Genomic DNA, 136581 nt, shown 5'->3' with positions numbered 1-136581 from the left:
TGGTGATCCGTCATCCACACTGATATGTCTGCCAGAAGATTAGTTGTGTATCGTCTGCGTAGCAATGATAGGAGAGGCCATGTGAGGATATGACAGAGCCAAGTGACTTGGTGTATAGCGAGAATAGGAGAGGGCCTAGAACTGAGCCCTGGGGGAAACCAGTGGTGAGAGCACGTGGTGCGGAGACAGCTTCTCGCCACGCCACTTGGTAGGAGCGACCGGTCAGGTAGGACGCAATCCAAGAGTGAGCCGCGCCGGAGATGCCCAACTCGGAGAGGGTGGAGAGGAGGATCTGATGGTTCACAGTATCAAAGGCAGCAGACAGGTCTAGAAGGACAAGAGCAGAGGAGAGAGAGAGTTAGCTTTAGCAGTGCGGAGAGCCTCCGTGACACAGAGAAGAGCAGTCTCAGTTGAATGACCAGTCTTGAAACCTGACTGGTTTGGATCAAGAAGGTAATTCTGAGAGAGATAGCAAGAGAGTTGGCTAAAGACGGCACGCTCAAGAGTTTTGGAGAGAAAAGAAAGAAGGGATACTGGTCTGTAGTTGACATCGGAGGGATCGAGTGTTGTTTTTTTGAGAAGGGGTGCAACTCTCGCTCTCTTGAAGAAGGAAGGGACATAGCAAGCGGTCAAGGATGAGTTGATGAGCGAGGTGAGGTAAGGGAGAAGGTCACCGGAGATGGTCTGGAGAAGAGAGGAGGGGATAGGGTCAAGCGGGCAGATTGTTGGGCGGCCGGCTGTCACAAGTCGCAAGATTTAATCTGGAGAGAGAGGGGAGAAAGAAGTCAAAGCATAGGGTAGGGCAGTGTGTGCAGGACCAGCAGTGTCATTTGACTTAACAAACGAGGATCGGATGTCGTCAACCTTCTTTTCAAAATGGTTGACGAAGTCATCCACAGAGAGGGAGGAGGGGGGAGGGGGAGGAGGATTCAGCAGGGAGGAGAAGGTGGCAAAGAGCTTCCTAGGGTTAGAGGCAGATGCTCAGTTACTGTTCAATTGAACGTTAGAATGGGCAAAACGAGTGACCTAAGCAACTTTGAGTGTGGTATTTTGGTATTTTTGGGGTATTATATTAAGATCCCCATTAGCTGTTGCGAACGCTGCAGCCACTCTTCCTGTGCTCCACACAAAACATGAAACATGACATAATTCAGAACATTAATAGACAAGAACAGCTCAAGGACAGAGCTACATAAATTTAAAAACGGCACACATAGCTACATATCAATATAAACACACAAAATATCTAGGTCAAATAGGGGAGAGGCATTGTGCCCTGAGGTGTTGCTTTATCTGTTTTCTGAAACCAGGTTTGCTTTTCATTTGAGCAATATGAGATGGAAGGGAGCTCCATACAATAATGGCTCTATATAGAACTGTACGCTTTCTTGAATTTGTTCTGGATTTGGGGACTGTGAAAAGAACCCTGGTGGCATGTCTGATGGGGTAAGTGTGTGTGTGTCAGAGCTGTGTGTAAGTTTACTATGCAAACTTGGAACATTCATGTTTCTTATAAAAATAAGAAGTAATGCAACCTCAACTCTTAGCCAAGAGAGACTGGCATGCATAGTATTTATATTAGCCCTCTGATTACAATGAAGAGCAAGACACGCACGCCGCTCTGTTCTGGGCCAGCTGCAGCTTAACTAGGCCTTTCTTTGCAGCACTTGACCACATGACTGGACAATAATCAAGATAAGACAAAACTAGAGCCTGCAGGACTTGCTTTTTGGAGTGTGGTGTCAAAAAAGCAGAGCATCTCTTTATTATGGACAGACTTCTCCATCTTTACGGAAAGTATTTAGACTCCTTGACTTTTTCCACATTGTTACATTATAGCCTTATCCTAAAATGGATTGTAAAAAAAAATCCTCAGCAATCTACACATAATACCCCGTAATGACAAAGCGAAAGCAGGTCGAGAAATTTTTGCACATGTATTAAAAATAAAAAACAGAAATAACTTATTTACTTAAGTATTCAGACACTTTGCTATGAGACTCGAAATTGAGCTCAGGTGCATCCTGTTTCCATTGATCATCCTTGAGATGTTTTTACAACTTGATTGGAGTCCACTTGTTGTAAATTCAATTGATTTAACATGATTTGGAAAGGCACACACCTGTCTATATAAGGTCCCAAAACTGACCTCAACTCCTTGTTAAGGGGTTTCAGTGACTTCATTAGCTGTGGTTGCTGACACGTGTATATGGTTGAATCATCAGCATACATGGACACACGGGCTTTGTTTAATGCCAGTGGCAGATCATTGGTAAAAATAGAAAAGAGTAGAGGGCCTAAAGAGCTGTCCTGTGGCACACCACACCCTACATGTTTAACAATAGAGAAGCTTCCGTTAAAGAAAATGCTTGGAGTTCTATTAGAATGATACCTCTGAATCCATGATATGGCAGAGGTTGAAAAGCCGTAAAACATACGTTATGGTCAATAATATCTAACAGTACAGCTCCCACAATCTTCTTATTGTCTATTTATTTCAGCCAATCATCAGTAATTTGTGTCAGTGCAGTACATGTTGAGTTCCCTTCTCTATAAGCATGCTGAAAATCTGTTGTCAGTTTGTTCACAGAGAAATAGCATTGTATTTGGTCAAACACCATTTTTTCCAACAGTTTGCTAAGAGCTGGCAGCAAGCTGATAGATCTGCTGTTAGAACCAGTAAAGGCCGATTTACCACTCTTGTTTAGCGGAAGGACTTTGACTTCCCTCCAGGCCTGAGGACAAACCTTCCTCAGATTAAATATATGACAGATAGGAGTGGCCATAGAGTCAGATACTATCCTCAGTAGCTTTCCATCTAAGTTGTCAATGACAGGAGGTTTGTCATTATTGATTGATAACAATATTTTTTTCCACCTCTCCCACACTAACTTTTCAAACTTTCAATGCTTTTCTTTCATTATTATTATTTTTTTATGCATGAATACGATGGCTCACTGTTTGTTGTTGGCATTTCCTGCCTATGTTTTCCCACTTTGCCAATGAAGTAATCATACAAATAATTACCAACATCAAATGGTTTTGTGATGAATGAGCCATCTGATTTGATGAAAGATGGAGTTGAATTTGTCTTTCTTTAATTCCATTTAAAGTACTCCAAAGTTTTATTCCATCATTCTTTATGTCATTGATCTTGGCGTCATAATACAGTTTCTTCTTGTTTTTGTTGAGTTTTGTCACATCATTTCTCAATTTGCAGTAAGTCAGCCAGTCAGATGTGCAGCCAGACTTATTAGCCACTCCTTTTGCCCCATCTCTTCCAAGCATACAGTTTTTCAATTCCTCATCAATCCATGGAGCCTTAACAGTTTTAACAGTCAGGTTCTTAACAGGTGCATGTTTATCAATAATTGGAAGAAGCAATTTCATTAATTCATCAAGTGCAGTGTCTGGATGCTCCTTATTAATCACATCAGACAACAAATATTTTTTACATCATCCACATAAATCACAGTAAAATCTTTTGTATGATCTCTTATACACTATTTTAGGCCCAGTTTTTTTTTACTTTTTCTCACTGCATCCAATGGGTACTGATACAGCCTTAGAACAAAGTTCTACAGTATTAGTAAAAATGTGATCAATACATGTCGATGATCTTGTTCCTGTTGTGTTTGTAAACACCCTGGTAGGTTGATTAATAACCGGAACCAGATTACAGACACTGGTTACAGTGAGAAGCTTCCTCTTGAGCGGACAGCTTGATGGAAACCAGTCAATATTCAGGTCCCAAAGAAAGTAGACCTCTGTTTACAACACATGTACTATCAAGCATTTCACACACATCATTGAGATACTGATTGTCAGCACTTGATGGCCTATAGCAACACCCCAAACGAATAGGCTTTAGATGAGGCAGGTGAACTGCAACCACAGCACTTCAATAACACTTGACATGAGATCTTCTCTAAGCATTACAGGGATATGGCTCTGAATATACAGTATATAGCAACCCCTCCCCCATAAGCATTTCTGTCTCTTCTATAGATGTTATAGCCTTGTGTTGCTAATGCTGTATCATCAAATTAATTATCTAAGTGAGTCTCAGAAATGGCTAATACTGTATCTGAATGTTAGCGGATGTTAGCAAGTTATTGATTTCATTAACCTTATTTCTAAGGCTACATATATTAATATGGGCTATTTTCAGCCCTTTCCTGTGTAGCTTCTCAGAGATAGACATAATATGGAAAATAACAAACAAAGCAATAGAGAAAAAAAACATTCAGCAGTCCATTAATCAGTTGGTGTGTGTAAGTGTGTGTGTGCTGCGGGGTTGAAGCTACTAACCTATAGGCTCGGCTCTCTCATTCCAGGCTTTTGTGAGGGAGGGTGGACAATGACCCTGTCAAAGCGGATGTAAGCAATGTCCCCATGCGCTCTGGCAGCTTTCATGGCCGTGATAAGTAATTTTTTCTTCTGACACACAGATTCAGGATAGGTATGATCGTCGGTTCCAGGCACGCCGGATTCAGTATTTCAGAAACGTCCGGCCTCCAGGGCTTTTCACACACGACAGTGTCTAGGGTTTACCAAGAATGGTGCGGCAAACAAAAAACATCCAGTCAGTGGTAGTCCTGTGGGCGAAAACAGCTCATTGATGAGAGGTCGAAGGAGAATGGCAAGAATCGTGCAAGAAAACAGGTGGGTCACAAACAGGCAAATAACGGCACAGTACAACAGTGGTGTGCAGAACGGCATCTCAGAACGCTTGTCTGCCCTTGTCTCGGATGGGCTATTGCAGCAGACGACCACTCCGGGCTCCACTCCTATCAGCTAAAAGCAAGAAGAAGCAACTCCAGTGAGCACGCGATCACCAACACTGGACAATTGAGGAGTGGAAAAACATTGGCTAGTCCGACGAATCCCTGTTCCTATTGCGTCATGCTGATGGCAGAGTCAGGATTTGGTGGAAGCAGCATGAGTCCATGGCCCCATCCTTCCTGGTGTCAATGGTACAGGCTGGTGGCGGTGGTGTAATGGTGTTGAGAATGTTTTCCTGGCACACGTTAGGTCCCTTGAATCCAATTGAACAACGTTTCCATGCCCCAAAGAATTCAGGCTGTTCTGGAGGGAAAGGGGGTCCGACCTGGTACTAGATGGGTGTACTTAATAAATTGGCCACTGGGTGTAGTTGTGTGTGTATGTACGCGCTTGTGTGAGTGCGTGTGTACGTGTTTGTATGTGTGTGTGTATGTGTGGTACAGATCAAGTGCAGTGACTTTTGATGAGTATTGTAAGGGTTCTCTATTGTCACATAACTAACAAGTATGTGTATACTGTTATGTTTGTGTCGGTTTGTGAGTGTGTGTCAGTACGAGTATGCTTGGCATGTATATTGGTCACTGAGTGTTAACTAATTATCTAGGTAATGAGGAGTCGGTCCCCTTGTATCTCTTTGCATATGCCCTGCCATATGGCCCTGCCAACATTTCCCATCTCTGGGAGACCACCCAGGGGTGTAGCCTTCACTCCTGGGAGAGAGGGACCCCCTGGATAGAAGAACAGCACCCGAGTTGAGGCAATTGGGGACGTGGGTCCCCGAAGCGAGAGCATGTCCGCACTGCTCCCCAGCAATGGGGAGTGCGCCAAGGTTAGGAGGGAGAGAGACCGAGTCGCTACCTGTCTGTTGATGCACGCCACCAATGACATATTTTTGGTTCTGACCAGCACAAGCCGGCCCAACAAATGCAAGACGAAATGCCTGAGCGCCAGATATACCGTTAGGAGCTCCAGGTAACTGATATGCCGTGCACGCCGCACCACTGTCCATACCCCGAGCCGTCTAGGTGAAAAAATCTGTCGATGTGCCCTTGACCAAGGCACTTAACCCTAATTGCTCCTGTAAGTCGCTCTGGATAAGAGCGTCTGCTAAATGACTAAAATGGTAAATGTTAAATACCCCCGAATCAAGTTGCCTTCGTAGAGCGCACCCCACTCTCGGGGGGATGCGTCTGTCGTGATCCCCTTGTGGGATACAACTCAGCCCGTGGGAGCCCCCCGACTATAGCAGAGGGTCCCACCACTGGGCCAGGGCCCGTAGGCCTGACAGGGACACCCGAAGCCACTTGCTTAGGCTACGAGATGATTGGCTTGCAGTCAGAGCTGGAAAGGCTGCATCAACAAAAGCCCCAGGGGAATGACTTCTATCACAGACGCCATCATCCCCAGTAGGTGTAGGCACTGGCGAAAACGCATTGTGTGAACCAGCCAAAATTTGGCTAAGCAGAGCCGGAACCCAGACACTGTGGGGATAGAAAAGCAAGTGAGTCTAGCTCGAGACCCAGAAATGGAATACGCTGAGATGAAGTTAGACACCTCTTTCTCTGGTTTCCTATGAAGCCTAGAGACTGAATACGGGACAGTAGCATGGATGTGTGTAACACTGCTTGCTCCCTCGACTCTGCTGCCACCAGCCAATCGACTGTAATAGCCGGCGGCTCGTGAGCATTCTGAATTTGTAGACTCTGAGGTGCTTGTTGAGAGCAGGTAGATTTAGAACGGGACACAAAGTCCCGTCCCCTTTCGGAACCAGGAAATACAGGCTGTATCATCCATCCTGGATCTTGGACATAGGAACCACTCGGATTCCCTGCTTCTGGGGATAGGAGGATATTTTCTCCCTCAAAACAGGTGCTGAGGCTTCGGGAACAGTCGACGTGATGATACTGATGAAGCGTGGGTGACAATGCCTATGCGTGCCATTGGTCGGAGCAGACAGCGAGCCTCCTGTGAAGTGCCATCTGAAGGGGCGGGATGCCACCTTGTGGACTGGGAGAGATTGGTTATTTTTCCATTTCCACCACTCTTGAAAACCGTGTGTCTGAATGTGGAGAAAGTACACTTTTCAATGAACTCACATGTGGGAGACACAACACTTTTGACACCTGTGAACACTAGGGGTTGAAACAACTGTGTTTATGCGCCAAGGTTTGCCTGAAGCCCGGCCCACTCTAGGTACGGTGACGTACCCCGATTGGCAGTGCCACCTGGGGGTACTGTTGTCACCACAAGCCTTACTCGGTTTTGGCGGTAAGATACGTCCCGGTAACCGGCTGAACTGCCCGCACCTGTCGTATCGGGTGAATGCTGGCAATTATTGCTGATAAACAAAGGAGTCCGCTCATACTGAACTTTGATCATAAGGTTTATTCATATCACAAGCTTTCAGCATAAGTTACAGGTGTCATGCCCACCCGGAGAGCGACGCCTCAGATTGCAATGGTCGCTCTGCCCTCTCCTTCGTTTTTCCCCCAGTATATATAATCTCCCCAAGATGTGGGTGGCTCCCTCTACTGTCCAATCCCCTGTCTACAACACACTTCCTGTCTGTTGTATGTGGCGTTACACTAAAACATTCCCTCTTGATACTAAAATCAACATTCTTTCAGTTCCACTTAAAAACCATGAACAAAGACATAATCCTAATACACTACATTTCCCCCTTCGAGACTAACTAAAAGTCTCGAAAAACAAACAGAATAGGATTATGACAAGTACCAATTTATCTTATTGAGTATTTTTAACCTTAAACCAAAAAACATTCTTCTCTAGAGTGTATATACCTTTCTATGAAATATGAATAACTGTTTATGAAGTGTGAATACATTACTATGAAATATGAACAAATCTTTATGGAGTGTGAGAGCGAAAAACTGTCCGGCAACCTTCGTTATCAATCAAGACAGTAAAATTCTCTCACGGTCCCTCTGCCCCAGGCAACCACCTAGGTACTCCCAATGAATCCATAACTCTTTATAAATGCATTTGAAACTATGATGCAATTAAATACACATGTAAGGCCCTGTAAACAAAATACTATCCAAAAAATGTCCACTCTAAGGCTGGTCAACCCATTGGACCCTATAGTGGACCTCTCCCTGCCTAGACTCCCTGTCCCTAAGCATCAACGAAATAAACAAAAACATCTAAGATCCCCACATGTATCCAATAACATCAAATATCATTCTACAAAAATTAATAACTAAGAATATGACACAAATTATGTATTACACATGCAAATATGTCTATATTTCCACTACACTTCATCTCCTCCGTAGTCTCCTCTTCCAATGTATTGTTGATGATGGAATCGGAATCTTTCCACACCTTCTTTGTTCCATCTCCTCCAGTCATTGTCCTTTCATATTGTCCCTTCATATTGTCCTTGTTTGAGTATTTCAATCTCTACCTTTTCCCCCAAATGCTTCTGGAAGAAAAGAAAAGACCAAACAGTATCTTTTGCAAAACAAACACTTTCAAATTAAACATCAAGATCAACTAAGAATATAAAAATGATATATAAATGATGTATGAATCACATTATCCTATTCCCCCCTTTGATTCATAAAATCATACTAAAATCACACTAATATTGAAAAAAAAAATGAAAAAATGATGAAAACATCAAAAAGGATATTTATCCATTCAGTTCCACTTGTCCATCTTCATCCAGATCAGGAACAGTCAACAACGGCATCTGAGTGTTGTCTCCAGGCATCACTACTCCAACCTATCTCAATATCATAACTTTCTCAAAGGTCAGTAACACATTACAAACATCACACACAGTGCTACCAAAGCTGCCATTAAAATCTAATCCATCACTGCTCCTACTGGGCCTAACTGATCTTGCAACCAAGTCTTCGCTGACCATCCAGCTCCTTCAGATCTACCAAATGCATCCCTTATATTCTTCAACGCATCTATAACACTCGTGATATTATCTGAACTATCTGGACTCAAAGTATAACTAATATTATCAATATGATCTTCCCAAATGTTACACCATACCATGGAAAAAGTCCCCCCTTCTCTCTTGGACTCATCCTTCAATGATAGGCTTGAAGACTATGACATGTCGCCATGTCTCTTTTCACCCTATTTTCAACCCTAGATTCAGATTGATCTGTGTTCGGTGCTACCCCTCTTTTAATGGTAGAAACCTCATATGGAAGCTTCAACGTTGACATGTAACAACATCCTATCCATCCATAGGGTAAGAATATATATACTTTATCACCACAAACCCTCAAAATATCTCTAAAATTTCCCATAGTCACATTGTCAGGCAAAAGCTAATCTTTTAACCATCAAAGTCCTGCTCTTCTTACTAACTGGAACATAAAAAGTAACATATTTCTCATTACTACCCTTAAGGTCATGCTTACCCAAAGTTATCATATAATCATCACAATCTGATATTCCCATAAACATACCCCTTACATCATATGTTTTATTAGAACAAAACAACTTTTAGCCCTCAATGGTTTCACCTCCAATGCTTCAGGGTTTGCTGTTACCTGATTTTACTTCCCATCTAACAAATTCCCATAGGGTAATTCATTTAACCAAGAACACCTAAACCTAGGCTTAAACAAATGTTTTGACAACAACATAATTTTATCTGTTACTGATTGTTGTTGCTGATACAACAGTCATGACAAAGCATAAGATTGACACATACTTGATAGAGGTCGAGCGACCGTCTCTAAAATGTTTGGCTGGAATTCTCAACAGACATGGACCCTCAAGATTCCTCACTGATCTTACAGAATGAGCTGCTGGAACCAAAGATTCCTACCTGCCCATCTATCTCTAATTTTCACAACAGAAGAATCAAACCCATCCATTTAGTTTCTCTCTTCCCTAATGAGCGGTACTGATCAGATACCTCTCCTTGTCTGTCATTAAAATCAAAGACCTCATCCTGTACCTCCATGATAGTATCCTTCACTATTTCAGATGAATCTATATTGACTCTCTATCCGTATCATAAACCCCTGAGTCTCTCTTGCTACCTCCTTTAATTTCAGAAAAGTTGTTGTCGGTGTCGGTGTCATACTTCCTACATTTGCTATTGCCATCGTATCATTAATCCCTTTCCAAAGTTACCATTAAAGTAGTTGATTTAGTTGATATATTAACCTTAATTATTTCTAGTGGGAAAGCTACCGATATCCTATGTGCATTATTTACTGTTGGAGTGACTACTGTAACATATTCTTCCTGAACTCCTTTGGTGACTGTGGAAACTTCAACAGACTTCAAATCTTCCATTATAAGCGTCACTTTACGAATTACATAGCCCTTTAACCAATAATTCTTAACCGGAACAAATTTTTATGCTTGCACTAGATAAGTACACATATTCTCCCTAATCTTCTCTTATCATTTACGCAAAATAAGGGAACAATCACTCATAACCCTCTTCCACTTCATATTGTTGTACAAACTATACCTCCTTTGATTAGGTGCAACAGCTTCTACATCTGGTCCTGATAACAATACTTCTTCTCCATAATTATCTCTCCATGTGGGAGGAACGTCCCCATCCTAACCCTAATAAGTATTTTCCTCTAAAATTGGTGCTGGAGCTATTGGTTCCCTTATAATCAAATGCGATATATTTATGGCTTTAATAACTATCAATGTTGAAAGAGTTAAATTGCTTCTCACTGTTGTTTTAATAGACTGAAGTGTTAATGTCCTTAGTTACTTCATCCATTTTCCCCAAAGCTTTGAACTCTTTGCTTGTACTTCCATCTATCACCACTAGTGTCAAATGACGTAAATGTAACTTACATTCACTCTCTCTTCCTACTCTACCTTTGAAACTTAGCTTACTGTCTTAGAGTTCCTTCAACCCTAGTTCTCCTAACTTTTTGTAATCTAATCTTTTCTCCTAACCTTTAAAAACCTTTTTCCACTGATTTATTCACAAAATCCATTTACCACCAATTTTTAGAATATGTGATTGGGAAATCCCCACCTGCTTCTGACTTCTTCACACACAGACTTGGCAAACAACTAAACACCTTTTAGCCTAGCCTGAAATCTCTTGGTGTAAGAATGTAACCCAGAATAACAGTCACCCCTTTTAACTTTATTTTCCAGACAGATTGTCTAATAGGCAGTCTAATAGATTATCATCCTTCCTATGATATTATCTTTTTAAGCCAATATGATTCCCAAAAACCCTACTTTTTACATTTTACATTTTACATTTACATTTTAGTCATTTAGCAGACGCTCTTATCCAGAGTGACTTACAGGAGTAATTAGGGTTAAGTGCCTTGCTCAAGGGCACATTTACGTCATTTAGCAGACGCTCTTATCCAGAGCGACTACAAATTGGTGCATTCACCCTATAGCCAGTGGGATAACCACTTTACAATTATACTTTTTTTTTTTTTTTTGGGGGGTAGAAGGATTACTTTATCCTATCCCAGGTGTTCCTTAAAGAGGTGGGGTTTCAAATGTCTCCGGAAGGTGGTGAGTGACTCCGCTGTCCTGGCGTCGTGAGGGAGCTTGTTCCACCATTGGGGTGCCAGAGCAGCGAACAGCTTTGACTGGGCTGAGCGGGAACTATGCTTCCGCAGAGGAAGGGGAGCCAGCAGGCCAGAGGTGGATGAACGCAATGCCCTCGCCTGGGTGTAGGGACTGATCAGAGCCTGAAGGTACGGAGGTGCCGTTCCCCTCACTGCTCCATAGGCAAGCACCATGGTCTTGTAACGGATGCGAGCTTCAACTGGAAGCCAGTGGAGTGTGCGGAGGAGGGGGTGACGTGAGAGAACTTGGGAAGGTTGAACACCAGACGGGCTGCGGCATTCTGGATGAGTTGTAGGGGCTTAATGGCACAGGCAGGGAGCCCAGCCAACAGCGAGTTGCAGTAATCCAGACGGGAGATGACAAGTGCCTGGATTAGGACCTGTGCCGCTTCCTGTGTAAGGCAGGGTCGTACTCTCCGAATGTTGTAGAGCATGAACCTGCAGGATCGGGTCACCGCCTTGATGTTAGCGGAGAACGACAGGGTATTGTCCAGGGTCACGCCAAGGCTCTTCGCACTCTGGGAGGAGGACACAACGGAGTTGTCAACCGTGATGGCGAGATCATGGAACGGGCAGTCCTTCCCCGGGAGGAAGAGCAGCTCCGTCTTGCCAGGGTTCAGCTTGAGGTGGTGATCCGTCATCCATACTGATATGTCGGCCAGACATGCAGAGATGAGATTCGCCACCTGGTTATCAGAAGGGGGAAAGGAGAAGATTAGTTGTGTATCGTCAGCGTAGCAATGATAGGAGAGGCCATGTGAGGATATGACAGAGCCAAGTGACTTGGTGTATAGGGAGAAAAGGAGAGGGCCTAGAACTGAGCCCTGGGGGACACCAGTGGTGAGAGCACGTGGTGCGGAGACAGCTTCTCGCCACGCCACTTGGTAGGAGCGACCGGTCAGGTAGGACGCAACCAGGAGTGAGCCGCGCCGGAGATGCCCAGCTCGGAGAGGGTGGAGAGGAGGATCTGATGGTTCACTGTATCAAAGGCAGCAGACAGGTCTAGAAGGACAAGAGCAGAGGAGAGAGAGTTAGCTTTAGCAGTGCGGAGAGCCTCCGTGACACAGAGAAGAGCAGTCTCAGTTGAATGACCAGTCCTGAAACCTGACTGGTTTGGATCAAGAAGGTCATTCTGAGAGAGATAGCAAGAGAGTTGGCTAAAGACGGCACGCTCAATAGTTTTGGAAAGAAAAGAAAGAAGGGATACTGGTCTGTAGTTGTTGACATCAGTGGGATCGAGTGTTGGTTTTTTGAGAAGGGGTGCAACTCTCGCTCTCTTGAAGACGGAAGGGACATGGCCAGCGGTCAAGGATGAGTTGATCAGCGAGGTGAGGTAGGGGAGAAGGTCACCGGAGATGGTCTGGAGAAGAGAGGAGGGGATGGGGTCAAGCGGGCAGGTTGTTGGGCGGCCTGCAGTCACTAGTCGCAAGATTTTATCTGGAGAGAGAGGGGAGAAAGAAGTCAAAGCATAGGGTAGGGCAGTGTGAGCAGGACCAGCAGTGTCATTAGACTTAACAAACGAGGATCGAATGTCGTCAACCTTCTTTTCAAAGTGGTTGACAAAGTCATCCACAGAGAGGGAGGAGGGGGGAGGGGGGGGAGGATTCAGCAGTGAGGAGAATGTGGCAAAGAGCTTCCTAGGGTTAGAGGCAGATGCTTGGAATTTAGAGTGGTAGAAAGTGGCCTTAGCAGCAGAAACAGATGAAGAAAATGTAGAGAGGAGGGAGTGAAAAGATGCCAGGTCGGCAGGGAGTTTAGTTTTCTTCCATTTCCGCTCAGCTGCCCGGAGCTCTGTTCTGTGAGCTCGCAATGAGTCATCAAGCCACAGAGCTGGAGGGGAGGACCGAGCCGGCCGGGAGGATAGGGGACACAGGGAGTCAAAGGATACAGAAAGGGGAGGAGAGGAGGGTTGAGGAGGCAGAATCAGGAGATTGGAGGGAGAAGGATTGAGCAGAGGGAAGAGATGATAGGATGGAAGAGGAGAGAGTAGTGGGAGAGAGAGAGCGAAGGTTGCGGCGGCGCGTTACCATCTGTGTAGGGGGCAGAGTGAGTAGTGTTGGAGGAGAGCGAGAGAAAAAGGATACAAAGTAGTGGTCGGAGACATGGAGGGGAGTTGCAGTGAGATTAGTAGAAGAGCAACATCTAGTAAAGATGAAGTCAAGCGTATTGCCTGCCTTGTGAGTGGGGGGATGGTGAGAGGGTGAGGTCAAAAGAGGAGAGGAGTGGAAAGAAGGAGGCAGAGAGAAATGAGTCAAATGTAGACGTGGGGAGGTTGAAATCCCACAAAACTGTGAAGGGTGAGCCATCCTCAGGAAAGGAACTTATCAAGGCGTCAAGCTCATTGATGAACTCTCCAAGGGAACCTGGAGGGCGATAGATGAAAAGGATATTAAGCTTAAATGGGCTAGTGACTGTGACAGCGTGAAATTCAAATGAGGAGATAGACAGATGGGTTAGGGGAAAAATTGAGAATGACCACTTGGGAGAGATGAGGATTCCTGTGCCACCACCCCTCTGACCAGATGCTCTCGGGGTATGCGAGAACACATGGTCAGACGAGGAGAGAGCAGTAGGAGTAGCAGTGTTTTCAGTGGTAATCCATGTTTCCGTCAGTGCCAGGAAGTCGAGGGACTGGAGGGTAGCATAGGCTGGGATGAAGTCAGCCTTGTTGGCGGCAGAACGGCAGTTCCAGAGGCTGCCTGAGACCTGGAACTCCAGGTGTGTGGTGCGTGCAGGGACCACCAGGTTAGAGAGGCAGCAGCCACGCGGTGTGAGGCGTTTGTGTAGCCTGTGCGGAGAGGAGAGAACAGGGATAGGCAGAGGCATAGTTGACAGGCTGCAGCAGATGGCTACAATAATGCAGAGGAGATCGGAATGAAATGAACTAAACATCAGGGAAAGGAGAGAGCAGGCCTCCCTCACCAAAAAAAAAAATATATATATAACTCTCCCAACTTCCACCTCAGAAACTATAATTGTTTCACTGAACCACCCGAGTAAAACTCTCCCAACTTCCACTTTAGAAATTAGAATTGTTGTAAACTACAGCAGACTGTTATCAGTAGCTGTAATTAAGTACAGCAGCTACCAACCACCTAACGTTAATGCCTCGGATGAGGTTAGAAAAACAGCTGAATGGTAGCAGCTAGCTGGCTCAATCACAGGTACTCTTAAGCATGAAATAACATTGGAAACAATTAACCACAGTTGCAAAAAGTTACCAGTAGCTACCCGCTAGCTAGCTAGCTTTGTTGGTCCAAGTAGTGGGTAAGCTAGCCTCGTGTTCGCGGGGTCCACCGAATACAGTCCTTACCTACAATAATTACCTACAATAACCTTCAATAACTACCTGAGTAAGCTACCTATAATACCAAACTACAATACCTACCTACAATCTAAATACATGGTTTAAGCTTAACTCAACACCATATAAGAAGCCAAGCTTACCTTTCATAACGCAGCAATGATTAAACGTTGGGTAGCTAGCACAAAGATATTGTATTTAGCTACCACAGTACAGCCAGCTGGTAGTGTTGGCTGGCTAGCAATGGCTACTGTGTTGACTTTGTTTGAAAAACGGCGTCGCTGCGAACGAATGTAGCTGTTTAAAAGGATATTGTTTTTAGTTGCAACCGTTGCTAATAGCAACTCGCCAGCTAATCCAGGAGGTGAGTTAGCTAGCTAGCTTCGTGCTACACCCGGCACCGCCGAATACAAAAGTAACCTACAATAACTACACAACAGCTATCCACAACAGCCCACGATGCCTACCTATACTACTTAATAATATACAGCCCACGATGCCTACCTATAGTACCTAACTACAATCTAAATACATAGTTTAAGCCTTACTCGACAAAGCCCAAGCTATGTATAAAGCCAAACTGGCAGACTGCAATCAGTAGCCGAAATTAAGTACAGCAGCTACCAACCACCTAACATTAATGATAATGAGGTTAGAAAAACAGCTGAAGGTGGCAGCTAGCTGGCTCAATTACAGGCACTCTTAAGCGTGAAATAACATTGGAAACAGCTAACCACAGTTGCTAAAAGTTGCTAAAAGTTACCGGTAGCTACCCGCTAGCTAGCTAGCTTTGTTGGTCCAAGTAGTGGGTAAGCTAGCCTCGCGCTTCGCCGGGGTCCGCCGAATACAGTCCTTACCTACAATAATTACCTACAATAACTACCTGAGTAAACTACCTATAATACCTAACTACAATACCTACCTACAATCTAAATACATGGTTTAAGCTTTACTCAACACCATATAAGAAGCCAAGCTTACCTCCTGCTAGAGAAAACACAACCTCTCCCGTCAGTGGGTCATCGGAAAGCCGTCTAGTGTACATCTTATTGTACAGTTCAATTTACACAATGCATCTCTTTCCAACAATGCAATAGGTATATGTTCTAATATTAGTATGTCTATTTTAATTTATCTTTGATTTTTATAGCAGAGCTCAATTGGTTCCTTAAGAGTAATTAGCTGTTTTACTACCTCAAATCCCTATCCTAATTAGTTAATTTTACATAGTGAGATGTTTAACCTCTTTAGGCTGAACACAGATAAAAGCTTTTCCACTATTCACTATCACTTCTCATAGTCCTCTGTTTTTCACTTCAATTGTTGGATATTTTCCCTTCTTCTCTAATCGGTGCTATCAGCTGACACCCCCCTTCGTATCTTCTAGACTCTAGACTCTTTGCTCCGGCCCCCTATAGGGGTTCACCGGTCCTCCAGATGATCTTGACTGGCTTCTGTATCTTCCTCTGAAATTCCCTCTGATGTTTCCTCCTGACTTATTGCACTCACAGGTAAAGTGACCAACCTGTCCACAATTATAACACTCTTCTGAAAGTTGCTGGAAGTGTAGCTGAAATCTTCCTCCTCCTTCTAAGTCTTCTCGTCCTCTTCCTCTCCAATTCTGTGTCTGTCCAGAAACTGGCTGTGGATATGGATAACTGGTACCCCCCTTGGTGGCTGGTACAATTGCATTTGATCTTGTTCAGTTGAAGCTGTAACAGTGATTGTTGATTTGGTTCACTCTGATTCTTCATAACCAAAGCTTCTCTTCTCCTTCTCCACCAGTTGTATGATTGAGTTCTCTGAGAGTTTCTTGATCCTGTTCTTTCTTGCTGTTGACATATCAGGCTTCTTCAAAAGCTTATATTCTAAGTTCTGTCCTCAAAATATCATCTTCCATCATCTTCTTACTATTGGCCTTTCCTTGACCTCAATGTATTCTTCTCTTAGTTTCCAGACATCTCGGTTTTTTCTTACTTCTGGAGTTTTGGATTCATCTTTCTGGTCGTTTCTGCTTGTCCTCTATCTATTATTCGTTCATCTTCATCTCTGATGCAATAATCACCCTGCTGGATGATCCCTGGAAGCTGAGGATAAACATCCCTAAGCTCTACTTCCTTCTCGTAAGGTGGGTGTCTTTTTGCTGAATCCGTGTGTGAGAAAGGTGTACTAACTTCTGCCATTAGTTTTTCTGTCGCCTTCTCTTCCTTTAGCCTTTTCTCTATACCTCTGTTTATCTTATCGCTGGAATCTTTTATCAGTTTTTGTTTGAGAATGAAGGGCAACTTTTGTTTCATTTGCCGGATAACCTAGCAATACTTTAGTTAAAGGATTACTATTTTGTACTATACCAACCGGTGTAATGACTTTCATAGCCTTGGTGTCCTTTCTCCCCATTATAACAACCCTTTTATATTCCTTTATTGTGACTTATTTTATTTTAGACTATATAGCCTATGGCTTCCCCCCATTAATTATTAATATAAACTAAACAACCCAACAATTTTTTTTTTTTTTTTTTTAAATCAATCAATAAAAAAATGAATATGAAAAAATTCAATTAAATTTTTTATTCAAAAACCATTTCTAATTAAAATAAAAACCAATTAAAAAATCAATTAAAAATTATGAATAATTAAACCCAATTTTTTATTTCTATATCCTATCTTACCCATTTATCAATTAGTGGCTATCTTACCACAACCCATCAGGAAAGAAAATGCAAGTAGTCAACTTCAGACTACAATCCTAAAAACAAAGCCTCTAACCTTACCATTACTACAATTCCCATAAACCCCCTTGCTCTATAAGCACCTAATTATCTTAATTTTACAGAATAATGTCAGTCCTTGATTCCCAACACAACTCCAATCAAACCCAAGTGATGCCAGAGACTCTAAAATGCAATTTTTAATGAATCAGTATTTGCCAAGCCTATGTGAAATTGTCATAACATCAAATATCCTGTAGGGGAAGATTTTGCAACGAGACCAGTACCAAAACCTTTTTGACTCGATCCTCTGTCGCGTCACGTGACGTGTACGTCAGCACCCCCTCTCTTTCTCTCTCCATTGTTCCTCTCATATGACAAAAGAACAGAGACACAAAAATATTTTTGTAGTTAATGCAATCACTGAGTTATTTCAACCATATTCAATATTCCCCCACTCACATTCGCTTTAAGACTTAACTCAGGACTAAATAGATCGCTCAAAAACATTTTTATTTTATTTTAATCCGTCATTTAATTTAATTCATTATAATTCGTCAACATATATCTAATTTATAAATTCACTACATCTCAACAAATAGTTTCATTTTCAAACAACAGCCGCTTTAAACTAGAAGATTTAATTCATTTTCAAATCTTTCCTCTTTGTTCCCTCGTCTGTGTTTCTCTGTCTCCCCCTGCAGCAAAGCCCAACAGAAATATGACACTTTACCCACAATCCCCCTGTTGTAGTTTTAGTACCCACCGTGTTGTAGTTTAGTACCGTAAACCAACGTCTCATAATCTCGTGCAATAAACTCCAACTCCCACGTTTTGTAGTGTAGTGTCGTAAAATTAAACGCATGCGCAATACATTAAAAAAAATACTTTTTCACCGTGGAAGGGAGATTCTTAGATCTCTCCCCAACCCCAAATAGACGTTTAACAGTCCTGCTGTACCTCCGTTTTCCCCTCATAGTCGAACAACATTTAACAGCGCTCACAAAACATAGAACCGAAATTCCACATACAAACATAATTTAAGAGGCTTTATTCCATCGCAGTGGACCTCCACGGTCACATGTTAGCATGCAGCATATTAGCATTTAGCATTAGCATTTAGCCTTAGCCTGTATGCACCATGTAGCATGAAAACAATGCACCTGACATTGCGTCTTTAATTACTTTTTCCTTTTTTCTAACTTTAGGCTGCCGTGAGTATGGATATTTTATGAGCGGTCACCCCCAAACAGATACCCCGTCGGATAGAAGATGAGCAGCAACTTACAATAAATCTATAACCCAACCCCAGTCCAAGACTGACCTGACAACACATAGCGCGTTACCAGGATTTATGGCCCACCCTATGGTCGCCTCGTTTGTTCCGAGGGCTTATCAAATCCTGCAATGTCCTAACTTGTATACATATCCTGGCCCCGATTGTTCTTGACTTCCTATTCAAGCAACACATCTCTATAGCCAATATATAGGCTCTACCCACTTTTGCGCTGTTTTAAAATTTTTATAATGATTAGCCAGACCCCCCGTTCTCAGCAATAACGCCACACGAGGCACATTTCGGTCCTAATGGTACATCCCTCCAGTGTACAATCACATAGCATCCAAACTAACAACTTCCAAAGCTGTGAGGAAAACTCACCCTTGTCTGGCCATTACTTCAGAACGAGTTAGCTTGGCGGCAACGAATGCAACAAAGAAGATTTGCAGACCAGCCCCACGTTGGGCGCCATTTGTCGTATCGGGTGAATGCTGGCAATTATTGCTGATAAACAAAGGAGTCCGCTCATACTGAACTTTGATCATAAGGTTTATTCATATCACAAGCTTTCAGCATAAGTTACAGGTGTCATGCCCACCCGGAGAGCGACGCCTCAGATTGCAATGGTCGCTCTGCCCTCTCCTTCGTTTTTCCCCCAGTATATATAATCTCCCCAAGATGTGGGTGGCTCCCTCTACTGTCCAATCCCCTGTCTACAACACACTTCCTGTCTGTTGTATGTGGCGTTACACTAAAACATTCCCTCTTGATACTAAAATCAACATTCTTTCAGTTCCACTTAAAAACCATTAACAAAGACATAATCCTAATACACTACACACCCATTAAAAATAGACCCTGGGAAAAAAACGTTATCATGTAGGTTATCATACCCAACAGTCATAGGTACTGGCCACAAAGCACCTTAGTATCTAGCTGGAAATGGGACAGACAACTCTGAAAAACAGACCCCTTCTGTGGTAACAGACGGGCAATTTGTAATTGAATCCAATTCCCAGGCATGAAAAGCGTTGAGCTGGAGACCGACAGCTCATTTCGGGGTTCATTCTATTCTCTGTGTATATCAATGATGTCGCTCTTGGTGCTGGTGACTCTCAGATCCACCTCTACGCAGACGACACCATTTTGTATACATCTGGCCCTTCATTGGACAATGTGTTAACAAACCTCAAAATGAGCTTCAAGGCCATACAACACTCCTTCCGTAGCCTCCAATTGCTCTTAAACGCGAGTAAAACTTAATGCATGCTCTTCAATCGAACGCTGCTTGCACCCGCCCGCCCGACTAGAATCACTACTCTTGGCGGGTCTGACTTAGAATATGTGGACAACTACAAATACCTAGGTGTCTGGTTAGACCGTAAACTCTCCTTCCAGACTCACATTAAGCATCTCCAATCCAAAGTTAAATCTAGAATCTGCTTCTTATTTCGCAACAAAGCCTCCTTCCCTCATGCTGCCAAACATGCCCTCGTAAAACTGACTATCCTACCAATCCTTGACTTCGGCGATGTCATTTACAAAATAGCCTCCAACACTCTACTCAGCAAATTGGATGTAGTCTATAACAGTGCCATCCGTTTTGTCACCAAAGCCCCATATACTACCCACCATTGTGACCTGTACGCTCTCGTTGGCTGGCCCTCACTACATATTCGTCGCCAAACCCACTGGCTCCAGGTCATCTATAAATCACTGCTAGGCAAATCCCTGCTTTATCTTAGCTCATTGGTCACCATTGCAACACCCACCCGTAGTATGCGCTCCAGCAGGTATATCTCACTGGTCATCCCCAAAGTCAACACCTCCTTTGGCCGTCATTCTTTCCAGTTCTCTGCTGCCAATGACTGGAACGATCTGCAAAAGTCTCTGAAGCTGGAGATAAGAATCTCCCTCACTAACTTTAAGCATCAGTTGTGCAGCTTAACGATCACTGCACCTGTACACAGCCCATCTGTAATTAGCCCACCCAACTACCTCATCCCCATATTGTTATTTATTTTGCTCATTTGCACCCCAGTATCTCTATTTGCACATCATCTTCTGCACATCTATCACTCCAGTGTTAATACTAAATTGTAATTATTTTGCACTATGGCCTATTTCTTGCCTTACCTCCATAACTTACTACATTTGCACACACTGTATATAGATTTTATATTTTTCTATTGTGTTATTGACTGTATGTTTTTGTTTGTCCCATATGTAACTCTGTGTTGTTGTTGTTTTTATCGCACTGCTTCGCTTTATCTTGGCCAGGTCGCAGTTGTAAATGAGAACTTGTTCTCAACTGGCCTACCTGGTTAAATAAAGGTGAAAAAATAAAATAAAAATACAAACCACAGAACCTGTGTGTGGGATAATAGCATGGTTGTGTCCAACCCTGCTTGTTCCCTTGACTCTGAGACCAACAACCAATCGCCTATAGAGTCCATAACCTGTATCACTAGGCACCTCATAGGGACTAGTGAGCTACAGGCAGGAATCAGTGACGCATCCCAGTAACGAGCCAACATTGGGGAGGGGTGCCTCCTTGTTGACAGAGAGCGAGTTGCTTGTCTTATTACTCTCCCCTGGGGAGAACTACCCCTTGAACTCCGTGAGCACCATGGAACTCGGGGTAACAGAGGGGGCATCAAAATGGATAAACTTCCAACAAACCTTATGCTTCCTTGAAACTGTTTAGCCTGAATGAAGCCCGGACCTCCATGGGCACAGGGAACTCCGGCAACGGCTGATGTATTACCCCGTTCAGTTCTAACCAAACATGGGTGCAGTGTTGTCACAGTAATGTTTTTATGGAGGGGAGCACAGGTGGCTCAGACTCCAGGGGTTACCCGAGTGCTCGGGGGCTGCTCCCTCATCGAAGGTGCATGCAAGACCCTCCTCACGCAAGACCCTCCTTCCTCCACTCCCTCCAACTCCAGGAATTTAAAATAGGAATGGGTTGCCATAACGCCGGGTGGAAAGCTAGTAAGCTTATATACTGTATGCTAGCCAATGTTAGCCATGAGGCTTTTAGTCTAAGTTAGTAGCCAGCTACCTGGCATTTGCCCAGGGGCTAGTAGCCAAACCTGAGCTAGCACAAAGCTTAGCCGAAGAAAGCAGTGTGGGTGGCGTCTTCCTTTGGTCTTGAAAATGTCTTTCACTGCAGCACCGTGAGGTGGGACCGGTCAGTTTAGAATAACCAAGTGACTGAACAAGAGAGCTACACAAGCATTTCCACCGTGGTGAGGCAGGAATAGCTAGTAGCAGCAGCTGGCTCGCCTTGCAGTGCTTGTTTAGCTGGTCTCGAAAGTCTACGTAGGACCATCTCACAGAGGAGGGACTGGACCCTTCATGGACAGAGTCTGGGAAGAGGCAGGCCCAGGCAGCCGGGAGTACCCACTGAACCTGGCCACCCTCTACCTTCGAGTAGCCTCCTGTAATGGCAACAGAGCCACAGGAGCCGGGTTGAGCGAGGACAGCTATCGCATGCACCACGCCCAGCGGCCCAGGCACACAAGACATTTGCTCCGACCAAAGACCCAATCCATCCGGCATCCGGGGGAGGAAGTCCCTATTGGAAACACCAAGCTTCCTCAAGAATGCTACATGATTGTCAAGGGAACCTGCGTGCAGCCGTGGAGGGCAAGCCGAGGGCAAGCCACTGTTACTGACACCGTTCCCTAGTCCCGCACACAAACTGATTCAAGCAAGGGCAGCCAGAGCATGCGCCGAGCTGAGACATACAAGACAACAAACGTGAGCATCTTTTGGGAGCGATCCGAACCCAGCTTGCTAGCCCTTGTCGTTTCGGTCACATTGTTATAGCCAAGCCAACCAATCCAAAGAATAACTGATTGGTTTGTGGTTAGGAAACTAGGAGAACAAATACAAACTCTACAGAAGATAGCCCTATTTGGTAAAAGACCAAGTCCATATTATGGCAAGAACAGCTCAAATAAGCAAAGAGAAACGACAGTCCATCATTACTTTAAGACATGAATGACAGTCAATACGGAACATTTCAAGAACTTTTAAAGTTTCTTCAACTGCAGTCGCAAAAACCATCAAGCGCTATGATGAAACTGGCTCTCATGAGGACGGCCACAGGAACCGAAGACCCAGAGTTAACTCTGCTGCAGAGGATAAGTTCATTAGAGTTACCAGCCTCAGAAATTGCAGCCCAAATAAATGCTTCACAGAGTTTAAGTCACAGACACATCTCAACATCAACTGTTAAGAGGCGACTGTGTGAATCAGGCCTTCATGGTCGAATTGCTGCAAAGAAACCACTATTAAAGGACACCAATAAGAAGAAGAGACCTCCTTGGGCCAAGAAACACGGGCAATGGACATTAGACCGGTGGAAATGTGTCCTTTGGTCTGGAGTCCAAATTTGAGATTTTTGGTTCCAACCGCCGTGGCTTTGTGAGATGCGGTGTGGGGGAACGGATGATCTCTGCATGTGTAGTTCCCACCGTAAAGCATGGAGGAGGAGGTGTTATGGTGTGGGGGTGCTTTGCTGGTGACACTGTCAGTGATTTAATTAGAATTCAAGGCACACTTAACCAGCATGGCTACCACAGCATCTGGTTTGGGCTTAGTGGGACTATCATTTGTTTTTCAACAGGACAATGACCCAACACACCTCCAGGCTGTGTAAGGGCTATTTTACCAAGAAGGAGAGTGATGGAGTGCTGCATCAGATGACCTGGCCTCCCCAATCACCCAACCTCAACCCAATTGAGATGGTTTGGGATGAGTCGATGGCAGAGTGAAGGAAAAGCAGCCAACAAGTGCTCAGCATATGTGGGAACTCCTTCAAGACTATTGGAAAAGCATTCCAGGTGAAGCTGGTTGAGAGAATGCCAAGAGTGTGCAAAGCTGTCATCAAGGCAAAGGGTGGCTGTTTGAAGAATCTCAAATATAAAATATATTTTGATTTGTTTAACACTTTTTTGGATACATGATTCCATGTGTTATTTCATAGTTTTGATGTCTTCACTATTATTCTACAATGTAGAAAATAGTAAAAATAAAGAAAAACCCTTGAATGAGTAGGTGTGTCCAACCTTTTGACTGGTACTGTAGATGCCTTGATGTTGTGAATAAGCTTGGAGTGGAAACACAATATTAGGCTATAAATGGTTGATATGCATGTATGTAAATGTAGGGGACAATCAAAATTAAGTGTGTACAACGTGTGTAGCCTATAAAATTAACTGTGTACACAGCTAAAATTAATGTGGATCTTAAGTCTTATTGAGACAAAACAAAGTGTTTTAGGACCTTGAGGAGGAGGTGAGAAAAACCATGCATCAGCCTACCTGCAGGCAAAGGCATTGGGCACTTCAATCCACTCTGAGGCTGTGTGGCATAATCCAAGACTTGTGTTAGATTAGTAGCCATTTGTTTTCTATTATTCACACCCATATCCCTCCTCCTCCTTGCCTCTCTGAAGTGCAGCTGTGCTGTTGGTAAACACTACAAAATGCTCTTGCGGACGATGCGGGCGGGTGGAAGATTGTGAGGACTTGTTGTGGTAGGCTATAGCATTTGGAGGGCTGATTTCTTGTCGATTTTTCACATAGCATAAAAGAGGACTAATTGGACCAATTTACGAGTGACATGACTAGACTACCTTGATTCTAGAAACGAGGTGGAAAGTGGTATTGATGTGACAGCAGAAGAGAGTGGAAAAGACACCAAATTATTTTTACTGTTGAATTTTAATATAAACGTAATTTTCTGTTGATACTGTATCTCTATTGGTCTGACTGTCTCAGTCTGTCTGTTTCTAATATTTGATTTCAAACAATATTTCTAAGTATATCCTTTTTATATTGATCGAGACATCTACATAGCTATACATTCCTTTTAATATTAACCTTTTGTGTATGAAAAATAATTCATCTCTTCAGATGTAATTGGTCTATGTTAATAATATGTTTATATATCTGCAGGATAATATGATATAATATGTTTTATTATATCTGCATAGATAAAACTATTCCTCCAAGATGTTGTCTAAAGGGGTGTGGTTGATGCTGATGATGATTCTACCATTTAATACAGGTGAGTCTGTGCCTCTCTTACAGCTTTAGTGCCAGTCTGTTTGTGCCAAATGTCAGTGCCATCTCATATAGCCTGAGTGCCAGTCTGTTTGTGCTATCATGCCATCTCATATAGCCTGAGTGCCAGTCTGTTTGTGCTATCATGCCATCTCATATAGCCTGAGTGCCAGTCTGTTTGTGCTATCATGCCATCTCATATAGCCTGAGTGCCAGTCTGTTTGTGCTATAATGCCATCTCATATAGCCTGAGTACCAGTCTGTATGTGCTATCATGCCATTTCATATAGCCTGAGTGCCAGTCTGTTTGTGCTAAAATGCCAACTCCTTGTCACTCATTGTCATGCTGAACATGTTTGGCTCAAAGGGAAAATCAACTAAAACTATATTTTTGTATTTTTTTTATTATTCCACTGTTAATAGTGTCCCAAAATGTTATGTATGTCAGCAGTAAAGTTTTCAAGATATTGTCACTGGCCACATCATTATGATGCATATTGTTTGAGTGGATTTTACCTTTAACCATGACAGTCAGCAATGGGGTTGGCATTATAGCACTAACAGATCATGGACCAGGCTACTTCTCGTATAGTATGGTACAATATACAGTGAGGGTAAAAAGTATTTGATCCCCTGCTGATTTTGTACGTTTGCCCACTGACAAAGAAATTATCAGTCTATAATTTTAATGGTAGGTTTATTTGAACAGTGAGAGACAGAATAACAACAAAACAATCCTGAAAAACGCATGTCAAAAATGTTATAAATTGATTTGCATTTTAATGAGGGAAATAAGTATTTGACCCCCTCTCAATCAGAAAGATTTCTGGCTCCCAGGTGTCTTCTATACAGGTAACGAGCTGAGATTAGGAGCACACACTTAAAGGGAGTGCTCCTAATCTCAGTTTGTTACCTGTATAAAAGACACCTGTCCACAGAAGCAATCAATCAATCAGATTCCAAACTCTCCACCATGGCCAAGACCAAAGAGCTCTCCAAGGATGTCAGGGACAGGATTGTAGATGTCACGATCGTCCTGAGAAGAAGTGGCCCAATGCGCAGCGTGATGAGTAAACATACTATTTATTAGAGAACAAAACAACAAACGATACGAAACGTGAAGTCCTACGGTTACACAAACCAAACGGAACAAGATCCCACAACACACTGTGGAAAACAGGCTGCCTAATTATGGTTCCCAATCAGAGACAACAAGCAACAGCTGATTCACGTTGCCTCTGATTGAGAACCACACCGGCCAACATAGAAACAAATGAACTAAATAATAAACCTAGCACACAAAACACCTAGAAACAACACACCCTGGCTCAACATAACAGAGTCCCAGAGCCAGGGCGTGACAGTACCCCCCACCCAAAGGCGTGGACTGCGACCGCGCCAAACATAAACCGAACAGGGAAGGGTCGGGTGGGCATTACTCCTCGGAGGCGGTTCCGGCTCCGGGCTTGACCACCACCCTCCGTAGCGCCCCTGGTCCGGTCTGGCCCTGCTGGCTGGAGCTGGACTGGACATCGGTGGAGCGGATTGCTTAGGCTCCGATGTGGAGCAGCTGACCGGTACCTGACCAGGCACCGGTGACCCAGGCACGGGCTGTGCTGGACTGACGACGCGCACCACAGGCTTGGTGCGGGGAGCAGGGACAGGCCGAACCGGGCTGACGAAGCGCACCACAGGCTTGGTGCGGGGAGCAGGGACGGGCCGAACCTGGCTGACGAAGCGCACCACAGGCTTGGTGCGGGGAGCAGGAACGGGCCGGACCGGGCTGACGAAGCGCACCACAGGCTTGGTGCGGGGAGCAGGAAAAGGCCGGACCGGGCTGACGACGCGCAACACAGGCTTGGTGCGAGGGACAGGAACAAGCCGGACCGTACTGGGGACACACACCACTGGCCCTACGCGGGGATCAGGAACGGGCCGGACCGGACTGGCAACACACCCCAGTACCTCTCGCCGTGCCTCTACATTCTCCTTCCCCCTGGTGACCAGTGACTCCCGTAACCTGGCGGCCTCCTTTGCCAACCCGCTGAACCACTCTATCCCGGCCTCCTGCTGCCCCGTCGTCCACGGCGTGAGCCCCCCCCCTAAACATTTTCTGGGCGTCTCTCCTCCCCGTGGGCCAGGCCTCCATGGCTCTCGCCAGACTCTCGCTCCTCTGCTCCCAAGTCCAACCTCTCTCCTCCTCCCGCGGCTTGACCCAGTCGAGGTTGATATCCTTTAGAGCCCTCTCTGGCGTTGGCTCCTGGACACGCTGCTTGGTCCAGTTATGGTGGGATCTTCTGTCACGATCGTCCTGAGAAGAAGTGGCCCAATGCGCAGCGTGATGAGTGAACATACTATTTATTAGAGAACAAAACAACAAACGATACGAAACGTGAAGTCCTACGGTTACACAAACCAAACGGAACAAGATCCCACAACACACTGTGGAAAACAGGCTGCCTAAGTATAGTTCCCAATCAGAGACAACAAGCAACAGCTGATTCACGTTGCCTCTGATTGAGAACCACAGCGGCAAACATAGAAACAAATGAACTAGATAATAAACCTAGCACACAAAACACCTAGAAACAACACACCCTGGCTCAACATAACAGAGTCCCAGAGCCAGGGCGTGACAGTAGACCTACACAAGGCTGGAATAGGCTACAAGACCATCGCCATGCAGCTTGGTGAGAAGATGACAACAGTTGGTGCGATTATTCGCAAATGGAAGAAACACAAAATAACTGTCAATCTCCCTCGGCCTGGGGCTCCATGCAAGATCTCACCTCGTGGAGTTGCAATGATCATGAGAACGGTGAAGAATCAGCCCAGAACTACACGGGAAGATCTTGTCAATGATCTCAAGGCAGCTGGGACCATAGTCACCAAGAAAACAATTGGAAACACACTACGCCGTGAAGGACTGAAATCTTGCAGCGCCCGCAAGGTCCCCCTGCTCAAGAAAGCACATATACAGTGGGGAATTTTTTTTTATGAATTTATTTGCAAATTATGGTGGAAAATAAGTATTTGGTCACCTACAAACAAGCAAGATTTCTGGCTCTCACAGACCTGTAACTTCTTCTTTAAAAGGCTCCTCTGTCCTCCACTCGTTACCTGTATTAATGGCACCTGTTTGAACTTGTTATCAGTATAAAAGACACCTGTCCACAACCTCAAACAGTCACACTCCAAACTCCACTATGGCCAAGACCAAAGAGCTGTCAAAGGACACCAGAAACAAAATTGTAGACCTGCACCAGGCTGGGAAGACTGAATCTGCAATAGGTAAGCAGCTTGGTTTGAAGAAATCAACTGTGGGAGCAATTATTAGGAAATGGAAGACATACAAGACCACTGATAATCTCCCTCGATCTGGGGCTCCACGCAAGATCTCACCCCGTGGGGTCAAAATGATCACAAGAACAGTGAGCAAAAATCACAGAACCACACGGGGGGACCTAGTGAATGACCTGCAGAGAGCTGCGACGAAAGTAACAAAGCCTACCATCAGTAACACACTACGCCGCCAGGGACTCAAATCCTGCAGTGGCAGACGTGTCCCCCTGCTTAAGCCAGTACATGTCCAGGCCCGTCTGAAGTTTGCTAGAGTGCATTTGGATGATCCAGAAGAGGATTGGGAGAATGTCATATGGTCAGATGAAACCAAAATAGAACTTTTTGGTAAAAACTCAACTCGTCGTGTTTGGAGGACAAAGAATGCTGAGTTGCATCCAAAGACACCATACCTACTGTGAAGAATGGGGGTGGAAACATCATGCTTTGCGGCTGTTTTTCTGCAAAGGGACCAGGACGACTGATCCGTGTAAAGGAAAGAATGAATGGGGCCATGTATTGTGAGATTTTGAGTGAAAACCTCCTTCCATCAGCAAGGGCATTGAAGATGAAACGTGGCTGGGTCTTTCAGCATGACAATGATCCCAAACACACCGCCCGGGCAACGAAGGAGTGGCTTCGTAAGAAGCATTTCAAGGTCCTGGAGTGGCCTAGCCAGTCTCCAGATCTCAACCCCATAGAAAATCTTTGGAGGGAGTTGAAAGTCCGTGTTGCCCAGCGACAGCCCCAAAACATCACTGATCTAGAGGAGATCTGCATGGAGGAATGGGCCAAAATACCAGCAACAGTGTGTGAAAACCTTGTGAAGACTTACAGAAAACGTTTGACCTGTGTCATTGCCAACAAAGGGTATATAACAAAGTATTGAGAAACTTTTGTTATTGACCAAATACTTATTTTCCACCATAATTTGCAAATAAATTCATAAAAAATCCTACAATGTGATTTTCTGGGGAAAAAAATCTCATTTTGTCTGTCATAGTTGACGTGTACCTATGATGAAAATTACAGGCCTCTCTCATCTTTTTAAGTGGGAGAACTTGCACAATTGGTGGCTGACTAAATACTTTTTTTCCCCACTGTACATGCCCGTCTGAAGTTTGCCAATGAACATCTGAATGATTCAGAGGAGAACTAGGTGAAAGTGTTGTGGTCAGATGAGACCAAAATTGAGCTCTTTGGCATCAACTCAACTCGCCTTGTTTGGAGGAGGAGGAATGCTGCCTATGACCCCAAGAACACCATCCCCACCGTCAGACATGGAGGTGGAAACATTATGCTTTGGGGGTGTTTTTCTGCTAAGGGGACAGGACAACTTCACCGCATCAAAGGGACAATGGACGGGGCCATGTACCGTCAAATCTTGGGTGAGAACCTCCTTCCCTCAGCCAGGGCATTGAAAATGGGTCGTGGATGGGTATTCCAGTATGTGACCCAAAACACATGGCCAAGGCAACAAAGGAGTGGCTCAAGAAGAAGCACATTAAGGTCCTGGAGTGGCCTAGCCAGTCTCCAGACCTTAATCCCATAGAAAATCTGTGGAGGGAGCTGAAGGTTTGAGTTGCCAAACGTCAGCCTCGAAACCTTAATGACTTGGAGAAGATCTGCAAAGAGGAGTGGAACAAAATCCTTCCTGAGATGTGTGCAAACCTCGTGGCCAACTACAAGAAACATCTGACATCTGTGATTGCCAACAAGGGTTTTGCCACCAAGTACTAAGTGATGTTTTGCAGAGGAGTCAAATACTTATTTCCCTCATTAAAATGCAAATCAATTTATAACATTTTTGACATGCATTTTTCTGGATTTGTTTGTTGTTATTCTGTCTCTCACTGTTCAAATAAACCTACCATTAAAATTATAGACTGGGCCCTAGTCAAAAGTAGGGCACTATATAGGGAATAGGGTGCCATTTGGGACTGAGCCCTAGTCAAAAGTAGGGCACTATATAGGGAGTAGGGTGCGATTTGGGACTGGGCCCTAGTCAAAAGTAGGGCACTATATAGGGAATAGGGTGCGATTTGGGACTGGGCCCTAGTCAAAAGTAGGGCACTATATAGGGAATAGGGTGCCATTTGGGACTGGGCCCTAGTCAAAAGTAGGGCACTATATATGGAATAGGGTGCGATTTGGGACGCATTGTTCCTCCGATATACTGCCATTGGAAACATTCAGAGTACACACATTTTCTTATTATGTAATGCTAATAGAATTGATCTACTTCACTAACCATTAGATAAATGTAGTAGCCCATGTCCCTGCCCAAATTGTTTTTCTGTCTCACTGTCTGTTTTTCTATCTGTTACCTTTTGCCCCCCAACCTCAATTTCACATCCTTTTCTCTCTTGCTCGCTTTTCTACTTATCCCTCGCTTTATTTTCTCCTTCCTCTGTTTCTCCACTCACCCCCCAATGTTTTCAATTTCCTAACCTCCTCTCCAAACACTTTTATCACTTTTTTATTTTATCACCAACACATCTATTTTCTATTTTCCCCTTTTCTCAATTACTCTCTCTACCCCTCTCTCTCTTCCTCCCTTTCATTCTCTCTCTCTGTTTCTCTCATTTCACCCCAACCCATTCTCTCTCCCTCTCTCTTCCTTTCCTTCCTGCCCTTTTCTCTTTTCCCAGCACAAAACCCTAAACTTCCTCCACCCATACTCAACACCAACGACGACATCTCACTCCCTCTGACCCAGATGCCATCTGGCCTACCTGGCCCACCTACCAAGTCTTACCTCAGTCTCCTACTCCTGTGTCTAACCGTGGGACTATCTGGGATCATCTACCTGTGCGTGCTGCGTTACATCTGTGTAGGCTGCTGCCAGCCCATAGTGGTTGGCCCCGAGTCTGAGGCTTTCTCAGGTGTAGTGTAAATTAATGTGACATTTGGTGCCCCTGCTACTTTGGTGCCCCTGCATATTGAGGCATTTACCTATTGAGGCTCTCTCGGTGTTGTGTAAAATGTGCAGTTTTATAGCTAATCTCATGCTATTCTAAACATTTTGCAATGAGGCTCAGATAATTGTTTATTTTTAAAGCAAATGTTCTGCTATTCTATACATTTTGACTTTGCAGTTTTACAGCTAATTTCCTGTAATTCTATTATTTTTTTGGCATGGCTTATGACCTGTTCATATGCTATCTGGGGTAGGGGGTTCCGACTAACTAACGAAATTACAGTTAACGAAAATGTACGTTTAATCCAGTATAAACTAATGTATAGATTTTTTTTGCAAGAGACAAAATTCACAAATTCTACAGCACAACGGCAGAGTCATGTCTTAAGTGTGAAACTACTCTAATAATGACTCAATTATCCATGCTTTCTGGGAATGCTATAAAGTCTGGAAGTTGTGGGCGGAGCTAGAAAGTTGGCTGTCAGAAGTATTACAATGTAAACATACTTTTAATCCGTCTGTCTGCATATTTCAAGACATGGCAAATTGGGGTGTAGTGAGACACCCAATGGCACTGACACCCAATTCTCATCTTGAAAAAACGTATAGTAAAACCTTGGAAACCAATGAATCCGCCATCATTAACAGAATGGAAAAATCTAATTATTTATTATTGAAATACTGAAATAGCATGGGTGACCGAGAAAAACAAATTGATACAGCTTAAGGCCAAGTGGCAAAAAAGAATGCAGGCACTAGGGATGGGGGCGTGATCATGCGGGTCTGGGCAGATGAGATGTAGTCATTGTTTGTGTGCGTCTGTAAGTTGTTGTTCGTACATATACGTTTGTATATGGAGTGAAAAAAAAGAATAGAACTAAAATAAAATACTAAAAAGAGAAAATAGGGAGCCCGGTTTTGCTTCTGTGAACAAATATTATGGTATCAAAATGATGCTCATTAAAAACAAGGGTTTTAAAAGACAGATACAAACTTAGTTTTTTGGTACATCAGCCACAACTTATATTGAGGTATAGGCTACTGAGACTCTTCGGTGTAGTGTTGTTAATTAATGCACATCGTGACATTTAGCGCCCCTCTTCCAGTCTATCTATTGATATATTGAGGCGGACCTTAAGTGATAGAGGGGAGTACACTCGAGTACACTTTTAGAAAAACAAGGTGCTATCTAGAAACTTAAAGGGTTCTTTGGCTGTCCCCATTGGAGAACCCTTGGAATAACCATTTTTGGTACCAGGTAGAACCTTTTTGGGTTCCATGTAGAACACTTTCCACAGAGGGTTCTACATGGAACCCAAAAAGGTTCCGCTATGGGGACAGCCGAAGAACCCTTTTGCAACCCTTTTTTCAAAGAGTGTAGGCCTATTCATGAGGATGCATGAATGACTTGATAATCAAGGTTGGCGCTGAAGTTACACTGAACAAAAATAAACGCAACATGCTACAATTTAAAAGATTTAATGAGATACAGTTCATTTAAGGAAATCAGTCAATTGAAATAAATTCATTAGGCCCTAATTTATGGATTTTACATGACTGGGAATACAGATATGTATCTGTTGGTCACATATACCTTAAGAAAAACTAGTGGCGTGGATCAGAAAACCAGTAGGTATCTGGTGTGACCACCATTTGCCTCATGCTGTGCGACACATCTCCTTCGCATAGAGTTGATCAGGCTGTTGATTGTGGCCTGTGGAATGTTGTCCCATTGCTCTTCAATGGCTGTGCGAAGTTGCTGGATATTGGCGGGAACTGGGGTTGTGAGGCAGGTTGGATGTATTGCCAAATTCTCTAAAACGACTTTCGAGGTGGCTTATGGTAGAGAAATTAACATTAAATTGGCAACAGCTCTGGTGGACATTCCTGCAGTCAGCATGCCAATTGCACCTTCCCTCAAAACTTGAGACATCTATGGCATTGTGTGACAAAACTGCACATTTTAGAGTGGCCTTTTATTGTCCCCAGCACAAGGTGCACCTGTGTAATGATCATGCTGTTTAATCAGCTTCTTGATATGCCATACCTGTCAGATGGATGGGTTATCTTGGCAAAGGAGAAACGCTAACTAACAGAGATGTAAACAAATTTGTGCACAACATTTTTGAGAAATAAGCTTTTTGTGCATATGGAACATTTCTGTGGTATTTTAATTCTGCTCATGAAACATGGGACCAACACTTTACATGTTGCATTTATATTTTTGTTCAGGGTACATCATCATGGACTGATTGAACTAGATGTTTTCATCCAAATAGAGAGATTTGATTTTGAAGAGATAATAAAGACCTTTGACACAAATTACATGATTGCCAGATATTTAGATTCAATACTATTCTACCTGCCTATTCCAAATAGCATAACAGACTGCTTTTGACACTAACGTGGTTTTGGAGTCAAACATTCAATTAAAGCATGGGAATTGTCAAGTGTTAGAATGTCAAAGGCCTCTTTCTCTTCAATAGTGTGTCAATCAGAATCAGAATCACCTTTATTTGCCAAGTACATTTACAGATACTCTGAATTTTACTTTGTGATATGGTTCTGCTAGTGCTAGACAGCATCTAGAGGCAGAATAGAGAAGAGTTTACACAAAGTTTACATACATTATATACAATATGTAAAGTCAACATAGAGCTAGCTATAAGATAATGAGCAGTGGATATACAAATATACAATGGTGTGAAGATATGATCTTCACCCCAAAGACACTGTTTTATTATCCTTTCTATCAATTTTGTGTATGTGAATTTCATGTCCAGTATTCATTCCATTTCTTATAATTTCCATAGTTGAATTTGTTCTAACCATTTCACCCAAGCAGTCTATTTAATTGTTTATCAGTGTGTTTTTTGTGTGTAGATAGTCAATGGTTAATGTGCTAAGTGCAAGCCCCTCCCACCAATTAGGCCCGATCATTTGCAGGTGGATAAAGGTGTATGGGAGCGTGTAATTATTAGGTTAGAGAAGGATGATGCTAGGGCCTTTTATCAATTAGGTTTGCTCACCTCCTGCATCCTCTCTCACCTCCTTTTGAAAACGGTAAAAGTTAATCGAGGAGTGGGCCTCCCGATTAGCGCAGCGGTCTAAGGCACTGCATCGCAGTGCTTGAGGCATCACTACAGATCCGGGTTCGATCCCGGGCTGAGTCGCAGCCGGCCGCGACCGGAAGACCCATGAGGCAGCGCACTATTGGCCCAGCGTCATTGCAAGTGGATATACAGTGGATGTACAAATTTACAGTATAAATATATCCTCATTTTGTGTACAGATTGCTTGATGCGGTGAGCACTGTAGAGTGTATAGTCCTATAGTCTCTATGGGCCAGATGGCCTGTTGGTGAGGGTCACAGCACGGGGAAAGAAACTGTTCAGGTGGCGCGTGGTTTTGGTCATGATTGACCTCAACCGCCTGCCAGAGGATTGTTTTTGGAAAAGGGGGTGACCGGGGTCGGCGATGATCTTTCCTGCACGCTTTCTTGCCTTGGAAGGATTTCAAGCATTTCACTGTTAGTCCACACCGTTTGTTTACAAAGCATGTGATGAATAAAATGTAATTTGCAGTCGTGACCTCGACGGAGGACAGGTGGCAGCCGATGACCAGCCAGTGTCTTCTGAAGTCAACCATCTCCACGGTTTTGTCTGTGTTGAGTTCCAGGTTGTTGTGACTGCACCAGGCCACCGTGCAGTCAAGTGTCATTAAGTTAATATTGTTGACATACCAGTATGACAGAATAACATAAGTGGGCTATTCAGACGTGATTGACAGCTACCTATAGAACTCTCAGGGGATGGAACCTGACTGCTGCTGCTTGTTGTCATGGGCTACTGGCTCACATGTAGTTGCCATGGAAATGTTCTACTCTCATACCTCTAGATGGGGTTGTCCTCCAACTGTTTGGGGGAGAATGGACCTTTGGAATAGAACTTTGGAATGTTGGAAGAGGAAGGAACATTCAACATTTGTCTGATACCTTTTTGTATTGGTTGAAGGTGAAATGTATAATTTATTTATGTTTATTGGTGACTTTTGAAATATATGTTATGTAAATACCAGTAAACATTGACATCATACAGTGGGGAAAAAAAGTATTTAGTCAGCCACCAATTGTGCAAGTTCTCCCACTTAAAAAGATGAGAGAGGCCTGTCATTTTCATCATAGGTACACGTCAACTATGACAGACAAATTGAGGAAAAAAAATCCAGAAAATCACATTGTAGGATTTTTAATGAATTTATTTGCAAATTATGGTGGAAAATAAGTATTTGGTCACCTACAAACAAGCAAGATTTCTGGCTCTCACAGACCTGTAACTTCTTATTTAAGAGGCTCCTCTGTCCTCCACTCGTTACCTGCATTAATGGCACCTGTTTGAACTTGTTATCAGTATAAAAGACACCTGTCCACAACCTCAAACAGTCACACTCCAAACTACACTATGGCCAAGACCAAAGAGCTGTCAAAGGACACCAGAAACAAAATTGTAGACCTGCACCAGGCTGGGAAGACTGAATCTGCAATAGGTAAGCAGCTTGGTTTGAAGAAATCAACTGTGAGAGCAATTATTAGGAAATGGAAGACAAACAAGACCACTGATAATCTCCCTCGATCTGGGGCTCCACGCAAGATCTCACCCCGTGGGGGTCAAAATGATCACAAGAACGGTGAGCAAAAATCCCAGAACCACACAGGGGGACCTAGTGAATGACCTGTAGAGAGCTGGGACCAAAGTAACAAAGCCTACCATCAGTAACACACTACGCCGCCAGGGACTCAAATCCTGCAGTGCCAGACGTTTCCCCCTGCTTAAGCCAGTACATGTCCAGGCCCGTCTGAAGTTTGCTAGAGTGCATTTGGATGATCCAGAAGAGGATTGGGAGAATGTCATATGGTCAGATGAAACCAAAATAGAACTTTTGGTAAAAACTCAACTCGTCGTGTTTGGAGGACAAAGAATGCTGAGTTGCATCCAAAGAACACCATACCTACTGTGAAGCATGGGAGTGGAAACATCATGCTTTGGGGCTGTTTTTTCTGCAAAGGGACCAGGACGACTGATCCGTGTAAAGGAAAGAATGAATGGGGCCATATATCGTGAGATTTTGAGTGAAAACCTCCTTCCATCAGCAAGGGCATTGAAGATGAAACGTGGCTGGGTCTTTCAGCATGACAATGATCCCAAACACACCGCCCGGGCAACGAAGGAGTGGCTTCGTAAGAAGCATTTCAAGGTCCTGGAGTGGCCTAGCCAGTCTCCAGATCTCAACCCCATAGAAAATCTTTGGCGGGAGTTGAAAGTCCGTGTTGCCCAGCGACATCCCCAAAACATCACTGCTCTAGAGGAGATCTGCATGGAGGAATGGGCCAAAATACCAGCAACAGTGTGTGAAAACCTTGTGAAGACTTACAGAAATCGTTTGACCTGTGTCATTGCCAACAAAGGGTATATAACAAAGTATTGAGAAACTTTTGTTATTGACCAATTATTTATTTTCCACCATAATTTGCAAATAAATTCATTAAAAATCCTACAATGTGATTTTCTCAAAAAAAAATTCTCAATTTGTCTGTCATAGTTGACGTGTACCTATGATGAAAATTACAGATCTCTCTCATCTTTTTAAGTGGGAGAACTTGCACAATTGGTGACTGACTAAATACTTTTTTTCCCCACTGTATAAGCCTATTTGTGGTGGGTGCATGTTACACTTATCAAACCAATGATCAAATTGAATAATAAAAAAATTGTTTAAATGTTCAATTTCTACATTTTCTGATCCACTCGTGAAATGGAAAACTAGAAACTGAGTTTAAATTTTTCAATTTCAAATTTTTCTACCCTGTAACCTTTGTCATTAAAACTCATTTTTCAACCACTCCACCAATTTCTTGTTAACAAACTATAGTTTTGGCAAGTCGGTTAGGACATCTACGTTGTGCATGACACAAGTTATAATTCACTGTATCACAATTCCAGTGGGTCAGAAGTTTACATACACTAAGTTGACTGTGCCTTTAAAATCCCAGAAAATGATGTCATGGATTTAGAAGATTATGATAGGCTAATTGACATCATTTGAGTAAATTGGAGGTGTACCTGTGGATGTATTTCAAGGCCTACCTTCAAACTCAGTGCCTCTTTGCTTGACATCATGGGAAAATCAAAAGAAATCAGCCAAGACCTCAGATTTTTTTTTTTAGACCTCCACAAGTCTGGTTCATCCTTGGTACCACGTTCATCTGTACAAACAATAGTACGCAAGTATAAACACCATGGGACTACGCAGCCGTCATACCGCTCAGGAAGGAGACACGTTCTGTCTCCTAGAGATGAACGTACTTTGGTGCGAAAAGTGCAAATCAATGTTAGAACAACAGCAAAGGACCTTGTGAAGATGCTGGAGGAAACAGGTACAAAAGTATCTATATCCACAGTAAAACGAGTCCATAAATCGACATAACCTGAAAGGCCACTCAGCAAGGAAGAACCGCCATAAAAAAGCCAGACTACGGTTTGCAACTGCACATGGGGACAAAGATCGTACTTTTTGGAGAAATGTCCTCTGGTCTGATGAAACAAAAATATAACTGTTTGGCCACTTCTCCTCAACTTTGTCCCTGACCTGTTTGGAGAGCTCCTTGGTCTTCATGGTGCCGCTTGCTTGGTGGTGCCCCTTGCTTAGTGGTGTTGCAGACACTGGGGCCTTTCAGAACAGGTGTATATATACTGAGATCATGTGACACTTAGATTGCACACAGGTGGACTTTATTTAACTCATTATATGACTTCTGAAGGTAATTGGTTGCACCAGATCTTATTTAGGGGCTTCATAGCAAAGGGGGTGAATACATATGCACGCACCACTTTTCCGTAATTTATTTTTTTGAATTTTTTGAAACAAGTTATTTTTTTAATTTCACTTCACCAATTTGGACTATTTTGTGTATGTCCATTTTTTATATTTTTTTATTTAACCTTTATTTAACCAGGTAAGCCAGTTGAGAACAGGTTCTCATTTACAACTGCGACCTGGCCAAGATAAAGCAAAGTAGTGCAATAAAAACAACACAGAGTTACATATGGGGTAAAAAAAAAAAACATAAAGTCAGAAATACAACAGAAAATATATATACAGTGTGTGCAAATGTAGCAAGTTATGGAGGTAAGGCAATAAATAGGCTATAGTGCAGAATAATTACAATAGTATTAACACTGTAATGCTAGATGTGCAAGAGATTATGTGCAAATAGAGATACTGGGGTGCAAAAGAGCAAAATAAATAACAATATAGGGATGAGGTAGTTGGGTGGGCTAATTTCAGATGGGCTGTGTACAGGTGCAGTGATCGGTAAGGTGCTCTGACAACTGATGCTTAAAGTTATTGAGGGAGATAAGAGTCTCCAGCTTCAGAGATTTTTGCAATTCGTTCCAGTCATTGGCAGCAGAGAACTGGAAGGAATGGCGGCCAAAGGAGGTGTTGGCTTTGGGAATGACCAGTGAGATATACCTGCTGGAGCGCAGACTACGGGTGGGTGCTGCTATGGTGACCAATGAGCTAAGATAAGGCGGGGATTTGCCTAGCAGTGATTTATAGATGGCCATTACATTAAATCCAAATAAAAATCCATTTAAATTACAGGTTGTAATGCAACAAAATAGGAAAAACGCCAAGGGGGAATAATACTTTTGCAAGGCATTTCCTGGAAATATTATCTCTCTGCTAGAGTACACACCTCTAGGTCAATGTCACACACACACATGCCATTTAGCAGATGCTTTCATTCAAAGCAACTTACAGTCATGCGTGCATACATTATACGTACGGGTGATCACAGGAATCGCACACACACTAGGCTTGGGCGGTATACCGTATATATACCGTATACTGGGGTATTTGGAAAAAGTTTTTCAATAAATATTAATATTTGCAGCTACTTTTTAAGTTAATACCTGCAGTCAACTTGTGATAATTATTACTTTATACTATTCCAGGTATTCCTTAAAGAGGTAGGGTTTCAAGTGTCTCCGGAAGGTGGTCAGTGACTCCGCTGTCCTGGCGTCGTGGGGGAGCTTGTTCCACCATTGGGGTGCCAGAGCAGCGAATAGCTTTGACTGGGCTGAGTGGGAACTGTGCTTCTGTAGAGGTAGGGGAGCTAGCAGGCCAGAGGTGGATGAACGTAGTGCCCTCATTTGGGTGTAGGGTCTGATCAGAGCCTGAAGGTAAGGAGGTGCTGTTCCCCCCACAGCTCCATAGGCAAGCGCCATGGTCTTGTAGTAGATGCGAGCCTCAACTGGAAGCCAGTGGAGTGTGCGGAGGAGCGGGGTGACATGAGAGAACTTGGGAAGGTTGAACACCAGACGGGCTGCAGCGTTCTGGATAAGTTGTAGGGGTTTAATGGCACAGGCAGGGAGCCCAGCCAACAGCGAGTTGCAGTAATCCAGACGGGAGATGACAAGTTCCTGGATTAGGACCTGTGCCGCTTTCTGTGTAAGGTAGGGTCTACTCTGCGAATGTTGTAGAGCATGAACCTGCAGGATCGGGTCACCGCTTTGATGTTAGCGGAGAACGACTGGGTGTTGTCCAGGGTCACGCCAAGGTTCTTTGCACTCTGGGAGGAGGACACAATGGAGTTGTCAACCGTGATGGCGAGATCATGGAGCGGGCAGTCCTTCCCCGGGAGGAAGAGCAGCTCCGTCTTGCCGAGGTTCAGCTTGAGGTGGTGATCCGACATCCACACTGATATGTCTGCCAGACATGCAGAGATGCGATTCGCCACCTGGTTATCAGAAGGGGGAAAGGAGAAAATGAATTGTGTGTTGTCTGCGTAGCAATGATAGGAGAGACAATGTGAGGATATGACAGAGCCAAGTGACTTGGTGTATAGAGAGGATAGGAGAGGGCCTAGAACTGAGCCCTGGGGGACAACAGTGGTGAGAGCACATGGTGCGGAGACAGATTCTCGCCACGCCACCTGGTAGGAGCGACCTGTCAGGTAGGACGCAATCCAAGAGTGAGCAGCGCCGGAGATGCCCAACTCGGAGAGGGTGGAGAGGAGGATCTGATGGTTCACAGTATCAAAGGCAGCGGATAGGTCTAGAAGGATAAGAGCAGAGGAGAGAGCGTTAGCTTTAGCAGTGCGGAGAGCCTCCGTGACACAGAGAAGAGCAGTCTCAGTTGAATGACCAGTCTTTAAACCTGACTGGTTTGGATCAAGATGGTTATTCTGAGAGAGATAGCAGGAGAGTTGGCTAGAGACGGCACGCTCAAGAGTTTTGGAGAGAAAAGAAAGAAGGCATACTGGTCTGTAGTTGTTGACATCGGAGGGATCGAGTGTAGGTTTTTTGAGGAGGGGTGCAACTCTCGCTCTCTTGAAGACGGAAGGGACATGGCCAGCGGTCAAGGATGAGTTGATGAGCGAGGTAAGGTAAGGGAGAAGGTCTCCGGAAATGGTCTGGAGAAGAGAGGAGGGGATAGGGTCAAGCGGGCAGGTTGTTGGGCGGCCGGCCGTCACAAGTCGCATGATTTCATCTGGAGAGAGAGGGGAGAAAGAAGTCAAAGCATAGGGTAGGGCAGTGTGAGCAGGACCAGCGGTGTCATTTGACTTAATAAATGAGGATCGGATGTCGTCAACCTTCTTTTCAAAATGGTTGACGAAGTCATCCACAGAGAGGGAGAGGAAGGGGGAGGAGGAGGAGGATTCAGCAGGGAGGAGAAGGTGGCAAAGAGCATCCTAGGGTTAGAGGCAGAGGCTTGAAATTCAGAGTGGTAGAAAGTGGCTTTGGCAGCGGAAACAGAGGAAGAGAATGTAGAGAGGAGGGAGTGAAAAGATGACAGGTCCGCAGGGAGTCTAGTTTGCCTCCATTTCCGCTCAGCTGCCCGGAGCCCTCTTCTGTGAGCTCGCAATGAGTCATCAAGCCACGGAGCAGGAGGGGAATAGAGGCCCAATGGGCTTTTCTTGTGTTTATAGCGCCCCCTTGTGTGCTATGCCGGTAATACCGTAAACCCCAGGATAAGAGAAGGACAGTTTGACAATATGAAAATCTGGATACCGCCCAAGCCTAACACACACACACATGCACACGCATAAACTCACACACACACATTTTATAATATTGATCTTAGATCTGCAGAACAGTCCATACTTGCCGGGAGCATGTTACAGGTCCCAGGTGGTGGGGACTAATGTGTAGATAATGTTGTGTCCTGTTAAACAGAATAAATAAAAGGGAGACAGGAGGAAACGGTTAAAATTGTCACATGCGTCTTCCTCTAGTGTTGGAGGGGAGATGTCACAAACCGCTGCACTCATGCTCCTACACCACCCCCTGCTGGCGGCAACAAGCATAAACAATTCCCAATGGAAATCCATGACAGACTGACCGGGTGAATGCAGGTGAAAGCTATGATCCCTTATTGATGGCACTTGTTAAATCCACTTCAATCAGTGTAGATGAAGGGGAGGAGACAGTTTAAAGAATCATTTTTAAGGCTTGAGACAATTGAGACATGGATTGTGTATGTGTGCCATTCAGAGGGTGAATGGGCAAGACAAAATATTTAAGTGCCTTTGAATGGGGTATGGTAGCAGGTGCCAGGCGCACTGGTTTGTATCAAGAACTGCAACGCTGCAGGGTTTTTCACGCTCAACAGTTTCCCGTGTGTATCAAGAATGGTCCACCACCCAAAGGACATCCAGCCAACTTGACACAACTTTGAGAAGCATTGGAGTCAAAATGGGCCAGCATCCCTCTGGAACACTTTCGACACCTTGTAGTATCCATGACCCAACGAATTGAGGCTTTTCTGAGGGCAAAAGGGGAGGGTGCAACTCAATATTAGGAAGGTGTTCCTAATGCTTGGTATACTCAGTGTATAGGGTAAGTGTAAGCTTTGCTTTTCCTCAGGGTGCTTTTTAGTTGTTCAGTTTTTGTCATTCTTTTGTTTTTTTTATCTTATGTTGTTTGTTGTGTAGTAAATATTTCAGCTTTTATTTCCATAGTTTTTTATTCATGTTTTCCTGTAAAGCACATTGCGTTGCATTCCATGTCTGAAATGTGCTGTATAAATAAAGCTTGATTTTATTTTATTTGACAAGGGTTCGCTGGGGTGGTGTTGAGGGCTGCCATCCAAGCCACATCTTTCCTTTTTGCTGCTTGGCTCCCTTCCCATATTGCACGGACCACTTCCCCTGGCAGCTCTTTGGTGCATTCTGCCACGTACTTGGTGATATCCACGGGACAACGAGAGAGGGTGTCTCCGTCGATATTGACTTTGCCTGGTCTGTATCTGATATCGAAGCGGAAGTCAGCGAGTTCTCCAACCCATCTGTGGCCCACTTCATTGAGCTTGGCAGTGCTCATGACGTATGTCAGCGGGTTGTTGTCCGTGTAGATTGTGAAATGTGGGGCGTAGAAGAGGTAGTCTCTGAAATCCTGACACACAGCCCACTTCAATGCAAGGAACTTGAGTGAAAGTGGTAGTTCTTCTCCGCAGGCATGAGGGTTCTTGAACCATACCTGACGACTCAGAGCTTCCCATTCTGCCGTTGGTAAAGGACAGCTCCAAGACCTTGTTCAGAGGCGTAGGTGTAGAGTGTGGTGGGTTGGTCAATGTCGAGATAGGCCAGTACAGGTGGATTCTATAGGGTGTTGATGAGCCTCTCAAGGATAGTCTGGTGTTCCTCTGTCCATCTCACTGGAGTTCTGGATGGCAAATGGACACCTTTCCTCTTATCCTTCCGTGGATTGCCAGCTGACACTTCTGCTGTGTGACTTTTCACTTGGAGTAGTTCATAGAGTGGTTTAGCTACTCTGGAGAAGTCCTGGATGTAGTTTCGATAGTAGTTTAGGAATCCCAGCAGTTTGCGAACACCTCCGATGGTGTTGGGGGTTTGATCTCTCAGGGCTCGGACTGCGTCCAAGTCTTTCGGGTCGATCCTGACTCCATCTGCAGACAACAGCCGTCCTTTACAGCTCACACTTGGTTGGTCCCAGCTTCACCCCATGGCATTGTAGGCTCTCAGAACTCTCTGCATTCCATCCACATGATCTTCAAAGGACTTGGTGTAGCAGAGAACGTCATCCAGGTAAGGGATACAGCACTCGTCACGCAATAAGTCCAGCATCTCCTCCATGCTCCTCTGGAATGTTGCAGGAGTGTTCATCAGCCCAAGAGGCTCCTCACCCACTGATAGACCCCACGGAGTGATGAAGGCGGTGAGATGGCGGGAGCCTTCTGCCATGAAGCCTTGGTGGTAGGCCTTCCCTTGGTCCAGGATTGGGAACCAGCTGTAGCCTCCTAAGGTATTGGTCTTGAATCTGAGGCAGAGTGTGCCGGTCTGGTATGGTCTAGTATGATTGAGTAGCCTGTAGTAGATGCACAGTCGTAGGGTCCTGTCTTTCTTGCGGACACACACAACAGGTGCAGAGTACGGTGATTTGGACTTGACGATCCACCCTCTTTGTAAAGTGGCTTCGGAACAGAGATGTACACTCTCTGAACAGGGATGTCATCCTTAAGGTTGATGGCCATCTGTAGACTGGGAATACACCCGATGTCTTCATCTCCACGTGCGAAGGCTGCAGACTCTTCGTACAGCATGTTCTTCAACAGCTCTTGCTGTTCTTTCTCCAGGTGGCTGTGGTCGACAGGAGGGTGCCAAAAGGCTGCTGTATCACCTCTGTCGCCTTTGGAGTTGGTTGACGAGTCAACACTGTTGATTTCCACAATGGCCTCCTGGTACTCTACTTGGTCTGTGTCAATTATCTTGGTGATTGTTTGGATACTCCCTATGGCTGTTCTTCGAGGCAGGGTGATGTGTATAATGTGGTTGCCAATAGGAACTTTAACATAGGGGTTTTCAGTGTTGTGGATCTCCATCAGCCCTTCACCAACATCCAGCGGCTCCAACTGTGCACTCTCTTCATTGGGTTTGAATAGTACTACTGGTCTGAAGCTGGCTGGCACTCAGCATTTGACGTGAGCGACGGGGCCAGGGTGGATAATAGCATCCTGTAACCCTACTTTCACCAGAGCTGGCTCATCGGGAATGTTCTGGGTCTGGATGAGTTTGACCATGGTGTTAGCGTTCTCCTCTTCAATCTCCATTGCTGCACTGAGAAGGCTGGCCATGGTGTACAGGATCTGGGTTTCACTCTTTCTTCCCCCGATCAGCTCTTGGACCACATTGAACCCTACAATCAAATCAAATCAAATCAAATGTTATTGGTCACATGCGCCGAATACAACAGGTGCAGACATTACAGTGAAATGCTTACTTACAGCCCTTAACCAACAGTGCATTTATTTTAAACAAAAAAAGTAAAAATAAAACAACAACAACAAAAAAAAGTGTTGAGAAAAAAAAGAGCAGAAGTAAAATAAAGTGACAGTAGGGAGGCTATATATACAGGGGGGTACCGTTGCAGAGTCAATGTGCGGGGGCACCGGCTAGTTGAGGTAGTTGAGGTAATATGTACATGTGGGTAGAGTTAAAGTGACTATGCATAAATACTTAACAGAGTAGCAGCAGCGTAAAAAGGATGGGGTGGGGGGGGCAGTGCAAATAGTCCGGGTAGCCATGATTAACTGTTCAGGAGTCTTATGGCTTGGGGGTAGAAGCTGTTGAGAAGTCTTTTGGACCTAGACTTGGCACTCCGGTACCGCTTGCCGTGCGGTAGCAGAGAGAACAGTCTATGACTAGGGTGGCTGGAGTCTTTGACAATTTTGAGGGCCTTCCTCTGACACCGCCTGGTATAGAGGTCCTGGATGGCAGGAAGCTTTGCCCCAGTGATGTACTGGGCCGTACGCATTACCCTCTGTAGTGCCTTGCGGTCGGAGGCCAAGCAGTTGCCATACCAGGCGGTGATGCAACCAGTCAGGATGCTCTCGATGGTGCAGCTGTAGATTTTTTGAGGATCTGAGGACCCATGCCAAATCTTTTTAGTCTCCTGAGGGGGAATAGGCTTTGTCGTGCCCTCTTCACGACTGTCTTGGTGTGTTTGGACCATGATAGTTCGTTGGTGATGTGGACACCAAGGAACTTGAAGCTCTCAACCTGTTCCACTACAGCCCCGTCAATGAGAATGGGGGCGTGCTCAGTCCTCTTTTTTTTCCTGTAGTCCACAATCATCTCCTTTGTCTTGGTCACGTTGAGGGAGAGGTTGTTGTCCTGGCACCACACGGCCAGATCTCTGACCTCCTCCCTATAGGCTGTCTCATCGTTGTCGGTGATCAGGCCTACCACTGTTGTGTCGTCGGCAAACTTAATGATGGTGTTGGAGTCGTGCCTGGCCATGCAGTCATGGGTGAACAGAGAGTACAGGAGGGGACTGAGCACGCACCCTGAGGGGCCCCCGTGTTGAGGATCAGTGTGGCAGATGTGTTGTTACCTACCCTTACCACCTGGGGGCGGCCCGTCAGGGAAGTCCAGGATCCAGTTGCAGAGGGAGGTGTTTAGTCCCAGGATCCTTAGCTTAGTGATGAGCTTAGAGGGCACTATGGTGTTGAATGCTGAGCTGTAGTCAATGAATAGCATTCTCACGTAGGTGTTCCTCTTGTCCAGGTGGGAAAGGGCAGTGTGGAGTGCAATAGAGATAGCATCATCTGTGGATCTGTTGAGGGCGGTATGCAAATTGGAGTGGGTCTAGGGTTTCTGGGATAATGCTGTTGATGTGAGCCATGACCAGCCTTTCAAAGCACTTCATGGCTACAGACGTCAGTGCTACGGGTCGGTAGTCATTTAGGCAGGTTATCTTAGAGTCCTTGGGCACGGGGACTATGGTGGTCTGCTTGAAACATGTTGGTATTACAGACTCAGTCAGGGACATGTTGAAAATGTCAGTGAAGACACTTGCCAGTTGGTCAGCACATGCTCGGAGTACACGTCCTGGTAATCCGTCTGGCCCTGCGGCCTTGTGAATGTTGACCTGCTTAAAAGTCTTGCTCACATCGGCTACGGAGAGCGTGATCACATAGTCATCCGGAACAGCTGGTGCTCTCACGCATGCTTCAGTGTTGCTTGCCTCGAAGCGAGCATAGAAGTGGTTTAGCTCGTCTGGTAGGCTTGTGTCACTGGGCAGCTCGCGGCTGTGCTTCCCTTTGTAGTCTGTAATAGTTTTTAAGCCCTGCCACATCCGACGAGCGTTAGAGCCAGTGTAGTACGATTCAATCTTAGACCTGTATTGACTCTTTGCCTGTTTGATGGTTCGTCGGAGGTCATAGCGGGATTTCTTATAAGCGTCCGGGTTAGAGTCACGTTCCTTGAAAGCGGCAGCTCTACCCTTTAGCTCAGTGCGGATGTTTCCTGTAATCCATGGCTTCTGGTTGGGGTATGTACGTACGGTCACTGTGGAGACGACATCATCGATGCACTTATTGATGAAGCCAGTGACTGATGTGGTGTACTCCTCAATGCTGTCTGAAGAATCCTGGAACATGTTCCAGTCTGTGCTAGCAAAACAGTCATGTAGCTTAGCATCTGCGTCATCTGACCACTTTTTTATTAACCGAGTCACTGGTGCTTCCTGCTTTAGTTTTTGCTTATAAGCAGGAATCAGGAGGATAGCGTTATGGTCAGATTTGCCAAATGGAGGGCGAGGGAGAGCTTTGTATGCGTCTCTGTGTGTGGAGTAAAGGTGGTCTAGAGTTTTTTTTCCCTCTGGTTGCACATTTAACATGCTGGTAGAAATTAGGTAGAACGGATTTAAGTTTCCCTGCATTAAAGTCCCCGGCCACTAGGAGCGCTGCATCTGGATGAGCGTTTTCCTGTTGATTAATGGCCTTGTACAACTCATTCAGTGCAATCTTAATGCCAGCATTGGTTTGTGGTGGTAAATAGACAGCTATGAAAAATATAGATGAAAACTCTCTTGGTAAATAGTGTGGTCTACAGCTTATCATAAGATACTCTACCTCAGGCGAGCAAAACCTCGAGACTTCCTTAGTATTTGATTTTGTGCACCAGCTGTTGTTTACAAATATACACAGACCGCCACCCCTTGTCTTACCGGGCCTCCCCAAGTCTATGCTGCTCACAAGGAAGCGCATCTGTATAGCCAGACTGGGGTTGTCATTGCCAGGTAGGTTTATTGTGACTTCAACCCAACTGTCAAAGGGTATTGGGTCTTTCTGGACGTCCCTGACGTCAAGGTTTTGAGGGTTGATGATCTCAGCCAGGGGGCGGACTTCAACATTGGGTAAGTATTTCTCTCTCCAGATGTTGTTGAGGATGTTCACTTGGGTGCCAATGTCAAGTAAAACACTCACAGGATAGCCATTCATGTTACATTTGAGAAGGCATTTGTCTCAGACAAGCTGGCCACTCTCCTTTGGGTGGACTGGACAGGGACAGGTAAGTGTGGAGGAGCTGCGCTGTTGGAGTGAACTTGACCTGGTTTTGGGATGTGAGCACTAACAGGATAGGACTGTCTATGGGGGCCGGTCACTGGTTGTCCCTCTGCAATGACCGGTGCCCGTTTCCCTGAAACTTGGGCTTCTTCAGGCAACTCACAGCTCGGTGCCCGTCTTCTCCACAGACAAAACAATGGCTACACATAGTGACGCCCTGTTCTTCACACTTCGGACAGCGGGATTGCCTCCCTCTTCTCTTGAACTGTGGCAGTCTCTGGAGCTGTGGCTGGGACTGTTGCTTTCTCCGAAACTGCTGCTGTTTCAGGGTGTCAATAAAGTTGGTTAAGGCCTCAACCTGAGCACTGAGCTGCTGGATGGTCTTGTCCGTCTTCACATTAACTCCTTCCTCTCCCCTGTTCTCCAGCTGAGCGCTGTGTGCATGGGCCACTTTAAGATGTGAGGGCTGACCTAGCCTCCATTGTCTCTCACTTTCATCACTTGTGATCTTGATCACATGCCGCAGGAGGGATTAGTCGGAAACAGTGTTGTCTAAGAGGAGGGATCTCAAATCTGGACATATGTCACTGTGCTTGGTGCCGAGGCCCTGGGAGACTGTATGGAGAAACACGTTCTGGACAGTGTATGCGTCATACCTGATGTGCGTCTTGGCCTGTTTGCTTTAGTCCAGTCATTCTGTAAAGGAACTGCTGGGGTGTCTCATGGTCGTGCTGCTTGGTACACATCAGCTCCTGGAAGATTTCAGTGCTGCTCTTCTCTCTCTCTGTGTGTGTTAAGTGTGTGGAGTTTTGTACCCAACTCCTCATAACTGGCCAACATCCTTTGATACTTTGCCCCTGATGTGTCAGCAGGGTCAGCTACATGAGTTGGCAATGATGGCTGTGCTAGCACCTCAACCTCTGTAATAACACAGATTCTGAATGATCTCATCAATAGAATCTGTCAAAAACATAAACAGTAACACACCCTTATCTGCTCGAGCAAGATAACAAGATCTTTAATATCTTATAACAAGATAGCAAGAGTTTTACAGTTCATATGGGCTGAAATGTACTTTAAACAATGTTCCTCATCACTCTCACTAAGTTTGGCTGGGTCCAGAACTGATACTGGACTGATGCTTTCGGTGAGCTGGTAGATTTCATCAGCCGTCAGTGTATGCAGTCTCTTATCGATGCATGCTCCAGACACTTTGGACACGTAGTGCTGACCTTGGCCAGGATCCCCTTTGCACGCTGTACCTGCCGCTGGCTAGACACACCCGTAGCCCCTCGCTCAGGTCGTCTCACGCTGATGCCCTGAGGTTCATATATCGCTGGATCAAACGTCCTCCATGTGGCGCCGATCCCGGACGAGCCCCCAAAAATCTGTTACCGGTCCCAGGTGGCAGGAACTAATGTGCAGGTAGTTTTGTGTTTCTGTTAAACAGAAGAAATAAAAGGGAGACCGGAGGAAACAGTTAAAGTTGTCACAGGCTTTTCCTCTAGTGTTTATTCTCTTTTCATTTGATAAAGCACTCATGTTGTTTTCTTTACTATATAAAGTTCAAAGTTCCAAAAGATAATGTGTACAAATTACTATCACAATATTCTAATACATATACAATACCAGTCAAAAGTTTGGACACACCTACTCATTCAAGGGTTTTTCTTTATTTTTACTATTTTCTACATTGCAGAATAATAGTGAAGACATCAAAACGATGAAATAACACATATGGAATCATGTAGTAACCAAAAAAGTGTTTAATATATTTTATAAAGCCACCCTTTGCCTTGATAACAGCTTTGCACACTCTTGGCATTCTCTCAACCAGCTTCATGAGCTAGTCACCTGGAATGCATTTCAATTAACAGGTGTGCCTTCTTAAAAGTTAATTTGTGGAATGTCTTTCCTTCTTCATGCTTTTGAGCCAATCAGTTGTGTTGTGACAAGGTATGGGTGGCATACAGAAGATAGCCCTATTTGGTAAAAGACCAAGTCCATATTATGGCAAGAACAGCTCAAATAAGCAAAGAGAAACGACAGTCCATGAAGGTCAGTCAATACGGAACATTTCAAGAACTTTGAAAGTTTCTTCAAGTGCAGTTGCAAAAACCATCAAGCACTATGATGAAACTGTCTCTCATGAGGACCGCCACAGGAAAGGAAGAGGATAAGTTCATTATAGTTAACTACACCTCAGATTGCAGCCCAAATAAATGCTTCACAAAGTTCAAGTAAGAAACACATCTCAACATCAACTGTTCTGAGGATCAGGCCTTCATGGTCAAATTGCTGCAAAGAAACCACTACTAAAGGACACCAATAAGAAGAAGAGACTTGATTGGGCCAAGAAACACGAGCAAAGGACATTAGACCAGTGGAAATGTGTCCTTTGGTCTGATGAGTCCAGATTTGAGATTTTTGGTTCCAACCGCCGTGTCTTTGTGAGACGCAGAGTAGGTGAACGGATGATCTCCGCATGTGTGGTTCCCACCATGAAGCATGGAGGAGGAGGTGTGATGGTACTTTGCTGGTGACACTGTCTGTGATTTATTTAGAATTCAAGGCACACTTAACCAGCATGGCTACCACAGCATTCTGCAGCGATACGCCATCCGATCTGGTTTGCGCTTAATGGGACTATCATTTGTTTTTCCAATGACCCAAAACACACCTCCAGGCTGTGTAAGGGCTATTTGACCACGTCACCCCGCTCCTCCGCACAATCCACTGGCTTCCAGTTGAAGCTTGCATCTGCTACAAGACTATGGTGCTTGCCTACGGAGCTGTGAGGGGAACGGCACCTCCGTACCTTCAGGCTCTGATCAGTCCCTACACCCAAACGAGGGCATTGCGTTCATCCACCTCTGGCCTGCTGGCCCCCCTACCTCTGCGGAAGCACAGTTCCCGCTCAGCCCAGTCAAAACTGTTCGCTGCTCTGGCACCCCAATGGTGGAACAAGCTCCCTCACGACGCCAGGACAGCGGAGTCACTCACCACCTTTCGGAGACACTTGAAACCCCACCTCTTTAAGGAATACCTGGGATAGGATAAAGTAATCCTTCTACCCCCCCTTACCCCACCCCCCCAAAAAAATAAATACATATTGTAAAGTGGCTATCCCACTGGCTATAAGGTGAATGCACCAATTTGTAAGTCGCTCTGGATAAGAGCGTCTGCTAAATGACGTAAATGTAAATGTAAATGATGGAGTGCTGCATCAGATGACCTGGCCTCCACAAATCACCCGACCTCAACCCAATTGAGATGGTTTGGGATGAGTCGGACTGCAGAGTGAAGGAAAAGCAGCCAACAAGTGCTCAGCATATGTGGGAACTCCTTCAAGACTGTTGGAAAAGCATTCCTCATGAAGCTGGTTGAGAGAATGCCAGGTGTGTGCAAAGCTGTCATCAAGGCAAAGCGTGGCTATTTGAAGAATTTGTTTAACACTTTTTTGGTTACTACATGATTCCATGTGTGTTATTTCATAGTTTTGATTTCTTCACTATTATTCTACAACATAGAAAATCGTAAAAATAAAGAAAACCCCTTGAATGAGTTGGTGTGTCCAAACTTTTGACTGGTACTCTATACTGCTTATGAGAAACCACAATGAAATAATTCAACTTGTCTGTCTTCCCTTTAGAAACTCATAAGACCTTAGTCAAACTACAAAGTACTGGAAGTGAAGCAATAGATTACATCCTTCAAAATAGTCCTACTAATACATTTACTTGCATTTCGAAATATAAAATGTTTCAGTATTTATCATAACCTTTTATCATAACCAGAAATATACACTATATTGCAATAAAAATGTATAGCTAAATTAATACATAAACCAGTAAAGCCATCTCAATACTGAGCCAGCTAGTCACTAAGCTGGGACATATGGTAATATTATGAAACTGGATTCCATGGCAGATGCAATGAACTGATTTAACAGAAAAAAGCATTGTTAAAAATGTAACGTGTCCAGCCTAGCTTAACAGGCTAGTGTTAGCACGGTTAGCTTAGCATTAGCGTATTTAGTTTTTCTCTAAACGTACAACTTTGTAATAATTTATATCACACTTGGTTGGGGAGATGTTAGGGCCTTTACAATATAAATGAAGTAGAAAAGAAACCACAATATTATCTTTGAGGAGCTATAAATCAAAAAAGTTCAAAACAGAATATTAGCAGGTGCCATTTTGTCTAATGTTATTCTATTGGCTAGCCTAGCTTAGCCACAAACCCATTCATCTCTATGGTGAGATCGCTAACAGTTTTCACTCGATAAAATTACACATTTCAACATTATATAATTTATACATAAAATGAAAGTATCACTCAGATAACCATTTCAACTCTAACATTTCCTATAGATAATATGATTGTGTACAGTACATCATTTTCATGTTAAACAGAAGAAATAAAAGGGAGACAGGAGGAATCGGTTAAAGTTGTCACAGGCATCTTCCTCTAGTTAAAGGTGCATCTGATATCTGCATTGGCCGTGCAGCATTTACGGGTGATATGGCCTCTGCAGAAGTTAGGGCATTCATACTTATTGCGCTTCGCTGAGCAGCGTAGAGCTGTTGTAAAGCAAGTTGTCAAGGAAGTGAGTTTGTGTTTATACAGGACCTCCCGCCCTCACCTACCGTCAATCAATCATGTCAATGCGGAACTATACAGAGCCCTCCTCATTGTTACAACATTTGAGACATGTACAGCGATGCGGTACAGAGCTCAATTTGGCCTCTGCGTGCCTCTGGAGGCTCCGCATTTGTGTCAGACCATCCATATGGCACCTCCGACCACATTTTCAGATCAAGCATAAATTGGCTCTTAGAGGGGAGACTTCTCAAATCGCTGCGCTCGCTCTCCTACCGCGCCCTCTGCTGGCGGCAACAGACATAAACAATTCCAAATAGAAATCTTTGGAGGACTCGCCCAAAATAAAGGTGGATTACGACAATTTCCAAAACATGTTCTACATAAAATGTGATATCATAACCTTGTGGGCGTCACACATGCACACACACGCGCATGCAACGCGCACACACACATACATTTTGTAATATTGATCTTAGATCTGCAGAACGGTCCATATTTGCCGGGAGTGTACCTGAATCCAACCTTGTTCAGTAAACACAGAAAGTCTTTCCAATGTGTTCTCTTCAACATAATATGATACTCAATCAGGCAAAAATAAACAATGACCTAATATCAATTATCATCACATAAATAGACATAAGCCTCCAGTATGGGGGTAGGGGGATGGATTTGATAATAGTCGGGAAAAAATACATTCTGAGGCTGCCTGATAATTTCTTGCATCCACTTTAAAATACAACCGGGGAAACAACCACTACAATTGCCATATCCCACTGGGCACACACTGGTTGAATCAACGTTTTTTCCACTCATTTACATGTTTTATTTTAACTTTATTTTACCAGGGAAGACATATTGAGACCTAGGTCACTTTTTCAAATGTGTCCTGAACAAATACAACATAAATATACACATTATACACAAAATATACACATACACATTAAAATACAAAAACAAAGTAATGGGAAGCACAAGTAAATCATGAAATCACACAGAAACATTCCTCCACAAATATGTCCCCAATCAGTACTCTAAACTGCCCGAATGGCACCAGAAAATGAAGGTAAAATGTATTTTGAATTTTGAATTTTGTTCCAGCAATACAGTGCTTTAAAACTAAAAGCAGATTTACAGTGGGAAAAAAAAGTATTTAGTCAGCCACCAATTGTGCATGTTCTCCCACTTAAAAAGATGAGAGAGGCCTGTAATTTTCATCATAGGTACACATCAACTATGACAGACAAAATGAGAAAAAAAAATCCAGAAAATCACATTGTAGGATTTTTTATGAATTTATTTGCAAATTATGGTGGAAAATAAGTATTTGGTCAATAACAAAAGTTTCTCAATACTTTGTTATATACCCTTTGTTGGCAATGACACAGGTCAAACGTTTTCTGTAAGTCTTCACAAGGTTTTCACACACTGTTGCTGGTATTTTGGCCCATTCCTCCATGCAGATCTCCTCTAGAGCAGTGATGTTTTGGGGCTGTCGCTGGGCAACATGGACTTTCAACTCCCTCCAAAGATTTTCTATGGGGTTGAGATCTGGAGACTGGCTAGGCCACTCCAGGACCTTGAAATGCTTCTTACGAAGCCACACCTTCGTTGCCCGGGCAGTGTGTTTGGGATCATTGTCATGCTGAAAAACCCAGCCACGTTTCATCTTCAATGCCCTTGCTGATGGAAGGAAGTTTTCACTCAAAATCTCACGATACATGGCCCCATTCATTCTTTCCTTTACACGGATCAGTCGTCCTGGTCCCTTTGCAGAAAAACAGCCCCAAAGCATGATGTTTCCACCCCCATGCTTCACAGTAGGTATGGTGTTCTTTGGATGCAACTCAGCATTCTTTGTCCTCCAAACACGACGAGTTGAGTTTTTACCAAAAAGTTATATTTTGGTTTCATCTGACCATATGACATTTTCCCAATCCTCTTCTGGAACATCCAAATGCACTCTAGCAAACTTCAGACGGGCCTGGACATGTACTGGCTTAAGCAAGGGGACACGTCTGGCACTACAGGATTTGAGTCCCTGGCGGCGTAGTGTGTTACTGATGGTAGGCTTTGTTACTTTGGTCCCAGCTCTCTGCAGGTCATTCACTAGGTCCCCCCGTGTGGTTCTGGGATTTTTGCTCACCGTTCTTGTGATCATTTTGACCCCACGGGGTGAGATCTTGCGTGGAGCCCCAGATCGAGGGAGATTATCAGTGGTCTTGTTTGTCTTCCATTTCCTAATAATTGCTCCCACAGTTGATTTCTTCAAACCAAGCTGCTTACCTATTGCAGATTCAGTCTTCCCACCCTGGTGCAGGTCTACAATTTTGTTTCTGGTGTCCTTTGACAGCTCTTTGGTCTTGGCCATAGTGGAGTTTGGAGTGTGACTGTTTGAGGTTGTGGACAGGTGTCTTTTATACTGATAACAAGTTCAAACAGGTGCCATTAATACAGGTAACGAGTGGAGGACAGAGGAGCCTCTTAAAGAAGAAGTTACAGGTCTGTGAGAGCCAGAAATCTTGCTTGTTTGTAGGTGACCAAATACTTATTTTCCACCATAATTTGCAAATAAATTCATTAAAAATCCTACAATGTGATTTTCTGGATTTTTTTTCCTCAATTTGTCTGTCATAGTTGACGTGTACCTATGATGAAAATTACAGGCCTCTCTCATCTTTTTAAGTGGGAGAACTTGCACAATTGGTGGCTGACTAAATACTTTTTTTCCCCACTGTACCTAGCTCGTTGGAGAAGACCCTAGGAACCTCAAGAGTTAACCAATCCTGTGAACGGGTTAGGCAACTCAGGTGTCTATACCTCAACAGCACAGTTAGATAAGACGGAAGTTTATGAAGTAACTTGTGAAATAACTTGTGAAGCTTATTGTGTGAGCTTACTCAGAAACACTAATTAACTAGTATAGGCCTAAAATTACTTTTATAGCCTACTGGACTCATAGAGCTATTCTCTCAAGTTATCTTGTTGGGGCGAGAGACTCTATGAACTAACAATAATAATAATAATAATAATAATAATAATAATATGCCATTTAGCAGACGCTTTTATCCAAAGCGACTTACAGTCATGCGTGCATACATTTTTTTTTTGTGTATGGTTATATACTTTTCTTGTGCTTTATGCTATTTGCCTCATGACTCCTGCGTGCTTTGTTGACTATGAACTTGCTTGTTTACCCAAACCGTGGACAGACTGTGTTTGTTCCCACACTCGGGACTGACTCTCTATTGGTTACACAGACTCTTGGCCTCCCTTCCTATTCTAACCACCTCTCGCCGGCTTTGTATTCATGTTACCTGATGAAATTGCTGTACAATATGATCTTGTTGCCATCTGATGCACATTCAAATGTAATAAGAAATCAACACTGCAGAGCTCTCCCTGTCCTCTGCCGTGCCCTGATTGTATTACTGCTGATGATATCTGGATATGTGCATGCACACTTTGGTCCATGTACTGTAGCTAGCCCCAGTTCTGAATTGTGCTCTGATATCTGTTTCACTGATTTCTGCTCTCGTAAAAGCCTGGGTTTTCTGCACATTAACACTAGAAGCTTACTCCCAAAAATGTATCAATTGAAAGTGTGGGTTCACAGCTCCAATCCAGATGTGTTGGTCATTACTGAGACGTGGTTAAGAAAGAGTGTTTTGAACACTGATGTTAACCTTTCTGGTTATAACCTTTTTCGGCAAGACAGATCTTCCAAAGGTGGTTGAGTAGCAATCTTTACCAAGGAACACCTTCAGTGCTCGGTTGTCTCCACCAAGTCTGTCCCCAAACAATTTGATTTGCTTTGGCTTTAAGCATTAAAAACGTTCAATAGCTCTTTGTTGACTGTTGCTGGGTGTTATCGTCCACCATCAGCACCGGCTTGTACCCTACATGCCCTAAGCGCTCTCCTGGCCCCTTACACTAAGTCTGAATTTGTCCTGCTAGGTGACCTAAACTGGGACATACTTAAGGTAACTAACTTTGGCCTTCCGGATAGCCTGAGTGCGCTCATTTCTCATTTGCCTGAACGAGAGCCAGTTAGCCTGAGTATGCGTGTGCAGAGCCTTTCACCGAATTCTTGAGATGGAGTAACTCTGCCAGATCACAGTCGAACCAGGGGCAGAACCTGTTTTTTTTTGTTAACAATACCACTTAAAATATCAAAAAATAAGGTCCAAGTGTCTTCGACAGAGGGGCTCAAGCTGATTCTATACCAATTTACAGAGGTCAGGTCATGAAGGAAGGCTTGCTCATTCAAGTTTTTTAGCAAGCGTCTATGACAAATCAGGACAGGTCGTTTCACTGAGCAGCCATTACGAACACAGGCTGTAAAACAGTGATCACTAAGGTCATTACAGAAAACACCAGACTGATACTTACAGTGGCTTGTGAAGGTATTCACCCCCTTGGCATTTTTCCTATTTTGTTGCCTTAAAATTGATTTTTGGGGGGTTTGTATCATTTGATTTACACAACATGCCTACCACTATGAAGATGCAAAATATTTTTTTATTGTGAAAAGAAAACTGAAAACTTGAGCGTGCATAACTATTCACCCCCCAAAGTCAATACTTTGTAGAGCCACCTTTTGGAGCAATTACAGGTGCAAGTCTCTTTGGGTATGTCTCTATAAGCTTGGCACATCTAGCCACTGGGATTTCCCATTCTTCAAGGCAAAACTTCTCCAGCTCCTTCAAGTTGGATGGGTTCCGCTGGTGTAGAGCAATCTTTAAGTCATACCACAGATTCTCAATTGGATTGAGGTCTGGGGTTTGACTAGGCCATTCCAAGACATTTAAATGTTTCCCCTTAAAAAACACTAAAGTGTTGCTTTAGCAGTATGCTTAGGGTCATTGTCCTGCTGGAAGGTGAACCTCCGTCCCAGTCTCAAATCTCTGGAAGACTGAAATAGGTTTCCCTCAAGAACTTCCCTGTATTTAGTGCCATCCATCATTCCTTCAATTCTGACCAGTTTCCCAGTCCCTGCCGATGAAAAACATCCCCACAACATGATGCTGCCACCACCATGCTTCACTGTGGGGATGGTGTTCTCGAGGTGATGAGAGGTGCTGGGTTTGCGCCAGACATAGCGTTTTCGTGGATGGCCAAAAAGCAAAATTTTTGTCTCATCTGATCAGAGTACCTTCTTCCATATGTTTGAGGAGTCTCCCACATGCCTTTTGGTGAACACCAAACGTGTTTGCTTATTTATTTATTAAGCATTGGCTTTTTTCTGGCAACTCTTCCGTAAAGCCCAGCTCTGTGGAGTGTACGGCTTAAAGTGGTCCTATGGACAGATACTCCAATCTCCGCTGTGGAGCTTTGCAGCTCCTTCAGGGTTATCTTTGGTCTCTTTGTTGCCTCTGATTAATGCCCTCCTTGCCTGGTACGTGAGTTTTGGTGGGCGGCCCTCTCTTGGCAGGTTTGCTGTGGTGCCATATTCTTTCAATTTTTTAATAATGGATTTAAATGGTGCTCCGTGGGATGTTCAAAGTTTCGGATATTTTTTTATAACCCAACCCTGATCTGTACTTCTACATAACTTTGTCCCTGACCTGTTTGGAGAGCTCCTTGGTCTTCATGGTGCCGCTTGCTTGGTGGTTCCTCTTGCTTAGTGGTGTTGCAGACTCTGGGGCCTTTCAGAACAGGTGTGTATATATATATATATATATATATTGTGATGTCACGAGAGGCTGTGTCCTGGAGGGACGTTACATCCCCCTGAGGTGGCTGCAAACCCAGACAGCTATGGCTCCATCTGCTGGTATGGTCGGGAACTCCACCCCTCTATGGCCAATCTTCCCACGCAGCTGAAACAAATGAGGAGCTGATGAGCTGAAGGTAGTGGGAAGGGAAGAGACACAGTCTCCAACCTGGGCTCTCGGGAGGACAAGAGTGCTGCACGTCCACTTCCATGAGGAATATAAGGATTTGGAGATACTTACCTTTGGGAAATACTCACCTTTGGATATATGCACCTGTGGAAATACGTGAGAGACATTTGGAAGGACTTTTTTGCTGGGTTGGCCACTAGCTGCAACGTGGACTACAGTAAGGCTGGGGAAAAGTTATCTGAGCGAGTGAGAATTATGATTTTGGATGTGGAAGAGACATCCCTGAACTGTTAACCCTTAAAGAGCCACAAGAGAACAGAATTTTGTTATATTTTCGTTAATTTCCCAAGACCTATAATAAAATCCTTGTTTTGTTTGAACCTTGTCTCCTTGCACTACTTGAGCAATCCCGCTGAAAGCTGTGTAGCCTCTCGTGACGTCACAATATATATATATAGATCATGTGACAGATCAAGTGACACTTAGATTGCACACAGGTGGAATTTATTTAACTAATTATGTGACTTCTGAAGGTAATTGGTTGCACCAGATCTTATTTAGGGGCTTCATAGCAAAGGGGGTGAATACATATGCACGCACCACTTTTCCGTTATTTATTTTTTTCATTTCACTTCACCAATTTGGACTATTTTGTGTATGTCCATTACATGAAATCCAAATAAAAAGAATCATAATATAATATGCCATTTAGCAGACGCTTTTACCCAAAGCGACTTACAGTCATGTGTGCATACATTTTTACGTATGGGTGGTCCCGGGGATCGAACACACTACCCTGGCGTTACAAGTGCCATGCTCTACCAATTCAGCTACAGGTTGTAATGCAACAAAATAGGAAAAACGCCAAGGGGGATGAATACTTTTGCAAGGCACTGTATCAGGATTATTTGTGAGTATAACATCAAGGAGAGTAGCCTTTTCTGGGTGTTTGGAGTCATACCTTGAGGGATTGGTAATAATCTGAGAAAGATTTAGGGAGTCCCATTGCTTTAGGACTTGGTCAGGTGGTTTAACCTCTTAAATGTAATGGCAAAATGTTGATTTCTGCCTAAATAGACATACCCAAAAGTAACTGCTATTCATGTGTAATTACATGATTCTGCCATGCAAAAACTTGGTATATTTAGAAAGAAGACATCTGGGAGATTGAGGAAATGATCAGAAGATAGGAGTTACATAGTTCAGAATACACAAGATCAAGCACACACAGAATAACCGTTTCTTTGTTTTTTATTTTGAAAGTAATCTTTCATTGTCAAGCTATAAGTGAATTATTGATGCCCAGAGCTGGAAACACATCCGATGGCTTCCACAACATGTGAACAACAACAGAAAAAAAATGGGATTGATAGACCTAACAACTAGAAATGGGCAGATGTTTTAGTAAGTGGTGTCAGGTGTGGTCACGGGATGTTTCCAAGTGTCCCTAAACCTCTCCAAAGTGGCATGTCTGTAAATTAGATATGTCCAGTGCTATTACATATTTGCAATCCCTAAATGCTATTTGTTCAGTATAAAAACACAATTTCTACCATATCAACCTCACTCAAACATTGTGTGTTATAGGGTACATTCAAGTGGCCTTTCAACCTCTCCAAAGTGTCCGAATGTAGTAATTGCACTGTTTTTGCACACTGGATGTGGTGGTGGTGTCGGGGGATATATAGGGGTATCCAAGGTACATTCAAGTGTTTTGTCAACCTCTCCAAAGTGCCTGAATGTTTAGCCTAGGCATATCCAATGTATTGGTCCCACATTCAAATTAACTGTTTACAAAAACAATATAAAAGCAACAGATATACACTACCAGTCAAAAGTTTGGACACACCTTCTCATTCAAGGCTTTTTCTTTATTTTTACATTGTAGAATAATAGTGAAGACATCAAAACTATGAAATAACACATATGGAATCATGTAGTAACCAAAAAAGTGTTAAACAAATCAAAATATAGTTTGTATTTGAGATTCTTCAAATAGCCACCCTTTACCTTGATGATAGCTTTGCTCACTCTTGGCATTCTCTTAACCAGCTTCAAGAGGTAGTCACCTGGAATGCATTTCAATTAACAGGTGTGCCTTCTTAAAAGTTAATTTGTGGAATTGATTTCCTTCTTAATGCGGTTGAGCCAATCAGTTGTGTTGTGACAAGGTAGTGGGGGTATACAGAAGATAGCCCTGTTTGGTAAAATACTCAGTCCATATTATGGCAATAACAGCTCAAATAAGCAAAGAGAAACGACAGTCCATCATTACTTTAAGACATGAAGGTCAGTCAATACGGAACATTTCAAGAACTTTGAAAGTTTCTTCAAGTGCAGTCACAAAAACCATCAAGCACTATGATGAAACTGGCTCTCATGAAGAACGCCACAGGAATGGAAGACCGAGAGTTACCTCTGCTGCAGAGGATAAGTTCATTAGAGTTACCAGCCTCAGAAATTGCAGCCCAAATAAATGCTTCACAGAGTTCAACTAACAGACACATCCAAACATCAACTGTTCAGAGGGGACTGTGTGAATCAGGCCTTCATGGTCGAATTGCTGCAAATAAACCACTACTAAACGACACCAATAATAAGAAGAGACCTGCTTGGGCCAAGAAACACAAGAAATGTGTCCTTTGATCTGGAGTCCAAATTTGAGATTTTTGGTTCCAACCGCCGTGTCTTTGTGAGACACGGTGTGGGTGAACGGATGATCGCCGCATGTGTAGTTCCCACCGTAAAGCATGGAGGAGGAGGTGTTATGGTGTGGGGGTGCTTTGCTGGTGACACTGTCTGTAATTTATTTAGAATTCAAGGCACACTTTATCAGCATGGCTACCACAGCATTCTGCAGCGATACGCCATCCCATCTGGTTTGGGCTTAGTGGGACTATCATTTGTTTTTCAACAGGACAATGACCCAACACACCTCCAGCCTGTGTAAGGGCTATTTGACCAATAAGGAGAGTGATGGAGTGCTGCATCAGATGACCTGGCCTCCACAATCCCCCGACCTCAACCCAATTGAGATGGTTTGGGATGAGTCGGACCGCAGAGTGAAGGAAAGGCAGCCAACAAGTGCTCAGCATATGTGGGAACTCCTTCAAGACTGTTGGAAAAGCATTCCAGGTGAAGCTGGTTGAGAGAATTCCAAGAGTGTGCAAAGCTGTCATCAAGGCAAAGGGTGGCTATTTGAAGAACCTCAAACATAAAATATATTTTGATTTGTTTAACACTTTTTTGGTTACTACATGATTCCATATGTGTTATTTCATAGTTTTGATGTCTTCACTATTATTCTACAATGTAAAAATTAGGAAAAATCCTTGAATGAGTAGGTGTCCAAACTTTTGACTGGTACTGTATATCACTTGTTGGTTTATCCCTCTGTACTGGTACAGATCTACTACTCACACCACTCCTCTCAGGATCCCTCCTCCTTGACCCATCTTCTTCTACTTTCTTCACTGCCTCAGCATATGACAAGTTCTGCACTACTCTAACCCTGGAAACCTCAACCTGCCTCTCTTGCATGGGACATTTCTGATCCCCAGCCCCATGGGCACCCCTACAATTAACACATACCACTACTTTCCCCAATGCTACACATTCCTTTGTCTCATGCCCTTCTGCATATTTCTCACACTTAGGAACCTCCCTCCTACACACTGCTGCCACATGCCCATAAGCTTGACACTTGTTACAACGTAATGTATTCAGCACAAAAGCTCGTACAGGATAACTTATATATCCTAACATCACTTTGTCGGGAAAGACTCAACATCAAAACTCAAAAGAACAGACAATGACTCTTCCGTTTCTCCACTCACGCCACCCTGTCTGTGTCGCACCAAACGACGAGCATCACAAACACCGGGAACCTTCCCCTTCAGTTGGTCAGCTTTTACATTTACCGCTATCCCAGTAATGACTCCTTTCAATGGCACCCTTTTCTTGAGAGCAAAACAATTCACATCTCTTGCCCCCATTCGTTTAACACGGAGTGCCTGCTCCCTCTGACCAGCAGAAACACAAACAATTATCACAAGACCACTTCTAGTTACCCTCACCGATTCCACAGCACTCAAATCTGTTGTCACCCACCCTGAAACCACAAATGGATCAGCCAAAAGGCAACTGTGAACTTTTCCAAAATCTTCACTCATCTTTATCCTGACCCTCAGTGCAAGCCTTGGGCTCTGAGAACTTCACCACACCTCCGATACTTCGCCCTCATTCACTTCCATTTATCCTCCTGTCAACTCACTCTGCTTACACTTTCTACCATTCTTCTTTAACAAACCTTTTTTCAGCCATTTTTAACCAACTCAAGCTCACCCTTTTCCTCCCTCTCTCTCAGACCTACTCTGCCTCTCTTTTTCCCTCCATTCGTCCTCCGTATTCCAAGTATAACTCTCCTTATGATAATACCGTACTACACTTCTCCTGACATACATCTTGTTCTTGCCTTGTCAAGGGACGCCATTAAATCGGCTGTCACAATCTCTGTACAATCTGCACAAACCCCTCGGGATGAAATGCTCAACAGAGCATCCCACTTGTAACTCAGCTGCTTCATCTTAATGTTCTTTATCAATATCTACCGGGACGCTTTTCCATTTCAAACAAGCGCGCTCTCTTTCTCCCGGATTCCGACGTGCTCAATAAACGTTGGAAGTTCTTCTCGCTTCCCAGTAGGACAGTTCACGTGCTTCCAGTTGTTTAGAGTTTTTTGCGGGGTTAGATTAAATAACTCGTCAATGGGTGTTGCTAAATCCCTTGTTCTTTGACACGTTCATTGTAAACCAACGACGCAATTAACGAGATCATTGAAATAGTTGAGGGTATCTCGCATACAACAGAGATTATTCTTGAACTGTTTCTTGTTCAAGCTTCCATTTACGCAAACATACGCCAGGACTGAACATTCCCCTGCCGAAATGAGGTAATCGGCTCGGCCTGCCCGTATATATTCGTATGCCCATATATGGTAGTAAGTCGCACCAAAGATTTTGAAGGTACCGATCAATAGCCAAGATACTCAGCTTTCCGCAGACACCCTGCTTTCAGACTGAATTGAATAAAAATAATAATAATAGGGTCCCCAAATATGGGAACTTTACATTTTAACAGAATGTGACAGGCAGGGTGTTGTATGTGGAGGATGCGGGCTGCGGTAGGTATCGCAGATAGGGGGGAGTGAGGCCTAAGAGGGTTTTATAAATAAGCATCAACCAGTGGGTCTTGCGACGGGTATACAGAGATGACCAGTTTACAGTGGAGAATAGAGTGCAGTGATGTGTCCTATAAGGAGCATTGGTGGCAAATCTGATGGCCGAATGATAAAGAACATCTTGCTGCTCGAGAGCACCCTTACCTGCCGATCTATAAATTACGTCTCCGTAATCTAGCATGGGTAGGATGGTCAGTTGAATCAGGGTTAGTTTGGCAGCTGGGGTGAAAGAGGAGCGATTACGATAGAGGAAACCAAGTCTAGATGTAACCTTAACCTGCAGCTTTGATATGGGCTGAGAGAAGGACAGTGTTTCATCTAGCCATACTCCCAAGTAGCTCTAAAACCTCAGAGTTGGTAATCAAATGAAATTGTATTTGCCACATGCGCCGAATTCAACAGGTGTAGACCTTACAGTGAAATGCTTACTTACAAGCCCTTAACCAACAATGCAGTTTTAAGAAAAATAAGTCTTAAGTAAAATAATAGACAAGTAAAAAATACATTAAAATTAAAATGAAAGAACAGCAGTAAAATAAAATAACAGTAGGGAGGCTATATACAGGGGGTACCGGTACAGAGTCAATGTGCAGGGGCACAGGTTAGTCGAAGTAATTGAGGTAATATGTACATGTGGGTAGAGTTAAAGTGACTATGCATAGATAATAAACAGAGAGTAGCAGCAGTGTAAAAGAGGGGGTGGGGTGGAGTGGGGGGACAATGCAAATAGTCTGGGTAGCCATGATTAGCTGTTCAGGAGTCTTATGGCTTGGGGGTAGAAGCTGTTAAGAAGCCTTTTGGACCTAGAATTGGCGCTCTGGTACCGCTTGCCGTGCGGTAGGAGAGAGAACAGTCTATGACTAGGGTGGCTGGAGTCTTTGGCCATTTTTAGGGCCTTCCTCTGACACTGCCTGGTATAGAGGTCCTGGATGGCAGGAAGCTTGGCCCCAGTGATGTGCTGGGCTGTATGCATTACCCCCTGTAGTGCCTTGCGGTCGGAGGCCGAGCAGTTGCCATACCAGGCAGTGATGCAACCAGTCAGGATGCTCTCGATGGTGCAGCTGTAGAACTTTTTGAGGATCTGAGGACCCATGCAAAATCTTTTCAGTCTCCTGAGGGGGAATAGGCTTTGTCGTGCCCTCTTCACGACTGTCTTGGTGTGTTTAGACCATGATAGTTTGTTGGTGATGTGGACACCAAGGAACTTGAAGCTCTCAACCTGTTCCACTACAGCCCCGTCGATGAGAATGGGGGCGTGTTGATTATTGACAAGTTTTTCCAACACTTTTGATAAACAGGGCAAAATAGAAATTGGCCTATAACAGTTAGGATCTACTTGATCTCCCCCGTTAAATAAAGGACACACCGTGGCTGCCTTCCAAGCAATGGGAACCTCCCCAGAGAGGAGAGACAGGTTTAAAAGGTCAGAGATAGGCTTGGCGATGACAGGGGCTGCAACCTTAAAGAAGAAAGGATCTAAACCATCTGACCCAGATGTTTTTTTGGGGTCAAGTTTAAGGAGCTCCTTTAGCACCTCAGACTCAGTGACTGCCTGCAGGGAGAAACTTTGTAGCGGGGCATGGGAAAAAGAGGGAGGAGCATCGGGGCTAGTCACATTAGAAGGGGTGGGAGATTAGGTAATGTTGGATGGGCAATGAGGCATGGCTGAGTCAAATAGGAATCCTGACTTAATGAAGTGGTGATTAAAGAGCTCAGGCATGTGCTCCTTGTCAGTAACAACCACATCATCAACATTAAGGGACACGGGCAGCTGTGAGGAGGAGGGTTTATTCTCCAGGTCTTTAACCATTTTCCAGAGCTTCTTGGGGTTAGACCCACAGAGAAAGAACTGCTCCTTAAAGGTCCCCAAAGCACACACATCCCTGAGTCGCTCCTCTTTTCAGTTCGCTGCAGCTAGCGATTGGAACAAGCTGTAAAAAACACTCAAACTGGACAGTTTTAAATCCATCTCTTCATTCAAAGACTCAATCATGGACACTCCTACTGACAGTTGTGGCTGCTTCGTGTGATGTATTGTTGTCTCTACCTTCTTGCCTTTGTGCTGTTTTCTGTGCCCAATAATGTTTGTACCATGTTTTGTGCTGCTACCATGTTGTCATGTGGTGTTGCTACCACGCTGTGTTGTCATGTGTTGCTGTCATGCTATGTTGTTGTCTTAGGTCTCTCTTTATGTAGTGTTGTGGTCTCTCTTGTCGTGATGTGTGTTTTGTCCTATATTTTAATTTTAATCCCAGTCCCCACAGGAGGTATTTTGCCTTTTGGTAGGCCGTCATTGTAAATAAGAATTTGTTCTTAACTGACTTGCCTAGTTAAATAAAGGTTCAATCAAAATAAAAAGTAGGGCCTTGTAAACAAAAAGGGAGTAATGTAGAGATACTGGTCTTTAGCGAAGTCCAGCCAACCTTTTGATGATAAAGGATGCAGTGATGAGTATCAAAACTGTCACCTGTAACAAAACGAAGGGCACTATGGTAGATGGCATCCAAAGGTTTAAGAGTAGTAGCAGCTGCAGTTTGATAAATCATATCACCATAATCAAGAACAGACAAACAGGTTTACTGAATAATCTGCTTCCTACTGCTTAGAGAAACGCACGATCTGTTTCTGTAGAAAAAGCCTACTTTAAATCTTAGCTTCTTAACCAGCTCATCTATATGTTTTTTTAAACGTCAAATCCATACCAGACGTCAATGCCTACGTATTTATATGCGTGAACACGTTCAATTGGATTACCAAATAAAATTACTTGAACCAACGTGGAATATACGTTAAATTGAAGTCAGTGGGGAGATTTGGTGCCAACGTCATTAACTGAATGCTTTTACAGATGGCACTGGCAGGCAGGCTAATAATAATGCACATCATTTTGTTTCTCACGATTTTAAGGCATAGGATGTGCCATATTTAGAGCTCACGAGTCAATCAAGGACACAGTCTAAGAAATAATTGAAACCTTACATTTGTAAAGATGACTTTGTAAAGATGATATTTACAGCGCATATATTTCCTCGAATGAAAATGTCAGATTTTGATTAGGTAAAAACACTATACAAAAAAAATTGTCCAATAAAACTTGCTACATTTCTGTATTTGTCTCAGACATTCCACAACTATCGTCACATTTCCACCTTAAATTTCAGACACATTGGGCGAGTTCGTTTTGCATGGCCCGGTGCCCCGGCTGAGTGGAGATTACACTTAAGGACCAATGGAAGTAAGGGTATACTCTAAAACGTGTAAAGGCATTCAGCTGGGTCACTTGGCCATGCAAAACGAATTCGCCCACTCTCCAAGTCCCATCCAATCAAGTATTTCTTAGATCAGCTGATTCCTACGCTGCCATTTTGTCTGCCGGACATAGGCAGCGAGAAAAGCCAAGCACCAGCCACTACACATCCAAGAAGCAGAATAAAGAAAAAGCAGACGATGTGAGTTGGATGTCAAGACGCGTCGGTTAACGTTACTGAGATTTGGGGTTTGAAAGAAAATTGAAGCCAATTTTATGGATATATCGGACTAATTACGTAACACAAAGGGGTGTTCCACTCCTGGCACCAAACTCGAAGGAAGCAGGTTGAGAAAGAACCCCGAACCAACGTTCTCCGCCGTCAGCTAGCTAGATTTGAGCGGTAGTGCTAGTAGGAAGGCTAGACAGCGGGCTACTGTCTTGTCTCCCTTGGGTCCGTCTGCTTCTAGTCTGAAGTTCAAGACAAGTTGGCAAGTTTGACAGTTTAATTTAGGTTCCCCTTCGTCGTTATGTGTCGCTCGAAGCCGAGGGTCTGCTCTGTTCAAGGTAGCCTAAACACACAAAACGTCAGTGGAAGTTGAAGTCAAGAACTCAGAAGAAGGATTTGATGTTAGATAACTGTTACTAGCGAGTAAGCTATCTAGCTAATGTTGCTAAATTAGCTAAACTTTGATTTGAATTCCGGGCACATAGGTAGCTCGCCAGGCAGTGGACTGCTCTAACGTTAGCTATTTCGCCAATTTAACGTTGGCATCTAGGCTGCTAGTTAGCTAGTTATGTTTATTTGTAGCCATCGAGCTGACATTTATGTTTACAAATTGCACAGTGAGACTCTTTCCTGGATTGAATGCTCCAACGGAAATATAAGTTAACACAAGCTAGCCCATATTTGTTAGCTAGATATTTTATTATACAGAATAGCTACCTTGCTAATTATAGAGAGTTAGTTAACTGCTCACTGATTTGCCTTTTCAGGAGTACCAGGGCAGTTAGTTAGTTTAAAATTATTATTGTGCGCTGGATTTGAACTAAGTTACCGTAGTTAGGTAACGTTAGTTAGCTAATACACATGTTGCAACAAATACATTTTTCAACGACAATGGACTAGACGTCATACCACATTTTTTTGTCAAGGAAACGATTGACGTGGCCTGAAACCTCCACACACTTGTCATCACTGGTGTTACGCGCGTCAGCTAATATCCAATCATTGGACCGTGTGTGTGTTGATCATCTAGCTAATTATTGTGGGGGTTGTAGCGAAACATTGAAACACAATGTCAGGACAGTCTATAACGGATCGGATCGCCGCGGCACAGCACAGCATGACCGGGTCGGCTATCAGCAAAGCCGTGTGCAAGGCCACGACGCACGAAGTCAGCGCCCCCAAGAAGAAACACCTTGATTGTGAGTATCGTGTGTGTGTGTGGTGGGGGGTGGGGGGTGGGGGGGTGGGGGGGTCTGTGTGTGGTGGGGGTGGGGGGGTCTGTGTGTGGGGGGGGGTGTATCTCTGTCTCTGCCTGCTTGCATATTTATGTTGTGTGTGAGTGGTGTCTCGGTCTGTCTGTTTCTCTGTGTGTGTGTGTGTGTGTGTGCACATAGTGTTTTGATCAAAACCAGACATACCAATAATGTAGCTAGCTCGCTAGATGGCGGCAGGTAGCTTAGTGGTTAAGAGCGTTGTGCCAGTAACCGAAAGGTCGCTGGTTCTAATCCCCGAGCCGACTAGGTGAAAAATCTGTCGATGTGCCCTTGAGCAAGGCACTTAACCCTAATTGCTCATGTAAGTCGCTCTGGATAAGAGCGTCTGCTAAATGACTAAAATGTCAATGTAAAATATCACAGTGTAGCCACTTCCTAGCTAGAATTTCGCTGTAGCAAGCAGACACTATCTTAACTGACATTTGTCAAACATTTCTGTGGATGATTGATTATCCCCCGCTGTCCATGTTTGGACAGTAGACACTGGTCGTTAATTTTGTTAGCATGGTGGGTGGTGGTAGCTTATACCTGTCTCCCGTGTTGCCTTTGCCATTCCTTCCTGGTCATAATATTTACATTTTTTGTCTTATCCAGAGCGACTTACAGGAGCAGTTAGGGTTAATTACCTTGCTCAAGCGCACGTCGACAGATTTTTCACCTAGTCGGTTCGGGGATTCGGACCAGCAACCTTTTGGTTACTGGCCCAAAACTTTAACTGCTAGGCTACCTGCCATATGATGTGGTATGGTTCTTGTTGCATCTGCCTTTCTTACTGCAAAACCAATTTCCCTCAGGGACAATCAAGTTTCATTTGAGCTTGAGGTCTAGTCGTGTTCCAGTGGCTATTGTGCCATTATTTGTTGCTGTAATGTCACCACTGTCTATGTGAAGAGACTGAAGGTCATTGAGGAAGCAGGATCAATGAAAGCGAAGTTCAAGTATAAAAAAAGAGTTGATGAGTCAAGCCTCTGGAACAGATGTTACAGGAAGCAGAGGAGGAGACATCTTTGCAGCTGTTACAATGCTAAGGATTGCTTTATAGTTTTGTCATAACTGGTATCCATATTATAAGGGGTGTCCCCATGCTACTCTGCTATAGCAATACAGGATGTTGCGCTGTTAAAATGCTTAGTATAACTCTAGACTGGTGTAGAATGCTTAGTACAATGCTAGACTGGTGTATAAGAACTGGTGTCTCCACTCTACTCTGCTGTCAAAATGTTTAGTAGTTAGCTGTAGCTAGGCTATATTACATTGTATCATAACTGTTGTATCATAACTGGTGTTGTGTCATGGTGTTTTCTTGTAACTGGTGTCCCCACAGTTGCAGGCAGCAGCCCTATCATCAGCCTAGCCTGATATATACACGTCATTGGAGAAAATAAATTGTGTTTTGAAGCCATTTCCTAGAGAGGGGGTTGGCACAATTACCATATAACAGTTTAACTGACAGTTGTTGATGAAGACAGTCACGAAAATTAAATCAGTCATTACCCAAAAACCTTTTTTTGGTGTGTGTGGAACGCACAGCTGGCTGAAGACAGGACGGCCAGGCATTCGTGTGGTTGAGTCTGTTTCTGCGGGAACATGGAATGTTCTGGCCATTTTTGACCTCAAAATCGTTGTCCAGATCATGTTACCAACTAAGGATTTTGCTGCCGACTAACCCACCCTCATTAACTGGTCAAGAAACGTAAAAAAAAAAAATCTAACAGTAAAATGGGGTGACCTATAGAAAATACAAGATGGATGCGCTTTCCATTCAGCACCACAGAGCTCCGCTGACTATACCTGTTTCGGATGAGCTTTGGCGCTGCATTTGAGGTGCTGTCCATTCAAAGGTGATGAATCCAGGCCCAGGCGCGGCATTGCATTCGCTGATGTCTGCATTTGAAGTGGGCCTTGTTGTGACTTGATGATAACTTATATTTAGAGCAGGGATCATCAACCAAATCAAATTGTATTTGTCACATGCGCTGAATACAACAGGTGTAGACCTTACAGTGACATGCTTACAAGCCCTTAACCAACAATGCAGTTAAGAAAAATAAGTGTTAAGTAAACAATAGATAAGTAAAATAACAGTAAAAATAACAGTAGCGAGGCTATATTCAGGGGGTACCGGTACAGAGTCAATGTACCGTTTAGTCAAGGTAATTGAGGTAATATGTACAGATAATAAACAGAGAGTAGTAGCAGCGTAAAAGAGGGGGTGGTGTCCGGGTAGCCATTTGATTAGCTGTTCAGGAGTCTTATGGCTTGGGGGTAGAAGCTGTTAAGAATCCTTTTGGACCTAGACTTGGCGCTCTGGTACCGCTTGTTGTGCGGTAGCAGAGAGAGCAGTCTATGAACTAGGGTGGCTGGAGTCTTTGTCAATTTTTAGGGCCTTCCTCTGACACCGCTTGGTATAGAGGTCCTGGATGGCAGGAAGCTTGGCCCCAGTAATGTACTGGGCCGTACGCACTACCCTCTGTAGTGCCTTGCGGTCGGAGGCCGAGCAGTTGCCATACCAGGCAGTGATGCACCCAGTCAGGATACAATTGTTGGTGCAGCTGTAGAACGTTTTGAGGAACTGAGGACCCATGCCAAATATTTTCAGTCTCCTGAGGGGGAATAGGCTTTGTCGTGCCCTCTTCATGACTGTCTTGGTATGTTTGGACCAAGATAGTTTGTTGGTTATGTGAACACCAATGAACTTGAAGCTCTCAACCTGCTCCACTACAGCCCTGTCGATGAGAATAGGGGTGTGCTCGGTCCTCTTTTTCCTGTAATCCACAATCATCTCCTTTGTCTTGATCACGTTGAGGGAGAGGTTGTTATCCTGGCACCACACGGCCAGGTCTCTGACCTCCTCCCTATAGGCTGAGCCCCCATTGCAAAGAGAAACTGTCTGCAGAATCCCTGTCCTCACCTTAACCTGTGTGTGAGCCAGCACAAGGTTCACTGTGGAGCCAGCTAGGTTTTAGCAAGCAGCCAAGTGCTGGGCCCTAGACAGTGGAAAAACCCTTTTCAAACATAGGCCGGAAATAGGATAGTGCTCTGTAGTAGTGTGTATAAGGTGCGGGGGCGTGTGTGTTAGTTTCTTTGTAGTGGACTGCTGGCTAACTGTCTAGGAGCTGTGTGTGTGTGGAACATTTCAGTGCGCCTGTCCTCTACACGTGCTCACATTAGGGTATTTTTAGCCTGTCTAGCTGGGTCCTTTGGCTGTGTCTGTCTGTCGGCTTGTTGTGTACCTTCAGACTACCTTCCTCCCCTCCCCTGGCTCTCTCGCTCGCGCGCTCGTCTCACTTGCCTCGCACGAGCTCTCGCTCTCTCTGTCTGTGGCTGTCCTCAACAGTCGTAGAGAGTGGGAGTAGTAGGACTGGGCGATATATCAAATAAAAGTTTTTTTTATTCCAAATGCCTATCGCAACAATCAAGGTTTTGTTATTTTTAGTTTTTATGATTTTTTTTATGTCCACTTGGTCTCGTCTCTTTCGCTCCTCTGTGCTGTGTGCACCTTTTGATTTACACCAGATATCTTTATATAATGACGAGATGTATGTCTTCGCCCTAACAATGGGAGTCGTTGTCCCAAAGGCGGGAAGGCTGGCGACAAGCTTAGATCCAAAATAAGCCCATAGAAACGCATTGGGTTTTTTTTGGACAGATTTTAGCGAGAGTGAAACCTCTCGCTTCGCCTCTTCCTTTATGGTTTACACACACACCAAGCTCTCCCCCACAATAATGAGACAGATATTTCACCGGATGCATAAATGTGAAGCATCCGGTTGGCGTTTCCTCTCACTACCAAATATGGTGGTGAGAGGAAGCCCAGTGGCCAGCAGTGGGATAATTTTCTCATCAATTAAACATTTGATCTCCATACAGTTTTCTGTTTCCAAAACTAGAATCTGTAACAGAGTGCACTAAGTTTGGTAGACTTGACTTACATAATTGTTTATAGCGATTACTTTGTTTTGGACGAGTGCACTACGTAGTGGGTGTTTTCCTAATGAACAACGTCATGCATATTCAGTAAGGCACAAATGGTACTCGTCCTCTTCTTGGCGGTAGCTAGCTAGCTTGTCCCAAGTAGATCAATTGGGTTTGTTTAAAAAAATATTTGTCTTCCCCATGCCTCTCATGCCAACAAAGTTGAGAGATCACATATTCCTCTCTGACAAGCGGTTTCAACTCTCTATTTGCATTTGAAGTTTGGTCCTACAGAATTGGTCATATGGACACGAACACATTGAGACATTGTTTTACTGTAATAGAGAAGTTCACTTTTCTAACGATACCCTTTTTATGTCTGAACTAACTCAAATTGCCCGCAGAGCAGACACTACTAAAACGAGAGTATCAAAATGAATGCTCAGTTCTTTGCGCGCGGCATTGGGGTACCGCTAGCAGCATTTTAGCCAAAGACCATTATACTAGCTGTCTAATCTGTGTTTTATAGATGTGCAATAATCATAAAACACAATTTGTATAAGGAATTGGCAACTCGTTCTCATTCTGAGAAATAAGGTAGGCCACTTGATTTCAACATCTGAACAAAGTGGGCAGGCTAACTTGCTTTTCAAGCAGTTGAAGACAGACAGAAGGGTGTGTTCATAACAATTCAACTGTTCAACCTTGTTAGCTAAAAAATAGATTCAAGTTGGCTAAACTTAAAAATATAAAGCTTAGCTGGCTAATCACTAGCACGTGGGCTTGAGATTGTTGGTGAGACCTGTGTTAATTTTCTATAGCCTAATGCCTGCTACAAGAAGTTAGTCATTATTACTGAATGTACATTATGCATGGTTCTGGTTACATTTGTAACAAAGGGCATTTCCATAGACAGACTTGAAAGCCAGATCAGTGATTATTGCATAAAAAAAACAGATTTTGATAAAATAATTACATTCTTAGTGGGTCTTATGGTTGTGGAAGGCTTACATTTAGCCTAGGTGTAACTTCACAAGCCCTGAATTCATTAAAGTATTGCTGACTGTTTGAAATGCAGTGTATTTGACCTTTAATTGTACAACAATGCTTATTTAGAGAAAACAAAATGTGAGATATATATATCGTGAAACGCCCATAAGTTGGAAAAAAATCTAGATATGATTTTTATGCCATATCGCCCAGCCCTAGGGAGGAGGTGGTTTAGGGGCGGAAATGGAGAGGGGATGAGAGCACGGGAGAGCAAAGGACTGAAATGGTGAGAGAGGTGGCGATAGAGGGAATGAGAGGGGTGAATACGCCAAACTGACCTTAGATCAGTGTCTTATAAGGACTCCTTATCAGACTTCTACAGAGAGGGAGTCAGTATTCATAAAGTTTCTGAGTAGGAGTCCTGATCTAGGATCAGGTCCTCCCTGTCAATATAACCGTATTCATTATGATCTAAAAGGGAAAACTGATCTTAGATCAGCACTCCTACTCCCCTGGACTGAAGTGGTATCTCTTGGTTTGGCCTAAAGTCTGCAGCAATTGTAACCTGCTGAAGAGATTCAATAGAAGTAATGTAGCTTTAGTCACATCATAGGCATAATTCGATTTGAATACATGATTCAGTTGGATTGTTAGGAAGGCAGTACAGAACAGCAGTGGCTCCAGTTCAGAATGGATTTGGCTTCTTTTTCAGCAGCTCCATGCTCTGGTTTCCTTTTCTTTCTCTCTCTCGCTGTCTCTCGCACACACACAACCCCCACCCCCCTTGATGTATCAGAGCTGAAAATAGATGATTTACTTCAATGAGCAATTGATCATTTCACCAGCGCCTGTGGTAGCATAATTATTGTTTTGGAATAAAAGGAATTGTGGAATGTTCTTCCATGTTTCATCCTTCTACACAGACAGACACATTCCATTGTTGTGGAGGAATCTAGAATCTTCTCCACGCAGACGTAGTTCTTAACTCAATCACAATCATGCCTGGGTCGTCATAAGAACAGAACTGGAGAATCTAAAACGGGGAAAGACAGTCACGGAGGAGATAAAAGTGAGAGGATTAACTTTATAAACTCAAGCTATTTCTAAACCATCTGCTGTCTTTCCCTCCTCCATCTCTCTCTCTGAGGGATATGTGTATTCAAGCAGGGGAATCCTCTTTTCGGTGTGTGTTTGAGGCAGGGAGGCAGCAGGAGATTATAAGATATGCAAAGTGCTCCTCTTTAATAGTCTTCCCACTAGATAGCATAGATAGCTGACCAGATGTAGTCTGCCTTCCACCTGGTACCCTCCTCCTCTTTCTCCCACCTGCCCCGCTGTTATTAAAGAGGAGCACTTTGCATTAGGAAGGCAGTACAGAAGGCGGGGGGGGTGGTCCATGTTATCATGTATGCTATTAGCAATAAGCATTATCACCTGTAGCCCAACTGATGCAGCATAGTGGCTATAAATAAATAGGCTTAAGCATGGGGTTGCTTATCTGCATTAGCTAGATCTCAAATCTGATCTTTTAACTAGTTAGGGACAGATTGATGAATTGTATGTCCCAAAAAACTTGCATAAGCAGTGAATATAATGTAGGCCTACCTGTTAGGGTGACTTGGTGTAACCCACCACCCGGGACAACACTTCTCACAGAAACCACTTTATGTCTCCCTCAACACTTTCCCTGCTTGCCACTACTCTTGCTCAATTAAAAATGTCATCTGTCTCATCACAAATTATTTTGAGTTAGGGTGGCATTTTACCGGAGGGAGGGATTTTGTCTCACTCCTCTTTGCAGATCTTCTCCAAGTCATTAAGGTTTCGAGGCTGACGTTTGGCATCTCAAACCTTCAGCTCCCTCCACAGATTTTCTATGGGATTAAGGTCTGGAGACTGGCTAGGCCACTCCAGGACCTTAATGTGCTTCTTCTTGAGCCACTCCTTTGTTGCCTTGGCCGTGTGTTTTGGGTCATTGTCATGCTGGAATACCCATCCACGACCCATTTTCAATGCCCTGGCTGAGGGAAGGAGGTTCTCACCAAAGATTTGACGGTACATGACCCCGTCCATCGTCCCTTTGATGCGGTGAGGTTGTCCTGTGCCCTTAGCAGAAAAACACCCCCAAAGCATCATGTTTTCACCTCCATGTTTGACGGTGGGGATGGTGTTCTTGTGGTCATAGGCAGCATTCCTCCTCCTCCAAACACGGCGAGTTGAGTTGATGCCAAAGAGCTCCATTTTGGTCTCATCTGACCACAACACTTTCACCCAGTTCTCCTCTGAATCATTCAGATGTTCATTGGCAAACTTCAGACGAGCATGTATATGTGCTTTCTTGAGCAGGGGGACCTTGCGGGCGCTGCAGGATTTCGGTCCTTCACGGCGTAGTGTGTTACCAATTGTTTTCTTGGTGACTATGGTCCCAGCTGCCTTGAGATCATTGACAAGATCCTCCCGTGTAGTTCTGGGCTGATTCCTCACCGTTCTCATGATCATTGCAACTCCACGAGATGAGATCTTGCATGGAGCCCCAGACCGAGGGAGATTGACATTTCTTTTGTGTTTCTTCCATTTGCGAATAATCGCACCAACTGTTGTCACCTTCTCACCAAGTTGCTTGGCGATGGTCTTGTAGCCCATTCCAGCCTTGTGTAGGTCTACAATCTTGTCCCTGACATCCTTGGAGAGCTCTTTGGTCTTGGCCATGGTGGAGAGTTTGGAATCTGATTGATTGCTTCTGTGGACAGGTGTCTTTTATACAGGTAACAAGCTGAGATTAGGAGCACTCCCTTTAAGAGTGTGCTCCTAATCTCAGCTTGTTACCTGTATAAAAGACACCTGGGAGCCAGAAATCTTTCTGATTGAGAGGGGGTCAAATACTTATTTCCCTCATTAAAATGCAAATAAATGTATAACATTTTTGACATGCGTTTTTCTGGATTTTGTTGTTGTTATTCTGTCTCACTGTTCAAATAAACCTACCATTAAAATTATAGACTGATAATTTCTTTGTCAGTGGGCAAACGTACAAAATCAGCAGGGGATCAAATACTTTTTTCCCTCACTGTAAACGATTGCAAGAATTGTTGTACATTGACTGGTTGTCAGAATGTTTCCATCTCTATGGCACTTGTAAACTTGAATGCACCTCGAGCAGAATATTTATCTTGCATAGAACACACAACAACAAGCCGACTAGGTAAATAGATAAACTATTCTACTTTGGGGTGGTCCGATTGTTCTATTCATTACTCGTTTTCTTTGCAGAGGAAAGGTAATTCTGGACTGTTCTAGTATCTTCAAAGTGCACAATGTTTTCATGTCCCTTTATTTTTTTGGCGTGGTGGCAATGATTTTGAATTGGCGCAGCGCCACAGCAAAATGACTGCAGCGGAAACACTGGTTTGACCACAGGTCAGGGTAGCTACCAGGTCCGAAAATTAACACCCGCTACCTGCCAAATGTGGGTAGATTTTGGCATTGGCGGGTAAGAATGTCTAATTCATCAGCCACATTGGAGAGTGGTCACACTCAGGGCTCTACAGTGCGAGCATTTCATAAAAATCTGAATCGTAACGTTATAGCTATCTCACCTTGCGCAACAACACTGCCTGTCTGGGGGGCTGTGAGCATTGTGAGTGAGGTGCTGAAAGATTCTTTTTTAGAAGCAATGCGCACAAGCATAAAAGTTAGTCTAATTTACTTAAAAGTCTACTAAAGCGAGACTTCGTCCTTGTGTTTTTTGGCTATTTACATTGTTTTGTTCACATGCTAGGTTGCTTTTCAATGTTTGTTTGCTTCCACTGCTAGCAAAAAGAGACATTGTCGGCCTCTACTAGTGAGATTCTCACAGGCACAGGGGATGACTGGAGTCATTAAATCGAGCAATATACCACATATTTCTTATTAGTAATACATTTCTTGCTTTATAAACATTATTAAGTAGTTCGTTTTCTTTTTGTGTGTAATTATGGTGAAGAAAATACATATTTGGGCTGGTAAAACAATCTGATTGGCTAGTACATTTTTTCAATCTACCTGACACAGTGGTTGGTAAACAAAAACGTTAGTTTTAGGCACTGCTAGCTACCGTGTGCTACAATTCACTACCTCTTCCTCTCCTCAACTCTTACACTAGGGCTGCATCTCAATAGTCTGAAACAGCTTCCTCCCCTACTAGGTCAGGCAGGCTAGCTACCGTGTGCTACAACTCACTTCACCTAACCTCTCCCCTCAACTCACACACTAGAGATGCATCTCAATAGTCTACAACAGCTTCCTGTCCTCGGCCCCTGACTGTACTTCATTGTTGATTTGAGCAGGATTTTTGTTATGTACACTTAGCTAGAGGCTTTAAAAATAGGCTTCAAATGCTTCCTTTGAAAGAGGATCACTTGACTTGACTGACTTCATGTCCGTTGAAAGGCCTAGCTATCCTTCCTCTCTAGTTTGCGCTGTCTCTCACCCCACCACAGTCCTTTGCCTCTCCCGCTCCCAGCCTATTGTCCTTTACCCTGTGTGTGTGTGATGATGAGGTAAGAGCCTGAAGTTCAGGCCTGTACCAGGAGCTGCCCGTTACGTGTACTGACCAGTGCTATCCAGAGGGCAAAGGTCATGCCAGCCCTGTTGAACCATGCTGGAAGGAACAATACAGCTGTGTACAGACACACGCACACTCCCCTCTTTGTCTCGCACTGTCAATCTCTCCGCATTTTCGCTGTTGTGGAATCTCTCTAGTGTTCTAAAATGTCTTAGGCGTTCTAGAACAATGATTCTCAAACTGGGGTCCGCGGGTGTGCTGCAGGGGGTCCGCTGCCAGATCAGTTTTTATATGTAGTATTTATATATTTTTTATTTATTTATTGCTAGAAACAACTGATTAAACTAATTTGGCCAAGGGGTCTGTGAAAAGTTTAGAGCGTGCAATACAATTCAATACAATATAATATTATTCATCTAATATACCCTTAGATGCACAATAGCACCTGGGAGGCTCACAGGGATCCACAGTAAGCCAATGAGAGTTTTCAACTCAGTACTTTTTGTATTCCCTAAAAATGTGGTTTTGAACATAATTGCACTGTAATTTAATCTTTAACTGCAAAATTGTCTCTATGCCCCATGGGAAAATGTGTAGTTGCAGGAAATTAGCTTTAAAACTGCAACATTTTCTCACCGATGCGAAAAGTGGGGCCTTTAAAACGTTATTTCACCGGGCCCGAGACGTTGTTGGTCTGCCCATGCACTGCAGCAGTCATAGTAAAACTCCTTGTATGCTATTTGTGTCACACTTTAAAGTCTGAGTTATGTTCTGATTTTGAGGGGGTACAAAAGGGGTCCCCATCCCCAAAAAGTTTGGAAACACCTGTTGTCTTTGGTGTTCTACGGTATAGAATGTATTTGGTGTTTTAGAATGTCTATGGTGTTCTAAAATATCTGTGTAGATTTGTGACATGATGTATGATATTCAGTGTGATTGTTACACATTGCCGCCATATGTAGAGAGCCACAGAATGCGCATACACGCTACTGAGTCTAGTTGGCATGTGGATTTTCACAGTAGCTCTTGAATACTGGCTGGTGGCTGGCCAGAGGGGGGGAGAAGAGAGGGGGGAAGAGAAGAGAGGGGGGAGAGGAGAGAGGGGGGGAAGAGGAGAGAGGGGGGGAAGAGGAGAGAGGGGGGGGGGGAGAAGAGAGGGGGGGAAGAAAAGAGAAGATGAGAGGGAAAAATAGGAATTGTTCAGCCATGCATGGGCAGGGTTTCTGCAGATTGCAGGCTGTATAAGATGAGATCCACCACGCCCCAGATGGAACTAGCCAGTCTGGCCCGCTCTGCTCACCATGCAGCCACTCTATATGCTGTACTCTATTCTCTCTCACTTTCACTTGAATAGGGTTCCATTTGAAATGTGCTGTTTTCACATACAGTTGGATCCCTTGATAAAGACGAGCAATACAATTGCTAAGAAAAATAAATTGAGTATGAATAAATGTATGCACTCACTAAAACTAAGTCGCTCTGGATAAGAGCGTCTGCTAAATGACTTAAATGTAAAATGTAATTTTGGTTAACAAGTAAAAAATAACAATTAAAAGATGAGGGTCAACATTGGATGTGTGCTTGGGGTTATTGTCTTGCTGGAAGATCCACTTGCGGCCAAGTTTCATCGTTCTGGCAGAGGCAACCAGGTTTTTGGCTAAAATGTCCTGGTACTTGGTAAAGTTCACAATGCTGTTGACCTTAACAAGGGCCCCAGGACCAGTGGAAGCAAAATAGCCCATAAATCAAAGATCCACCACCATATTTTACATTAGGGACCAGGTATTTTCTGTGTTGTTCTTTTGAAGGCCAAACCCACCATTGATGTGCGTAGTCAAAGAGCTCTAGTTTCATGTCATCTGACCATAGCACTGCTTAGGGGAAACGCTGTATATGAAATGATTTATTTTTTATTCTATAGTGTGTGTGTGTGTGTGTGTGTGTGTGTGTGTGTGTGTGTCTCAGTAGCTAGGTTTCTATCCTATTTGCGACAGATTTTCATGCAAATATTCAAAAATCTGCATAAAATAACATGCGCATTTTTACACCAGAGATGTTTCCATCAAACGGACTTATTACGGATGAAAGTCTGTGCGTGATGACGTAGTGCACATAAAAATGTTTGCGGTTAAATTCCCATGTATCGGATGAAAAATACAAGTTAAATGGGTTTCCATTGCATTTTCAGCTCTACTGATGGGGTTGTCACAAAAACTGTTGTGCCAACAGCTTGCAGATACAGTGGGGGTAGGCTACCTACATTAGGAGATTATTATAAGAGCGATATTATTTTTATTTGTCAAACAGCAGCCAACCATCAATCATCATGTCACCAGAATAAGACCTCAATATTTATCACAAAAGAGCATCAAGCTCATCAGGCGCACTTTCACCACCCTGTGAAGTTCATCATAACTTATTTAATCTGTAGCTAATAAACTGCATGGTTTACCGAGTCATAGTGGGAGGATCTCACAACATGTAGTCGGTTATTTGAAGAACGCAGGTAGAGAGGCCAAGAATACCGGGAAAAATGAGTTTCGTTCTTAAAGTTGTCTAATTCAAAGATGTTACTGTAACTAATCTGATGTACATATGATGTGTGCTGTACCTGCCAGACCGTTTTTTTTGTGTGTTCTGCAATAAAAATGTATTTAAAATAAACTGGCCAAACTGAGCAATCGGTGGAGAAGGGCCTTGGTCAGGGAGGTGACCAAGAACCCGATGGTCACTTTAACAGAGCTCCAGAGTTCCTCTGAGGAGATGGGAGAACCTTCCAGAAGGACAACCATCTCTGCAGCACACATAAAATGCCTTTATTTTAGAGTGGCCAGACGGAAGCCACTCCTCAGTAAAAGGCACATGATATCCCGCTTGGAGTTTGCCAAAAGGTGCCTAAAGACTCTCAGACCATGAGAAACAAGATTCTCTGGTCTGATGAAATCAAGAGTGAACTCTTTGGCCTGAATGCCAAGCGTCACATCTGGAGGAAACCTGGCACCATCCCTACGGTGAAACATGGTGGTGGCAGCATCATGCTGTGGGGATGTTTTTCAGCGGCAGGGACTGGGAGACTAGTCAGGATCGAGGGAAAGATGAACGGAGCAAAGTACAGAGAGATCCTTGATGAAAACCTGCTCCAGAGTGCTAAGGACCTCAGACTGGGGCGAAGGTTCACCTTCCAACAGGACAATGACCCTAAACACACAGCCAAGACAACACAGGAGTGGCTTTGGGACATGCCTCTGAATGTCCTTGAGTGGCCCAGCCAGAGCCCGGACTGGAACCAGATCAAACATCTCTAGAAAGACCTGGAAATGGGAAGAATGGGAGAAACTCCCCAAATACATGTGTGCCGAGCTTGTAGCGTCATATCCAAGAAGACACAGTACTGAGGAAAGGGTCTGAATAATTATGTAAATGTATTGTTTTTATATACAATTGCAAAAAAATCGAACAATCTGTTTTTGCTTTGTCATTATGGGGTACTGTGTGTAGATTGATGAGGGGAAAAAAACAATTTTAATCAATTTTAGAATAAGGCTGGAATGTAACAAAATGTGAAGGGGTCTGAATACTTTCCGAATGCACTGTATATCAATATTTGGGAATAAAGGCGTTTCCATCGCCATTTCTCGCATAGTTAATTTTACAGACACAAAAGGATCCCACCATGTCGAATGAACAAATTGTCTGTTTCCATCAGCACGGTCGTGTCATGCGTCAGGTAATTCATCCACAGGAAATTGTTGGATTGAAACCTGGTTAGTGAGTGATTTACTTTACCTATGTTTGTCATGTTCAGAGATAGACGCCCATCTTATATACAAACCCCACATCTACATTAAGAAGATTGTGTGTCCAAGCCCAATGGGGCAGACTTACTATAGTTTAACAAGGCGTAACCAGGTGTGTGAGTAGTGTGTACCCTATAGTGTCCCACAGCATGGAACAAAACAGATGAAAGAGAGGGAGAACCGAGGGAGGAAGGAAGGATGGTTTACCATCGAAATAGAATGGAAATAGCCTTATTATAAAATCCACATTATTGACACGCACAGAATGAGTTGGTGGCAATAAAAGTTGTTGAAAAATGTAGGCGCGCACACAGAAATGTAGGAGCACAAAAAAGATGAGGTAATAAAGCTAGAATTTTGCTATGCGTGCACTGGTGCTTGTTACGGATACAGGTATCCTGTGTCTTTTTGTGTTTTTCCTCTCCTTCTGCCCTAATCACAGGTGTCCTGTATGTTCCTGATTGGTGGTCGTTGGGGTGTCTGCTGATTGCTGAGGTGGACCAATCAGTGGACATTCCTCTGCATTGCACCACCTGTTTCTGGTTTTTCAATCACACATCCCATTGTTTAAAAGCCAGTCAGTTGTGTTTGTAGAGAGAGACTATTTTCCGTATGTGAGTATGGATACTGTGGTGTCCTGTGTTTTGTGTACTCACTCATTTGCTGGTTACTCTGTTTGGTAACTTTGTTGTGTGTTTCTGGGAAAAGGGGGATTTAAGCAAGTTGCCCTTGGGCATACATTACCCGTAGGAAGAAAACTGTCTAAAAACACTAGTTAGACCTGAGCGGACCACCCACTGTAATTTTTGTATGCTTAGCAGTAGCTTAGCGGTTCTTGAGGCAGGCAAGATCAGTTTAGGAGTTTTTTACACTATTGTTTCATTTCTTGGGTCCTGCTCAGCCCTTTTTCCCAAACCTTTTACAGTGTGTTCAAAATAAACATTTTATGTTTGACGGTAGTTTATGGTTCTCGTGTAGTTTTTGTTCTCACTGTTCCATGTCACGATTCTAATTTGCATGATTTATGTTACGGGTCTCTTTTCCATCCACCCTAGACATTTAAAGCCACGGGGTTCGTAACAGTGCTCCTAAATTAAAAAATCCATGTTACACAGCAGAATATTTAGGCCCATACAGTGAGGGAAAAAAGTATTTGATCCCCTGCTGATTTTGTACGTTTGCCCACTGACAAAGACATGATCAGTCTATCATTTTAATGGTAGGTTTCTTTCCATGGATGTAATACTATTGTTGTTTATGTAGAGTTCTGTTTCATTGATCAGGCTAGCTCTACATCAAACAACATTTTCTCATCATTGGACATCGTTGTCCTTATAGCACACACACTGTGGAGCAATACTATGATACTACTTCTGCCCTTTAGGCCTATAGGCTTATGTTTAGCCACTGTCCATTGTACTGTATGTTGTCTATTTACACAGGCCTATTTGTTCTAGTATCGGCTATATGTTTGTCTCTGGACTGTGCTGTGCTGTGTGTGTCCGACAACACGCTTGTGTGTGTTCCTTGTCCTGTGAAATCCCCTATTACCGCCTTTGTCCTTAATTCTTAACTATCATACAGTTTCACGGTCACACTACTGTGTGTGTGTCTGAGCAGGTTAGTGTGAGAGCGTTTTTGTCCTTGATTTCTAATCTGCATACTGTCCCTGATCTCACCACCTCTCTCTTTGTGTGTGTGTGTCTGTGTACAGTATCTTACTCTGTGTGTCTGGGTTTATGTGTGCCTTTCCACTCTGTCTCTCCCTCCTCCAGACCTGACCTGAATGAGATGAACATGACGTGTGTGTGTGTTTGTCTGACTGTGTGTCCCTATACTGTGTCTAACCGCCTCTGTGTGTGTTTCAGACCTGATCTACTGCACCAATGAGATGAACGTCTCTGTCCCCCAGCTGGCAGACACACTGTTTGAGAGAACAGCTAATAGTAGCTGGGTGGTGGTTTTCAAAGCCCTCATCACTACACACCACCTCATGATGTACGGCAATGAGGTGAGTGGAGCACACACATACACACAAGGTGGCAGGTAGCCTAGTGGTTAGAGCATTGGGCCAGTATAGAGCATATACAGTGCCTTGCAAAAGTATTCATCCCCCTTGGCGTTTTTCCTATTTTGTTGCATTACAACCTGTAATTTAAATTGATTTTTATTTGGATTCCATGTAATGGACATACACAAAATAGTCCAAATTGGTGAAGTGAAAATGAAAAAAACTAGTTGTTTCAAAAAATTCAAAAGAAATAAATAACAGAAAAGTGGTGCATGCATATGTATTCACCCCTTTTGCTATGAAGCCCCTAAATAAGATCCGGTGCAACCAATTACCTTCAGAAGTCACATAATTAGTTATATAAAGTCCACCTGTGTGCAATCTAATTGTCACATGATCTCAGTATATATACACCTGTTCTGAAAGGCTCCAGAGTCTGCAACACCACTAAGCAAGGGGCACCACCAAGCAAGTGGCACCATGAAGACCAAGGAGCTCTCCAAACAGGTCAGGGACAAAGTTGTGGAGAAGTACAGATCAGGGTTGGGTTATAAAAAAAATATCGGAAACTTTGAACATCCCATTTTAAATCCATTATAAAAAAATTGAAAGAATATGGCACCACAACAAATCTGCCAAGTGAGGGCCGCCCACCAAAACTCACGAACCAGGCAGGGAGGGCATTAATCAGAGAGGCAACAAAGAGACCAAAGATAACCCTGAAGGAGCTGCAAAGCTCCACAGCGGAGATTGGAGTATCTGTCCATAGGACCACTTTAAGCCGTACACTCCACAGAGCTGGGCTTTATGGAAGAGTGGCCAGCAAAAAGCTATTGCTTAAAGAAAAAAATAAGCAAACATGTTTGGTGTTCACCAAAAGCCATGTGGGAGACCCCCCAAACATATGGAAGAAGGTACTCTGGTCAGATGAGACTAAAATTAAGCTTTTTGGCCATCAAGGAAAATGATATGTCTGGCGCAAACCCAACACCTCTCATCACCCCGAGAACACCATCCCCACAGTGAAGCATGGTGGTGGCAGCATCATGCTGTGGGGATGTTTTTCATTAGCAGGGACTAGGAAACTGGTCAGAATTGAAAGAATGATAGATGGCGCTAAATACAGGGAAATTCTTGAGGGAAACCTGTTTCAGTCTTCCAGAGATTTGAGACTGGGACGGAGGTTCACCTTCCAGCAGGACAATGACCCTAAGCATACTGCTAAAGCAACACTTGAGTGGTTTAAGGGGAAACATTTAAATGTCTTGGAATGGCCTAGTCAAAGCCCAGACCTCAATCCAATTGAGAATCTGTGGTATAAAGATTGCTGTACACCAGCGGAACCCATCCAACTTGAAGGAGCTGGAGCAGTTTTGCCTTGAAGAATGGGCGTGGCTTGATATGCCAAGCTTAAAGAGACATACCCCAAGAGACTTGCAGCTGTAATTGCTGCAAAAGGTGGCTCTACAAAGTATTGACTTTGGGGGGTTGAATAGTTATGCACGCTCAAGTTTTCTGTTTTATTTTCTTGTTTGTTTCACAATAAAAAATATTTTGCATCTTCAAAGTGGTAGGCATGTTGTGTAAATCAAATGATACACACCCCTCAAAAATCCATTTTAATTCCAGGTTGTAAGGCAACAAAATAGGAAAAATGCCAAGGGGGTGAATACTTTCGCAAGCCACTGTAGGCCTAGGCTGTTGTAAAAAAAATATATATATATATATTAGGGCTGTCAAATGATTAAAATTTTTAATCAGAATTTTCAGTGGATTAATCATGATTAATCACTATTTGCAATTACACCTGAATCCTAACCATTTTTTTTCTGAAATGCATACCAAAAGATAAATAACAGGACACAGATACATAATTTTCATATTATGTCTGTTTATTAACACAGCCAAATAATGGTGTTTTAAATCAAGCTGAAACATACTACACACCATAATATTTGTCTTTGTAATGTTCCATCACTTCCTCTTTGGCATTCCTCTTAACCAGGATGTACAATTTACAGTATTCAATTGAACAGAAAGCAATAAATGTAGTCAAATCATAACAGTGACCTACCACATTTTTGCACAATTTGAGTCATCTGTGGAAAAAAACATTTTCAATAAAACTTTTAAATCAAACCAAAGAACAATCTTTTACCTTTTCCTCCATTCTTTAATCCAGTTGCTCAAAAATCCAGTTGCTAACTACTATAACATGTTGCACTGAAACTGGTCTTTTTGTTTGAACATCACCTTTCAAATCTACTGAGCTTCATCATCTTTCAGCCAGTTGCTGAGGCAAACTAACTTGTTCACATTTTCTGAAAGTAAAGCTGACCTTTTCTTGTTCACAATGTGACCTGCAACTGAGAAAAGTCGTTCACAGGGAACAGTGGTTGCAGGAGTGGCTAGATATTTGTGAGCTAGTGAGGCCAGCTTCTCATGGGCTCCTGAATGAGATGCCCACCACCTCAAGGGGCAGTCCTCCAATTTAATGGTGGGCTCTGCTCTGTACCTCTGTATGGCAGGTTGGACCTCTTCATCTTCTGATTCTGAATCTGAGCCCATTTGCAGAAGGCTGATTTTCTTCCTGGGTGGCCCATCATCATGTGTCTGTGAAGACCTTCTGGGTGATTCTTGTTGCAGCATCCCTTCAAGTGTGGTCCACACCTCTTCCCTGTCTGTCTTGGGCAGGCATTTCAAGTCTTTGAAACGAGGATCCAAAACTGTAGCAATCTGGAGCCATGCATTGTTGAGCTGTTCTTGACGGGATGCTAGGTCCTCCTTGAACTTGGTCTTGAATCTCACCACATATGCAGGGTCCTCATCACAGGCTTCCATCTTGAGACGCAAGTGGCAGAGAGAAGGTAGTACCACAGAACAGGAGACATAGGCCTCTCCACCCAGGAGCTCAGTTACATACAGTGGGGCAAAAAAGTATTTAGTCAGCCACCAATTGTGCAAGTTCTCCCACTTAAAAAGATGAGAGAGGCCTGTAATTTTCATCATAGGTACACGTCAACTATGACAGACAAATTGAGAAAAAAAAATCCAGAAAATCCCATTGTAGGATTTTTAATGAATTTATTTGCAAATTATGGTGGAAAATAAGTATTTGGTCACCTACAAACAAGCAAGATTTCTGGCTCTCACAGACCTGTAACTTCTTCTTTAAGAGGCTCCTCTGTCCTCCACTGCGTTAACTGTATTAATGGCACCTGTTTGAACTTGTTATCAGTATAAAAGACACCTGTCCACAACCTCAAACAGTCACACTCCAAACTTCACAATGGCCAAGACCAAAGAGCTTTCAAAGGACACCAAAAACAAAATTGTAGACCTGCACCAGGCTGGGAAGACTGAATCTGCAACAGGTAAGCAGCTTGGTTTGAAGAAATCAACTGTGGGAGCAATTATTAGGAAATGGAAGACATACAAGACCACTGATAATCTCCCTCGATCTGGGGCTCCATGCAAGATCTCACCCCTGGGTCAAAATGATCACAAGAACGGTGAGCAAAATCCCAGAACCACACGGGGGGACCTAGTGAATGACCTGCTGAGAGCTGGGACCAAAGTAACAAAGCCAACCATCAGTAACACACTACGCCGCCAGGGACTCAAATCCTGTAGTGCGAGACGTGTCCCCCTGCTTAAGCCAGTACATGTCCAGGCCCGTCTGAAGTGCATTTGGATGATCCAGAAGAGGATTGGGAGAATGTCATATGGTCAGATGAAACCAAAATATAACTTTTTGGTAAAAACTCAACTCGTCATGTTTGGAGGACAAAGAATGCTGAGTTGCATCCAAAGAACACCATACCTACTGTGAAGCATGGGGGTGGAAACATCATGCTTTGGGGCTGTTTTTCTGCAAAGGGACCAGGGACGACTGATCCGTGTAAAGCAGTGGTCACCAAACTGCGGCCCGCGGGCCGGATACGGCCCGTCAGCACATTTGGCCCGCCCTCTGAACAATACCAGAGACGCTATCGGATTTTTTTCCTATTTGGCCTCCAGAAAAAAAATCCTAGGCCCGGCCCTGTCAAAGAGAGAACGGAATAATGGCGAAAAGGTTAGGTAAGAGAAAAATTGATTCAGAATGCAGGGTATTTAACCTGCAGTGGACAAACGATTATTTTTTTGTTCAATGCAAAGAAAAGGCTGTTTGTCTCATCTGTCAAGAGACGGTGGCGGTATTCAAAGAATACAATCTTCGCCGACACTATGAATCCCGTCACAAAGACAAGTACGATAGCTTGCAAGGCCAAATACGAGCAGACAAACTCTCAAAGCTAAAAAGTGGACTACTATCTCAGCAGAATACATTTATACGCCAAGCTCAGCTGAACCAGGCATCCGTTCGGGCCAGCTTTCGGGTTGCTAAACTGATAGCAAGCAGCGGTAAGCCTTTCACTGACGGAGAGTTTGTTAAGAAATGTATGGATGCTGTCGCGAGGAGGTGTGTCCCGAGAAGAAAGATGCATTTAATGCCGTAAGTCTGTCGAGCGAGTACAATCACCAGACGCGTTGAAGAAATCGGGAGTAATGTATATGCCCAGCTGCAGCAGAAGACGAAAAGAATTTGACTTTTTTTCATTAGCACTGGATGAGAGCACGGACGTGCAAGACACAGCGCAACTGCTCATTTTTATTCGTGGAGTTAGCGCAAACTTTGAGATATGCGAGGAGCTGGCAGCCCTCCAAAGTCTCAAAGGGACTACAACGGGAGAGGATATTTTTGACAAAGTGTGCCAAACCATGGAGAAGTTGGACCTGGACTGGTCAAAGCTAGCTAGCATCACGACTGACGGGGCTCCTAGCATGGTGGGCGAAACTTCGCGGTCTAATAGGACGCATGAACCGGGAGTTGGAAAAAGGGGTCTCACCGCCCCGCTACGAGTCCACTGCCTAATTCACCAGCAAGCACTGTGCTGCAAAGTGTTGACGTGGGATTCTGTAATGAAGGTTGTGGTGTCGTGCATAAACTTCATCAGAGCAAAGGGACTTAAACACAGGCAGTTCCAAGAATTCCTGTCTGAACTGGAGTCTACGACGGAGATGTGCTGTACTACACAGAGGTCCGATGGCTGAGCCGGGGCAGAGTTTTGAGGCGTTTTACGAGCTGCTACCCGAAATTAACGCATTTCTTCATTTAAAAGACAAAACGGTCCCAGAGCTGATCGACCCAGAATGGAAATGGCACCTCGCATTTTTAACAGACGTGACAGAAATACTTAACAGCCTTAACTTGCAGCTACAAGGCGAGGGGAAACTCATTTGCGACATGTATTCACACATAAAAGCATTTGAGGTGAAATTAGCGCTGCTTTTGGAACAAGTGAAAAAGCGCAACCGTCCATCTTCCTGCTACCCAAAACCTGTCGACAGAGAACCCAGCGGTCCCGTTCCCAGCTGAAAAGTGTGTGGAAGCACTGGAAATGCTGAAGGCGGAGTTCGGTGTGCGATTCAGTGAACTACATGTTCATGCAAAAGAAATCCGTCTTTTTCAGAACCCCTTTGTTGCCGACATTGATGAAGCCCAGCCTTCATATCAGTTTGAGTTGGCTGAGTTACAGAACTGTGATGTTCTGAAAGACGCATTCAAGCCCAACAGTCTCATTGACTTCTATGCCGCCCTCCCAAACGACACATATCCAAACATCAAAAAACACCCTTTTCTCGCATGAAACTGCTGAAAACTCCGATGAGATCAAGATTGACAGATGAACATTTGCATCAGTGCTTGAGACTGGCTGTAACTAGAATGGAACCTGATATTCAACTTCTCACCAGCCAGATGCAGGCCCACAGTTCACACTGATGAACATACATAGGTAAGCTCACTTTTCTGACTTGAATGAGTCATTCTGAGCATAAACAAATATAATCATAATAAAATCTACTGGGATAAAATCCATCTTTACAACCATACTGGTAGTGAAATGTATTGTGCTGTGTAGGTGCTGTATCACTTAGTTCAGTTTCTCAACCTGCTTCCTTTGTGGTTTTCACAGGAAGTTGATGAGAGAGAGCTGCAAACAGCGGTGTCTACAAGCCTACTGGAACCTACAAAAGGATTATAAGGAAGGAACACAAGAACTTTAAGAGACTGCTCATATGTGTCAGAGAGATTCTGCTCTGACAACTGAGCTGAACTTTTATCTGTTAAGATTGTGCATGGCACAACAGAAAGTTAATGTTCCATGGCTTTTTTTTCTATGAAGAACCCAGAGAGAGTTATTTAGTTATTATTTATTTCATAAATAGTGTTATTTATTTCCTGTTTTTTCTGTGAAGAACTCAGAGAGGGTTATTTAGTTATTATTTATTTCATTAATAGTGTTATTATTTGTTTCCTGACTTTTTTCTGTAAAGAACCTGGAAAGGGTTATTTGGTTATGTGTGGCTTTCTGGAAAACAATACATTTTTTAAGCTCCCCACGATCGTCACACTTTTTCTGTTACAAACTGACACCGGCCCCCCATCAGAGAAGGGAAAAGTTATGTGGCCCTCACAGGAAAAAGTTTGGGGACCCTGGTGTAAAGGAAAGAATGAATGGGGCCATGTATCGTGAGATTTTGAGTGAAACCCTCCTTCCATCAGCAAGGGCATTGAAGATGAAACGTGGCTGGGTCTTTCAGCATGACAATGATCCCAAACACACCGCCCGGGCAACGAAGGAGTGGCTTCGTAAGAAGCATTTCAAGGTCCTGGAGTGGCCTAGCCAGTCTCCAGATCTCAACCCCATAGAAAATCTTTGGAGGGGAGTTGAAAGTCTGTGTTGCCCAGCGACAGCCCCAAAACATCACTGCTCTAGAGGAGATCTGCATGGAGGAATGGGCCAAAATACCAGCAACAGTGTGTGAAAACCTTGTGAAGACTTACAGAAAACGTTTGACCTGTGTCATTGCCAACAAAGGGTATATAACAAAGTATTGAGAAACTTTTTGTTATTGACCAAATACTTATTTTCCACCATCATATGCCAATAAATTCATTAAAAATCCTACAATGTGATTTTCTGGAATTTTTTTTCTAATTTTGTCTGTCATAGTTGACGTGTACCTATGATGAAAATGACAGGCCTCTCTCATCTTTTTAAGTGGGAGAACTTGCACAATTGGTGGCTGACTAAATACTTTTTTTCCCCACTGTACCTACGCACACAAACACACACATGCACACAGAGACAGTGTATTATTAGAACAGTGGTTATCAACATATTATTATTATTATTATTATTATCATCATCATTATTTTTTACATAGATACATGTTATTGATATTTGACTTGGTTTAATTCATTCCAGAAAATAATCAAAGCGATGTTATTTGATAAGTTACAGACTGATTTACCTGCATGGCTCTAGAAGTGTCTCCAGCCTCTGCAGTTTATCCCACTCTGCTGCGGTCGGCAAAACGAGTTTGTGCTCCTGATTGTCCAGGGCTGCGATGACAGAATCTGACGGCCCAGCAAACGCATGTTTGGCGTTGACATGGTACTTCAAGCTTGAACAGCTCCGGTGAAATTGAAACTCCTTCTTACAAATCTTGCAAATAACCTTGTACTTGTTAACTGTACCATCATCATTCTTTTATATTTGAATCCGTCAATAGGCCCACTTTGCTCACCTTGCTCCATCTCGCCTCTAGCTCCCAACCACTTTCCTGACCTGAATAATTTGTCACACTGCGCATGCGTGAAATGCGTAAAAAAATTGACGTAATTAACAGCAAACAACTAATTAACGTCGTTAACGCGCTATTTTTGACAGCCTAAATATATATATATATATATTATATATATATATATATATATATATATATATATATATAAAAATATATATATATATATATATATATATATATATATATATACATATACACAGTGGGGAAAAAAGTATTTAGTCAGCCACCAATTGTGAAAGTTCTCCCACTTAAAAAGATGAGAGAGGCCTGTAATTTTCATCATAGGTACACGTCAACTATGACAGACAAAATGAGAAAAAAAATACAGAAAATCACATTGTAGGATTTTTAATGAATTTATTTGCAAATTATGGTGGAAAATAAGTATTTGGTCAATAACAAAAGTTTCTCAATACTTTGTTATATACCCTTTGTTGGCAATGACACAGGTCAAACGCTTTTCTGTAAGTCTTCACAAGGTTTTCACACACTGTTGCTGGTATTTTGGCCCATTCCTCCATGCAGATCTCCTCTAGAGCAGTGATGTTTTGGGGCTGTCGCTGGGCAACACGGACTTTCAACTCCCCTCCAAAGATTTTCTATGGGGTTGAGATCTGGAGACTGGCTAGGCCACTCCAGGACCTTGAAATGCTTCTTACGAAGCCACTCCTTCGTTGCCCGGGCGGTGTGTTTGGGATCATTGTCATGCTGAAAGACCCAGCCATGTTTCATCTTCAATGCCCTTGCTGATGGAAGGAGGTTTTCACTCAAAATCTCACGATACATGGCCCCATTCATTCTTTCCTTTACACGGATCAGTCATCCTGGTCCCTTTGCAGAAAAACTGCCCCAAAGCATGATGTTTCCACCCCCATGCTTCACAGTAGGTATGGTGTTCTTTGGATGCAACTCAGCATTCTTTGTCCTCCAAACACGACGAGTTGAGTTTTTACCAAAAAGTTATATTTTGATTTCATCTGACCATATAACATTCTCCCAATCCTCTTCTGGATCATCCAAATGCACTCTATCAAACTTTAGACGGGCCTGGACATGTACTGGCTTAAGCAGGGGACACGTCTTGCACTGCAGGATTTGAGTCCCTGGCGGCGTAGTGTGTTACTGATGGTAGGCTTTGTTACTTTGGTCCCAGCTCTCTGCAGGTCATTCACTAGGTCCCCCGTGTGGTTCTGGGATTTTTGCTCACCGTTCTTGTGATCATTTTGACCCCACGGGGTGAGATCTTGCGTGGAGCCCCCAGATCGAGGGAGATTATCAGTGGTCTTGTATGTCTTCCATTTCCTAATAATTGCTCCCACAGTTGATTTCTTCAAACCAAGCTGCTTACCTATTGCAGATTCAGTCTTCCCAGCCTGGTGCAGGTCTACAATTTTGTTTCTGGTGTCCTTTGACAGCTCTTTGGTCTTGGCCATAGTAGAGTTTGGAGTGTGACTGTTTGAGGTTGTGGACAGGTGTCTTTTATACTGATAACAAGTTCAAACAGGTGCCATTAATACAGGTAACGAGTGGAGGACAGAGGAGCCTCTTAAAGAAGAAGTTACAGGTCTGTGAGAGCCAGAAATCTTGCTTGTTTGTAGGTGACCAAATACTTATTTTCCACCATAATTTGCAAATAAATTCATTAAAAATCCTACAATGTGATTTTCTGTATTTTTTTTCCTCAATTTGTCTGTCATAGTTGACGTGTACCTATGATGAAAATTACAGGCCTCTCTCATCTTTTTAAGTGGGAGAACTTGCACAATTGGTGGCTGGCTAAATACTTTTTTTCCCACTGTGTAATATAATATATATATATATATATATATATATATATATATATATATATATATATATATATATATATATATACACAGTGAGGGAAAAAAGTATTTGATCCCCTGCTGATTTTGTACGTTTTCCCACTGACAAAGAAATGATCAGTCTATAATTTTAATGGTAGGTTTATTTGAACAGTGAGAGACAGAATAACAATAAAAAAATCCAGAAAAACGCATGTCAAAAATGTTATACATTTATTTGCATTTTAATGAGGGAAATAAGTATTTGACCCCCTCTCAATCAGAAAGATTTCTGGCTCCCAGGTGTCTTTTTATACAGGTAACGAGCTGAGATTAGGAGCACACTCTTAAAGGGAGTGCTCCTAATCTCAGTTTGTTACCTGTATAAAAGACACTTGGGAGCCAGAAATCTTCAATCAGATTCCAAACTCTCCACCATGGCCAAGACCAAAGAGCTCTCCAAGGATGTCAGGGACAAGATTGTAGACCTACACAAGGCTGGAATGGGCTACAAGACCATCGCCAAGCAGCTCGGTGAGAAGGTGACAACAGTTGGTGCGATTTATTCGCAAATGGAAGAAACACAAAATAACTGTCAATCTCCCTCGGCCTGGGGCTCATTGCATGATCTCACCTCATGGAGTTGCAATGATCATGAGAACGGTGAGTAATCAGCCCAGAACTACACAGGAGGATCTTATCAATGATCTCAAGGCAGCTGGGACCATAGTCACCAAGAAAACAATTGGTAACACACTACGCCGTGAATTACTGAAATCCTGCAGCGCCCGCAAGGTCCCCCTGCTCAAGAAAGCACATATACAGGGCCGTCTGAAGTTTGCCCATGAACATCTGAATGATTCAGAGGAGAACTGGGTGAAAGTATTGTGGTCAGATGAGACCAAAATGGAGCTCTTTGGCATCAACTCAACTCGCCGTGTTTGGAGGAGGAGGAATGCTGCCTATGACCCCAAGAACACCATTCCCACCGTCAAACATGGAGGTGGAAACATTATGCTTTTGGGTGTTTTTCTGCTAAGGGGACAGGACAACTTCACCGCATCAAAGGGACGTTGGACGGGGCCATGTACCGTAAAATCTTGGGTGAGAACCTCCTTCCCTCAGCCAGGGCATTGGAAATGGGTCGTGGATGGGTATTCCAGCATGACAATGACCCAAAACACACGGCCAAGGCAACAAAGGAGTGGCTCAAGAAGAAGCACATTAAGGTCCTGGAGTGGCCTAGCCAGTCTCCAGACCTTAATCCCATAGAAAATCTGTGGAGGGGAGCTGAAGGTTCGGAAAGGCCAAACGTCAGCCTCAAAACCTTAATGACTTGGAGAAGATCTACAAAGAGGAGTGGGACAAAATCCCTCCTGAGATGTGTGCAAACCTGGTGGCCAACTACAAGAAACGTCTGACCTCTGTGATTGCCAACAAGGGTTTTGCCACCAAGTACTAAGTCATGTTTTGCAGAGGGGTCAAATACTTATTTCCCTAATTAAAATGCAAATAAATTTATAACATGTTTGACAGTATTTTGTTGTTATTCTGTCTCTCATTGTTCAAATAAACCTACCATTAAAATTATAGACTGATCCTGTCTTTGTCAGTGGGCGAACGTACAAAATCAGCAGGGGATCAAATACTTTTTTCCCTCACTATCTCAATCAATCAATCAATCATTGGGCAATATAAATTTGTAACAGTGCCAAATGGGTCTATCAACTGTAAAATGTGAGCACAACAGAGCCACAGTTACAACTGAAGTATCTGATCATCAATAGAAAAAGCAAGTTTGTTTTTTAACACAGCGGCCACATATCATCAGGTAGGTCCTTCTTAAATAGCCTACGACATGTTGTTGAAATGTTAAAGCTTCTTACGATAGCCTGCTGATTTATTTTATTTTAATTATTATTATTTTGTTAATTTTTTTTGGAGCGGGCAGAGCGTTTCGCAAAGACCGCTCAGTGAGCGATGGAAGGGGTTTCCGACCACTCAACTCCGATCACATATTCTGTTGCAGGTGGTTCGTTTGAATTGACTAAATGCTCTGGTATTAAATAAAATTAAATGTTTTACTCCATGAAGTAATCCAACAATGTGTACGCCGCCATCTTTTCTATTTCAAATCTTCTCATTGATTGAGACAGGTGGCCACCCCAAAGTGCCGCATGTCATGAGCGCGACTCAGAAATCAAGCTTTGGGTTGAGTGACACTCTGGGCTGGGGACGTTTTGGAAACCCTCTGGGCCAGTTGATCATCCCCGTCAATGGCCCCCACCAAACAGCTGATTTGTTGCGTGGAGTAGTTTACCGAAGGTCGACAGCGGTAGGGGTAGGAAGGCAGGAGGAAAGATGTTCCAAGTTAAGATATCTACCAGTAAATGCTAAGGCAAGAATGGGTATGCAACCAGGTATTTAAAAAGTTTTGGTTGAATATTTGTGATATGCAATTCAGTCATGAAATAACCTACCTTAAAATTCTGACATTTCCTCTAGGCTATTTGTTCATTGAAAGGGCATTGATGTTATGGTAGCCGATTTAGAAGTTCTACTGCTCTTTTCTCTAACCTGCCAAGTTTCTCTTTCTTCATCTCGCTCTCTTTTTTTCTTTCCCTCTATCTCTCACGTTCTGTCTCTCTGTCTCTCCCCCCCCCCCCCTGAGGTTTTCTCTATAAAGCTCAGCCAAGAAACAGTCCCCATGCATTCTTTGGGGAATGTGTTGTCATGCCGAATTAAGGTGCAGTCAATATCTTATTAGATCAAGGGTGTTTTCCTGTTGTGCACGGAAATGTATGTACACACACACACGTGCACACACTGCTACCAAGGCTAGTGGGGTGTGTGTACAGTCCCCTGAGAGTGTTTGTCCCAGTCGTCTCCTGTGTGTGTGGCGAGTGTAGACAGACCCCTTTGTACCAAAACAAACATATTACAGGAAGCATATGACAATGAGCAGGACAGAGTCAGACCCAGAGACCGAGAACCATGGCTGGCTGTGCAGGAGGGAGGACACTAATAAAGTGCTGATGCTAAGCACATGCTCCTGTCTCCCACCTTGAGAGAGGGGGGCGTTGTGAATGTGCGTATTTACTGAGGGAAAGATAAAGTAGTGTGCGCATGTTATATACTAACACTATATGAGTCACCTCCCTGCTGTCCCAGATACTGAATGGACCAATCTGCCTCAGTGACGGCACTGGAAGAGTGTTGTCAATACTACTAATAACCCTCGGAGTGATTGGGGGAGGGAGTGAATGGAGGAGAAATGGAGAAAAGGATGGGATAGAAGTGAAGGAGGGAGGTGGAAAGAGATGAGGGAATGAATGGAGGAGAGAGAAAGGGACATATTGTGAGGGAATTGATTGAAGGGGAGAGATCGAAAAGAGTGAGACAGAGGAACAGTGAGTGAGGAAGGTAGAGATGGTGAGAGAGAGGAAGAGATAGGAGGGAGAGTGTAAAAAAAGTGCTGTAGAAAAGTGCTGACAGTGAGTGTTGTCAGAGGGGAGATGGAGGAGAGCTCTGAGAATCTATTGTGTGTGTAGGGTCAGACTGACTCTAATGGAGGTCACCAAGCACAATCATCTAGTGACCTTGCGCATATTGCATACTGAATGGTAGGGTGGACACAAAGTGGTGTGGGGTGTACAGGAATGATTAGTCAACAGGATATCCTTATCTGTGTAGCACAAATATGTCTCTTAAGGCATCAGCATGCTTCAGTTCGGTTAAGATACACTATATATGCAAAAGTATGTGGACACCCCTTCATGTTAGTGGATTCGGCTATTTCGGCCACACCCGTTGCTGACAGGTGTATATAATCAAGCACACAGCCATGCAATCTCCAGAGACCAACATTGGCAGTAGAATTGCCTTACTGAAGAGCTCAGTGACTTTCAACGTGGCACTGTCATAGGATGCCACCTTTCCAACAGGTCAGTTCGGCATATTTCTACCCTGTTAGAGCTGCCACGGTCAACTGTAAGTGCTGTTATTGTGAAGTGAAAACGTTTAGGAGCAGCAACGGCTCAGCCGCGAAGTGGTAGGCCCCACAAGCACACAGATCGGGACCACCGAGTGCTGAAGCGCGTAGTGCATAAAAATGGTCTATCCTCGGTTGCAACACTCACTACCGAGTTCCAAACTGCCTCTGGAAGCAACGTCAGCACAATAACTGTTCGTCGGGAGCTTCATGAAACTGATATCCATGGCCGAGAATGCCAAGCGTCAGCTGGAGTGGTGTAAAGCTCGCCGCCATTAGACTCTGGAGCATTGGAAACGCGTTCTCTGGGGTGATGAATCACGCTTCACTATCTGGCAGTTTGACGGACGAATCTGGGTTTGGCGGATGCCAGGAGAACGCTACCTGTCCCAATGCCTAGTGCCAACTGTACAGTTTGGTGAAGGAGGAATAATGTTCTGGGGCTGTTTTTCGTGGTTCTGGCTAGGCCCCTTAGTTCCAGTGAAGGGAAATCTTAACGCTACAGCATACAATGACATTCTAGACAATTCTGTGCTTCCAACTTTGTGGCAACAGTTTGGGGAAGGCCCTTTCCTGTTTCAGCATGACAATCCCCCCCGTGCACAATGCGATGTCCATACAGAAATGGTTTGTCGAGATCGGTGTGGAAGAACTTGACTGGCCTGCACAGAACCCTGACCTCAACCCCATCGAACACCTTTGGGATGAATTGGAACGCCGTCTGCTAGCCTGGCCTAATCGCCCAACATCAGTGCCCGACCTCACTAATGCTCTTGTGGCTGAATGGAAGCAAGTCCATGCAGCAATTTTCCAACATCTAGTGGAATGCCTTCCCAGAAGCGTTGATGCTGTTCTAGCAGCAAAAGGGGGACCAACTCCATATTAATGCCCATGATTTTGGAATTTGATGTTCGACGAGCAGGTATCCACATACTTTTGGTCATGTAGTGTAACCAAAGAAATCTGTAATTTATTTAAATGTTTTTGCTGAAGAGATCTGAAGAAAGCGTAATTTTACATTGTGGTCCTCTGTAGCTCAATTGGTAGAGCATGGCACTTGTAATGCCAGGGTAGTGGGTTTGATCCCCGGGACCACCCATACCTAAAAAAATATGCACGCATGACTGTAAGTCGCTTTGGATAAAAGCGTCTGCTAAATGGCATAATATTATCATTATTATATAAGATGTTTGGTGCAGTATATTTTTTAATCAAAAAAATTGCATGAAAACGAGTCGTGACAAAGACTTTATTGAAGAATCTTTACTGTTGACCAATCACTGACCTTCGGCTCCGAACTTCAGCTTGCCTCCAGAAAAGAAATGTTGTGCCCGAACAGCCGAAAAAACCCTCACCGAAGTCCAAAACGAACAAAAACGTCACAATGTCACTATAATATATGCACGAACTCTACCAAACTGTTTCTGCTGGGAAGCATGTGGATGCCTTTAGGCTCCAGGCTAGCTCGGCCCAGCAGGAGGTCCACGCACATACAGTGGAGACTTTTGATTAGTGTTGTTCTGCAAGTTGTAGAAGTCAAAAGTGCAGCGCTGTATTCCAGCACTAGGTTCCTGCATACAGATATTTCGATTAGTTATGTGAGGGGAGTACATTTGGTTTCCCCACACACTCACAGCACTTTCACTAGTGATGGGGGGGCCCACATTTTTTTTGCTAGGTAGTTAATGTTAGCTAGCGCTAGTCGTCTGTACCTGCTCCATAACTCCAGTATTTCTCCTTCTCTAGCTTGTTCTCCATCTTCTTTTTAAATGGTGAGCCAACATTCTTTCAGCACTTATTTCCATGACTGATCAAAACTTTTCTCATGGCTCTCTCTTGTCCCTCTGCAGCAGACATGGTGAGCAATATGTTTGGAACATCGAATCGCAATAAAATCACAGTATCGAATCGCAATACATCGAGAATCGTGAGAATTGCACTACATATCCTATCGGCACGGTTTGCTCCCTCTCACCATTTCTATAGGTGGCTCTCTTTGCTACAGAGTAATTCTTCAAGAGTAAATGGGCCGTTGCTTGGTATTCTATAGGGGGGTAGATAAAGGTGTGTAGTGGTGTAAATCAGCATCACAAACGGTGAGTCATAATGTTTGGCTGCATCATTTACCCTCTTGTACAGATCCATCTACCAACGTGTGAGTGGCTGTTTGTCGTCGTACAGATCAACGGTAGTTCTGCTTTGTGACAGCAGGAGCCCACGCACCATTACTCCCCTGTCACTACTACACACACACACACACACCTTGTCGCACCGTCCGGTGAACAAATTATTTATAAAAGCTGTCCATCTCTTTCCCTATCCGCACCCTCCGTCTCACTCTCTACCACCACTCTGTTTCCCTCTTTTTTCTTTAGATCTACCCCACTCTTTTTTCCTCCATCTCTTTTACACTATCTCTGGGGCGGCGCACAATTGGCCCAGCGTCGTCTAGGGTAGGGGAGGGAATGGCCGGCAGGGAGGTAGCTCAGTTGTTAAAGCATTGCGTTTGCAACGCCAGGGTTGTGGGTTCGTTTCCCACGGGGGGCCAGTATAAAAAAAACCAAAAAAACAACATGTATGCACTAACTGTAAGTCACTCTGGATAAGAGCGTCTGCTAAATGACGTAAATGTAAGCAGCCAATGCAATGCCTTTTGAGTCTCACTAACTTGTAAGTGTAGGGGTGTGAAAAGGACACAGGGGTAGGGAGGAAGCAAAGAAGACCCTCAAGTTTGGGGATTTACCCCAAGAGACAAACAGTGGGAGATAGACAGAGTGAGAGTGTGGTTGGAGGAGAGCTAGAGAAAGACAGTTTGGAGGAGCTTTAGAGCTTTCTCAGTGAAGATTCAGTAGATTTATTAATAATAGATGGGGTTTTTCTCTGACATAGTCGACCGTTATGCTAACATTAATTATTTGATGGGCTAGCAGACTGCTGCTCAGCTTGTTTCTCCTCTCCTCTGAATCCATCTTTATCTGCAGTCTATGGCAGTACATGCATGTTCTCATGTCTCAACTTTACTCTGATTTCCTATATTCAAGTCGTCTTGATTTAATTTGGAACTATTCAACCCATTTGATATGAGTAAATGAATGCTCTCATGGTCTGGCCTATTGTGTGAAATAAGCAAGTCTGTGTGGTCCTGCTGTACTCTGTCTCTCTTTCCTCTCGCTCTTGCTCTCTCTCTCTGAGCCCAATTGATGTTTTTTGGGAGCAGCAAATCCAGGTGAAAGCTATAATCCCTTACTGATGTCACCTGTTAAATCCACTTAAATCCGTGTAAATGAAGGGGAGGAGACTGGGTAAAGAATAATTTTTAAGCCTTGAGATAATTGAGACATGGACTGTGTATGTGTGCCATTCAGAGGGTGAATGGGCAAGACAAAAGATTGAAGTGCCTTTGAACAGGGGTATGGTAGTAGGTGCAAGGCACACCGGTTTGTGTCAAGAACTGGAACGCTGCTGGGATTTTTGCACTTAACAGTTTCCCATGTGTATCAAGAATGGTCCACCAACCAAAGGACATCCCAGCCAACTTGACTCAACTGTGGGAAGCGTTGGAGTCAATATGGGCCAGCATCCTTGTGGAACGCTTTCGACACTGTAGAGTTCATGCTCCGACAAATTGAGGTTGGTCTGAGGGCAAAAGGGGGGGGAAGGTGTTCTTAATGTTTTGTACACTCTGTGCTCTTACAGCGGTAAATGAGTGTCATTTTTCCACACTGAATTCTCAAGAAATTGCCATCCAAAAGCAATTGTCCAATAACTATTCATACATTGTGACAATAATGACACATCATGAGAATGGCTGCAAGAGTTCAGATAAGCATGAGATTCCCATTTTATATCGGTAGAGTTATCGGCTGATACGATATAGCATTAGAAGGCCAATATCGGCCGATTTAGTATCGGTGAGCCGACAATATCGGTCGGGCTCTACTCTCGATCTATCTTGCTCTCGCTTTTTTTCTCGCTCACTCGCTCGCTCTCTCTCTCTGCCTGTTTGTCTGTGTGAACTGACCTGTTTTAGCCTTGTTTGACACACGCCACATTCTCCACTGCAATATAGAGACCAAATGTCCCCAAAAACAACCACTCAGGTGTACGTCCCAAATGGCACCCTATGAGCTCTGGTCAAAAGTATTGCACTTAATAGGGAATAGGGTGCCATTTGGGATGCAGAAGGGGGTTAAGAAGTTGAACTGCCTGGCCCAATACTTTAAAAGTTAACTTTGCCGCTGGCCAAATGCTTAGCCAGCCACACACACACACACACATACAATCTGCAGAGCACATTTTATTGGCTCTTAAACCAGTCCTTAAAAAAATAATCATGACAACTGCTCTTCCTCCCTACCCTGAGAAATGCTGAAGAGAGAATATGATGGATGTTAGTTTTCCTTCCTTCATTTAATGTTTTCTTCGGAGAGTTCCAAATCACCAAGACATTGTTTCCCCCTTCCTCTTTCTAAAAGTAAATTGAGTTTTTCTCTCTCGATTTCTTCTCTTGACTCCTAAGTGGGAGAACACAAGAAAGCCTGCTAGTTGTGTGTGTGTGTGGGGTGTCTGTTTTTTTTTAGTATGTGTGCTCTCTCTGTCACGGCAGTGTGACAGATAATGGAAAGCGTGTCAGCTAGTGTAGCGTGAATCCCCCGCATTCTGAGATGCTCCGTTAGAACTGGGAACACCAGCCTATATGGGGATCGTCAGCCAGGAATGTCCACGTTCAGGCCTGCTGATGTCTCAGCAGAACGCTCCTCTTTCTGGGAATTCCCATCACTGAGGAAGAGGCCAGACAGAGTGTTTGTGTGTGGGTCCCTCATCCCTGCCAATTGAATCTAGACCATGTTGATATTACACAAGATGGGATTTATCCCAAATTGTACCCTGTTCCCTATATAGTGCACTACTTTTAGCAAGAGCCCTATGGGGCCCTGGTCAAAATTAGCGCACTACATGGGGAATAGGGTGCCATTTGGGGCAGTGTATGGGATTATTCCGACCCTGTTTAGTCAGGAATTGCTTATTTATCTGACCTGAGACTTATGGCTTATCTTTTAATTTTTTCTTCCATTCTTTCTCTCTGTTTTTCTCTCCTCAGCGTCTCATCCAGTACCTGGCCTCTAGAAACACCCTCTTCAACTTGAACAACTTCTTGGACAAAGGTGCTTTGCAAGGTATGGTATATCTTAAAACAAACTCATACAATACTAGCGCATGATTAGACACACACTGCTTTGGTCTCAGATTCTCTCCTTTTGTTTTTAGTGGGGTGGGGGAAGGTTTTACTGGGGGGGGTTCTGTGGTGTTTTTGTCAAATGAGGATGGTTCAAAGTCTCGTCTCTCTCTCTCTCTCCTTCCTTTCTCTCCCTCCCAGGTTATGACATGTCTACATTCATCCGTCGGTACAGCCGCTATCTGAATGAGAAGGCCATGTCTTACAGGCTGGTGGCTGTGGACTTTACCAAGATGAAGAGAGGGTAGGATGCACAATATTTCATACATCTAGTCTACAGTACCAGTCAAAGGTTTTCTTTATTTGTACTATTTTTTTTACATTGTAGAATAATAGTGAACACATCAAAACTTTCCTTCTTGGTAAAATAACCCTTACACAGCCTGGAGGTGTTGGGTCATTGTTCTGTTGAAAAACAAATTATAGTCCCACTAAGCCCAAACCAGATGGGATGGCGTATCGCTGCAGAATGCTGTGGTAGCCATGCTGGTTAAGTGTGCCTTGAATTCGAAATAAATCACTGACAGTGTCACCAGCAAAGTACACCCACACCATCACACCACCTCCTCCATTCTTTATGGTGGGAAATACACATGCGGGGATCATCCGTTCACCCACACCGCATCTCACAAAGACACGGCGGTTGGAACCATAAATCTCACATTTGGACAAATTTCCATCGGTCTAATGTCCATTGCTCGTGTTTCTTGGCCCAAGCAAGTCTCTTCTTCTTATTGGTGTCCTTTAGTAGTGGTTTCTTTGCAGCAATTCGACCATGAAGGCCTGATTCACACAGTCCCCTCTGAACAGTTGATGTTGAGATGTGTCTGTTAGTTGAACTCTGTGAAGCATTTATTTGGGCTGCAATTTCTGAGGCTGGTAACTCTAATGAACTTATCCTCTGCAGCTGAGGTAACTCTGGGTCTTCCATTCCTGTGTCAGTCCTCATGAGAGCCAGTTTCATCATAGAGCTTGATAGTTTTAGCGACTGCACTTGAAGAAACTTTCAAAGTTCTTGAAATGACCTTCATGTCTTAAAGTAATGATGGACTGTCGTTTCTCTTTGCTTATTTGAGCTGTTCTTGCCATAATATGGACTTGGTCTTTTACCAAATAGGGCTATCTTCTGTATACCCCCCTACCTTGTCACAACACAACTGATTGGCTCAAACGCATTAAGAAGGAAATCAATTCCACAAATTAACTTTTAAGAAGGCAAACCTGTTAATTGAAATGGAGGAGAGGATTGAAATTTGTTTAACACTTTTTTGGTTACTACATGATTCCATATGTGTTATTTCATAGTTTTGATGTCTTCACTATTATTCTACAATGTAAAAATAAAGAACTTTTGACTGGTACTGTATTTCACACTGTCCTTGGCTGGCCTGGTTCCACAACCACCATAGTTCCTGGAACGTGCTGGAAAGGAAAATGTGAAAAGAAAGTATCCAAGCAGCTTAGGACGTTTCAGGTTGGTTCTATAGTGTGATTCGGGTAAAATATTCCTTAGCAACCCGTCAGAACCAGCTAATCCAGTTTTTTATTCTAGAAAGAGAAAGACTAAGTGAAAAATGTTGGTGTGTGTGTATGTTCCAGGATTGACGGTGTGATGCGTACCATGAACATAGAGAAGCTCATAAAGACCCTTCCTATAATCCAGAACCAACTAGACGCACTGCTAGACTTCCAGGTAACAGGGTGTGTGTGTGTTTGTGCGTATAGAGGAGGCGTGTGTGTATTCAATGGAATGTGTGCGTTTCCAATGGTGGACATGGGTGTCAGGTGTGAGATGAAATGTTTAAGTTATTGATGTTCTTTAGAGGTTGAGATTTTATTTTATTTTTTTAAATGCCTCTCTTCCACCCTCTGTCCAGGCCAACCCTAATGAGTTAACTAACGGGGTGATCAACTCAGCCTTTATGCTGCTGTTCAAGGACTCCATCCGTCTGTTTGCTGCCTACAACGAGGGCGTCATCAACCTACTGGGTAAGGACTGGTCTAGAATCAGATTTAGATCCTCCAACCTCCTGGGTCAGGACTATTGGGACTGGTGGGTATTATCATAGTATAATAGAATGGTTCATTCTAATTCTATGGGTGTTATCCTATTCATATTATGTGGGTTCTTCCAGGGCATAGCACAAGGTTATTGTATCAATTTGATATGATTAATTATGTGATGTTAGCCTCAGACAGTGAATGCCCTGTACAGTGTTTTTATAGGCGGCTGTGGCTGAGTGTCTTTTGACAGGTTGAGATGTATTTTTGAAGTGCTAAGTGTTCCTCTGTCTCCTATCACTCTCTACTAATGGCTTCTTTGTACTCTCCTCTTCTCACTCATTCTCTGTCCTTTTCTCGCATTCTTTTTCGCTCTCTCTCACACTTTCTCTCTGTCACTTTCTCTCTCTCAGAGAAATATTTTGATATGAAGAAGGGTCAGTGTAAAGACGCATTGGACATCTATAAGAAGTTCCTCTACAGGATGACCAAGCTGTCAGAGTTTCTCAAAGTAGCAGAGGTACACACACCTGCATGCACGCGGACACACACGCTCAACAGTTTCCCGTGTGTATCAAGAATGGTCCACCACCCAAAGGACATCCAGACAACTTGACACAACTGTGGGTGGGTGCGCAACTTAATATTAGGAAGGTGTTCCTAATGTTTGGTATACTCAGTGTACATACTTTAACTTATTTACTTGTATCTCTTTTTTGCCCTTTTAAGGCAAGTCAAAACACATAGCCTGCCGGGACATACCCTATTATATTTTTATGTCACGTGTAGCATTCTTAGACAAAGATGAAATCATGTATGAGGAAGTTGTCTGTAGGTTGTTTTTGTCATATCGACTCGTGCTGGAATGTTGCTATGTGACACAGGGCATCATGCATGCTAATGTGTTTCCCTAAATATATGTTGGAAACTTTCCTGGCACTTGGAGCCAATGAAACTGAATGAAATGATTTGAATAGTTATGCTTCTTGATTATATCTTGTATTACATAATCTCACCCACACACATAAACATAGACATCATACAGGCACACACACCCACCCTCTCTCTCTCTATACTCACACACACAGTCTCGGTCCTGATTTAAATGTACTTGTAAATCAGAGACAAGGTTTAAAGATTGCTGTCCATCAGATTCTCAACCAAATTTACTGAGCATTTGCAATTATGACAAAATCAATGGATATATGATGCCCTAACAGTTGTGCAAAGTTGGTAGAAACTTATTCAAACTTATTCACAGCTGTAATGGCTGCCAAAGGTGCATCCACCAAGCAATCAATACATCTAATTTTGTATTAAATTGGAAAATGTTCGATAATATTTCTTTCACTTTGAAAATGTGGAGTAATCCAATTTAATACATTTTCTCATTTAATATTAAGCCTGTGCAATGGGTGTGTAAACTTTCACTGTTCCAATGTTGTTTTGGGCTCCAGCCTCACATTATTTCAATGTTGTTTTTGGGCTTTTTAAATGTCTGTTCAATTGCTCACCATTCATTTGCCACACCCACACCATGTCTCGTCTCTCATTGGTCAATCACAAGACACTCAACATTGTCCAATCATATTCATCGATCCAGTTGTCAGCATGTTTGATGGAGACCCTTGTTTATTTCCGTTGTGTTTACGTTGTGTACAGAGGTTGCGTCCCAATAATCTCTTCTTTCTCACGAAGTGTGCACTTGTTGGATTCCCTTCATGGATTTGAAGGGAAATGACTGGTATATGGAAACGCGCTTCAGCCCATGCCTACACCAATCTAATGCGTATACATTTTTGTGGAGTGGTGTACGAGTGCACACTTCAGGAAGAAGGAGAGGTTATTGGGACGCACCCACAGTAGTCACTGCATGGAAGTAATGATTCCTTTTATTTATTTTATTTTATTTTTTCTTATCCCCCTGTTGTTTTTTCCGTTGGCCCGTTTGTTTGTTTTCCGTTGGGTGTTTGTGACAACAGCAAGTTGGAATAGATCAGGGCGATATCCCCGATCTCTCACAGGTCAGTGTACATTTCCATCTCTTTCTCTCTTCTGGCTCCACCTACATGCTTTCATCCCTCCATTGATTCATCTGTCTATCCATCCATTCATTCATGTTACAGCCGTCAGCCTCTTTCTTACTGTACATATTCACTCCCTCTCTCCTCTCACTTGCTCTCGCTCTTTTCTCTGTACTCACTAAATCATTCACTCATCTTTCTCTTTGTCAAACTCTTAACAAGTAACCATGTCTTCTAACTTCGTCTTCTACTTTCCCTAGGAATCTGTTGGTTCAATCGATTTAGTATTTATTTTTCAATGGAGTATTGACAATGTAGGCCCAAATAGGCACTTGTAAAGAAAGTACTTTACTGGCTATATAAATACCAATAACTTAAGGCATCAAGCTCGATAGTGATGCAAAATTAAATATTGGATTTTGAATGAAACATAATTCCCATTCCCAGTATACCATTTAAAATAGTTCCTTTATCATTCTCCTCCACAGACCATTAAAGGATCATGCATTGTAGGTGGTGGGTTACTTATTGTAATGCTTTTAACCCTAGCATCCCTACCCTTAAAGACATTTCACTGTACTAGTGCACGTGACATTCAAACTTGAAACTATTATACTGCATCTCCCCTCCCCATACAGTATATACTGAGTTACAAATTGTTGACTCACCATAGCTTGTGCTCTCTGGCATTTTGACCTACCCACCTGGGTTTGCATGTAGCCTTCGCCCCCTCACATGCACGCATGTAGCCTTGCCCCCTCTTACACGCACGTGCACACATGTAGACAGACACACTTTGGCCCCGAGTGGCGAAAAAGGTCAACCATATGAATGAATTATGGGAAACGTATCCTCTCCTCCTCCCACCATTCAGACATAGGCCTATGATAAAGAAAGCATTTTAGGGATTTTTGACGTATTCATTTAAACTATATTTGACCCCCTGATTATTACATGAATGTATATGTATGCTATGCATTAACGCATCATCATAGTCGTAGCTATGGAATCAAAAGATTTCTTTCTTCAAACGTAACAGATCTGGTTTTGAAACATCTTGAAAGATTGTCGGGGGAAGACTAGTGATCAAAAAGGAAAAAAACTATTCCCCCCTTTTCTATTACTTTGCTCCTTTGTTCTCTCTCTCGCTTTCTTTCCTCTCTGTGTGTCTGGTGGAATGTTTGGGGAATATGTACAGGGTTCAGTCAGAGTTCTGTGCTCAGTCTGTTCTAACTTCTGTGCTTTTTTTGTAAGAGGGAATAGAATAGTGTGTGTGTCTGTGCTAATATTATTGACGTCTGATTTGGTTTCTAAACAATCTAAAGATGGTCTACTTTTGACAACAGCCCCATAGATCTGTCACGTTGATGTCACATAGGGCTCCAGTCAAAAGTGATGCACTACACAGGGAATAAGGTGCCATTTGGTACGCAACCTCCCATTTGAATGAATTTTCTCTTGGAATGTGTCTCAAATGGCACCCGACTCTCTCTCTATAGTGCACTACTTGTGCGTAGGGTGCCATTTGGGACGTACCCTTAGTAAAAGGCAGAGCACCAGCCTTGCCCAACTAGGCTATGCCCTCTCAGGATGTTGTTTAGATGTTGGTATGAACCAGACAGGACAGAATGTGATGTGTCTGCATGTTTCTCAACAACCTCTACTCCGTTCCTTCCACTCCTCTATTCCGTTCTCTCCTCGTTTTTCTGTTTCCCAAAACGTGTTATTATTAACCTACTAATACTGAGCGCCCTATTCCCTATATAGTGCCCTATGGGCCCTTGTCAAATGTAGTGCACTACGAAGGGAATAGGGTGCCATTTGGGCCGAAGACTTAGTTGTTCTATTCTGGGAAAGTGATTCATTGTGGGTCGACCTCTGGGACTAACAACCATGTGTGCGTGTGTTTATCAATGTGTGTGCGTGCGTGTGTTTATCAATGTGTGTGCGTGCGTGTGTTTATCAATGTGTGTGCCGTGTAAAGAGGTGAATGAGTGCGTCATGTCATATGAAAGAGAGGAAGAGCTGGTTCTGTCTCTCACCCCCCTCCCCTCATCTATTTCTCCCCCTCTCCTCCTTCCAGGCTCCTAGTAGTCTCCTGGAGGCTCTGGAGCAGCACCTAGCCTCTCTGGAGGGGAAGAAGACCAAGGAACTCACCGCTGATACCAGGTACTGGACTGGCTAGACACAACTAACACTTGGTGATATACTTTACCGTAAAAGCTGTTAAAGTAGCACACCTAGTTATCTTACTGTAAAACTTGTCTCCTCCTAATACCTCTCTTCTCGCCTCTGTCCACTCCTCGCTCTCCCTCCCTGTCCAACTCGGTGTCACACACCTACACACAACTCTCCTATAACCTCTCTACAATTCTCTGCCCCCACCATAGAGCATCCACCCTGTCCAGTGCGGTGTCGTCTCTGTCCAGTACAGGCATGTCCTTCAGCCGCATGGACGAGAAGGAGAGACAGCAGGCCCTAGAGGAGGAGCAGGCCAGACTGCAGGCCCTCAAGGTACAGGTAACACACCATTACACTAATACATAAAATGATACTACACCGATGCATAATTTTACACAGCTACCCTAACCACCACTACACTGGTGGACAGGGGGAGTTAAATATGTTACTACATCGTTACAACAAATTACACTTCTACACAAAATGACACAACACCCTTCATATTCAGATTTAACTGCCTGAAAACAGGGTGTCCACGTGCCCTTAAAAGGTCTTACATTAATTTCTGATTTAAATCTTTAAATGTCTTAAGTTCAGTTTTCAAAGGTCTTACAAAATGTGACGGTGATGACTAAAGTGTTTCCGTTATATTGTGCTTAATTGTTGCTACCCAGACAAAAAATTTTAAACTATTGAACATCAAACAATACTCTAGGCACATTTGCAAGATGTTGGAGAGCTATTCAACCATATGTGCGCCTCTGTGTGTATACGTAATGTGCGTGTGCCAGTGTGGTTCGGACCATTGCCAGAGGAAAGCGCAAGGCAGCCTATAATTTGATAGACAACAACACTAACTAGAGTTGGGACGATAAACCGACATTTACTGACACCGACATTGCCCTCTTACCAAATACATTTTGGTGATTAGGCTACACAATGTTCCTGCTGATTTTTCTGGGTTAGAAAATCATTATTTGGTCAACAGTAATGTGCATTAACCTGCTTCCTGCAATGAAAGTATCTGCCTTTTCGCTTCTGGCTCTCACTCCCACTACCCCCGTGGCGTGGGGGGAGAGAAGCGCAAGCATACTGATAGTTTAGCAACATTTTCGAATGTAATTGCGGAAAACACCGTTTTTATGTCTCAGCTTTATGTGAGAAATTACACCACTTTACAAACGGAGTACAGTACCAGTCAAAAGTTTGCACACACCTACTCATTCAAGGGTTTTTCTTTATTTTTACTATTTTTTACATTGTAGAATAATAGTGAAGACATCAAAACTATGAAATAACACACATGGAATCATGTAGTAACTAAAAAAGTGTTAAACAAATCAAAATATACTTTATATTTGAGATTCTTCAAATAGCCACCCTTTGCCTTGATGACATCTTTGCACGCTCTTGGCATTCTCTCAACCAGCTTCACCTAGAATGCTTTTCCAACAGTCTTGAAGGAGTTCCCACATATGCTGAGCACTTGTTGGCTGCTTTTCCTTCACTCTGCAGTCCGACTCATCCCAAACCATCTCAGTTTGGTTGAGATCAGGGGATTGTGCAGCACTCATCACTCTCCTTCTTGGTCAAATAGCCCTTACACAGCCTGGAGGTGTGTTGGGTCATTGTCCTGTTGAAAAACAAATGATATTCCCACTAAGACCAAACCAGATGGGATGGCGTATCGCTGCAGAATGCTGTGGTAGCTATGCTGGTCTGCCTTAAATTCTAAATAAATCACTGACAGTGTCACCAGCAAAGCACCATAACACCACCTCCTCCATGCTTTATGGTGGGAAATACACATGCGGAGATCATCCGTTCACCCACACGCGTCTCACAAAGACACGGCGGTTGGAATCAAAAATCTCCAATTTGGATTCCAGACCAAAGGACACATTTCCACCGGTCTAATGTCCATTACTCGTGTTTCTTGGCCCAAGCAAGTCTCTTCTTCTTATTGGTGTCCTTTAGTAGTGGTTTCTTTGCAGCAATTCAACCATGAAGGCCTGATTCACACGGTCTCCTCTGAACAGTTGATGTTGAGATGTGTCTGTTACTTGAACTCTGTGAAGCATTTATTTGGGCTGCAATTTCTGAGGCTGGTAACTCTAATTAACTTATCCTCTGCAGCAGAGGTAACTCTGTCTTCCGTTCCTGTGGCGGTCCTCATGAGAGCCAGTTTCATCATAGCACTTGATGGTTTTTGCGACTGCACTTGAAGAAACTTTCAAAGTTCTTGAAATGTTCCGTATTGGCTGACATTCATGTCTTAAAGTAATGATGGACTGTCGTTTTCTCTTTGCTTATTTGAGCTGTTCTTGCCATAATATCGCTGAACGTTTCACATACTCAAGCTGTTATTACGAGGCAGTGGGGAAAAGTAAAACAACTTCCTGGGCACCGCAGGTTCTGGGTTCTGGGTCGTTTTGTGCTTGATTGATATGACCGCTGTGTGTGCATTTGTCTGAGTTTAATTTCATGGGTCATGAAAGGCCAATGTATCAGAGAGTTACAGTCTAGCTAGCGAATAGTCCTGCAGAAAAAGCAGAAATGTTTTGACATTTCTGCTCAAGGTTTGTGTGTGTGCCTTGGAGCACTGACTCAGTAAATTACTTGGTCCCCACCTACCTACCTACGTACCTACCTACTGCATTCTTTAAACTGTGTGAGGTGAAAACATATTATGTAACGCTAGCCAACTCTTACTCAATATGAAAGCAGTATTGTAATGTTTGAGAAGGGTTTGGTAACTGTGTGAGTGTTTTTCTGTGTTTCTCCAGGACCAGCGTCTGAAGGAGATTGGCATGTCCACTCCTCCATCTGCCTCCCCCAGTTCACAGTCTATGGGCAGTGTCAACAACAACCACCACAACACCAATCAAGGCATGGAGCTATTCAGCGCACCCTCCACCAACAGGTACTGCTGTTATGACATGGTTACGACAGGTCATAGGAGGTTATATAGGGTTATAAAGGTTGTTATAACAGTCTATGGGCAGTGCCAACAGCAACAACTTCCACAACACCAACAGGTATTCCTACTGTTATGACATGTTATAACAGGTAATAGGTATGTTATAACATAATTAATAATAGGTAAAACTAGTATATAACAGTCAATTGGTAGTGACAACAACAACAACAACCACAGTTCTTAGTACCTAATATATTAGGATCATAGTATGATCAAATCAACTAGACAGAATATATTGAAAATTGTGAAAACTCTGACTACCAAATTTGGTTTTTAAGTGTTTTTGAGCAAGTTACTGCTTGCTGTGCAGCTTTGCTAACATCGGTTCGGTTGTTTACATTCATGAATTGTGATGATGCTAATACGCTAACTCCTGGCTGTGGCGGAAGTAAAACATTCATTATTGTGGATTCTGTCACTATGGGCCTTAATACACAACACAAGTTAAGGGTAAATCCACCGAAATATAAGTTTCACCTGAACTATCTCTTTAATTGTTTTGAAGATATTGATTGTTTGTGCATAGAGGGGCAATTGAAATCACATTTATTTACTCATTGATTTTCTTTCTCTCTCCCTCCCTCTTCCCTATCTCCTCTCTTCTTTCTCTCTCTCTCTAGCATGCCCAACCTCAGTAGTGATCTCTTTGACCTGCAGCCAGCCTTCCTACCTGCTGTCCAGAGCACTCCCTCTATCTCTACAGCCACCAGTGCCTGTGGAGGTAGGTCACACACACATTTGGACACACACATGCGTGCACACAATATACACATGGATATACACACACACACACTCACATACAGTTTCCGTTGTTTGTTTTTGTTCACTTAACCTCCTGAACTTCCGGTTCAGATCAGGGGCAGAGATGTATAATGTTGATTAGCTGTGTATTATGTCACACACTACACAAGTTTCAGTTATGTCACACGCAACACATGTAAAAACGGTTGTTGTCCTCTGACAAACCTTTAACTTTAGACTCAAGGTATTTTATCTCTGTCTTTAAAGTCAGGGTGCTTTTCAACTGTAAGAATGTAAAAATTCATTTCCTGTGTATTGGAGTTCACTCTATTCATGTATTCAGTCATTCATGTGGTCATTCATCCATCCATTCACTTGTTTCATCCACTTATTGTCCATTCATTCAGCCATCATTTTCTCATCCGCTAGAAACACCGAAACGGTTACAATATTATGTTGAACATTTTGTCCAATAAACATTATTTTAGAGAACATATGGTTCGACAGACACAGATACCAACCAACCCAGAGGTTGAAGAGAACCTTTACAATAGTAATATGTAGCCCTTATGACCTTTGTCTCCTAGGTGCTGCTGAGCCAGCTGAGTCCTCCATGAGTGTAGATTTTGACGCTGTTTTCGGGGGCAGGGCTAGAGGACAGGCCAATAACAACGTACAGCCTGCCACCGATGGTAAAGACACACAACGGCTACGTCCCAAATGGCAATCTATTCCCTTTATAGTGCACTACTTTAGACCAGGGCCCATAGGGCACTACATGGGGAATAGGGTGCCATTTGGGACACACACAACACAACAATACCAACCCTAAATAAACCTACTAAACAACCTCTGGCTTAGCTTACTGCTCCTCTATAACAAATATAATCAACTACTTTTAGTGCTGGGTCAGATTTCTGATTTGGTTTTGCTAATGGCTGGTAAGTAAATCAACCTTTTCACATCTGGGCCTGTATCCACAAAGCGTCGTAGTTTTTCCTTTTAGATCATAATTAATGCAATTATATGGACAGATCCTAGATAAGCACTCCTACGCTGAGATGCTTTGTGGATACCTGCCCTGGTTTAGGTTTCTGGCTGGGTTTTGCTATGGGCCAGCTAATCCTTAGCTACAGCTTTAGGCCTGGGGTTTCTACTACCACAGTTTCAGTTTGTGTGTGTTTTAAAGCCTTCAGTAGGAAGTTCAAGGTGGCCATCTCACTCCACTCTATTCCATCTGTTTGTAACTCATCTCTTTCTCTCTCTGTGCATAGTTTGCCATCTCATTCCATTCCCATCTGCCTGTCACTCATCCATTTGTCATTCACTCCATCCCACACTCTACACAGACAATCCATCTCTTTGGAGGCACTGAGGTGCTACCTTTCCATCTGTTCTCCTCTCTTCATCTCTTTCCCTCATCTGTCCTCTACTCCTTCCATTCTCCCCATCTCAGCCTCTCCAAACACTTAGCTTAACGGTTATTAACTCCTCTTTCTTCGTAAAATGAACTGTCTTTCTTTCTTTCCTGCACTCTGCTCTGTATGTTCTGGTGAGTGGGCTAGTTTTCTGATTATTTCAGATTCGTTCCTTCTCTCTCCCGCCCTCCCTCCTCGCTCTGAGTGTGCTAGGTTTCTCTGATCCTTCCCTTCTGTTTCCTGCTTGCAAAGCAGGAAGTTCTTACTTTATGAATGTGGCTCATGACTACGTCCCAGATGGTACCCTATTCCCTATAGTGCACTACTTTTGACCAGGGCACTATAGGGAATAGGGTGCCATTTGGGATGCAAAGCTATGTCAGCACAATGTCCAGAAGCTAGACCCCACTTCGTAAACAAATATTATTCCTCCTTTTTTTTTTTCTCTCTCCCTCACTTTTGTTCTGTGGTGGGAGGATAAGAAGGGATGGGAGGTGGCAGCTGTCTGTGCAGCTATGTTGCGCTCCCTGGCTCTCTTTTTTTGCCCTTTTTCTCCCCTACACTACTTTGTCTTGCCCTCCTTCGATCGGTCTTTCTCTTCTGTCACACTCTGACGACCCTTATTTGTCTCTTTCCTCTCTCCCTCCCCCCTCCTCTCCCTCCACCAACCCTCTCCCTACCTCTCTCCTAGTAGAGGGCAATGTGTTCCCATTTTTAGAATGACTGTTGACAGACCAGACCAGACCAGGGTGGTACTAATGTAATGTTTGCACAGTGAATTACTCCATGGCTGCATCCCAAATGGCACCCTGTGGGCCTTGGTCAAAAGTAGTGCACTATATAAGGAATAGGGTGCCATTTGGGATAGAGCCATGCAGTGTAACCAGACCAATCAGCCCTGTACAGTACAGTATCACAGTAGTATACCACACACCCACCGGTCAGCCTACAGTACAGCCTCTAAGTGTAATGACTCAACAACATGACACCACAAGCACATACATCCATCATAACACAAATATAGCTACTGCGGCTGAGCCTAGAAATGGAAGGAATGGAACAAACATCAATTTCTCATACTTCTGCTACTGAGGCTGACTAGAAACTGAAGGAGTGCACATCAACTGTTTTAGTCTAGATTTGGAATTAATATAATCCATCAGCATAATGACTCCACAACATGTCAGCCACAGTGCCTTCCGAAAGTATTCATACCCCATGACTTATTCCACATTTTGTTGTTAAAGCCTGAATTCAAAATGTGTTAAATAGATTTCTCACCGTTCTACACACAATACCCCACAATGGATTTTTTGCAAATGTGTTGAAAATGAAATACAGAAATATCTAATTAATATACAGTACCAGTCAAAAGTTTAGACACACCTACTCATTCCAGGGTTTTTCTTTATTTTTACTATTTTCTACATTGTTGAATAATAGTGAGGACATCAAAACTATGAAATAATACATATGAATCATGCAGTAACCAAAAAAGTGTTAAACAAATCAAAATATATGTTATATTTTAAATTCTTCAAAGTAGAGGGCAATGTGTTCCCATTTTTAGAATGACTGTTGACAGACCAGACCAGACCAGTGGTACTAATCTTGATGACAGCTTTGCACACTCTTGGCATTCTCTCAACCAGCTTCACCTGGAATGCTTTTCCAACAGTCTTGAAGGAGTTCCTGCATATGCTGAGCACTTGTTGGCTGCTTTTCCTTCACTCTGCGGTCCAACTCATCCCAAACCATCTCAACTGGGTTGAGGTCGGATGATTGTGGAGGCCAGGTCATCTGATACAGCACTCATCACTCTCCTTCTTGGTCAAATAGCCCTTACACAGCCTGGAGGTGTGTTTTGGGTCATTGTCCTGTTGAAAAACAAATGATAGTCCCATTAAGCGCAAACCAGATGGGATGGCATATCGCTGCAGAATGCTGTGGTAGCCATGCTGGTTAAGTGTGCCTTAAATTCTAAATAAATCTCTGACAGTGTCACCAGCAAAGCACCATCACACCACCTCTATGCTTCACGGTGGGAACCACAGATGCGTATATCATCCTTTCACCTACTCTGCGTCTCACAAAGACACGGCGGTTGGAACCAAAAATCTCAAATTTGGACTAATCAAATCAAAATGAAATGTTATTAGTCACATGCGCCGAATACAACCGGTGTAGACCTTACAAAAATAAATAAAAGTAACAAATTATTAAAGAGCAGCAGTAAAATAACAATAGCGAGGCTGTATACAGGGGGTACCGGCACAGAGTCGATGTGCGGGGGCACCGGTTAGTCGAGGTAATATGTACATGTAGGTAGAGTTATTAAAGTGACTATGCATAGATAATAAACAGAGAGTATGGCATGGGGGTAGAAGCTGTTTAGAAGCCTCTTGGACCTAGACTTGGCGCTCCAGTACCTCTTGCCGTGCAGTAGCAGAGAAAACAGTCTATGACTAGGGTGGCTGGAGCTTTTGACAATTTTTAGGGCCTTCCTCTGACACCGCCTGGTGTAGAGGTCCTGGATGGCAGGAAGCTTGGCCCCAGTGATATACTTGGCCGTACGCACTACCCTCTGTAGTGCCTTGCGGTCAGAGGCCGAGCAGTTGCCATGCCAGGCAGTGATGCAACCAGTCAGGATGCTCTCGGTGGTGCAGTTCTAGAACCTTTTGAGGATCTGAGGACCCATGCCAAATCTTTTCAGTCTCCTGAGGGGGAATAGGTTTTGTCGAGCCCTCTTGGTGTGCTTGGACCATGTTAGTTTGTTGGTGATGTGGACACCAAGGAACTTGAAGCTCTCAACCTGCTCCACTACAGCCCCGTCGATGAGAATGGGGGCGTGCTCGGTCAGCTTCTTTTTCCTGTAGTCCACAATCATCTCCTTTGTCTTGATCACGTTAAGGGATAGGTTGTTGTCCTGGCACCACACGGCCAGGTCTCTGACCTCCTCCCTATAGGCTGTCTCGTCGTTGTCGGTGATCAGGCCTACCGCTGTTGTGTCATCAGCAAACGTAATGATGGTGTTGGAGTCGTGCCTGGCCATGCAGTCATGAGTGAACAGGGAGTACAGGAGTAGACTGAGCACACACCCCTGAGGGGCCCCCGTGTTGAGGATCAGCGTGGCGGATGTGTTGTTACCTACCCTTACCATCTGGGGACGGCCCGTCAGGAAGTCCAGGATCCAGTTGCAGAGGGAGGTGTCTAGTCCCAGGGTCGTGAAGCATGGTGGTGGCAGCATCATGCTATGGGGATGCTTTTCAGCGGCCGGTACTGGGAGACTGGTAAGGATAGAGAGAACAATGAATGGAGCCAAATACAGGCAAATCCTTGACGGGAGCCTGCTTCAGAGTGCCAACGACCTTAGACTAGGGTGAAGATTTACTTTCCAACATGACAATGACCCCAAGCATACAACCAAAGCAATGCTGTAATGGCTTCAGAACAAGAATGTGGAAGTCCTTGAGTGGCCCAGCCAAAGCCCAGACTTGAATCCCAATTGAAAATCTGTGGAAAGACTTGAAGATTGCTGTTCACCACCGCTCCCCATCGAACTTAACAGAGCTTGAGGAAATCTGCAATGAAGAATGGAAGGAAATCCACAAATCCAGATGTGCAAAGCTTATACAGATATACCCAAGACGACTCAAAGCTGTAATCGACGCCAAAGGTGCTTCTACAAAGTAGTGACTCGGGTGTGAATACTGCAAAAATGAAGAAAAACATGTTTTTACTTTGTCAATATGGGCTATTATGTGTAAATGGGTGAGGTGGGAAAAAATCAATTTAATACATTTTGAATTCAGGCTGTAAATTGAATATGTCAAGGGATATGAATACTTTCTGAAGGCAATGTAAATCCAGTATAACACAAATACTGCTGCTAAGCCTAGAAATATGATACATAGATTGGACACAGCTACTTAGCCCTGAGCGTAGAATTAAAAGCAACCTTTTGACTGTATGACTCTGTCATGATACTGAACAGATGGTTTGCGATCCCACAACCTGATCTTGCCTCCCAAGTCCTCTTTTCTCTTGAGTCAAATCTTTCCTGCATGTGCGTTGCTTTTCTTTTAACCTCATATCCCATCTGTGTGTGATCCTGGCCTATGCTTTGTGTTTGTCTAATCTCTGTGTATGTATAATGCAATTAAATGTATGTCTCCTGTGGACCTATCCTCCAGGGTTTGACGCTCTAGGGGACCTGCTGAAGCCCACAGTGCCCAGCCACAACCAGGCTCCTCCGATGGCCCTGCACCACCCAGGCCATCCCCACCCCGGTCACCCCCATCCAGGGCACCCAGGAGGCAAGCTGCTGGCCAATGACCTCGACTCGTCCCTTGCCAACCTCGTAGGCAGTGAGTACTGTACAGACATACATATTGTTCTTTTGGATCCTCTCATCTGTCTGTTTCCACCTCTTTCTCCCTTCTGCCTCCATTTGTTTCAGTTTCTTTCTCTTTGTGCATTCTCCTTACTCCTCATGTGACTCTCTTTTCTCCCTCCCTCTTCTCTCCCCCTTGGTCTTGTCCTCTAGTGAATATCTCTGCCCGTGGTAGAGTTGTCAATAGAGACATTTGAGCCAGGCTAATGGTAGTGGATGGCCTATCTGCCAGAGCTCTGGCCAGAGAACTATTGGCAGGCAGGGAGAGGACACAGAGAGAGAGGAACCCAGTAGGGAGGCACTGGTCTCAGTCAACAGTATGTTTAGGAGCCTTCACTACCAGCCAGGGCTGGCCGGCTCTCTTTCTTTCTGTCTCGCTGTCTTTTAGATACTCGCTCACCTTCTTTCTCTCCCTCTAATGCTTTTGCTCTCGCCCTCTCTTCTCTCTCTTGCTCTCCTCTTTCTCTCTCTGTCTCACCATCCCTCGCTCTCTCTTCCTCAGATCTGCAGTTCGGAGGAGCCCCAGCCAAGAAGTAAGTGTAGTAGTTGTGATGTGTGTCGCATGCGTGCGTGTGCGTGTATGAGTTGGGAAGTGATGTAGTGCCAGACTACTGCAGCGTTTTCCCTAGATAATGGAAGGCTATGGCGGGCTGCCATCCTACAGTTCTCCAGTCCCAGGCAGCACCTGCTCAAAACACACAGTTGTCTGCTTCAAGACATGAAACACAGAACTAAAATAAACTTGAATAAGTATTTAGTGCACGGAAGTTATACTAGTGTTTTTAATTACAAAACAATAATGTTTTGTATAACCAATCAACAATGGAACAGACTGACTGCAGTGTTTTCCCTAGACGATAGACTATATGGCGGACTGCCATCCCACTCTACTGTACTAGGGTGAGCCGACTCAAAGCCAACGCTGAAAAGCTTCTGTGCTGCTCAAATCTGTTGAAAAAGAAATTGAAACTAAAATAACTTGCCTGCATTATTCAAATCTGCAGGATTTTACCTGTAACAAGACACACGTTGAGACCTAGTGAAGAACTCGAGCTACAATATTGTAATAATATATTTTATTTGTAACACGCTTTTCAAAAACACACACAGTCTTGTGTAACTAACCAATTCAGTCCCTTTCAAAATCCTGTTTTCCCTAAAACTAACCCTAGCTCCTAAACCTAATTCTAACCTTAACCCTAAACCCCATTAGAAATAGTATTTGACCTTGTGGCGACTAACAAAATGTCCCAAGTTGGTCAAATCTTTGTTCGTTTACTATTCTTGTGGGGACAAGTATAGTTAAACACGTCCACACCTGTATAATATCCATGGTAACAGTTGATTAACGAGTGTGGTGTTTTTGCGCGGTGCATTTTGTCGCTGTGTGCTCCGGTGTTCAGGCCAGACATGCAGTGGAGTCAGCCTGGAGAGAAGAAGCTAACTGGGGGACACAACTGGCAGAGCAAGACCATGACTACCACCACGGCATGGAACCCTGCTCCCATGGCCCCTGCACCCATGCCTGTACAACACATGGTGAGTAGTAGTGTGTTTGTGTGTTATGTATGTTATCTGTTTAGAGATGATGTCCAGGTGCAGTAGAGATGCTCTAGCCAAGACTGAGTGCTGAGCTTGCCAATAGATGATTGTCCTCCTGATCTCTTCTACAATACTGGCTGATTGTGGAAATCTGTCACTAACCCCTGGCTTCTTCTCTTCCTCCTTCCTGCCCTCCCCTCTGTCTCTTTGTCTCTTTGTCGTCGCTGTAATTATCGTCTTCTGTCTCTGGCCCGCTCGCTTCTTTCTCTATCACTCGTTTCTCTCTATCGCTCTTTTTTTCCCTTTCTTTTGAAATATCCTGTTTGCGTTGTCATCCTCCTTCCCCTTATCCTGTTTTTGCTGCGTTTAATTAACCTTCCTCATTCCCTCTCTCTCTCTGTCTCTCTCTCTGTCTCTCTGTCTGTCTCTCTGTCTCTGTCTGTCTGTCTCTGTCTCTCTGTGCGTCCTTGCCATGCAGAATGGGATGTTCTATGCCAGTTATGTAAGTAGTAGGTTATGTCCCAAATGGAAGCCTATTCCCTATATAGTGCACTACTTTTCACCAGGGGCCTATCTAGTCTGTTTAGAGAGATTTCTGGTCTTTGTTACGATTCTCGACCCAGAAGTGTATACTCGTTGTGAAGTGTACTCTCACTCCTCCTTATGCATTTTATAGCATCCGATTGGTGCAAGCATGGCTGAAGAAAGTTTCCACCATATTTCTTACACCAGTCCATTTGTTTTAAATCCATGAGGGGGAGTGTATTTAGTGTACACCCCGGGTCAGTATCAGCTCAGTGCGATCTCTGCCTCCTGCATTCCATCCTACTTGTTGTTTGTTTTAAAAGATAAGAGGGTTTTTTCCTTGTAGTTGAAACGGTTTCCTCACCTTACTGCCACCTGCCTTTATTTCTACCAGGGAGAGGCAATCTACTGTTCTCGTTAGGTGCTTAACTGATAACAAATTAGCCTAGTGCAGTATTTTAAAGGAACACTGCTCTAGTCAATTCGATTTGTACAACCTCACTTCCACGCGTGTTATTTTACCTGTGTTTATCTGTAGTTGTTTATTTTACCTGTGTTTATCTGTAGTTGTGAATGTGATGGTGTCCATGAGCATTAGTGATGTCATTACCTGTACCGCCTTCCCTGTATAGACTCCCCTTTTAGCTCCTCCGCTGCACTCTTTTTGAGTTGCTAATCAGGTCTCTCTCTCTTCTCTAACAGGCTCCAGCTCCTATGACATTCCCCATGACGACACCGCAAGTGCCTATGTATGGAATGGTCAGTACTGCTCAATGCTCACACGCTACAAGACACATTTAACTTTACATGTATAACCTAGGATGTATTGTGATAGGAGAATTACCATGGCCTGGGGTGGTCTAGCAGTTAGGGCCGCTCAAATCCGACGCAAATCTCTCTCTCTCGCTCTCTCTCGCTCTCTCTCGCTCTCTCTCTCTCGCTCTCTCTCGCGCGCTCTCTCTCGCTCTCTCTCGCTCTCTCTCTCTGCCTCTCTCCTTTCTCTCGCTCTCTCTCTTTTTTCAAAAAAACTAAAGTGTAACCAACAGAGACAACCTACTTGAGTACTGGAAAATGTTTCTATCTCAGGTCCCTCCTCAAATGGGTCAGATTGGGGGTGTACAGTTGATGGCCCCCCAGCCCATGATGTACAACCAGCCTGTACTCAGACCCACAAATCCCTTCGCCCCCATGCCTGGAGCCCAGGTAACCTCTCACCATTTCTACAGCCCGACCACCTTACACCATAATACCACACCCCTTTACACCCCACAAACCTCTGTCACCATCCCTAAAGCCCAGGGAACCCTCCCCCCAACCCTTTAGTTCAGATTGGCCCCCGTCCATATAGTTCAGGCACAACCTAAACGCCTGCCCTAACCAACCTTTACTTCCTCTTTGACAAGTCTTCTTTTTGTTAAACCCTGTCGTCTGTCTTTATTTCTGACTGTCTTTCTCCCTCTTTCAGATGCAGTTCATGTAATCTCATGGGGGGAGCAGAGTGCCGAAAGCAATGGCAAAAACACACACAGCGAACCAACGAAGACTAGATGAACGAATGAATGAACGAAGGAATGACAGACACAGACGAAAGGACAGACTGAAGAAAAACCAACCAACACCAAATACTAGAGGAGAGGAAGAGCGAAGAGAAAGAAAGGGAGGGTGAACCCGGGAGATGGCGGATAGACGGAAGGAAGGATAGAGCACGGAGGAGGGGATATGTCATAATAAAGGCTCATCTCTCTGTCTGAAACAGCCCCCCTCACTAAAAAAATCTAAAATAAATACTGTATATTTAAAAAACAACCGCTGCCGAAATAACGGAAGCCCATTACTGGGTTTAAAATGACCTAAAACCTGAATGTGTAGGTCGTTTTGAGTCGACAGTGTGAAGGGATCAGGGGTTAAGAGGTCCTACGTTTATTGCACTTAGGACCAGTGTATATATTATGAAGTCTCTTTGTTGGGTTAGTTTGTCCTCTGTTACGTTCTCTGGTCGTTGGTGTACATAGATAGATAGCCTAGGCCCTGTTACAGTTACTGGGACTCTTTGTGGTTGTATGTATGTTACTAAGTTGATATTGAGCAATTTGTCACACAGAGTAAAAGAGCGAGGACGGGAGAGGTGAGGATCTAGCCGTAGGCAGAACAGACGGGTTTGGATAGAAATAGATCTGTAGGTTAAAGTTGCATCCACCCTCTCTGGATGGTGAGTTAGTTACACACTGGTTGGAAGACGTAGATGTTTAGATTCAGTTGTTCTATTTGTAAGCACTTGTGTGTGCGCGTGCACACTGTTTATAAACCATTTATTTGTGAGCTGGTCTCTACCTTCTTTCTTAGCCAACGGTTTCTATAAATCTTTATTTTAATTCTCCAACTTTCTCACCGTTACTGATATCGATCAAACGGGTGGAACCAAAGTCACACAGTACTGCTTGTCCCTGCTCGCTTTCCATCCTTGACTGTTCGGTAGTTAAGAAAAGCACTTAAGGTGTGTATGTTACCCAAGGGAGCTGTTTCAGACATGGAGAAGCCTTCACCACGTGCAATCAGACTAAGTATAAAACATTAAGGACAGCCCTCTACCCTCATCCTCACAACCACCATAATCTTACCACCAGCCCAACCCTCATCTGCTTCTTATGTCTACTCTATTTGTCCATGAAGAGCCACTAGAGAACTGTTGTAAAATGTTTTTAATCCCTCCTCTTTATTTGTGTGTCTTGTAAAAAGTGTATTCTTCATCCTCAGTGTGTCCTTAAATGTTGGATTCGCACGCACACGTACTAAATTACACACACACACACACACACAAAGCACGTTATACACACCCACACGCATTAACGTGCAGACACACACACACACCTCCATCCTGTGGAACAATGTTTGATTTCAGAATAGGATAATTCTGATGGTTGATGTCACAATTTGTGTTTCCTCCATCATAATGTCCATTACTCATGATGGTGTCTTATTGTTTTTAAAGCCATACACAGTCATTTTAAAGCCATACACAGTCAAGATGGGTAAAATGAAAGGATGTCAAAGTAACTTTTGGTGTCAAAGGAAGGATGATATTGTCAAACTGTTGACGAATCAACAGAACTGTTTCATGATTTTATTTTTAACAGATAAATGTGCCAATAAGGTTGGTACTGGTTAGCGCTGAATTAAACTTAATTGCCAAGGGTTACTTTATTGTTAAATATTTGGGGCACATAGAGTTGAAATGGACAACCCATTACTGGTTTGAGCATACTCTAGGTCCCATATGCTTTATAAAAAGATGTCAATGTAACCACTATTGGTGCCAAAGGTCAAAACAGGTATAGGGTCACAGTTGCCATAGTTTTCACTGTCTAATTCCTCTGTATAACACACATTCGTGTGTGCGTGTTTCTGTAACACTCATGCCATGTGTTTCTCATTGAGGGCTGTTTTCTGTTTACCTATATCTTGACGCTGAAACCAATAGCGAGTTATGCCCCCTAGTTATGTTACGTGCACATATATGTTGTCATTTATTATTTTTGATGAACAAGCTGAAATGTTGCACTGATATGACCTCATTCAGAACCTGAATGAAAGGAAAGAATTGGTCATAAATCGATCAAATCAAAGTTTATTGGTCACATACACAGATTTGCAGGTGTAGCGAAATGCTTGTTGTGAATGCACATGCAGGTCCCTAAGACAAACCCTTCCCCTTGTCTCGGTCCACATCACCAGTGAGTTGTTGAGGACTGTGGAGCGTCTAACTCTGATCCCGTTCACTTTCTAGTAGACCTAGCTCTCTAGAACCTTCTCTTAGCATATTTGCAGCTAGTGCATATAGCTCTATATTCACCTGTTGGTCACTTGCCAATTGCCATTGTCTTCAAAATTATCTGGGTGGCTCGTCACTGGCTAGTAGACCTAGCGCTAAATTCCACTCTTAGCCTCTTGTCACTGTCTAGTATGTATAGCTCTAGCTTCTCTTGGTGTTTCTTTTACTGTCAATACGTGTCAAACTCATTCCACGGAGGGGCGAGTGTCTGCGGGTTTTCGCTCCACCCTTGTACTTGATTGATGAATTAAAGTCACTAATTAGTAACAACCCTCACCTGGTTGTCTAGGTCTTAATTGAAAGGAGAGAAAAAAAGCGCAGACACTCGGCCCTCCGTGGAATAAGTTTGACACCCCTGGTCTATTGGATATATCTCTAGAATTGTCTCCAGTAACACTAGATTCCCCTTCTGACCTCTTTTTCATTGTCTAGTAGAACTAGATCTCGATAGAATCTCCTCTTAGTCTTCACTGTCTAGTATGTATATCTCTGGATTCTCTTCTGGCTTCTGCTTTTGTAGATAACTTTACAATTCCCTCTTCTAACTTCCTGTTTCTTCACTGGACTCTGTCGTAGGCCTTCACTACTCATGCTGTGAGTGGGCGTGTCCGCCATCTTTAAACTTAAACGGTCTCTGATTGGATCATATGCATTTTATGTCCAGTCTTGTCGGTGAAACTGAACTACCCACAATGTCTAAGGGAGATTATATACTCAGTGAAGAATTAAGTCTGTAGTCCTGAAGTATTTGAGGTTTCTGGTGGCACTAGTCTCTGTCTGAAGGATTGCCAGTGTGAAATGGGTTTGAGAACCAGTGTTGGTCATTTTGGAAGTTTAATGTCCGATGCAGCTGTTTTTATCTCAATATCAAATCATTTCTGGGTAACAATTACGTAGCTTTGATTGATTTCAATTAAAATGGTAAAAAATAAACAAAAATAGCTTCTTAGCAAAGAGCCATTTCTCAAGCAATCATTTTGCTAGGACTGTCAGGGGGTGGTCTGAGTGGGGAGGGGAAAACGGAAAACTAGCTGTTATTGGCAGAGAGGTTTGGAACTCTATTTCTTATTGTCTACTAATTTACTGCCTGGTGATGTTACCAGGCAGGCCAAAACTATCCCACCAAAACAGGCTGACATTTGACAGTCTTCAAACCGCTCTTACACAAAATTTGCACAATATAACACTATTATTCCAACTTTATAGTGTGGATATATATTTAAAAACACAGGAAAATCATGTTTTTGACTGCACTGGGCCTTTAAGGACTCCTTCCAATCTTTGTGTCCCAAAACTGAAGCCCTTCTCTGGGCTGCTCGTACTGAGATAGTCATTACTCAGGAGGGTATGATGCTCTGGGTAGAAGTTGCTCTTTAGACACATCTAGGCTCAGAGAACCCTTACCTCAACCATTAGGGGAGAAATACAAAACTGACCTTAGATCAGTCTCTAGGGACAACTATATTTGCATCCCAAATGGCACCCTAGTCCCTATGAAGGCCTCTGGTCAAAAGGAATAGGATGCCATTTGGGATGCAACCCTTCTGTTTGGCACGCAACCCTTCTGTTTGGCACTGAAGTTGATGAGCACAGCTTTTTATTTTTCTCTTGAATTTATCATGTCTTATGTTCTCTGGTTCTTCAGTAGTTTCTCGTATTTTCTCTCTTTTTGTGTCATTTTTTAACTAGACTGTTGTTCTGCATGTTATCCTGCCTGAACTGGTTTCAAAATAGTGGGAGAAGAGCAGAGAGTGAGAGTGACAGCGTGGAGACTACAATGTTGATTGTCCTATTATAGTCTTTGGGTGTGCATCTCAATAATCTTAAGTGGCTTTCTCTCATCTCCTAAGACCAGAAGAATGTTAGCTTCCAGAGCGAATGCCAACAATGTTGAATCACGCAGATGGTCTGTTTATGGTCGGCTTTTCTTCCCCTGTTTATGAGTGCATGGTCGTGATGATGTCGTGTTGTTTCTACAGATGCCCTTAAAAGCATGATCTGATCTACTCTGTTGTCTGTTTAAACTCGTTCAAGTGTCCGGGTTGTTTCTGATTACATGCTGCAAGGACAGGCACCCCTAACCATAGATCTAGGGTGAATCTCAATAGGTTTTCCTTGACTCCTTGCATCCTCTGTCCTCAACGCATTGGTGGAGGAGGTCTGAGGGGTGTAGCCAAACCCTTTTACTTTTCCAAAGATGCCACGTTACTTTTTCTCTTTTTGAAATGGGTCTTTTTGATCATATCTGCAAGTGTAGTACCCTCTGGTGGTGAGCCTGTAATAACTCAGTAATTGAAGATGTCATCAACCTGAAATGAAAAAGGAAGGGGGAAATAGAGGAATGGCTTTTTGGGGTTCTAAACGGATACATTTGGATACATCTCTCCATAAAATGCATCCATTTATCCGTTTATAAACTGATAAATTCCCTCATTTTCAGTCGGTGTGTTTGTTCAACAAACTTTTTTTTTTCTATATGTTTTTTGGAAACAACTACCCTTCTGATAGCTGCCTGGTGATAACTATGTAAATAGAAGTAGAAACACACAAACACATACATACATACATACATACATACATGTATGCATCCCAATCCTAATCGCTATAGTGTACTATACAGGGAATATGGGCTGCGTGTACACAGGCAGCCCAATTCTGATCTTTTGCCCAATTATTGGTAAAAGAGCTGGTCTGATTGGTCAAAGACCAATTATTGTATTGTGCTGCCTATGTAAACGCAACCATGGTGTTATTTGGGACGTATCCATACACATCTGCCATTAATTGTTATTTTTGTCTTTTTGTATTCTTTTTTTTCTTTTTCTGAACATGCTATTTGAATTATACAGTATATAGATATGATATTATAATACCCAATGGGGGATTAAACGTATGAAGAAGGGGATTGGCTGTATATCTGTAGGTCACCAATGGATGTCATTGATTGATTGTCAATGATGCCAAATGATTCAGAGAATCACACCTTCGTCTCTGATTCTTCTTGTTCTTCCCCCTCTCTTTGTACATTTGTATTTATTTATGCAGAAGTATAAGGATTTTATTAAGCATGGAAATAATACAAAACGAACGTTACAGAAATACAAATAAATCATGGGCTTTTATTTTACTTACTGTGTTTATTTTTGTTTATTTTAGGGTTTTATCTTTTTTTGGAAGAAATAAAGTCATTTTCCATTCCTGAAGCATTTTGTGATTTACATTTTTTTTGAGTTTGGAGTGTCTGCGCTGAGTCAAATGTTTGTATGCTGTTCAAAACAACCTCCACCTACATTTTAGCAGACGCTCTTACATTTTACGTTTTAGTCATTTAGCAGACGCTCTTATCCAGAGCGACTTACAGTAGTGGGAATGGAACCCACAACCCTTGCATTGCAAGCGCAACTGAGCCACATGGGACCGGTTGGTGTTACAGTATACGGTTTGCCGCATGGTAAGCAGCTTTTTCTGACAGCTCTTCGCCCAGTTGATTTTTTGAATCAGCTGTGTAGTGCTAGGGCAAAAACCTAAACGTGCACCCCTTTGGGAGACCCTGTCTTAGCCCCAACTGCCATGCCAGGACACACCTACTAATGATGGGAAGTTCGGCTCTTTTCTGAGAGCCGGCTCTTTTGACTCGGCTCCCAAAGAAGAGCCGGCTCTTTCGACTCCCGAACGGCTCTTTATTTAGGATCTTTTGTAGCCTATATTTTACCTTAACTTTGAAAAAAATCATGGTTTATGTGTTGAAAACCCTTTTTGCTTTCAGTGTTTTTATGAGAGACCTTATAATGCCTAATTCTGTGCATTTATTCTGTGACAAAACCACTCTTACATTTGTTTATTTCAATTAAACTTTTTTATTGCACAAATTAACAATAAACTTCAAACAAATCCACAGAACAGAATCAAAACCAGAACCAAACTCCAGCAAACAGCATTAGTCCTCAGGGCAGGTTGGCATTCAGGAAGATCAGATGCCTCAGCTTGGATGGGCTGATAGGCCTGATACGATTTCGCCTCTCCGTGAGTATCTGCCCTGTTTTGGAGAAGATTCTCTCAGAAGGAACTGATGTGGCAACAATACATAGTCTCCCCTCCATCACATCAGTTGCAGTAGGAGAGGTTATACTTGCACGCATGGGGATGGCAGTAGACGTTACAGCAGCTGTTGTTCTGGTATGAGACACACCAGGATCAGTAGATGGTGAGCTGGCTTGCCCTCTCTCCTCTAACTGCACTGTAGGATGGACAGTTCTTGTATGTCTATGCAGGTTTGTGGTGGAACCTGCTCTTATAGTGACCTTCGTTTTGCAGTGAAGGCACTCTGCTTTCTTGTTCCCAATATCTTTAAACTGCAGCCAGATGCTGCTTCGCTTTCTAGTGTCACTCATAGTTAAACGACACGACAATGCAAGACGCACACACGCTCCTCAGTCCGCTCTGTCTCTCTCTTCACTTGCAGTGGAGTCAAGTGGTGTGTCTGCCCCGCCCCCTCTCTGTTTACACATCCTTAATTCTCACGTGAATGCCGCATGCTGGTCGCCATGCTGGCCAATCATAACAGACCTCTGTGAAAGTGAAACCTAAGCAGCGAATGGGCAAAAAACTGGGAGCCGGCTCTCACTCGATGCGAGCCGGCTCTTCTGATTCACTACAAAGAGCCGGCTCTCAGAGCCGATGCTTGTGCGCATGACCCATCACTAACACCTACACATATGCTTAGCGCAGTACACACACACAGCCAGGAGAGAGGAATGCAACCACTAGATAAGGACTGACAGCTGAAGAGGGAGGATGACTGGTGGCTATTTTTATCATTCATTCAGCCAGGCCAAGCAGAGACCCCCTCTCTTTCCTCTCTTAGTCCCCCTGGATCTCTCTCGTTCTTTCTCTCATTCTCTTGCTTCTTCTCTTCTATCCAGGAGAAAGTTCTGGAAGACAGGGTGGGATTCAAGTTTCGAAGCCCCTCGAAGAGGAGAAAGAAGAGCGAGGGATAGTTGAAGGAAAAGTTAGGTGGAAGAGTTACGGGAGGACTAACTAAATACTAGGCCAATATGGCTCTTCTTTGCTACAACAAAGGCTGTGGAGAGAAGTTTGATACTGACAAGAACAAAGACGGTAAAACGATTTACTACTCTAACTTGAACACACGGTTTATTATTCACTGTTGTACTGCGGTAGTACACAGGTTGTATTGAATGCACTGTAGTTGACAGAGTTAGTTAGGAATAGTATTATTGGATTAATTGCATGTTGCAAATATTGCAAGGTGTTTGCGTTTTCAGTGTATTGTAGACTAATACAGTTTTTAAATGGCCAAATGTAGAGGGGATAATGTGTATTATGGTAATCGTTCTGATAGTCTAACAGACTCCTGTGGGACAGAGAGGGGAATCGACAGGTGTCTTTAGCAAAACTGAAAGGGCCAGTTTCCCAGACGAAGATTGATCCCATGCAGAGATTCCGGATTGAGAGATTGTATTGTAGGCACGTGTGTGACAGATGTGCAAATGAGAGAGACAGATACTGAGAGAAAGCATGCGCCGACATAATTCTCCACGTCTTTAGGTCTGCTGAGTAGAGGTCTCATCTTCATAGCAACTGTTAGGTTAGTTAATGCTGTATATGGGCCCAACCCCCTTCCCCTTATGACCAGACCCCTATGACGGCTGTCTAGGAGACCCTGCTTATTGTGTATGTGACAGGTTACAACGTTTGTGTCTGACAAATGCCAGAGCCCACAATCACTTTTTGTTGTTCTCTGTCTCTCTCTAGATGCCTGTCTTCATCATCCTGGTGTTCCCATCTTCCACGATGCTCTGAAGGTATTTATATAAACACTTTTGAGAAACGCACAGATGAGAATCAATAAATATGAAACTATCCTCACAGTACTTGATTGAATTGATAAACGATGTGTGTGTCCAGGGTTGGTCTTGTTGTAGGAAGAGGACCACAGACTTCTCTGAGTTCCTTTCTATCAAGGTAAGGACAACGTGGGACCAACTGGGTTTGAACTCAAGACTGTTTTAACCCACTGAGATAAAGCCTATAGGCATAGCTCAGGTAACAGTATTGATCAAGTACACTACCAGTCAAAAGTTTGGACACACCTACTCATTCAAGGGTTTTTCTTTATTTGTACTATTTTTTACATTGTAGAATAATAGTGAAGACATCAAAACTATGAAATAACACATATGGAATCATGTAGTAACCAAAAAAGTGTTAAACAAATCAAAATATATTTTACATTTGACTAATTCTTCAAATACCCACCCTTTGCCTTGATGACAGCTTTGCACACTCTTGGCATTCTCTCAACCAGCTTCATGAGAGTCACGTGGAATGCATTTCAATTAACAGGTGTGCCTTCTTAAAAGTTAATTTGTAGAATTGATTTCCTTCTTAATGTGTTTGAGCCAATCAGTTGTGTTGTGACAAGGTAGGGGGGGTATACAGAAGATAGCCCTATTTGGTAAAAGACCAAGTCCATATTATGACAAGTACAGCTCAAATAAGACATGAAGGTCAGTCAATAAAGAACATTTCAAGAACTTTGAAAGTTTCTTCAAGTGCGGTCGCAAAAACCATCAAGCGCTATGATGAAACAGGCTCTCATGAGGACCACCACAGGAATGGAAGTCCCAGATTTACGTCTGTTGCAGAGAATAAGTTCAATAGAGTTACCAGCCTCAGAAATTGCAGCCCAAATAAATGCTTCACAGAGTTCAAGTAACAGACACATCTCAAATTCAACTGTTCAGAGGAGACTGTGTGAATCAGGCCTTCATGGTCGAATTGCTGCAAAGAAACCACTACTAAAGGACACCAATAAGAAGAAGAGACTTGCTTGGGCCAAGAAACACGAGCAATGGACATTAGACCGGTGGAAATGTGTCCTTTGGTCTGGATTCCAAATTTGAGATTTTTGATTCCAACCGCCGTCTTTGTGAGACACGTGTGGGTGAACGGATGATCTCCGCATGTGTATTTCCCATTGTAAAGCATGGAGGAGGAGGTGTTATGTTGTGGGGGTGCTTTGCTGGTGACACTGTCAGTGATTTATTTCGAATTCAAGGCACACTTAACCAGCATGGCTACCACAGCATTCTGCAGTGATACGCCATCCGATCTGGTGTGGGCTTAGTGGGACTATCATTTGTTTTTCAACAGGACAATGACCCAACACACCTCCAGGCTGTGTAAGGGCTATTTTACCAAGAAGGAGAGTGGTGGAGTGCTGCATCAGATGACCTGGCCTCCACAATCCCCCAACCTCCACCCAATTGAGATGGTTTGGGATGAGTCAGACGGCAGAGCGAAGGAAAAGCAGCCAACAAGTGCTCAGCATATGTGGGAACTCCTTCAAGACTGTTGGAAAAGCATTCCAGGTGAAGCTGGTTGAGAGAATGCCAAGAGTGTTTTAAAGCTGTCATCAAGGCAAAGGGTGGGTATTTGAAGAATCTCAAATATAAAACACTTTGATTTGTTTAACCCTTTTTTGCTTACTACGTTGATTACATATGTGTTATTTCATAGTTTTGACGTCTTCACTATTATGTAGAAAATACTACAAATAAAGAAAAACCCTTGAATGAGTAGGTGTGGCCAAACTTTGGACTGGTACTGTATATGCAGTAGTTCGCTGTCAGGGTACTCTGTACGCAGTATTCCTAAGTATGAGAGGCTGTATCCTGACATTACTTTTCTATTGGACTTTCCTATTGTAGGGCTGCACCCAGGGGCGTCATAGCAACAAAATGCCCCAGGAGCCTATGCAGCCGACAGTGACATCAGACAAGAACGGCGTGAGAAACAACAGAGAGGAGATCATTTACCAGGGGCCCAAATCAGCTGAGGCACTGCAGAAAGAGAGACCCAGGTAGGGTCTGCTTGCTCAGATGGCTGATTTGGTGTTTATTTATAAAAAAAATTGTGTATTTATTTATTTATTTATTTATTGTCCTTTACAGTTCAGATGAGGATAAGACCAAGCTGAAGCTGAAGGTGTCTGCCTCTCTGACTCAGGTTCTTGGGAAGATGGAAATCAGCAGCAAGGCAGAACTGGAGAAGAAAGGTAAGTGTGTGTATGTGTGTGTGTGTATCCCTCCCAAACCTTCTTCTTTGTTCTGTTTCCTCTTGTTGCTCAAATCGTTGGTTTCTATATAATACCAGGGCGTTTCAATGCCTCTGTTGAATAATACCAATACTTCTCTGATGAAATATAACATTATTTTGAAACGACTTTGTTTATTTTGCAACGTAAGATTTCAGCAGTAAGTTTAACCCCACCCTGTCTTTCTGACCCTCCCTCTTTCTCTTTCTCCTCTCTTTCTTTCTTTCTCTCTCTCTCGCCCTCACAGAGAGTGCAGTTGTCATGCAGGGAACGCGATGCAAGAACACAGGATGCAAAACAGTAGGTGTCTCTTTTGTGTGTGTCTGTGTATGCGTGTGTCTTTATCCATGTGTGTTTTTGTCTGTGTGTGCGTGTATGCGCTCGTGTGTGTGTGTGTGTGTCACAGAGAAGGGAGTAAAACATTTGAGGTGCAGTAACTCCTGTCTTTGTAGATAATGCATCTGTTGCATTCTGCTGATGGCTAACAGCCTGTCTCAGACAGTGTTAACTCTTTCCCGTAATTCAACAGTTTGTACCAGAACCTAATATTTTAGAGTTCGGTCGACTTTACGAATGTTGAATATTGTTCTAATTCTAGACATTCAGTTGCATATCATTATTTAAATGTTCCCCATGTAATGTTAATGGTGTGCTAACATGGCTGCCATAGAATGTTGTAGTATCATGTAAATGCATCATAATACAGAAACCTCAATGGCCCAACTCATGGCTCTCCATAACCAACAAACACTGCCAAAGCATAGGAAGTATAATCATTTCAATTCTTACTGAGGAATTGAAATTAGTGCCAAATCAGTATAGCTACCTGATTGTGTTCCCACTGACTTTCATTCAGGTTTTCTCAAATTGTTGTTAGCATGTTAGTTATCTCCCTACCTGAGAGGATAATAATTCAGTGGTTAATTGTTGTTTGTTGTTGTTGACAGCAATACCAGGGCCCAGAGACCAACGGAGAGACCTGTACACACCACCCTGGAGCGCCAGTCTTCCACGAGGGGTAAGACAATGACTGTATTATACTTACAGTGCATTCTGAAAATATTCAGACACCTTCCCTTTTTCCACATTTTGCTACGTTACAGCCTTATTCTAAAATGGATGAAATACATATTTTTTCCTCATCAATCTACACACAATACCCCATAATGACAAAACAAAAACAGGTTTTTTAGAAATGTTTGCTAATATATATATATTTTTAAGTATTCAGACCCTTTGAGATAAGACTCAAAATTGAGCTCAGGTGCATCCTGTTTCCATTGATCATCCTTGAGATGTTTCTACAACTTGATTGGAGTCCACCTGTGGTAAATTCAATTGATTGGACATGATTTGGAAAGGCGCGCACCTGTCTATACAAGGTCCCACAGATGACAGTGCATGTCAGAGCAAAAACCAAGCCATGAGGTCGAAGGAATTGTCCGTAGAGCTCCGAGACAGGACTGTGTCGAGGCACAGATCTGGGGAAGGGTACCAAAACATTTCTGTAGCATTGAAGGTCCCCAAGAACACAGTGGTCTCCATCATTCTTAAATGGAAGAAGTTTGGAACCACCAAGACTCTTCCTAGAGCTCGCTGCCCGGCCAAACTGAGCAATCAGGGGAGAAGGGCCTTGGTCAGGGAGGTGACCAAAACCCGATGGTCACTCTGACAGAGCTCCAGAGTTCCTCTGTGGAGATGGTAGAACCTTCCAGAAGGACAACCATCTCTGCAGCAATCCACCAATCAGGCCTTTATGATAGAGTGGCCAGACAGATGCCACTCCTCAGTAAAAGGCACATGACAGCCCACTTGGAGTTTGCCAAAAGGTACCTGAAGGACTCTGACCATGAGAAACAAGATTTTCTGGTCTGATGAAACCAAGCTTGAACTCTATGACCTGAATGCCAAGCATCACGTCTGGAGGAAACCTGCCTCCATTCCTACGGTGAAGCATGGTGGTGGCAGCATCATGCTGTGGGGATGTTTTTCAGCGACAGCAACTGGGAAACAAGTCAGGATCGAGGGAAAGATGAACGGAGCAAAGTACAGAGAGATCCTTCATGAAAACCTGCTCCAGAGTGCTCAGGACCTCAGACTAGGGCGAAGGTTCACCTTCCAACAGGACAACGACCCGAAGCACACAGCCAAGACAATACAGGAGTAGCTTTGGGACAAGTCTCTGAATGTCCTTGAGTGACCCAGCCAGAGCCCGGACTTGAACCCGATCGAACATCTGTGGAGAGACCTGAAAATAGCTGTGCAGCGACGCTCCCCATCCAACCTGACAGAGCTTGAGAGGATATGCAGAGAAGAACGGGAGAAACTCCCTAAATACAGGTGTGTGCCAAGCTTGTAGCGTCACACCCTAGAAGAATCGAGGCTGTAATCGCTGCGAAAGGTGCGTCAACAAAGTAATGAGTAAAGGGTCTGAATACTTACGTAAATGTGATATTTAAGTTGTTATTTATATACATTTGCAAAAATTTCTAAAAACCTGTTTTTGCTTTGTCATTATGGGGTATTGTGTGTAGATCGATGAAGAAAAAAACGATTTAATCAATTTTAGAATAAGGCTGTAACCTAACAAAATGTGGAAAACGTCAAGGGGTCTGAATACTTTCCGAATGCACTGTATACATGCCTGTATTAATACAGCACTGCAATATTCTGCAGCAGGTATTATACAATACTATTATATACTCTTCTACAGGTATAAGTACTGGAGCTGTCGCTGTGTAAAGACCATAGACTTTAATGCTGCTTCATTATAAACTACTGAAATGTAATATTCATGTAATACTATAGGTATAATACGGTGCTGTAATTCTAACCCTACAGGTATAAGTACTGGAACTGTTGCTGTGTGAAGACCATAGACTTTAATGCTTTCCTGGATCAGAAAGGTTGTACCAATGGCAAACATCGCTGGGTCCAAAAAGTGGTCAGTGTCAGCCCTCCTCTCTGTCTTTGACCTTTTCTTAATGTCCGGGTTTTGTTCTGTTCCTGTTGCCAATTGTGCCTTTACATGAAAATCACTTAGACATTTTGCTGTAAACCGTGAACTGTAAACTCTGGGGTTATTGTCTTTCTCTCTGAATGTTTGTGTGTGCAGAACAATAAGAAGGTAGCGTGTAGACATGACTGGCACCAGACAGCCACACAGGTCTACGTGACCATCTATGCCAAGAACGCCAACCCTGAACTGTCCTACGTCGAGGCTAACCGCACTGTGGTAAGAACGGGCTACACACAAACGCAGACTGACAGACATACAAGAACGCCAACCCTCAACTGTCCTACGTCAAAGCCAATCACACAGTGGTAACACACACTCATGCATATTGACTTTTGGCATATACTGTTTTCCCGCTGGTGTTTTGAGTAAGGTTGTTAATGGTGATTAACATCTCTCTTTCTCTCTCTACCGCCCTGTCCCTATCTCTATTCCTGTAGCTGACCTGTCACATCCAGTTTGAGGAAAACAAGATTTTCCATAAGGACTTCCATCTGTGGGGGGTGAGCGGCAATGCTTTTACCGTTATAATTTTTTTTTTTCTCCTCTTGAATTGTTTTCCCTCTATTTCCCTCTCTCTTTGTACTGTACATTACTCTTTCTTTCTCGCTTGTGTTTCTGTTTTCTATTTCCCTCTTCCTGTGTTTCTACTTTCTCTCCTCTCTAAACACCAACAAACAACTATCCCCACCATAACCCCATATCCCGCTTCCTCCTCTACTCTAGGTAGCGGATGTAGCCAACAGTGGGGTCAACATGGTTCCCTCTAAGGTGGAAGTGTCGCTCCGTAAGGCAGATGCTGTGGCCTGGGGAAAACTAGAGGACCCCAAGTTCAAACCAGAACCAGAACCCCAGGACCTGGACATGGGTACTATAAACATCCCTCTTTATGTTGTTTTTATCTTGTGATTATAAGGAAGTGTATATTCCACCGGCAGAACGAAAACGTACATTTAGGCATTGGGGTCGAAATAAATTAAGGTTAGGATTAAGATTAAGTTTAGGAACAAGGGTTAGGTTAAGGTTAGGTATGGCTTCAGTGAGGTTAGGTTAAGGGTTAGGGAAAGGCATAAACTTTAACATTGGGTTAGCCACCATTCATTTTCTGCCATTCTATACACTGCCATAATCAAAACATTGACTGGATTCACAGTATTGCTCACTGTATTACAGGTTACACAGATGAGGCCGACGACCCCAGTCAGTGGGACAGGGACATCGACGACGATGACATCAGTGATTCAGATGAGGAGTGGGAGAAACCGCAGCTTATCCAGAATCCTCCAGAAGAGAATGATATGCCCGTGTTAGAAGGTTAAATTGATGAGTTGATTTATTGATTACGTCTACTGTCAGTCAAGACGGTCTGACTGTTTGTGAGATTGTTGTTAGAAGAATACTTTATTGTCCATTTTCCTTACAGTCCAAGGAAATGGTATGGCTGTAATATTGTTACTGGTTTTTAATTTATAAAGAAATTGTACTTGAATTTGTTTTATGTATTGATCTCTACTGTATGCACGGATACAAATAAGAAATATCAACCTGTTATAGATTAGTTTTCATCGTCTTCTACCCCCCAGTACGTTGTCCATATTAGGCCAATATCAGGCAACTTTGGGACAGAATCAATGTCCTAATATGGACACTGTACTCTGGTTTCATTGTAATTAAATAAGAAAAGCCTACTGTATTGAAAAGTATCTGTCCATTCTACATCTTTGCTGTTTGAATGTGACTTGTTTGTGATGCTAAATGGCCTGCTGTGCTGTGATATTCATTAAAACAAAGGAGAAACTCCATCTTTCTAATGTCCATTGTGTCGCACTTGGGACACACACACACACGACTCCAACAGCGATGGACACGCTTTATTTCAGCCTCCTGCTAGCAGCCAGTGAATGCTGTCTCTTTCTCTGGGTTCAGGGACATGGATGAATGGCAGTTGGATAGCGCAAATAAATAGCCTAGCGCCGGAATTCAATCGAAGGCCTGCTGTCACGATGGGTGCTGCACGCTTGATAGTGGCTCAAGCTTAAATTACCTT

General features: G+C 43.5%; 3 protein-coding genes across 14 annotated transcripts in view; 2 read left to right on the top strand and 1 right to left on the bottom strand.

Moving 5' to 3' along the window:
• The first annotated feature begins 66415 nt into the window (after positions 1–66415).
• On the top strand, positions 66416–122323 carry si:ch211-200p22.4 (phosphatidylinositol-binding clathrin assembly protein). Of its 11 annotated transcripts, none has more exons than XM_041882619.1 (21): positions 66416–67713; positions 82902–83044; positions 101631–101706; positions 101907–102009; positions 103365–103458; positions 103643–103754; positions 104180–104286; positions 105749–105790; positions 106279–106299; positions 107874–107959; positions 108181–108304; positions 110758–110894; positions 111572–111672; positions 112280–112384; positions 117304–117477; positions 118006–118036; positions 118880–119042; positions 119524–119547; positions 120273–120329; positions 120657–120773; positions 121036–122323. In XM_041882619.1, exons 1-21 carry the CDS (start codon positions 67584–67586, stop codon positions 121048–121050), a joined length of 1962 nt encoding a protein of 653 aa, XP_041738553.1. In that variant the 5' UTR covers positions 66416–67583; the 3' UTR covers positions 121051–122323. The 11 variants fall into 11 exon arrangements, with proteins under 11 accessions (XP_041738553.1, XP_041738557.1, XP_041738552.1 ...); XM_041882623.1 differs by having other exon boundaries at positions 108181–108310; positions 118907–119042; XM_041882618.1 differs by having other exon boundaries at positions 108181–108310.
• Positions 122324–128270: 5947 nt separating this feature from the next.
• On the top strand, positions 128271–136336 carry zgc:92429 (uncharacterized protein LOC445063 homolog). The gene is made up of 12 exons (XM_041882617.2): positions 128271–128517; positions 129175–129224; positions 129328–129384; positions 131133–131284; positions 131376–131479; positions 131766–131818; positions 132466–132536; positions 134360–134462; positions 134634–134753; positions 134975–135037; positions 135261–135402; positions 135708–136336. Exons 1-12 carry the CDS (start codon positions 128454–128456, stop codon positions 135851–135853), a joined length of 1125 nt encoding a protein of 374 aa, XP_041738551.1. The 5' UTR covers positions 128271–128453; the 3' UTR covers positions 135854–136336.
• Positions 136337–136390: 54 nt separating this feature from the next.
• Positions 136391–136581, bottom strand: part of si:dkey-172j4.3 (diacylglycerol kinase delta) — a 126137-nt gene continuing 125946 nt past the window's right edge. For both annotated transcript variants that reach the window (XM_041882615.1, XM_041882616.1), the window contains one exon: positions 136391–136581. This exon is cut by the window's right edge and continues 2924 nt beyond it. The gene's annotated coding sequence lies outside the window, so the exon portion shown is untranslated.

Source organism: Coregonus clupeaformis, chromosome 8 (genome assembly GCF_020615455.1).
Source record: "Coregonus clupeaformis isolate EN_2021a chromosome 8, ASM2061545v1, whole genome shotgun sequence".
Classification (NCBI taxonomy): Eukaryota; Metazoa; Chordata; class Actinopteri; order Salmoniformes; family Salmonidae; genus Coregonus; species Coregonus clupeaformis.
This window is presented reverse-complemented; position numbering and strand designations above follow the sequence as displayed.

What these genes read in the sequence shown, in the direction of transcription:
- si:ch211-200p22.4 (XM_041882618.1), top strand. Translation starts at nt 67,584, where the DNA reads ATGTCAGGACAGTCTATAACGGATCGGATCGCCGCGGCACAGCACAGC. An exon ending in GAACTCACCGCTGATACCAG is followed by an intron (nt 107,960 to 108,180) that starts GTACTGGACTGG and finishes CCCCCACCATAG; the next exon opens with AGCATCCACCCTGTCCAGTG. An exon ending in AGCCACCAGTGCCTGTGGAG is followed by an intron (nt 111,673 to 112,279) that starts GTAGGTCACACA and finishes TTTGTCTCCTAG; the next exon opens with GTGCTGCTGAGCCAGCTGAG.
- zgc:92429 (XM_041882617.2), top strand. Translation starts at nt 128,454, where the DNA reads ATGGCTCTTCTTTGCTACAACAAAGGCTGTGGAGAGAAGTTTGATACT. An exon ending in CTGAGTTCCTTTCTATCAAG is followed by an intron (nt 129,385 to 131,132) that starts GTAAGGACAACG and finishes TTCCTATTGTAG; the next exon opens with GGCTGCACCCAGGGGCGTCA. An exon ending in TCGAGGCTAACCGCACTGTG is followed by an intron (nt 134,754 to 134,974) that starts GTAAGAACGGGC and finishes CTATTCCTGTAG; the next exon opens with CTGACCTGTCACATCCAGTT.